Here is a 144,179-nt window from a genome sequence, read left to right as displayed (position 1 = left end):
CTCTGGTCAAGAAAGAAGCGGAGGGCGGTGAGGCGGTCAAGATGGGGAATGGAGGTATATAGGGACTGGACGTCCATGGTGAAGATGAGATTGCGCATGCCGGAGAACTTAAAGCTGTGGAAGAGTTGGAGAGCATGTGATGTGTCACAGATGTAGGTGGAAGGCATTGGACTGGGGTTGTTGGGGGGGGGGGGGGGGTGGTTGGTGCGAAACAGGATAGTGTCCAAGTACAAGGATATCTATGTACTAGAGCCTACTAAATCTTTGTGCATATCATTTCAAAGATATTGCCACAGACTCCATAATCCAGGCTATTACTTAAAAGCAATTAATTATATATGAAGTTTATGGGTCATACAGATGCAATAAAACACAACAAAATTGTACGTATATTAGGTTGCCCAGAACTTGCAGTCACCAATGATCTCTGAATGGAGTTCTCATTTATCTTCTTAGTAACCCCTCATGAAAACTCCTGGACAAAAGCAGCCAGACCCTCAGCAGCAAGATTCTGCTTCATGGCAGGGCTTTGTACACATATATCCCATCACTTGTTGGGGTAGGTTTGGGGGTGGGTAGGAATAAGTAAATTGAATTTCTGTTGCATCACAATCTGCCATTGAACCCATGGAGGCCGTTGGTGGAAAGTAGTTGTGCAAAGCATGGCAAATTGCTGAAAGGACAATTATGACTTCTGCATTTACGTACGAATCAGCTGAAATCCCAAACACTGATACTTGTGCAAGGGAATGTGGTCAGATCCACATGGAACTGATGGCATTTCCCCACAAAATCCTGCCAATTAAGTGATACACAGAAATAAAAAACAGTAACAGACAGTTGCCAGTAGAGGGAGTGAACTCACCATCTCAGAGGAAGCATGACATTTTAACTTATTTTCTGTTTCTCCGTCTCTTGCATGTTTCATGTGGATTTAGAAGGAATTGATGGGTTTCCAACATTGCCTGAACTTGTAATTTGCACCTGGTAACTGTAACTTGGTCAGCGAATCACATTTGTCTTGTTTTCCAAGCACAAGTAACTGGAAGATACATCATGGGCTGTTCTCAGAAAACTTGGTATTGGTTTATTATTGTCACATGTACCGAGATAAAAAAACTTAGTTTTGCAAGCCATCCATACAGATCATTTCAAAGACATAAGTACTTTGAGGTAGTACAAGAGAAAAGCAGTAACAGAATGCAGAATATAGTGTTACGGTCATAGTTAGAGTGAAAGTGCAGTGCAGGTAGATAATAAGGTGCAAGGGTCATGGCGAGGTAGACTGTGAGGTCAAGAGTTCATCTTCAATGTACAAGGGGTCCGTTCAAAAGTCTTAGGATAATGGGATAGAAGCTGTCCTTGAGCCTAGTGGTGAGTGTTTTCAAGCTTTTGTATCTTCTGCCCGATGGAAGGGGGGAGAAGAGAGAATGTCCAGATTGGGAGGTGTCTTTGATTAAGCTGGCTGCTTTTCTGAGGCAGTGAGAAGTGTCGACAGAGTCCACAGAGAAGAGGTCGGTTTTTGTGAAGGCCTAAGCTGTGTCTACAACTCTCTGCAATTTCTTGCAGTTTTGGACAAAGCGGTTGCCATACCAAGCCATGATGAATCCGGATTGGATACATTCAATGGTGCATCTATAAGAATGGGTGAGACTAAAAACTTATATCCCTTTTAATTTTTTTTGTTCTCTTCATAAGCCAGTAACTCATGCTGGCATATAACTGTATGAGACTTTCTGCTTCATATACCAGGTGACTACTGTAGAACTTGGGGTCACAATTTAAAATGTAGAGGATCATCCACTTGAATCAGAGATAAGGTAACTTTTTTTCCATTCATGAATTTCTTGAACTTTCTTTCACGAGGGGCAGTGAAAGCAGAGTTTTTGAATAATTTTAAGGCAGTGGTAAATAGAATTTTGGTAAGCTAACGGGTGAAAGATTACTGCGAGGTAGACCAACGTGTGGGGCTGAGGTTATAATCAATGATCTTATTTAATGGCAGAGTATGCTTGAAAAGCTGAGCAACACACTCCCGCTACTAGTTCATTGTTTATTTGCACTTCATATACATGAGGTAGACAGTGAGTTCTAATCGTATGAGAGTGGCACAGCAGCAAAACAATTTCACCCTCATTTAACATGCGCCTAATGTGTGAGCGTGCACACACACACACACACGTATGCATACACGCAGTTAATAATAAAAACAGAAAATACCACAGTCACTCAGCTGGTCAAAACAGCATTTATGGAAAGAAAAACAGAGTTAAGGTTTCAGGTCAAAAACACTTTGCCAGAAGTGGGCCTCAGTCTTCACCCTAAAACGTTAACACGCTTTCTCTTCCCACAGATGCTATCTGACCTGCTGAGTGTTTCCAGCATTTTCTGATTTTATTTCAGGTTTCAGCATTTGAAGTTATTCTAATTGAGTACCGCAGCCTTTCCTAATAGACTGGGTTTGAATGATATTTGTTACCCAGGGCTTTGATTCTATGAATTGAATTCAGGTTATGCAGTCTAAGTCAGGTTATCCAGTGTACCTGGTTTCCCAGAAAGCATTATTAATGCTCAGCTAGCCTAATGTTTGAGTTGAATAGTTTCCCACTAGTCCCACAGATGAACTCCACTCCATAAGACAATAAGACATAGGAGCAGGATTAGGCCATTCGGCCCATCAAGTCTGCTCCGCCATTCAATCATGCTGATTTTTTACTTCAACCCCATTTTCCTACCTTCTCCCTGTAACCCTTAACTCCCTTAACAATCAAAAACCTATCGATCTTTGTCTTAAATACACCCACTGACTTGTCCTCCACCGCCCTCTGTGACAATGAATTCCACAGATTAACTATCCTGTGGCTAAAGAAATTCCTTCTCAACTCAGTTTTAAAGGGACATCCCTTTATTCTGAGGTTGTGCCCTCAGATCCTAGACTCTCTTACCGATGGAAACTTCCTCTCCACGTCCACTTTATCCAGGCCATTCAATATTTTGTAGGTTACAATGAGATCCTCCGTCATCCTTCTGAACTCCATTGAGTACAGGCCCAGAGCCTCAAACATTCCTCCTATGTTAAACTTTTCATTCCCAGGATCATTCTTGTGAACCTCCTCTGGATCCCCTCCAGGGTCAGCACATCCTTCCTTAGATATGGGGTCCAAAATTGCTCACAATATTCCAGCTGGAATCTTGGTGGAGAAGGGCGCAATATTGCAGATTGGAAGATTGAGGTTTGGAGCATGATACAGTCTTGCTTGACCCTGGTCTGCACTGGGACTGGGTCTCTGGTAGACTAATTTGCTAACATCATAACTTGCATGTCATCGTGCAGCAGACTTAGAATGGTAATGAACAGAAATATTTGAGAACAATTTTGCAAAACTCCTTTGATGAAAGGTTCGGTAAGGTTGATAAAGGTCACGTAAAGCGGTTGGTGTTGCTCTTCATATTTTTCTTGAGTTTGCTGAATGAGAAAGATTATGCCTGTTGTTCCACTTGATGGACAGAATCTGCATTACAACTCTGTGAGGATCTCTTCAGCCACTGGGCAGAGGCAATTGAGGCAGATCCTTGCAAGGACTTTCCTGATGGCAGAAGCATGGAGATTCCTCTGTAACTACTGACGTCAGACTTTTCTCCTTACTTGAAGATGGTTAACAATAGCATTGCTGAGAGCTCGTGACATCCCTCTTCTTCACAGGTGAGGGAGGTGAGGTCATAAACGTGCCAGAAGTAGTTCTCCAACAAATTTTAGTATTTTAGGAGGGATTTTGTCTTCTCTGGAGGTCTTGTTGTTTTCTAACATCTTGCCAGGCTGAGGCACGGTTGGTATTGCAGAAGATAGTGTGCTGTGGGACAGAGTCACAGACCCTCGAATCAGAGACTGTCTCAATTGAGCAAAACTTTGAAGTGCTTCTCCCACTGGGTGTTGACTGTCTATCTCTGCATGATAAGTTTTCCTCCATTCTTGGCTCCCAGTGGGCGAGCTCCTTGGGTGTTTAGCCATAAATGGCTTTGGCAGCACTAGAGAATCCATGCACATCATGGTTATCAACAAGTTGCTGGATCTCCTGTGCTCTTCCCAGCCAACTTCTGTTCACAAGGTCACGGGTTTACAGATAACTGTGGAACTGTATTTTTTAGACTGGGAACATGATTTTGTTTCCAAAAAACACCTTTCGTTTATGACCAACCGGCTCCTGAATCTCCTGGTCATTCTCATCCAATTGGTTTTCCTGATGGAGAAGCTTGATGCAGGTGTTAACCATGTTGAGTTCAGAGCAGAGCAAGCAATGTTCCTGCTGGTTGGGAGTCATCAGGTTGTCTTTTGATGTTCAATTTTTTTGTGCAATGTTTCTATTGGTTTCTGCATTTAGGAGCCAGGTTGTTTATTTATATTGCTATTGGTGCTGCCTGACCTGCTGATTATTCCAGCATTTTTTGTTCTTAATACAGAGACTGTACCATTTTACCTTAGTTATTTTAGTCTGGGGCATGGGAATTAGGTACAGAAGTCCAACTTCCCATTGAAAGAAGTCTGTTGTGAATCTCTCCAGAGATATTGAAAGCTTTTCTTTTGATTATATCTTGGAAGTTCATAAATCAGTTATGTTTTCCTTATGGAAAGGTAAACAGCAGTCATTTAAGTAAATTGCAGATGCAATATGTGGAAACAGTTCTACTTTTATCTTTTACTATCCATCTGTTCAGGATGTGGATTTTTATAGTGCATGCTAAGAATGTATAAAACTTGAGTAAATATTGTACTAATTTGTATCTTTCCTTTACTAAATTTGTCCCCCAATTTAGAACTGCTACAAAACAATTTCCCTAAAAATTGACACATATTTATTCAGAACTTTCTTCCGTATATATAAAAAGTAGTAATCCTTCCTTAAGCTTTATAAGTTGCATCAAATTGATGTGAATGGTGATTGATTTTAAGTTCAAAGTAAAAGTTGCAGTTGGCACAGTATTTAATATTCTCCTCAGAATCAGCTCTATTCGTAATTATGGTTGAAGAAAATTAGCAAATTTATAATTTTTGATTTCTCAGCCAAAGTGATGAGGTGCCTCTGATACAAGGAATTCCAGTTATTTCAAATACTCCAGTGGTCTCTCTAAAAGAATGGGCATGTTCATATGCAACCATGAGTGAAATTAGTGAGGTTTATAATATACTGGCTGTTTTATAATAATCCGGTTGTACTGTCAATTATATAAAAACAAAACTTTGTGTATTGTAGACATAAATGTATGTTGGATGCTGAGCAAAATGGAGAGTCTTACCAGCTGAGACATTCAGAAGCAAGACTTTTTCAAAGACTTCCTGCATCAGAATTAACAGGATACTAAGTTTCCCATTTCTGTCTCCACCTACCCAGCCTACCCCCCGACACTGTGACCAACCCCAATACTGTGGCCATTACATGCATAAGGGCACCAACTTGGCCAAATGAAACCACCTAGAGAGTTGCGACCAAGTGCAGTATTAGATTGCAGCATAGTTAGAGGAATAACTGATTTACATTTAGAGTGGAGATAGTGAGGCAGGAAGATGGTTGGGCAGAGAAAAAGTGGGGGGAGCAAAGAGGGAGAAGGGAAAGAGGTGATGAGTGAAGCAGGAAATAAAGGAGGAAAATGTTGCAGAGCAAGAGGTGACAAAGTGAAGAGAGGGAAAGAGAGCAAAGCAAAGATAGATTTAAGGGGTAGGAATGGGTTAAGAGTAGGGTGCGGATGGATAGAGAGGAGGGACAATACCGAACCATGAATAAGGAGAGGAAATGAGAAAGTTGGGGAGATAGGAGTAGGGCAGGAGAAGAAAGAGGAAAGGAGGGTGAAAGGGAGCAAAATGGAGAGGATGAAAGATCCAAGAGAGTATAGGTCAATAAAGGAGAAGGAGCAAAGAGTGGGAAAGGAAGATGTAGAGAGAAAGGGAATGTGGACTCCTTACAGACAGTGGCTGGAATTGAACCCGGGTCACTGACGCTGTAATATTGTTATGCTAACCACTACACTATTGTGCCTGCCCGCTACACTACCATGCCTGCCCTTTATCCATGAGCGGTCCTACCCTCACTCTAGTCATCCTCCTGTTCCTCACTTACGTGTAGAATGCCTTGGGATTTTCCTTAATTCTACTTGCTAAGGCCTTCTCATGTCCCTTCTAGCTCTCCCAAGTCCCTTCTTAAGCTCCTTCTTGGCTATCTTATAATTCTCAAGAGCCCTGCCTGATATTTGCTTCCTAACGCTCAAGTATGCTTCCTCCTTCGTCTTGACTGAATGTTTCACCTCTCTTGTCAACCATGGTTCCTTCACCCTACCATCCTTTCCCTGCCTCAGTGGGACAAACCTATCCAGAACTCCATGCAAGTGTTCCCTGATTAGCAATGCCAATCCCCCTCCCCCCACCCTCTTTTACCTCCTTCCCTATCCCTTTTGACACATCTAAACCCCGGGACATCCAGCAGCCAACCCTGCCCTTGCAACAGCCAAGTCTCTGTGATGGCCACAACATTGTAATCCATGGACTGATCCACGCTCTGAGTTCATCACCCTTATTCTTAATAATTCTCGCATTAAAGACGTTTCAACCCATCCAACTGACTGCATTTATGACCTATCCACTGTCAATCCTTCCTCACAGTCTCTCCGCACAATGCATCTACCTTTACACCAACTGCTCCATCATCTGACCTAACACTCTGGTTCCCATCCCCCTGCCAACCTAGTTTAAACCCTGCCCAGCAGTTCTAGCAAACCTGCCCGCAAGGGTATTGGTTCCCCTCAAGTTCAGGTGTAACCCATCCCTTTCTTACAGGTCGTACCTTCCCCAGAAGAGATCCCAGTGATCCACGAGTTTGAAACCCTGCCCCCTGCACCAACTCTTCACCTACGCACTTCTCTGCCAGATCTTCCTATTCTTACCCTCACTAGCATGTGGCACAGGCAGCAATCCAGAGGTCCTGCTTTTTAGCTTCCATCTTAACTCCCTATATTCCTTCTTCAGGACCTCATCCCTTTTCCCATCTATGTCATTTGTACCAATGTGTACCAGGACTTCCGGCTGCTCTCCATCCCCATTAAGAATGCTGTGGACTCGACCCGAGATGTCTTTGACCCTGGCACCTGGGAGGCAACATACCATTCAGGAGTCTTGTTCTCAGAATCTCCTATCTGTTCTCCTAACCAATGAATTCCCTATCACTACCGCACTCCTCTTCTCCCCCCTTCCCTTCTGTGCCACAGAGTCAGACTCAGTGCCAGAGACCTGGCCGCTGTGGCTTTCCCCTGGTATGCCGTCCCCCCCAACGGTATCCAAAACAATATACTTGTTATTGAGGGGAACGGCCACAAGGGTCCCCTGCACTGACTGTCTATTTATTCCCTTTCCCTCCCCTGACAGTCACCCAGCTACCTGCATCCTGCAACCCAGGTGTAACTGCCTCCCGGTAACTCCCACCTATTATCTCCTCAGTTTCCCGAATGATCCTGAGTTCATCCAGCTCCAGCTCCAGTTCCCAAACACAGTCTGTATTACATGATATTAGGGGAAAGTTTGCTCTAGATTTTGAAATTAAACTTTATCCGGGGGAGCAGAGGTTGCGAATATAAAAATATAAGGACAAATTATACGGCCAAAATATTGCACAATGCAAGAATAATGGGGAGATTCCGCAACTTTCTCTTAATGGTGATACTTTGAAATGATTAGAATCATGCTGAGAATGGTAGTGGTGATGTGAGGATGCTGGACTCATAGTAATTATCTTGGGGATTTGGGGAAGCCAGATGTTCATTCATAACTTTCCTGCACTTGCTGTGAGTTTCACACTTTATTTTTACAGTGGGTGAGATAACAGGGGTTCAACACAGAGGTGCCAGCAAGGGATACCTCTCACTAAGTTTCACAGAAGCATGTCTGAATTATTATGACACAGGTCAGAAAGTAGAAGTAGATTGGTTTGGGAATTTTAAGACTTGCTTGCTGTACATCAAGCAAGTCTTGGCTTGCTGCACATGACATTTAATAGAGGCAAAGTTTGCACACATCTAGATTGTAGTTAAAAAGTTTGGACCAAGAGCAATACTCCACAACTTCATTGAGGTTATATCATGGAAAAATGGTTGGCAGGGTTTTGTTGCACCAGTGGTACAGGGTCATGATTCCTCCATTACAGGAAAAAGATGTATAAAAAGACCCCCTCGTTTCCTCTCTGCCCACACCCCTCCCCCACCACCACTCTCCCCTCCCGACACTGGGACAGCACCACCTGGTGACGAACATGACAAATTGAATCAACTACCAAAACAAATTATTTAATGGTAATTGATTTACAGTCACTTCAATTGATTAACGTTAAAGGCAGTCCCACATAAGTAAATCAAGCATGTGATCTGATGTTCACAGTGTAACCTATATGCAAAATAACAAAAGCATGTTGACTAATATATAATGGATAAATAGATACACAAGAGTGACTGCAATTCCATAATTTGACTTATGTTACCTATGCTGCCATTGTTATTTTATATCCAAAATCAAAATTACTTCACATGTAATGCTGGCGTTACAAATTTTGAGCTGCACTGAATTTTCTTTTTTAGTTTAGTGTCACAAACTATTTAAGAACCCTCCTAATAATTTGGCAACACTATGTTTTTAGCAAGCTAAGTCCAATTTCCAGCCAGTAGATTATACGAAACTGGTCATTGTCAGTCTCTTCATTTGCTGTTGAGGAAGCCAAAAATGTTGACCACTGACTGTCCACTGTCACTACATGTATTATGATTGGCCAGCTGAGCTGCAATCAAACTGGAAACTTCCTTTCATGTGGACATAAAAGATTGTATGGCATCGTTCAGAAAAGAGCTCAGGAGCTCTGCTATTGTTGTAGCCAACACTTATCCTTCAATCTAATCCCCAAAAATAGATTACCTAATCATTTTAATGTTCTGCCAATTGTTTGAACTTGCTGTGTGTAAATTGACTGCTATATTTCTTGTAAAGCTACAGTTGTAAAAGTGCCTGGAAAATTCTGAAATCATGGAAGGCACCATATAAATCTAATATTCTTTTTATTTAGTCTCTACTGTACAGATGTGCTCAGATATGTCAGCCTGGCATTCCCGCAAAGTTTTTGAACGTGAAACCAATGGAAATCATCACAAACCAGTCAAATCCCAAATCAGGTGTGGGATATTAACAACCAAGGGAATACTTTTAAGCTAATTTTACTGCAGTAATAGTAGTACTAACAATAATGCTATAACAACAACAATCCATAGTTGTTGATTAAAAAATGCACATTGCAAAATCTGATACCACATTGTAATAAACTCAGTCAAAATAATGACAGCAATGTGTACACTATGTTTGCCAAAATACAAATAGTTCCTTGATTACTGTTGTGTTATGTATTGCATCTGGAATTTCAAGAGTATTCTGACCACTGGAGTAATGAAGTTACAATGTAGTAAACTTTTCTTCTCTATCATGTGGCACCCCAGCAACTCCAGAAATCGATCCAAGAAAATTTAACTGTATATCTAAATTCGTATTTGTTCTTCCATAAACTGCATGATGGTCCCCATCAAAAATTCTATTTCTCAGCCCTCAATTTCATCCCACTCCATGACAAGTTCCTGAAACTGAACCAGACTGGGTGTCATATTTGACTCAGAGATGAGCTTCACATCACATATGCGTGCCATCAATAAAACTGTTCCCACCTCAGTAAAATAGCCTAGTTCTGTCCTTCCTTGTCAATTACTGGAAAAACCTTGTTCAATCCCGTTAGCTCCCCAATGCAGTAGCATTGAGCTTCCCCCATTCTAATCTCCTGTGTACTCACCTTCACCCTTCAGCTGCCAAATCTGTGGCTTTGCAATTCTCTCCCCAAACCTTTTTGCATCCTTGCCTCTTGTTTTGCTTTTAGAATGCTTCTTATAAATTAGCCCTTTCAACTAACTTTGGTTATCTGTCCTGCTATCTCATTTTGTGGCTGGGCATAATTTTTATTTAATAATGCTTCTGTAAAGTGCCTCATAATGTTTTGGTATGTTAAAGTCAGCGTCATAGAGCAATACAGCAGGGAAACTGGTCCTTCTGCCCAACAAGACTATCAAGCACTCATTTACACTAATCCAGTTTTATTCTTCCCACATTCCCATCAAACCCTCCAGGTTCTACCACTCATCTACACACTAGGGACAATTAACCTATCAACCCACACATCTTTATGATGTGGGAGGAAATCAGAACACCTGGAGGAAACCATAGCAGTCACAGGAAGAACATGCAGAATCAGAATCAGGTTTATTATCACTGACGTATGTCGTGAAATTTGTTGTTTTGCAGCACCCGTACAGTGCAAGACATAAGGACATAAAAATTACTATAAGTTACAAAAATAAATAAATAGTGCAAAAGTGGAATAGCGAGATAGTGTTCATGGGTCATGGATGTTCAGAAATCTGTTGGCAGAGGGGAAGAAGCTGTTCCTGAAACATTGAGTGTGAATCTTCAGGCTTCTGTACCTCCTCCCCAATGGTAGTAACATGAAGAGGGCATGTCCCAGGTGGTGAGGGACCTTAATGATGGATACCACCTTCTTGAGGCACCGCCTCTTGAAAGGGTCCTCAATGACGGGGAGAGTTCTGCCCATGATAGAGCTGGTTGAGTCTACAACCCGTTGCAGCCTCTTTTGATTCTGCACAATGGAGCCTCCACACCAGGCGGTGATGCACCAGTGAGAATGCTCTCCACCGTATATCTGTAGAAATTTACAAGTCTTTGGTGACACACAAAATTTCCTCAAACTCCTAATGAAGTAGAGTCGCTGGCCTGCTTTCTTCATGATGGGCACAAGATAGCTCTTTTGAGATATTGACGCCCAGGAACTTGAGGCTGCTCACCCTTTCCATCGCTGACCCCTCAATGAATACTGGTGTGTGTTCTCCCGACCTCCCCTTCCTGAAGTCCACAATCAATTCCTTGGTCTTGCTGATGCTGAGTGCAAACTCCACACAAGTGGCACCCAAGGTCAGGACCAAACCTAGGTCACTGGAGCTGTGAGGTATCAGCTCTATCTGCTGCACCACTGTGCCTCCCAAAGATACTATCAAAATGGAAGTTGTTGTTTTGTCGTATAAAACCAGCAGAATGCAGATGGTATAACTCTAAGTGTCAAAATTTAAGTGGTTATTACATTTCTGACTTTATGCCATCTAAAATCCTTAATTACATAAAAATTTAATAACTCTTCCTTTAAAGTATCTATTATTTTAATAATTATCAACGTGGCTCAGAGAGATAAACAGGTGTACTGTGTGAAGTAGTATAACCAGGGATAATGGCTAGCCAGTTCATACAAAACATGTCCCCACAACTTTCCGTCAATAATTGCAAAGGTGAAGGTGATAAAGAAGGCATATGGCATGTTTGCCTTCCTTGGTGTTGAGGATCAGGGCAAGGAAGCCACACTGCAGCTATATAAAACTTTAGTCAGACTGCACTTGGGGAGTATTGTGTGCAGTTCTGGTTGCCCCATTATAGGAAGGATGTGGAGACTGTGGAAAGGGTGCAGACGAGATTTATCAGGATGCTGCCTAGAGTAGAGGGTATGAGCTATAAGGAAAGGTTGGACAAACTTGGGTTGTTCTCCCTAGAGCGTTGAAGGCTGAGGGGAGACCTGATAGAGGTTTTCAAAATTATGAGAGGCATAGATAGGGTCATAGATAGATAGAGGAACAGATAGACAGGATCTTTTCCCTAGGGTAGAAATGGCAAACACCAGAGGACGTGCTTCGAAGATTAGAGGGGGGAAGTTTAAAGGCGACGTGAAGGACAAGTTTTACGCAGGGAGTGGTAGGTGCCTGGAATGGGTTACCGGGGGAAGCAGGCAGTTTGGTAGAGTTTAAGAGGCTTTAGGTAGACATATGGTTATGAAGGGAATGGAAGGATATGGATGATACACAAAAGGAGGACATTTAGTATAAATTGGCATCAAGATTGGCACAACATTGGGCTGAATGGCCTGTCCAGTGCTGGACTGTTCTATGTCCTATATGAAAATTAAATTATTTGCTGTGCACTGTCAGTATATTTTTTCAATATTCCTGTATCCAGGCATTATATAGCCTTTGAGGCATGACTCAGAAAACTCTGCTATATAGATCAGTTTATTGTCATATACACCAGGGTGCAATGAAATTACTTGTTCGCGTGAAGCTCACAGAGTAATATGGAATGTTCCCTCCATCCTTCTCAATTCACATTTATATTTTACAGAAGAAACATAAGTAACCAAAATGGATTATAAGAAATAGTTTCAAGCATTGCAAAAAGAATCAGAATTGAAAGATAATCCATATTTTTGGAGTCCGTGGAAACAGTCAGGGATTTAATAGATCTGTAAAACTTTTGAGCTAGAGCTGCTTTGTTCCAAAATGCACTAATTAATCAAGTGGTTGCCAGTTTTAGGTAGTTCCCTCAGCTTCCCTACCTCTGTAATCTTTGCAGTACCTTAACCACACCATACCTTATATAAACACAATTGAATATATTGTCCATTGCTGGACAAATTGATCTATTGTGATTGTAATTCTAGGTACTGCAATAATCATCTGTGCATTATCAACAATCCAGAACAAATACAAATGCTTTTGGACAAAATGACAAAAATAATTTAAGATCTTGCTTAGTACATGATGTAATGTGACTTACATAAATATTTCCAAATCATAACCTATTATCATTGACAATGAAAATACCCAGTTTGGTTTCTCAAAGTAATTGCTGCGGTGACAACAGAAAAATTAAATATATTGTATATTAGACTATACTTGTATTTTGCTTAACATCAATGTTACAACATTGAAAGACATCTAGTGAAAGAAATACATCTTTGATACTGCTAAATGTGTATGAGAACATCAGTTACCAATTGTCCTCACTTAAAGCACGATTAGTGCCATTGACATCACAGGAAGTGAATGTTGGGGGTGAGTATAACTAATAAATCATCAGTCCTTATTTCTACTACCTGGCTGATATCCACCAAAGTTAAAATGAACTACATGGTGAATGTGTTTTGCTGAATTCAATTAACTTTTTTTGTTACCTTTTTGACTCCAGGTTGGAGGGGATCATTTTCAAGTGATCAGATTGAGGAAGTAGTTTTTGTTTTCAGAAAGTGGTAATGTATAATAATATATGTACTGACTGAGTTTCTCTAATTTTAGTGACTTATGGGCCTACAGTATGGAAAACAGTCTCATCCAGAAGGTAGACTCCCAAACCAATATTAGAAGATTAATACAGGAGTAAATTGCAATCCATTTTGTGCCACAATAAGCAACTTTACTCTGCTGGCGTGGATTTTTCAATTTTGCTTCTCAGCCGTAAAAATTCCATTACTAAAGAAATACATGTCATCAGGGAGGATTATTGTTATATGTTAAGGGAATGCACAAAAACAAGAACAATTCAGGAAGTAGTAAACCATGAAATCTAAAAGGAGGCAATAAAAACTGCAGTATTACATTATCTGTCTTTCTTTATGCCTGTCTTTTTGTGCTTATATAAAATCCAAGTACAAGGCCATCTAAGTAAAATCAAAGAATACCAGAAACATTCAATAGTTCAGGCAGCATCTGTGGAAACAGAAAAAGGAGTCAACATTTCAGGTCAATGACCCCGATCAGAACTGGGAAAGTGAGAAATCAGGTATGTATGAAATTGCAGAGAATTGGTGGGGGTGGACAAGAGGGTTGGAATGGAGAGAAGCAAGGGTGCTGGAGAGAACACAAGGATGTCGGTGATAGGGTGGAAAGGTTGTTCAGGGAACATAACTGCTTTCAGTGCTGTCTGATTAATAGATGAATGAGGACAATTAGAGAGAGAAAAGAAACGCAAGAATATGTTTGAACTGTGAGAAGCAGAACACAGCAGTTTTGTTGGAAATTTGAAGCTGGAGATACCCAGTAGACCAGACAACATCTGTGGAGAGAGAAAAACTGAGGTAATGCTACAGGTGGATAACTTTGCATCAGAAACTGGGATTTTTGACACAAAAAGGAAAGGCTGCTAACTTGAAATTGTTGAATTTAAATATACAATCCAGAGGGCTGCAACATGCCCAGACAGAAGATAAGTTCATTGAGTTTAATTTGGGCATCACTGGAATAGTGTAGAAGGTCAAAGGAGAGTGGCAGAGAATTAGAGTGACACGTGACTGGTAGCTCAGGGTCGCCATGCGGACTGAATAGAGGCGTTCTCCAAGGCAGCCTCCCAATGGACATTTGGCTTCTCCGTCACAGGTTCTCTGTCACAGTGGGTATGCACCTTGTCTGGTGCATTAAACAGATGAATGGTTATGCCACATTCATTCCTCCCACTAGGTCCCATCAGTGAAAGGTCCAATTAATCGTGGTGATCAGGCCTCTTTATCAAGCTAGTAGTGAACTGCAATTGCTCAAAAGGTACTCTAGACAACTTATGGGTTGAGAAGTAAACAGGAAATAATATTGCATAGTAATAGAAATCTAGCTGGTTCTGAGGGGTGCAACAAACAGCATGAAATATTCTGTCCTTTCCAATTACCTTTCCCTTATATTACAACAGGATATGGGAAGAAGCTGAGATGATAATATTTTCTAGGGTGACTACCAAGCTTCTGCTAAAGTCATGGAGAACAACACGATTTACCAGAATTATTCCAGAGACAAGGAACTTTACTTACAAGGAGTAACCTGAGTTACTTAGGGGTTCTGTTCCTGAGAATTGTTCATAACTAGAATTGTTTGCAAGTTGGAAATTAATAAAAACAGCTGTGACAAGGGAGTGAGAAGGTGTGGGAAGAGCAGTCACCAGCCATCCTCACTGACTCAGTGAGTGAGCGAGTGCTCCCAGCTGCTCAGTGCTCCCAGCCCTCCTTGGCTTGACCCAGCCCAATTGTTGCGGCTCGGGGTAGGTGAGGGGAGAATGTCCTGTTGCCACCCAGCAGAAGATCCTTGCAGCCCCACAACAGCCAGCAAATTCCTCTCCATCCATTCCCGTCTGTCTCCCAAATGCTCGTTCATATGTACAGGTTGTCTGTGTCGGACTTTCGTAAGCTGGAGTTGTTCTTCAAACAGAGAGGGATGTGAGGGATCTGATAGAGATATTTAAAATCATGAAGGATATTTAAAATCATTACAGACTAGACAGAATGAAACTATTCCCTTTGGAGGAGAGCTCATAAACTCAAGGACATGGAATGAAGGTGAATAGCAAAAGATCCAAAGGAGGCATGAACACATTTTTTGTTTACACAATGAGTGGAATGCACTGTCAGGGGCAGAAATGGAAGCAAATTCAGTTGTAGCATTCAAAAGACAGCTAGGTAAGTATCTGAAAGTAAAGAATTTGCAGGGTTAGAGAGAAAGCAGAAGAATAGGACTAACGGATTGCTCTTCAGTTCAGCTAGTACAGACTTGATAGGCTGAATGGTTGCCTTCTGTGAACAGGCTGGTGGCCCCAAATGTCAAATAGAGCCCTTTAGAAGTTACTTTGTAGATTTCATTGCCTTGCTGCTTGGATTACCCTTTCTGAAGAGGCTGAGACACAAGAAACAGTACAAGCTTCTCAGGACAGCACCTTCACTTAACCAAGACAACAGTTGGCTTGTGTCTTTTTCAAGAAACTGTCCAGCGATCTCAAAGCTATATAAAGAGGATAGGTACCTGATCAAATAACTCCACTTTCCTTTTCCTTTTCCTGAGTAAAGCTAGGCACTGACTCCAAGAAAATCAAACATTATAAGTGTGTATATAAGTGAGTCTTGGCTGCAGACAATGGATATTTTCTGCTTTTCTGGTTTACCAAACATTTCTTTTCCCAAAGCATTCTTGTTACATGTAGTTGTGAATTTCTCAGTTCATTCCATTGTGTTGACAAGTTTCATAGTACATCAAGTTAATCATCACCATGTACAGGATTATATGCAGTCATCAACCAGGCATTTTTTTCCTTCTTGTTTCCTCATGTTAATGTTGGATGTCTGGAGTGTGACCCCCATAAACCTTTCCTGCAGAATTGAAAATAGTGAATAAATAAGTTGAAGAAAAAGTCAATCATTAAAGAACAAATTAAAGCTGATTTCTACTCAAGGAAATGCAATGGTTTTAACAATCTGTGACTTAGAAAATTCCTGAATACCCATGCAGCTAAGTTGCAGCATGGGGTATTTTAACTAATTAACTTTAAGGGTACGAATGGAATAACATTTTCAAATATTCCACTCCCAACCCAGAATCTGACTCAATGCTTAATCTTTAAAGAATTACCACAGTCTCTGGAAATGTAGCACCCCTTCAAGTACAGAGGATTATTATATTTGTATAGCAGCATTTTAAATACAAAATGTTTTGATATGGGGTGTGGTTGGGAAGCATCAACAGTAGTTTTAATGATCTTTGACAACGTTAATCATTTAAGACAGAACATGTTTTTTTTTCCTTTCACATTCGTGGTATATGGGCACTGCTAGCAAAAACAGCACTGATTTCCATTTCCTAATTACCCTCAAGAGCCACCTTCTTGAACTGTAGCAGTCCTCTGGTAATGATACTCCAATGGTGCTGGAGGATAAGGAGGTCTAAGATTTAGATCTAGTGACAAAGGTGGATCAGAGGTATAGTTGTGAATGGTTGGGGACAATTAAATAGCCAATGGGAGGAGGCTGCTCCAAGAACATCCTCAACCTCAATAATGTTGAGTACCAAGGACAAAGCAGGTCCATCTTGGCTTCCTCCTGGGATCCCCACCTTCATTGGCCAGTCTCTAGCCAATTAGATTCACTCCAGGTGATATCAATAAATGGCTGAGAGAGAAGACTGAGACTAGATAACATCCCAGTTGTAGAGCTATGCTGCAGGATTAGCTGCATCTCAAGCTAAACTGCTCCAGTACAGTTACAAGAATATCAACCACTCAACAATGTGGAAAATTGCCTAGGCATGTCACATTTGCAGAATAAAGATAAATCTGATTTAGTTAATTACCACACAATCCAGTTGTCAGTACCACTCAATTGTCAGCAAAGTGATGTCAGCTGTTGTTGACAATGCTATAAAGGAATAATTACCCACTGATGACCTGCTTACCAGTGCCCAGTTTGGGTTTCACCAGGAAGGTAAAAGCCCATGGGTTCCAAGGAAAATTAGCACTGGATTAAAAGTGGGTTCATGCGCAGTGGAGGGGTAGTAGTGAACAGGAATTTAGTGGCTAGAGCACTGTGTGCAGTGGGGCTGCACAGAGCTCAGTTCTAGTCCCTTGCTTCTCATGGTATATATTAAATAATCTAAAGCTAGAGCTCATTCCTGAGAATTTAGCTAATAATACCAAAATTGATAGAAATTGATGAAGTGTCATGCAAAAGGAATATGTGGGCTTCCATGGTAAAGGTGACCAGTATTGTAAACAGGAAGGCTGCGATAGTGATGGACATTATGCAGAGGAGATTGACTGTGCTGCAGAATGATACAAGAATAGCTTGACAAAGTTTTTTTTCTCAAAACAAGAAATATTGAGGGCAGATTTAATTGAGGTACATAAAATTGTGTAAGGCCTGGATAAAATGAACAGAAAGTCCTATTTTTTCCCTTGGCAGAGATATTGATAACTTGGGACACAGATATAAGTTAGGCGCAGAAGGATTCAAGGGGAGTTGAGGAAAATTGCTTTCACCCAAAGAGCAGTGGGGATCAGGAACTCACTGACGGAAAAGATGGTGGAGGTAAAAACTCTCCAAACATTTAAAGGGTAACTGGATGAAAAGCTGAAGAACTATAACCCACAAGGCTAAGGTCCAAGAACCAGGAAGTGACCACAACCTAGAAATCAATTGTTGCAGGTATGGACATGATGATCTGAATGGGCTCCTTCTGTGCAGTAAAGTCTAATTATTCTGAACAGGCTTTCCTTCCCACTTCTGAATTATCCTTTTGAAGATGTAGATTATCCAATGTGGTTCCAAGAATTCCAGATGCTTGTTGAAGAATGCCACCCTCAACAGCAGGCAACAGATTTCTTTGCTTTCTCCCTATTGCCACAAATGGCCCACTCTATCCTCCACCGTCACCCTCAACAAATACAATGACTTTACAGATTATTTTGCCACAAGGGTTAAGACTATCCATTCAGTTGCCCCTGCCTCATTCCACTGCTCCCCTAGATAAAAATAAACTTCACAAGGTTGCTATCTGCTCCAACCCTGGATTTCAACAGCTTCTTTCTTACTCCCTAGATACCCACTCTTAGTCATAGAACCCACCTCCTCCTCCTCTTCCCAAACATATTTTCACTAAACTACAAATCACACAACTTCCGGGCTCCCTTGCAACCTAACATTGAAGATAGTTCTCTATCCTCAAGCTTCATAGCACTGTCACCAATACAACAAAATAAAGCTTTGACCTCACATTTGTTAACTGTTAACTGATAGCCCACAATTTCAGTTTCCCTTTTATCTCCAAAGGGTCTGAATGCCTCCTGAATCCATGGTTACTCCATATTTGAATCTATCATTTTTATTCTAGCTACACATTTGAAATAGTCATTATCAACAAGAAACTAGGAGCAGGATTAGCCCCTAGGACCTGCCCCACCATTCAACATGATTGTGACTAATCTGCCCTGGCCTTGACTCCCCTTCTATGCCATTTCTACATAGTTTTCAATCCTTAATCTTTCCAAAATTTATCTACTTCCTCTTTAAATACCTCCAGTAATCTAGCTTTCACAACCCTCCAGCATAGAGAATAGCTGAGATTCACCTCTTTTGCAAGAAGAAATTCCTACGTAGCTCAGTTTAAAATGTCTAGCCCCTTATCTTTTAACTATATCCCCTCATTTGAGATTTTCCCACTCTGGAAGCATCTCAACATCTAGCTTGTCATGCCCTTTCTGGATCCTGAATTTTTCTACAATATCACCCTTCATTCTTCTAACCTCCAGGGAATGCAGATCTAACTCTTTTAGCCATTTGTAGTAGTACAAACTTCTCATTCCAGGAGTTAGCCTTATGAATCTCTTCTGGATTTCCTTCAATGTATATACATCACAAATGGCACCTTTGTGACTATGACATGGTATACCATCCCTTCTGGACCCTCTTAATCTTTCTACAGGCTTTAATATGATCAACCAAACCTATTTGACTTCAGTAATAAATTCTACATCCTTGCTATTGATTTCATCCCATTCCCAGCTCCTGCCCCATATCAAAATAATTAGTTGTAAACTTGCAGCTTTTCCTGTGCCTAAACTGTTTCTACTCCATCTCAAGGACCTCCTACTTTCCAACTTTGTCTGTTTCTCCCTTGCCTCTTCCCACAGCTACTAAAAACCCTGTGCCATTCATACTTTAACTATTAAGCACAAGCTCATCAAACCTTCTCTTCAAATGCTGACCATAAGTTCCATCAACACCTTTGAGCTCGCTGGGCTACACTTTCTTACAAAGAAAGACCAAAGTTTGAATAGCCAAATGCACATCCATCTGTTAGGAGTTGAAAAATTTTCAATGGTCCAGAGACCACATATGGAGGAAGGCAGAGTTTCCATCTAGTTGGAATCATAAACTCATAATCATTGAGCATGGAAACAGGGTTTTTAGCCCATCATGTCCACGCTGACCATCAAACACTCATCTGCACTAATCCCATTTTATTCTCCCCATATTCCCATCAACTCTCCTCAGATTCTACCACTCACTTACACACCAGGGGCAATTTACATTCATTAACCAACCAACTTGCACATCTTTGGAAAGTGGGAGAAAACTTGAACACCCAGAGGCAACCTCACAGTATCAGTGTGAATGTGCAAACTCCACTCAGACAGCACCAGTTGAACACAGGCTGCTGGAGCTGTGGGGCAGCAACTTTACTAGATGTGCCAGCCCCTAGATTTGCTAGAATTGTGGACACACTGAAGGTTAAGAGACCACGTAGGGACTTTAACACAAAGTTAAGAATTTTAAGAATGTGTTGCATGGTTAATGAGACCCAATTCCTTTCCTACACCTTTTTGTTTTTCCCAGCTTTCTTTCACCTCTCCTTAAAACCCACTTTTTAGAGTCCCTCTTAATACCTCCTTTATATGATTTTACAATCCATGTGATTTGTGAACTTTTACATTAAGAGCACAAGTGCATGTTATTGTTGCTATTTAAGGTATCATGCAGAACAAGGAAACATTACTGGCCAAATCTAATAGCTCAGGGGAATGACTGACATTGTAAGAATGTCATGCTCCCCCAAATTGACACATGCAGCAACATGGGAAAGTCATTGCACTCGAGACAGTCTTGAACTTCATGCCAACCTTTTATTTTGGATTCAAAAGGCCTTTTCATTAACTCAGTTATAACAAGAACAAAATGTGCAATTGATCTGAGACACAATTCTTTTTTTTGTACATTAGGTGTAATAGTAACAGATACAGTAATAGCCAAAGGCACTATTCAGTCCTTTCTGACAACTACAGTTAAAACAATAGTTGTGTGGCAATAAAATTACCCAGGTATTTCAAATATGTTATCAATGGAAGACTGACAAGTTCTCAAGACTTTCATAATTTTCACTTCACTTTAATATAAACCAGTCAGTCTTCAATTGCATTAAGCACATAGTCAAAATGCAGAACAGTATACAACTTAAGCAGGAATGCAGGATAAGAGAATATATAGATCAAGTGGGTAAGGGAGAAGAAGGATGATGAGAAATGAGAGAAAGATGGGGGAGGGTCGCTGCCTTGGTGAGGGGAAAGGGAAAAGGAGAGAGGAAAAAGAAAGAACAAGGTGAAGCATATCAAATAGAGAATGAGGGATAAGGAGAAAGCCATAAAGGGAAGAGGAGAGGTTAAGGAAGAGGCAAAAGAGGACAGGATGGGTGAGGCATGCAAACGGGGAATGGAGTGAGGAGAATTGGAAAGGGAGCAGGCAAGGAAGGAGAGAAGGAAAGTTGAAGGGAGAGGATGAGGATGAAAAAGAGGAAAAAAGTGAGGAGCATGGTTAAAGAGAAAATGTATCCTTTAGAAAAGTGCATGGGTGATGGGAAATAAATAAGTAGATAATGGAGGTGGGGGTAAGAATGGGAACAGGTGAAGCAAAGATAGGGAAATATATACATAGACAGACTAAGCTAGCTACTAATCTCAGTGGAACACTGATTGGGAAATCAACTCATTCACCAGGTATGGAGACAGGTCAAGCCATTACACTCATTCAATGGGAAGGAAGACCTTTTGATTCTGGAAAATCATTCAGCAGGTACAGGCTGTAGACCCACCCCACTCAGTGGAGGTCAGAGGAGGGAGAAGGGGCAAGTCAGATTCCTGTACTTGGAGTCTGAGATGTGGAGGACCCAACCAAAGCAGAGTCAGAATACAAATGAAACAACTACTTTTTCGGCAAATAATAGGGTAGTTTAAGAACGTACAGCTCTATCGTAACAGCATACTGAGGTACTATATAGAACTCATGTAGAAGCTTTCACTAAAGGGGAAGGGAAGGCAGAGAGAGAGAGAGAGAGAGAAAATGAGGAAAAGAAGGGAGAGAGAAAGAAAGAGTAGTGGAGGAAGTAGGATAGTGGAGGATGACAAAGGCCTAGTAGCACTGGGTTCCAACAAATTCCACTGGGAGTGGAAATTTGTACTGGTTCAGCTTATAGAAAGCATGATAACATAGTTTGCAGATGATACAAAAACTGGCTGGGGTGTAAAGGAAATCTTTCCACTTCAGGAAGATATCAACAGTCTAGTCAGTTGAGCAGAAAAAATGGTAAATGGAATTTAGTTCAGAGAAGTGTAGAGTAATGCATTTGGGGAGGTAGAACAAAGCAAGGGCATATTATGAAAGCAAGGATACTGAGAAGCATGGAGGAGCAGAAGAACCTTAGATTCCATGCCCTCATTTCCTTCAAAGTATCAGGCCAGGTAAATAAGGTGGTTAAAGTGCATTTGTAAAGCTTTCCTCTGTTAGTTGAGGGGCAGAATGGAAGACCTGAGAAATTAGGTTAGAGCAGTATACATTGCTAGTAAGACCATGGCCCGAGAATTGTGCACAGTTTGGTTAACACTTTACAGGAAAGATGTGATTGCACTGCAGAAGGTAACAGAGGAGTTTACAAGAATGTTGCCAGGACTGGAAAATTTTAGCTACTAGGAAACATTGATAGACTTGGGTTCTTTCGTTTGGAACAAAACTGGCACAGGGGAGACTTAAATGAGGTTGCCTAAAATCATGAGGGGTTTATACAGAGTAAATAGGAAGGGCCTATATCCCTTAGCTGAGGGGTCAAATACCAGGGGTCCTGAATTTAAAGTAACTGGTAGAAAGATTAGACGGAAGATGAGGAATTTTTTTTAAAAACACAACATATGTTAGGGCTCTGGAACTCGCTGCCCTAAAAGGGGCAGATGCAGATACCCTCACCATATTTAAAAATTGCCTGGATGTATGTTGAGTCATGGAATCACAGAGTCACAGAGAGATACAGCACAGAAACAGGGCCTTCGGCCCATTGAGTCCATGCCAAGCCACGGCATCCCCTTTACACTAATTCAACACGAATCCTGTTTTTTTCTCTCCTTCCCGCATTCTCATCAATTCCCCCCAAATTCTACCACTCACCTACACACCTGGGGCCATTTACAGTGACAAATTAACCTATCAACCCACATTTCTTTGGGATGGTTTCCTTTGCATCTGTCCATGGCTTATACTGTCTGTGGCTTAATGGAGCTATGGGTGGCAATAATTTAGCATTTGTTGGGTGGGGAAAATTTGCATTAAGGGAATGGAGGAATTTACATTGTGGGTAATTAACTTCAGTTCAAAATTATGTTTTTGTACGTCGGTTCGGTTGGGCTATCAGGATTCCATTTCTTTATTCAGCAGCACAATGCATTGCTGTTTTACAGTATATTCATTTTCTATTAGCTGACATAGCAGTATCAAGCAGCTATCTTTGAATTTCCTAAAGAGTACGTCATTGTTATAGGGTAGAAGTAGAGAAGATAGTTCCACGTAGGTACAGACCAGACAGCTGAGTGGCCTGTTCCCATGTGATGTTATGCATTAGTACTCAATGTCAACGCTTTCTAAGTGCATTGAAGATTACTTCAGCTTTATTTTTATCATGTGCACCTCTTTGATGAACGGAAACATAAACTTTCATCTTAATGGAACAGTTTGGCATTTGTGGATTGTCATGCGACAGTAGGTCTTCCCAGCTATAATGACTCATATTCTATTATTTCTAGATCTCAAGGATTTTCATCATGTGGACTTTAATATTTGATGGATTACTTATGATTATAAGGATAATATTTTTCAGTTAACGAGCTTTACTGATCTTTGATAGTGAACTTCTCCCAATTTGCTCCCTTTTGTCATCACAATATTGCCAGAAGTGTGGCAAAAAGTCTAAAAATTGTGCTGTTGAATCAGAAGCAGCCACCAGGATATTCTCAGACATTATGTTTTGCATTTATATGAACTTATTTAATGACAAAATAATTAAATTACACATAGTTATTTGTTTGACTACCTTCCATAAGCATGAATAGATTCAAATCCTTTAATTTTTAACTAAAGAAATAAAATACCTACCTCAATATTACACTGCATTAAATATCAACCACAAAACAATTGTCTGTATGTGAATTAAAACCATCAAAGTAGTGTCTCCAAATGTAATGAATGATTCATTAATCAGCCCCAGATGGTGATAGGCAGGTCACTAACAAAGTGAAAATGAACTCTATTCAACTTTCAAAAATCTTTTTACCTATGTAGCTCTCGGTCTTTTTGTTGTTCCAACAGCAAAGTTACCAGGTGATCAGATGAAGTGGTATGCTTCACATTCCCATTTTGCTTTTGTCTCTGGTTTCCTTTTTCCTAAAGAATAAACATGGGACATTTCAGAGCATAGAGACAAAAGCACAGCTTATAATGTGCAATGCTTTATCAGGAAGTAAACTACATACTTTAAAACTAGTAAATCCATCAGAGAATGAGTTATTTCTCCACGTATCACCATTTTTCTTTTCTTTTGAAATTATTATTAGTTCTCTTTCATTTTTGAACATTTACTAGAATTTAAAAATTGCCCATAAAACAAAAAAAAATGCTTTGGTCTAAGACAAAACTGTTGTGGAACAGATTTAGAGAAATTTGAAGAACTAAAGATAATTCCTTAATCCTCAGTAGTCGCTGAGAGGTACCTTTTCTTTAATAGTGAAAATATGAATGACAAGTAAAAAGGCCAATTTTATGAATGAGTTCTCCGTAACTGCAGCCTATATCTGAGAACGGTGCAAATTCAGAACTTGCATTACAGTCTTTACAATTGTGGTTCCATTAAACGTAATAGACAGAGAAGCAGATAGGATGTATAAAGCAGAAAAGATTTCCTGGATGAGAAAAGCCTCCCTGTAAGAAGTAGAAAAGGACCACAAAACAATTCTGTCAAATAAAAGTAGAGTGTGAATCAGACAAAAGGAAAGCAGGATAATGTTAAAGAATAAATGAAAGCACGAAAATAATTATTTGCATGCAGAGATCCAGAGAATCTATTTAGGAATAGAGGTTTTGTGCTATTACTCTTACTGTTACTCAGAGGCTCAGTGGAAGAATCTGTCACCCAATAAATAACAGAGAAATAAAAGCAGTCTTAATCTAGGTAGTTGCAGTTGGCCTCAATATTCTTGCCTATGCAGAATAGAAATAATCCAAGGTTCCCTCTCTTGATCACTGCATAAATTACACACTTACAGACGACAAAATTGGCTGTGATTTCTTTACTGTTGAATAGCCTACTGATCATCCCATTATCCTATATACTTGCTAAGCTTACAGACAATAGTGGTCACACTATTTTACTACCCAAGGATGGCCAAAGGGATACAGTTCACTACATAAAAGAGAACAGATGGAAAACTGTTCTGAATTTGTACCGTTGTGGATGCAAGGTGAAATTTTAAAAATTGTAAAAACAAAATTGTACATTTATCTCTTACCAACCTGAACTGCATTAAAGATAACGCCAAATGCTAATGAGTGGATCATCTGGTTTACTCCGTAGAACTCTTCAGCAACTTCACTGGACAACTCATGTGTAACCTGAAGATACAGAATATGCATTGGGAAAAAAATTACCACACAAAAAAAAAGAACCCCATAGAGTTTAAATATCATTGCCCTGGGGTAAACCACATCAAAGGAGCATTACCAAAAGCATCACCATCACAACTATACAATCTACATTGGGATAGGTGTGAAAATAACTGGTTTACTGGCATCAGCCTGTCAGTCAGTTACTTCAGCAGTCTGCTTCACTGGAATGCACGTCTCTTCTGATGCAATGCAAGATGGGCCTACAAATTAATAAGTATCCCTCCTTCTCATAAAAACTTCAATAAAAACTTGCTCAAATAGGAAAAGTGGGCTTATACGCTGATTGGAGTGAATACAATCCACAGCTTACTGCCAGGAAGTAGGGGAGGGTGCTGGGTTGGCCACTGGAGGCAATGATTCCTTGTCAGATGGAAGGGAAAGGTTGGGGGCAAATCTGAGGCAGAGAGGGGGAGGCTGCTCATCAGATTGGGGCTGGGGTATAAGAGGTAGGGATTGAGTATCATTTGCTTTATCTGGGCACTTTGTTCAGGTGTTGAGAATTCCACAGAAGCTTCAAGGAGTGTGGCTAATTCATTCTCTACTTTGACTCTCAGTATTTCAATCATTGTCTTCCAAGAACTTTAAAGCATTCTCTGCTTCTGATTTCATTAAAGGTAATGTCCAGGCATCTTCGATGCCGAGCAAGCAATCCAATCCACTAGACTAGAACTCCAACAGTGAAGGTAAAAATTACTCTCATCATTTCCATCATAAAATGGATAGAAACTGATGTAGAAAAATACTTCCAAATTTTAGGTAGCAGAACTGGTTTGCATTGGGAGATTAGTCAAAAATGAGTTTATTGTCATATGCACAAATACACATATGCACAGGTGCAATGAAAAACTTACTTGCAGCAGCATCACAGGCACATGCCATCAGAGACACAGCATTCCCAAGAAAACCATAAATTAAACATAAATTATACAAGATTATACAAGAACACAACTAGAAAGAGAAAAAACACAAAGTCCATTGCAGTGCAAAGTGCTCAAGATGGCAACATTTTGCTGGCAGCTAACAGATTATGTCATGCATGTGAGGTTGAAGTTCTATTTTGTTTGCTTTGTATGTTAAAATGAATTTAAAGAAGACTTTTAACATGCAATATGGTTTATAAACTGCTTGAAGCCTTTACAATAGCATGCAGTAAAATGCACTGCACATATTTTGTCTGATTATTATCATAAGGTTATAATTAAAAACTGCAACAACATATCTAATACAATTTACTTCTCAGCACTTAAATAGGATAAATAACCAAAACTAAAGAATTACTAAGTTCATTTCTTCAAGACTGATTGCTAAGAAAATGAGAAGAATTTCCAGGGGCCTCCCAAGACTTTCTCAACATAAGACCACCAGAAAGCATAGTGGAGAAACAGAATAAATAGCAGAGGGGAACATTCCTGCCATTTCAGTCTCAGTTTCCAGAGCTTCAGGGGTTCAATGCTCTGGTGGTGGGTCTTGCAGATGATCCCTCAGTTGGATGGCGTGAAAAGTAGCCTGGCAGCAAACAGGCCCAATTGTAGGCGTCAAATCGACCCAGTCACATTAATGATTTGGCTCTCTCAGTTTATGTATACTGAGTTTCTAGTGGAATGAAATATAAAAAGCTTTTCACTTTTCAGCAATATAATTTATATATTTTTAAAAATGCATACATGTATTTATTTAATGGCTCCAATGAGAAGTGATAGGTTGAGATACTTAATGCTAGGGATGAAGAAAGTTAAGAGCTGTATAACAAAAAATAAGCAGCTTTCTGTTTTGAGGCAGATGCTCAAAGAATTATATCTTCACATTCCCTGTGTCTGGTCGCTCAGCGATACCAAATCCATTTAAATTTATTCACCCAAGGCTGTGAGGTCTGAGATCATAATGACACAACATATGGGCTAAAGCAGCTTGTACTGTTATGAAATAAGGAACATATTGTACTGCTTATTAAATCATTAAGTGGTCAATTTATTTTTTGGATGTTATTTTCAAAAATTGTAAACGGTGAACTTCATGCTCACTTAAAGTGATTTTAAGTGATTTTAAGGTGGAGTCATGAACATAACTGAATTTCTGCTCTCAATCAACTTATATAGGACATGGACTTTTAAGGTCTGTCAAAAGGAGGAAAGCAGGCAACTTCTGTATTGTGGATTGATCTCAGTGTAATTAACCAAGATTTGGTAGGAAAGATCCTTCCTGAAATTTCAGACTCCCTGGAAAACAGACACCCAAGATGTACAAAAAACAAAGTTTCCATTTCTGCTAGTGGTTCTGCTCTACGGATTTTTGTCTTGGGAGTATAAATCATGACTTACAGCCAGGAATTTTAAGACCACCATTTTCAAGGTATGTAAGGATTTGGCCATTCTCCACTCCGCTGACACCAAAGCCAGTTCTTTTAGATATTTTCTGAAATTTAAGCTCTCCGACTTGCATTCTCCTTTGTGCATTAGTAAAGCTCTTCCTTTAGCCTGGGGTTTTGCCTCCTTATATCTATTTCTGTCAGTTTTACCACATCTCTTCTGCACATTCTTTTGTTGCACAGTTACAGCCGCTGATGATGAAAAGGTCCCTGCTGCCACATCCAATGTGAAGAGCAGACCATTGGTGATTCCACAGCCTAGCCTGCTCTGGAGAAGACCTTCAGTACTCAGCAGAGAAGATCTTAAGATTGACAGTGACCTGCTGCTTGGCAGACCATCTTGCAATTGTGAGGCGTCAAGCCATATAACCAGGTATATGAACAGCAGTGGAGCAGGATGAGGATGGAGGAGGAAATTTAGTAGACCCCTTCTGATGAGGCTTTGTAACCAGCTCATCTACTTGAACATAATACCAAAGGAAAAGGCTACACAGAGTCAACATTCTGTATTACAATCCTTTTTCAAACATCATATAGATGTCAACCAATCAGCCTTATGCATTCCCTCACCGCCCACACCTTTATCACTGGAAAGTAACATAAAAGGATTAGAAAGGAATCTAATTTTAGGGTAGCTAAGGTCCCAGAAAAATGGGTACAATCAGAAGGGATGAAACAGCAAGAAAAGGACTTTTAGGCTTGTCAAAGCTATGAAAGTAAAGGTCAGTTTTAGCTGTGCAGGGGAATATGTTTCCAGCCTTAACTGAGAATGGAAGTATTCTAAATAGAGGAGGGAAAGAAGCACCATATTTGATGAAGGTAAAAGGGTTTTATGATCTAGGAAGAATGTCAGCATGAACTGATAAAGGAAATATTGTCAGAATAAACTTTTGGGAAAGGGAAAAGAGTGTTATCATGAGTATAATTTCAAGTACTCTTTTCTGAAGGGCATTACATTTGAATACATACAAAATCAAAATCATCACTCTAACTTTGGCCATGGCTCAGTTAGTAACATTTTCACTTCTGAATAAGAAATTATAGCTTGAGTCCTACTTCTGAGATTCAAGCACAAAAATCTTGGCTGATACTCCACTGAAGTACTGAATGGGGGCTGCCAGAGGTGTCATCTCTTGGATGAGTTGTTAAACCTTGGTCACACCTCCCCACTCATGTAAAAGTGAGAGATCACCTGCCACTATTTAGAAAAGAACAAGAAAGTTATTCCTTGGACAATATTCACCCCTCAACCAACATCACTGAAACAAATAATCTCATCATTATCATAAAACTATTTGTGGGAATTGCTACACACTATCATTATTTCTTACATGCTGTTAAATTTCCTACAACAGTGACCTACGATTCAGAAAGTACTTCTTATCTCTAAAGCATTTTTTCATGGCCCAAGTCTAGAAAAATCAGAATGTAAATGTTAAGGCTTTCTTTCTTTCACTAGGATGGGTGCAGCAACTATGACACAATGCATTACATCATACATATCACTGCCACTGGTTTAATATGCTTTCTCTACCTGACTTGGACAAGCATGATTATTCTTTCATTGTTCATGGGACAATGTCCTGGAATTGTCTGCTTTTAACACCATTATATATATGCCATCTTCACAGGATAATTAAGGATGGGTAATAAATATGGCCTTGCCAATGTCACCTACAATACAAAGAAGAATTCTAGTGAAGTTTAGCAGCTCTCATATCAAACATTTGGCAATTCTTCTCACGCCTGCAAAACATGTGAAACATGTAGTCTTGTTGCTAAAATTAAACTGTTCCAAGCTTGTGTTAAGTACTGACAACACACTGCAAATAAATGTGGCAAGTATATACACATACTCTGTAACATATGCTAAAATTAAAGAAAAAGGAAGAGTTAATTTATCTAATTATAACCTTGGATGGGGTGATCCAGCTTAAACTGTTTAAAGATCAATTTATAGATTTATGAATTATTAATTGAATGGTCTGCTAGACACTAATGGCCACATTTAAATATTTATTTTAAGCAACACTGACAACAACTTGGGCAGAACTTTGGCAGAAATACTTAGCGCAAATATAATCATAAAACAGGTCTTATCATCTGATTCCAACTTGGATTAAACGTAATCTTTTGATTCTTGTCTAAGTTTAAATATCGTTAATTACCAGCATGTCAGATCAAATATTAAAGACTTTGCTTTTACTGTAGAAATTAATGGTTATCAAGAGTTACATTACATAATTAGTTAAGAATACCTGTAAAGTGAGCCCCCAAAATAAATAGAACTTTCCAGAAAAAAATGAAATTTTCTTCAATAATAATAGCCAAATTAACTTCTACTATGAACCATGATTTTCCATGAATGTTGCTTTTAAGTTTGTTGTACATTTACTGTTGGCCCAAGGGAAGTTCCCATAAATGTATAGCACTGATACCATGTCTCACATCTGCCCATAATCAGCAGGACCAACAAAAAGGAATAAGCATGTAATTGAAACTTCACATGGAGGAGTTGGGCCAAAGGGTCTGTTTCTGTGCTGTACAACTCTATGATCCTATGAAAAGTTGTCTTCACTCACATCTTTTTGGGCTTCACACATTAAAGTATTGAAGCACAAAATAGTGTTACGTCACTTATTGGCATCTATGGACCCATCTTGTCATATAGATTGGTTAATATGCATGTGCTCCTTCAGTTTCAATGTAGCTTACTTTATCAATCTGTACAGTTCAAAAGACCTTCAAAGAGACAACTTTTCAAGGCTAGACACAAGTCCATGTTAATTTTGGCATGTAGCCTCAACTGTAAAAGTTGTTTGAGACTAATTCTGATGCATTGCATATTTTTTACAGATGCAATTAGACTCATGATTAACAGCACTGCAGCCTTAAATTTATGAACACTCCTTGGTCCAAAAACTTGAAGTGTCAGCAACCAGAAGTAGCATTTAGCAAAACTAATCCTTATAAAGCTTCTTCTGTAATTTTCCTCTTCCTGTCAAGTCTTTCATTCCTAGGTACAAAGGGCAGCCTATCAATAATATCTAAGTCTCTTGTTGAGACTGCTAGTTTACAGATGTTCCTGTCTCCATGTATTTGTGCCGGAGGCCTGATGTTAAAAATGGAATAAACTGCATTATACTTGCCAAGTAATTTAAGCAAAGATAGAAAAATATTTTTCATAAGACACTATTAAATGAGAGGGACTCATGCTCTGGATTTCACAGTGATGTCATGGTGCCATGAAGTCTGGGTTTGAGTCAGGCTTTTACAAAATGATTTCCCTACCTAATTGTCCTTTAGGATAAACTTATGAAATCACACTAAATATGCAAGGTGCTAACTTGCATTTAACTACCTTAAAAGTAGGTATTTAGATACCAGATTTTGTGTTAATTGAGAGAAGAAATTCAGACATAAAGCAAACCTACTTCTTACTTAAATAATTTGTACAAACATTGGTGCAACTGATACTGTTTTGAGAACATAATATGTATCATTTCAAAATGAACTTCACTTTTAAATGAAATTCAATTCCTGTAATTGCAAAAGTTTGACAATGAACCATCAGTGATATTACTTCATTATCCCACAGAGTAAAAGGGCAACTTGACAGTGTGGAGATAACAATCTTCCTGAAAGGGGTCCAAATAGAGTTTCACTTTTGTGCCCCTTCCAACCTCAACCCAAACACATAAAAACACAAAGATACATGGAGAATTCAGAAATGAACATTATTAGTGGTCCTTGTGGTTTAAAAAAATTTTGTAAAATGTATTTCTGTAGCTTAGATTGCAAATCACAAAGATGATGGGAGGGTGGAAAAGGTTATTCCTTTGTTCAAGAAAGGGAGTGGGGATATTCCTGGGAATTATAGACCAGTGACTCTTACTTCAGCGATGGGCAAATTATTGGAAAAGATTCTTAGACACAGTATTTATAACCATTTAGAGAAGCAAAGTTTGATTAGAGATAGTCAGCATGGCTTTGTGAGGGGCAGGTCATGCCTCACGAGCCTGATTGACTTCTTTGAGGATGTGATAAAACACATTGATGAAGGTAGAGCAGTGCATGTGGTGTACATGGATTTTAGTAAGGCGTTTGATAAGGTTCCTCATGGAAGGCTTATTCAGAAAGTCAGGAGGCATGGGATCCAGGGAAACTTGGCTGTGTGGATTCAGAATTGGCTTGCCCATAAAAGACAGAGGGTGGTGGTAGATGGAGTGTATTCTGCCTGGAGGTCGGTGACCAGTGGGATCCACAGGGATCTGTTCTGGGACCACTGCTCTTTGTGATTTTTATAAGTGACTTGGATAAGGAAGTGGAAGGGTGGGTTAGTAAGTTTGCAGATGACACGAAGGTTGGTGGTGTTGTGGATAGGGTGGGAGGTTGTTGAGGGTTACAACGGGACATTGATAGGATGCAAAGCTGGGCTGAGAAGTGGTAGATGGAGTTCAACCTGGAAAACCGTGAAGTGATTCCCTTGTAAGACTTGAATGTGAAGGCAGAATACAGGGTTAATGGCAGTATTCTTAGCATTGTGGGGAACAGAGGGATCTTGGGGTCCACGTCCATAGATCACTCAAAGTTCCCACATAAGTTGATAGGGTTGTTAAGAAGGCATATGGCGTGTTGGCCTTCATTAATCAGGGGATTGAGTTCAAGAGCCACGAGGTAATGTTGCAGCTCTATAAAACCCTGGTTAGACTACACTTGGAGTATTGTGTTCAGTTCTGATCGCCTTAGAAAGGGTGCAGAGGAGATTTACCAGGATGCTACCTAGATTAGACAGCATGTCTTATGAGGATAGGTTGAGCGAGCTAGGGCTTTTCTCTTTAGAGCGAAGGAGGATGAAAGGTGACCTGACAGAGGTGTACAAGGTGATAAGAGGTATATGCTGCGTGGACAGCCAGAGACTTTTTCCCATGGCGGAAATGGTTAACACAAGGGGGCATAATTTTAGATGATTGGAGGAAAGTACAGTGGTGATATCAGAGGTAAGGTTTTTTTTACACAGAGAGTGGTGGGTGCGTGGAATGTGCTGCCAGGGGTGCTGGTAGAGACAGATACATTAGGGACATTTAAGAGACTCTTAGATAGGCACATGGATGATAGAAAAATAGAGGGGTATGTGGGAGGGAATGGTTAGATTGATGTTAGAGTAGGTTAAAAGGTCGGCACAACATCGTGGGCTGAAGGGCCTGTACTGTGCTGTAATGTTCCATGTTCTAAAACTAATCAAAATGCAAGTCACACAGAAAGCTTTTCATCATAAAAATTATTTTGTTATCTAGTAAAGCACAATTTAGTACAAAATTTAATACAAAATTTATATAGACAATAGACAATAGGAGCAGAAGTAGACCATTTGGCCCTTCGAGTCTGCACCGCCATTTTGAGATCATGGCTGATCCTCAACAATCAATATCCTGTTCCTGCCTTGTCCCCATATCCCTTGATTCCCCTATCTATAAGAAACCTATCTAACTCCTTCTTGAAAGTGCCCAGAGAATTGGCCTCCACTGCCCTCTGAGGCAGTGCATTGTCATTATTTTTGCAATACATCAATGTACATCATACCAATAACTAACTTAAAAGGTTTTATAATTTGACTGAAAATTGTAGAAGATTATCTTAGCGTTATTGAAATTCTGCAGAAAGAACACATAAAAATAGCTTTCCAAGACTAATGGAGAATATTCCTATGATTCTGATCATTACCATGGTGAACCAGAGTTTCCTAAAAGTATAAGGTGATAAAGCTCTGCTAACAAAATAAGAAATAAAATATAGTGCTAATGCTTCATTGAGGATTTTGGGCTGTTCTGCTTGGTATATAGAATCCATTGCTGAAATCGGAAAATTCTGTTTAGTATGATCAAATTTCACGAATGGGTAATTTCATCCAAATATAAACAAATTAATCCATACCTTAGTACTGGCATTGCATGCACCTCTCTACTTGCATTGATCTCACCATGGTATTTTCTTCTAAAAGAATTAGTCTTAACTCTGTTAGACACATACTGTTTGCAGCTCACAGAATGTGGTAGGATAAGCTGTTCTCAACTTCCCACTTTGAAGTACTTGACTGAAATTCCAGGAACTAAAAAAGATCATGACCAACTCTCTTCTACATCCACAGGAAAGCTTTCTGTGGCACAACATCTTGGAGGTTTATAACAATTTACTTATATTCATTCACATGATGTGGACATCTCTGGCATGGCATTGGTATTGGTATTGGTTTATTATTGTCACTTGTACCAAGGTACAGTGAAAAGCTTGTCTTTCAAACCGATCGTACAGGTCAATTCATTACACAGTGCTGTTACATTGAGTTAGTACAGAGTGCATTGATGTAGTACAGGTAAAAACAATAACAGTACAGAGTAAAGTGTCACAGCTACAGAGAAAGTGCAGTGCAATAAGGTGCAAGGTCACAACAAGGTAGATCGTGAGGTCATAGTCCATCTCATTATATAAGGGAACTGTTCAATAGTTTTATCACAGTGGGGTAGAAGCTGTCCTTAAGTCTGGTGGTACGTGCCCTCAGGCTCCTGTATCTTCTACCCGATGGAAGAGGAGAGAAGAGAGAATGTCCCAGGTGGGTGGGGTCTTTGATTATGTTGGCTGCTACACCAAGACAACAAGAAGTAAAGACAAGGAGGGGAGGCTGGTGCCTGTGATGCGCTGGGCTGTGTCCACAAATCTCTGCAGCTTCTTGCAGTCTTGGGCAGAGCAGTTGCCGTATCAAGCCGTGATACATCCAGATAGGATGCTTTCTATGGTGCATCGGTAAAAAGTTGGTGAGAGTCAAAGTGGACAAACCAAATTTCTAGAGCCGCCTGAGGAAGTAGAGGCGCTGGTGAGCTTTCTTGGCCGTGGCATCTACGTGATTTGACCAGGACAGGCTGTTGGTGACCAGGACAGCATTTATTGTTGGATTCCCAGAGGAAAATTGAAGACAGTCAACCACGTTGGTGAAACCAGCATCACACGCAGGCCAAACCAGTGAAGGATGGTAGATTAGTGAACCAGATGGGTTTTTAAACCACAATGCACTGGTTTCATGATCGTCATGTTGATAATAAACACCTTATTTTAAATTCAAGTTTTGTTTAATTTTTCCTGAATTAATTTTCCTGAATTAATCCTGAGGAATTAAAACCAAACAAAACAGTGTGAGACTTAAATTATATGTGGGCCATTCCAGCGATGCACGGCACATATCTTCCAATGAAAGACATTGGTGAACCCATTGGCAGTTTATAACAATCCCAAGACTATAACATCATTTTCCACTAGCTGGCAATCCAGTGAATTAAATTTCATGACTTTCCATATTATGACTTGAACTAAGCAACTTTGGCTTAGTGGTCAAATGTAGTAACCACTAATTAGTGACACTATTCCAGTTAGTTCCTTAGATAAAAAAAGCATGGAAAGTAACTCTGATTCTTCAATCTACCAAGACCTTAATATCTCTGCAAATTTCTACAACCCTTTCTGAACGTGTAAATGGGCATGGCTTCTCCACTTCAGGTTCAATATAACAATCAGTCAAAATAAATACCTCATCACAAATCCAAGAATGAAAACTTCTGGTTTCAACCTACACAAGACCAAATGGAATTTGCTCAACAAAATCTGAACAGATGAAGAAAATGGCACTCAGTTCACACAAAAGAGTAAGGTTAAAGAATGTCCACTTAACGTTTATGACAAATCCTTATGTCATATCCATTTGCACAGAATACTACTTCAAAAGCAATGCAATGCAATGGAACCTCAAATGTCTCAAAAAAGCTGCAAGTTGGCTATATATTTTCGGACAGAAGCTAAATATTAGAGATGCTGAAATCTCCACAGATACTGCCTGATCTGTTCATTATTTCAAGCATTTTCATTAAGAATTTTGCTTCAATATTTTGACTTTAAGATGTTCTACTCCTATATCCTACAATAACAAAAAAGGTCTTTGGAAAGAAAACAATAGCAGATAAGATATCCCAATGAGTTCTCAGATAAAAGGGAGTAAACAGGAAGAAAAAAAGTTACTAATTTTTGACATAATCCATTGTCCAGACAACAAATTCTGAGTATATTAATGTTAGAGCAATGTGCCAAAAAAATGGGTAAATAAAAAAAAGAGAATTTTGACTATTGTTAACATTATGATCAGTGTCTAAAGAAATAGTCAACAAAAATTATTTTATGACTTTATTCGAGTTTGATGAGCCCACACCCCAGAAGACAGACCAAATAAATAGATCTTCCAACCCCAGGGAAAACACCGCACCTAAAAGGCACAATAAATTGTTACCTATGGTATGAAACCTGTTAGAGAATTACAATTCAACCACTCCTTAGGAAAAATTGTTTTTTTTCCCCAATTTTCTTCTTGCATCCAAAATTTTCACTCCTTCTGCCCCTTTTTCCCCGAAGACACTGACAGAACATTTGGTAACTGGTTCAGGAAGCTATTCTTCATGCATGTGTATAAACAGTGACTGCTGAAGAGCTCATCAGAATCAGATTTATTATCACTGACATATGTCATGAAATTTGTTGTTTTGCATCAGCAGTACAGTATAAGACATAAAGACATAAAATTTACTGTAAGTTACAAAAATAATTAAATAGTAATGGTAAATTTTTAAAAATGCCTTTTAGGTGTGGTGTTTTCCCTGAGGTTGGAAGATCAATTTATTTGGTCTGTCTTCTGGGGCGTGGGCTCATCAAACTCAAATAAAGTCGCAAAATAATGAGGTTGTGTTCATGAGTTCATGGACTGTTCAGAAATCTGATGGAAATACAGTAAGTTACAGACCCAAAACTGATCTAATTCATACCTGATATACAGTATAAACATAAACAGTTCTTGGAGTTTTCTCTTCACTAGCCCAAGAACATAGAGCACTAATGTATACACCTCAATTTCTGCCAAATTCCATTGTCAGGAATTGAATTAGATGCATGCTACTATCATGCATTCCACCAATTGAAGCTATTCTTCACTAGGTCAGTATGGGTTATTCCAAAAGAAAGCATGGGTCGGGGAAAGGAAATCATGTACCAGGTCAGGTAAAATCTCAAGAGACATAGAGTCATATAGCATGGAAACAGGCCACTCAGCCCACCATGTCCACACAGACCAATGGGCAACCATCCGAACTAATCCCATCTTCCAGCACTTGGCCTGTAGCCTTCAATGCCAAGGTGATTCATGTGCTCATCTAGACACCTCTTAAATGCTGTTAGCAACCCTGCTTCCACCACCCTCTCCGGCAGTACTCACCACTCACTGGGTGAAAACTTTCAAATCTCCTCTAAATCTCTTACCCCTTACCCTAAATCTGTGTCCACTAGTTTTATTCACCTCTTACAAGGGGAAAAGATATCTGCAGTCTCCTCTATCTACACACTTAATAATTTTATATACCATAATTATGTCCACTCTTAACCTCCTCCACTCTAGAGAAAACAGGCCTAGCACCTACATTCTCTCCTCATAAGTAAAATGCTCCATCCCAGGCAAATCCTGTGGATCTCCTCTGTATCCTCTCCAGCGCTATCACATTCTTCCTATAGTGCAGTGACCAGAACTGCACACAGTGCCCCAGAGAGATCTGACCAAGGTTTTGTACAGTTTCCTCCCCGTTTTTGAATTCAATGGCCCGACTAGTGAAGGCCAGTGTCCCTTAACCACATTATCTACTTGTGCTGCCATCTTTAAGGATCTTTGGACTTATACACCAAGGTCCCTCTGTTCCTCAATACTCCCAAGGACTTTACCATTCACAGTGTATTATTCCTAGCCTCATTAGTAGACCCAAAATACATCATCTCACACTTATCTGGATTAAACACCATCTGCCATTCTCTTTCTATTTCACCAAAACATCAATATTACCCTGTAGCCTAAGCCTACACACTGTCAACAACTCTGCCAACCTTCATAAAATCATTTTAAATGTTTGTACTATTCAGAGGAATCAGATAACATGTATGCCAGATCATTATCTACAGGGAAGCAACATATTTCCACTATTCACACTTTTTGAGAATGCAGGTACAGTATATTTTCACATTCTATCATCATCATTCATTGTCATATCTGATGCAGACCCAACATTTCCATGGAGAATCCACAGGACTCCCACTAATTTTCTACATGAGACCTACAGAATCCAACAGAAAAAGCCACTGTAACTCCATCTACAAGTTTGCAGATGATACCACCATAGTAGGCCTTATCTCAAATAATGATGAGTCAGAGTACAGGCAGGAGATAGAGAGCTTAGTTACATGGTGTCATGACAATAACCTTTCCCTCAATGTCAGCAAAACAAGAGAGCTGTTCATTGACTTTAGGAAAGAGAGTGGTGTACATGCACCTGTCTACATCAATGGTGCTGAGGTCGAGAGGGTTGAGAGCTTCAAGTTCTTAAGGACTGAACATCACCAATAGCCTGTCCTAGTCCAACCACGTAGACGCCACAGCCAAGAAAGCTCACCAGTGCCTCTACTTCCTCAGGAGGCTAAAGAAATTTGGCATGTCCCCTTTGACACTCACCAATTTTTATCGATGCACCATAGAAAGCATCCTATCTGGATGCATCACGGCTTGGTATGGCAACTGCACTGCCCGGGACCACAAGAAACCGCAGAGAGTTGTGGACATAGCCCAGTGCATCACGGAAACCAGTCTACCTGCAATGCATTTCCTTGTAGCTGTGACACTTTATTCTGTATTCTGTTATTGTTTTTACCCTGTACTACCTCAATGCAATGTGTAATGAATTGATCTGTATGAACAGTATGCAAGACAAGTTTTTCACTGTACCTCGGTGCACGTGACAATAATAAGCCAATACCAATTTACCCTATCACCCCAAAATTTTCTGCTCTGCTTTGAGTATCAATGCTGCCACAATTGGTAATGTGGCAAATGTCATCAGGGTTCTCCCCCCTCACCCCACCACCCTCCCCCCTCCCCCTCCTAACAGTTTTTCTCTTCTGCCTCACTTGGGACCTGTAGAGATAGTGGAGACAAGGATTTCTAGTCAGACAAGGCACATAGGTTCCAGATGAACTCAAGCAATCCCCTACTGGGAGAAGGGATTCCAAATTAAAACAACCAATCTAGTCCTCCAAAAAACAATGAAGAAACATCACATTTTCTGGGGACTGGCTAATGCAGAATTTTGAAGCCTTGTTGTTTCTATTTTAAACTTACCTCCAAAACAAACTGCTCCATAACAAGACTAGTGACTCTGTCCAACTTTACTTGCTTCATTAGCCTGTTAGCTTCTTGCATATTTTTCTGGGCCAAATGACTGCAACAGACATGGTCAAGGAAAAACAGCAGGGTGTTTACTAGCCTAAACATTGTGTGTCATAACCTTGCATCCATTTTATTAATTCAGTCCCTTCGAGAATAAATTCCTTAGATGGTGAAATTACGTTCAATTGTGTCCATCAAGGGTGACATTTGGGGCCTAAAATGTACCTTACACGCGCGGATCGCACTTGTTGTGAGGATGCAAAGCAGACAGACCATGTAGCAATGAGAATGCAGCATTAATCTGATCTCAGTGCTGCCATTTAGAACTCCATGCACCAGTCTGAATCCTCTCTCTATCTTGCACAACAGTACTTGTGTGAAGAAGCATAAAGGACTGCCTATTTATGTATTCAAATAGTTCATCAGCCACCTACAGGTTGACTGCTGGTTGATTTCTTCTCTTCTGCTTGTAAACTCTAGTGTTTGGTGCTTTGCACATTTGTTACAAAAAGAAAGTTGTGACAAACACTGAGGGAATTTTTCCGAATTTCATATTATTCCCAGACATGGGTACATTGTTATTAAGCTTTCTCTTGGAATAGAGCATGATTGGGAGAACAAGCAGAAGCTGTAAGGTGGAGGACAAGCTAACCTGTGTCCTCTACCTAGACGGGTCCACCACTAACACTTTAATCATACATCCTACATTTTCTCCTCCAATTCTTCATTCTCAATCTTAAATGTTGTACATCTGGCGGCTGTGTATTCAGCTACCTGAATTCAAACTTCTGGAATTTCTTCCCTAAACTTTTCTACCATTCTGGAGACATAAGAGACTGCAGATGCTGGCATCTGGAGCAAAACGCTGGAGGAACTCAATGGGTCAGGCAGCATCTATGGAGGGACATGGACAGTTGATGATTCTAGTCTCAACCAAAAACATCGACTGTCCATTTTCCTCCATAGATGTTGCCTGACCCCCTGAGTTCCTCCAGCATCTTGTGTGTTTTTCTACCATTCTACCTCCATTAAACCTTCGTTTGTAAATAGATGCACATTGTCTTTGTTGTATACTTTATTTTCTTAATGTTTCTACTGTCTGCTTTTGTCCTGTTTCTTCAACATATGTACTGCAATAAAGATTCATTTTCTTTCTGGATGCTTAAAGAAATCAAAACTTACACCGAGCCACCTCAAAAGGTGAGAAAGATATTAGAGAAGAAGCACAGAGTCTGCACATGAGGTCTAAGAACTGTGGACTTTCCCAGATAAGCAATCAGAAACATATTATTGGTGCTTTCTCAGTATTTGCCAGAGATGGCACCATTCCCACTATCACCCCAGAACTATTGTAATACATTATCAAAACAGACCCTGGAATACTTGTACTATACTAGCTAAAGAGGCCGGGTGGTGAAATTATGATCAATCTTACCAACCATATTTCTACCAGTTTTCAGCACCAAAGGAGCCTAATTTCATTAAAGTCCATTCAATATGTCCACAGTTGCCTTTCATGAATTCTTTGCTAACGTGACTGCAGTAAAACTTTTATAACCGCTACGTGATACTGCAGATTCTCACTGAAAAGTAGCAGAACATTATGCATGGAACCTTTTACATGAATTTTACAAACAAGACATAATTTCCAATACTGACCCATTACATGTATGTCTGCAAATTTAGCAAAAATAGTATATAACTTTATTATGGAAAGACTAAACATAATATGAAAACCATTAAATTAGTGAAGACTACACATTATATTATATAAAATATAGTTCTCCACCAGTAATAGATGAAATCTGATCATGGTTTCACATTTAATAGGACTGAAGTAAAGTGGTTTGGTACAGTGAAAGTCATGGTAATAAGTATTCTTATATGAACTACTGTAGTTTAAGTATACAAAAGGATACTCTGCAGTGGAGAAATCCATTCCATCTGGAACTTTTTGGATGTAATCATCCATCAGCTTTTCCACCATGTCATTGAGTATTGAGCGAACCTAAAAAAAACAATTAAAGACATAATAACAAAACACATTATACGAAACTGTCATTCATGGAGCTGCTGGATATTGTCTCACGATTATGCTAGTTTATGTTCTATATAACGGCTTTCATTTCAGACTATTGTGCAAAATGGAAATCACACTCTAATACAAGTAGATCCAAGTGGATGAAAATCACATTATGATTAGCACGTATTTCATATTGCCGGAGATTCTGTCCAACAAAAATAGGAATAGAATTGAGGGGAAAACAGGAAAGGACACACATGACTTGCAAAGGTGCTCTGGGATGCCCTGAAGTATAGGCATTTTTAAAGGAGGAAAATTAGACAGCCAATCTGTGTATAAGATCCCACAGACAAATGAACAGGTCGTCTGTTTGAATGATGTTGATTGAGGTATAAATATCAATTCAGTCACTGGAAGAAAACCTTTTCTCAAAAGTTCAATACATAATTTACATCCATTGTAAAGAATGTATGAATAGACGAATAGACAGACTGACAGGCAGACAGAGAGGCAGATACAATTTAACATGTTATCTGAATGATAACAGTTTGAAAGATACAGTATTTCCCCAATGCATTATCTTGCAACGTTGTGAGCTCGTTTCGAGAGTGGGACATGAACCCATTATCTTCTGACACCAAGGAGAGTGTGACCACCAAAATCATTACTTAATTAAAATAATATAATGACACTATAATCATCAAGTATGTTCTCTGAACTTTTAATTTTACACTTGTGACCAATGATCCAGGTGGGGAATGTTATAATGCGATCAGATGTTCATAAATTAGTTTACCTGTTTGACAGGTTATTCTCTCATGAATCTCAAAGGACCGAGACAGTAAAACTATTTCCATTCCCTCCTATTACATTACTTTTTCTTTACATTATGTAATTCGGTTGTTCTTTGTTCTATTTTCCGGTGATAAAACACAAATTAATTTCTGTATTTTTGTTTCTACATTCTAAATTTAAAGGGCAAAATGCAGAAAAGTGGCTTATAAAAACTTAAACTACAAAATAGGGTTATTTAATGTGATGACTATGCAATGTAACAGCCACCTCGAGCAGTTCTGCAAGGTGAGTTGAACTGTGCACCATGGTGCACTGAGGGCTTTTATTTTTTTGACACTGGTGACGATGTCAATAACAGGTGCAATATAATTTCCAAGAGGTGACAGTTCCATTTGATACCAACTTTTGCATTTTATATATCAAATTATATAAATATTAAAAATATCTTGGAGATCATACAAATATTCCAAATTTGAAATAATAGGCAGAAAATTGACTGAAAATCACTTTTTTAATCAAACAAGAATGTGCTGTAGCAGTTTACATTTCTGCTTTCCAGTTAATCAAGTCTGTAAAATATTACAAGATTAAATATGTAGCTTGAATTTGTATTTAGCTTGATCTCCATCTCTGCTAGCTGTAATGATTCTTTATGAATTTTGACATTTTTAATCCAGATCTTGGTGGTTATGGGCAACTTCTAATAACTTGCAGCAAATTTCAGGAATTTTCAGAGTTGATTTAGGAACTGGGAAAAACATAACTTTTCAAAGTGCCTTCTTGCAGAGACTGGTAAATCTCTGGAAATTCTATACCCCAGTAGGTGGTGGAATCTAGATCTTGTGGGTATTTGTAGGGGAAGTAAATAAATTTTTGAAAGGGAATTAAGGGTTATGGGGAACTGGTACAGAGGAAGAGACAAGGCCTAGGGTAGAGCAGCCATGATCATATTGAATGGTATGATAAGCTTGAGGATCTGAGTGGCTTACTCATTTCTTCTATTTTCTGAAATTCTAATTTCTGACAGAGCACTAAAATATACCGTAAATTAGAACAAGCTGTCGCACATTGCCTTTGATCTGGATGTGTCCAAGATGATGATTGTGTGTCAAAAGGAATACATAAGAAGAATTATTGCTCCCCTCAGGCTGAACTAAAAAAACCTCTCAGGACTAACCGTGTTGATGTTTCTGATCTGATACGGTTCTGCTCCTTCAAATACAGAGTCCTCATGATGTGAAATTAACTTTTTCTCACGGTGTTTAGAAACACTTGATCTGTAATAAATGCAACTGAAACATTTGACAAATGCATAGATTATCTTCATGCAAGATAAGTTAGACAATTTCTACCATATTTTCTTTCAAATGCAAAATATATTGAAAAGCAAGAAGTATAGATAAAGGTTTATTTTTAAGGCAAACAATCTAATTTAATCTAATTTGAGCTTCTACCTCAATAACATAACCCACAGTTGCCCCTGCTTTGTCTTATTGCCCACTAAGATCTTAACATATGCTTTTGTCAGCTCTGTAACTAACTCCAATATGGTTCCAGTTGTTCACCTAATCACTGCCTTCCACAGACTTCAGCTGTCTAAAATTCAACTGCTTATAACTTATCCCAGTATCCAGCCCCTCAAAGCCCCAAATTTAAAATTTGCATTTGTGCATTGAACTCCCTTCACGGCCATGCCCCTTCTGGTCATTATACTTCCCTTTACCTGATAATCCATTTCTCGTGATAAGTAAGCAGCATCCAGACAAGTACTTGAATCACCGAGACATAGAAGGCTGTGGACCTAATGTGGGTAAATGGGATGAGTGCAAATAGGTACAATAAGTGGCAGGGACATGGTGGGTTGAAGGGTCTGTTTCTGTGCTGTATGGCTGTATAACTCTATCACTTTATAACTCTATGGTTCTAGACAGGATTTATAGAAGTATATCTCCACAGGATTATGACAACTGCTTCAGTCCAAGCAATTATTTCAGCCAATCAACTCAGAAGTCAATGTCGAGAAACAAAGGACTGCAGATACTGGAATCTAGATGAAAACCACTATGATGCTGGAGGAATTCAGCAGGCCAGGCAGCATCCATGGAGAAAAGCAGGTGGTCAACATTTCAGGTCAGGATCCTTCTTCAGGACTGAAGATAGGAAAAGGGGAAGCCCAATATAAAGGAGGGAAAAGCAGAGCCGTGATAGGTGGACAAAAGAGGGGAGGCGGGGTGGGCACAAGATGGTAATAGGTAGATGCAGGTAAGAGATAGTAATAGGCAGATGCGGCGGAGGAGGGGAGAGCAGATACATCGGGGGAATGGGTCAAAGGTAAGGAGGAAAAAAGTCGGGTAGAAAAAAGAGAGACAGGCTAAGAAAGGGAAGAAAAGAAGACGCATGATTGGGGGTGTGGGTGGGGGGAGTGGGGATTACTTAAAGTGGAAGAATTCAATGCTCATGCCATTAAGCTGCAAAGTTCCAAGATGGAAAATGAGGTGCTGTTCCTCCAATTTGTGCTAAGAGCTCTCCTGACAGTTGAGGAGGCTGAGGACTGACATATCTGTGATGGAGTGGGAGGGGGAGTTGAAGTGACTGCCAATGGGGAGATGTAGATTGCAGTTACGGATGGAGCACAGCTGTTCTGCGAAATGGTCACCTAGTCTGCGTTTGGTCTCACCAATATAGAGGAGGCCATACTTGGAGCACTGAATGCAGTAAATGCTATTAAGGGAGCTGCAGGTGAATCTCTGTCTCACCTAAAAGGACCATTTGGAAGTGATGTAGGAGCTGGTGTTGCACCTACGGTAGGACAGTGGAAAGTTCCTGGGGTGGGAACGGGATGGGTGGGGAGGAGTGAACTAGGGAGTCGCGGAGAGAGCGGTCCCTGTGAAAGGCAGAAAGGGGTGGGGAGTAGAAAATATGCTTGGTGGTGGGGTCCTGTTGGAGATGGCGGAAAATGATGTGTTTTGGTGATTAGGCTGGTAGGATGAAATGTGAGGACAAGGGAGACCCTATCCCTATTGGGTCTGGGAGGGGTGGGCGTGAGAGCAGAGGTGCGGGAAATGGCAGAAATGTGCAGAGTTTGTTTGTGGACGAGGGAAACCAGAAATGCAAAAGGATGCAGGAAGACAAAGGGAAGCATACTAGTACAATGGGATAGCCAAAGACCTACACCACCGCTATGGGTTGGAAAAACAGTGAGAGTAAAATGCACTTCAGACTGACAGCAGATGTGACAGAAGGCAGCAGTGATTTGTCTTATATCACACTCCAGATTAAGTAAGGTCACAATGGAGTAGGCCATACCATATTGGAGCAGGTGATACAAAACCAGATCCATAAGAACAATCCATCGTTGATCCAAGCAATTGGAGGACTCTAGGCTAAAGTAAAGCACACAGACTGGACAGTTATCTTGGATATTTGTGCTTCTTTTTTCTTTTTCATTATTAAAGGAGGGATACAATATAGATGGCTTATGCAAACTGGGTTGAAGTCATGCCTTCACCAAGAATGCACAACTCATGGTGATGGTTAGCCTAAACTCATAGAATAGGTGTGGTAGAAATTACATACTATGTGTACCCTTTAAGAATAGTGGTATGTTACCCAGCTGCTCCCTTTATATTGTTCCAAATATTTCAGTGTAGAAATGGGCAGAACTGGTTTGCCTGTGTTGGAATAAACACACAGAGGAAATATTGCTCATCTCTAAGCTCTTTTTCAATAAAACACTTTGTTACTTTAAATAACCAAATAGTTCCAGGTTCCTTCGTGACTAAATAAGGGAAAGATATTGAGACGTCAGGTACATCATCCTAGCAATAGAAAGGCAAATTACCCTAATCTGTTTTTACAAATTACTCATTGTCAGATAGAAAAATTATAATAAAAGCTGGGAAAAAGCCCACCTTCTCAGATTCTCACAGATGAAAATATACATTGAATATCAAAAACAAAAGGCTAAATCATGAAGAAAAAGTAGAAGTATTTGTACGTAAAAATAAAACAAAAACCTTAGTTCTTGAACTCGGTCTTCCAAGGCTGGGAGATTGTTCCTAATCTGAATAATTCGAGCCTGCAGGGCACTCTGATCATCATGCATGTGTGAGGGAATAATAAATTCTGTCAACAAAATTAAGTGGAAGAGAAATTTTAAAAATATGTAATAAACCAACGTTGACTACACAGAGCACAAAAATGATTATGAAGTTCACCTCGCACATTATTAGCATTGCAATGAAAAAGCAAATTAGGCAGCACCTATAGAGAGAGAAAAACGGAGTAAATGTTTCAAATCAATAACACCTCAAGGATGCGTGGGTAGCCCACTGCTCTACTCTCTCCACACTCATGACTGTGTGGCTAGGCACAGCTCAAATGCCATTTATAAATTCGCTGGTGACACCACTGCTGCTGGCAGGATCTTAGATAACGACAAGGAGGTGTATAGGAGTGAAATAGATTGGCTGGTTGAGTGGTGTCACAACAACAACCTCACACAATGTCAGCAAGACCAAGGAATTGATTGTAGACTTCAGGAAGGGGAGGTCGGGAGAACACACACCAGTATTCATTGAGGGGTCAGCAGTGGAAAGGGTGAGCAGCTTCAAGTTCCTGGGCATCAACATCTCAAAGAATCTATCTTAGGCCCAACACATTGATGCAATCACAATAAAGGCACATCAGCAGCTCTACTTCACTAGGAGTTTGAGGAGATTTGGTATGTCACCAAAGGCTGTTGTAAATTTCTGCAGATGTACGGTGGAGAGCATTCTGTCTGGTTGCATCACTGCCTGGTATGGAGGCTCCAATGTGCAGGATCGAAAGAGGCTACAGAGGGTTGTAGACTCAGCCAGCTCCATCTTGGGCACAACCTTCCCTACCATTGAGGACATCTTCAAGAGGTGGTGCCTCAAGAAGGTGGCATCCATCACTAAGGACCTTCACCATCCGGGACAAGCCCTCTTTGTGTTACTACCATCAGGGAGGAGGTACAGGATCCTGAAGACCCACACTTAACATCTTAAGAACAACTTCTTCCCCTCCACCATCAGATTTCTGAATGGTTCATGAACCCATGAACACTACCTTGTTATTCCTCTTTTGCACTATTTATTTATTTTTGTAACTTACAGTAATTTTTATGTCTTGCACTGTACTGCTGCCGCAAAACAACAAATTTCACGACATATGTCAGCGATAATAAACCTGATTCTGATTTTGGCATTTCATCAGGTGTGGAAACAAGTGCTTTAAGTTGCAGAGAGGAGGCAGGGTGGAGTGAACAAAGGAAATGCCTATGATATACTGGAGAGCAAAGTTGTCCAGTTGACACAAATACTATTGGTGATATATAAGAGAGGTTGACAAAGGCTTGTGAATTACAGCTGGTCTGTTTGGAGGACAGTAAATAGAAGGAGATGGATGAGAACTGTAGAGAGGGGAAAAAAGCAATGCTGAAACTGAGAGATTCAGAACGCAGCAGATTTGCTTGAATTGTGAATCATGGGAGAATGATGGAAATACTGAGAACATCAAGTAGCATCTGTGGAAAGAGAAAAACTGAGTGGATGACGCTATAACAGAACTGACCAATTAGGAAAGGTTTGTTATCTGAAATGGTTGAATTCAATGTCGAATCCCAGAAGGGCTACGATGTGCATAAATGGAAGATGAGGTGCTGTTCTCAAATTTATGATGGGCTTCACTGGCATCAGACAAAAGGCAGGATCTGGATTTTCTGTTTATATCAGAAATGTCCAGTTTTGAAGGTCATTGATCTGTAACATTAACTCAGCTCTTTTCTCTCCACAGATGCTATCTCATCTGCTGAGCATCTCCAGCATTCTCTTTGATATCAGAATTCATTCAACTGATATGTTCTACATTTCACAGTTCCAGCAGTTTTTCCTCTCCACTTCTCTCATTCATTTCCCTCTCTTCATACTACTTCAGACAGATCAGCTGTAATTTACATGCATTCACCACCCTCTCTTGCATGGCATCAACAGCATTTGTGTCACCTGGAAAATCACAATCTCCACAAAATACCTCATGTCACTACATGCTGAGGTTCTATCCTTGGTATTGCAAAAGATGGGTCTAGCCTTGTTGCTGGGGAACACTCCCTTCGGTTGGACCATGTTATCCCTTTTGTCCCTTGTTAAACATTTTGGGCAGAAGAACACCTTTGACCACATCAATCACATAACTTTCTGCTTGGAAATTGCTCAGGGCCGTGTAGGAAAAAGGAGGTGGATTATTCTGTCAGATGATTCCCCAAGAAGACTGTCAGTCTTTTGGCAAAATGCTTCATCACCTAAACTTTCAAACTTCATTCAGGCAGTACTTTCGTTTCTGACAGTAGCCTACAGTGGCCATTTGAAAGACTACTGAGTAGATCACAAGAAGGCCACACTTTTCTGGCTGCAATCAGTACAAACAAATTTGGTAAAGGTTTCAAGTGAAGGTTAAGAGTGCCTATATCATTTAAGACAGTGAATGCCTCTTTTGATGGACTATATGCTAGACATACGCAGGTCATTGAATATTTTGACACTTTGAGACTAATGGATATAGAAACCACAACAGAAGGGAAGTTCACACTGCGTATGTCCCTGTTGCAAATCCTCAGAGTAAATTCATTATTACTTATTCATTTGTTTTACTTTAACATATTTTAGGATATGGGCCTTGCTGGCAGCATTTATTGCCCAAATCTAACTGGCCTAAGGTGATGGTGGTTATGAGCCAGCTTCAGAGGGTAATAAAGAGTCAGACACATTAGTGTGAGTCTGGAGTTACATTTAGCCCTGGCCAGCTAAGGATGACAGATATCCTCCCTTAAAGGATGTTATTGAACCAGAAAAATTCACCATTACTGAGACTAGTTTTTGTTTTAAAAAAATCCAGTGTAGCGGTTGCTACCGCGGAATAAAACAAGACTCACTCGGAGGATTGCCAAACAGAACTGGTTTATTTTCCCGCCTTGCGCGGGCCCTTTAAGGGAGAAAACTCCCGCCCAAAAAACCGGCAATGACGTAAGTCCTACGTCATCAGGACTTTCCCGCGCGCGAGTTCTCCCCGTCGCTCGGAAAGACGAGGCCCGCCGCCATCTTGGGCCTCGTCGCTCCGACACCGCGCGACCCGACTGCCGAGCCGGTTCGCCCGACTAGACGGTGAGTCGCCACACCAGATTATTTAATTAACTGAATTTAAATTCTTCAGCTACCATGGTGGGATGGAGTTCATGTTCCTGCATTATTCGTCTAGTAATTTAACCACTGCCCTACCTCTGCCCTCCATGCCTAGTTCCTCAGAAACTGATGTACCAATAATGGATTTGGTACATTATCAAGTACCAGGATTAGTACTTGACCAGCTTGGTTATTTTTTTCTTGGAACAGTAGTTTCCTTACCCGTTTTCAAATGTTTCTTCTGTAACTGAAGCTCAAACAGTTCCTTCTTCAAACTTTCTTTAACTTCTTCTAATTTCCTTGAAAAAAAACATTGAAAAAATCAGTTCCTGAGAAATTAGTTAATGCAATACCAGGCTTTGTGCATTACCAAATTCAATTTCCAAAACCAAATTGTGAAAGAAAATTGGGGATTGGCAATGTATCAGCTCCCTTTGAACATCAACAACACTCAGTCTCTCACCATTAAAAAAAATCTACTTCATTCGCTCTTATAAGCTACCTTACCTTAAAAACAACAAATCTACATCCTGAGCATATTAACTTTGAAATCCTTGCTCACATTTTCAAGACCCTCCCCAGCATATTAACTCTGCAACTTCCATTATGGTTTCTCAGTCACCCTTTCCTTTTTTTTTCCCAATCCTTAGTACAGCCTGCAATCATTGCACATCTCATTGCTTTGGAATATTCTCCCTAGATCCCTTTTCCACTTTAAACCTACCTTTTTGAAAGGGTCTTCATATAACTAGATTGGTAACTCCTGTTTACCATTCATGAAAATACCATTATGACATGATTTATTGAAGAGATTATGTGAAGATAAAGGTTCAAGTAGGAATTGTAGCGGAATAATACTTTAATAAAGAGTTTGAATCATCATTTTAACTGAGAAAAACTGAGAAAACAATCCCAAAGGCCCACTTAGAAATTGCTTTTACAGTAATAAAATAATTCCATTATGATTTTTATTCATTTTTTTTAAAAATAGCCACTCATGGCTTTCAAAATACTTATAGAGACTACAGACTAATCTCAGTGTTTGTGTTTTCTCTAGTCATGGTGTGACAATTGCAAAAATGACAGGAAAAGTAAAAGCATGGGTGGAAATGAAGCGAAAAACCATAAGTGTTTGCAATTCCATGAAAGAAAATGAAGATTTTGTGAAGGAAACAATTAAGGTAAAGTTTGAATTAAACATTAATGACAATTAAAGATTTCAATTTCATTGCACGTAAAATCAAAAGTTGATGCATTTTTATAAAGAATCAAAATTATCTAATGTTGAGAAACTAATAAAAACAGAAAAAAAATCCAAACTGAACCAAGAATTAAATCCAAACAAATTCAAACCCTTTTTACATCTAAAACTTCTACTCAATGTATGTGGTGGACATGATATTCCCAAAATTACTGTCGGATTCTAACCTATTTTGTGCACGATGCTCTTCTTCCTTTACAAACCACTCAAATTTGCGTCTGGCTAATATTTTATCAATCAGCCGTTGCTTGGGCCTTGTGGTAAGAAGGACACCTGCAAGAAGGAAAAATGAGGAAAATGTGCATTTTATATAAAACACTGTTGCGTGAAGTTTCACAAGGGTGCCCTTGTATGCCTACTACTGAATTTCCGGAAGAAATCTGGAAAGGGTTAGTTGCAGGAACGTGGCAACCTGGTCAAAAAATAGATATCCTAAGAATGTATAAACTTCTTATATAATATGAAAAACTATCAATCATATTCTTTTAGAGTCACTGTGGTACTTCCTACAGAGAATTGTATGTTCAAGTTCCAAGATGAATTAGAAGATAAATATTCTGAGATTTTCCGTAAGTATCATAGCTAATCAAAAATCCCAAAGCTTGGGGATATGGTGAAATCATTGGAAATAGCTATAAATGACCATTTTTCTTTATTAGTCAGATTTTATTTTTTTTTCACCCATTACCTTATGGTGTACTATATTACCCTGTTATCATATCACAGTTTCAGGTGTGAAGGAAGTATTGACATTTCATTATACACTAACAGGAATTATGTTATAGATAAAGTATTATTTTAATTTTAATGTCATCAAATGGTCCTTTAATGTTACATTGTATGGTACAGCATTGAGTGATAACAGAAACAGGCCCTTCGGCCCAACTGGTCCATGCCGACCACAGCATCCTCCTTGCTAGTCTCAGATGTCCGCGTTTGGCCCATAATCCTCCAAGCTCCTCCCCTCCATGCACCTATCCAAATGCCTTTTCAATGTTGTAATTGTACCCGCCTCAACCACTTCCTCTGGCAGCTCATTCCAGCTACTCACTACCCTCTGTGTAAAGAAGTTACCTCTCAGGTCTCTTTTAAATCTCTCCCCTCTTATCTTGTATCTGTGCCCTCTAGTTATGACCCCCCCCAACCCTGGGGAAAAGACTATGACCGTCCACCTTATCCATACCCCTCAAGATTTTATAAACTTTTATGAGTACACCTCTCATTCTTCTACAATCCAAGGAATTCAATGTGGCCAACTTCTCCCTATAACTCAGGCCCTCTAGTCCAGACAGCATCCTTGAAAATCTCTTCTGCACCCTCTCCAGCTTGACAATGTCTTTTCTGTAACAGGGTGACCAAAACTGTACACAACACTCCAAGTGTGACCTCACCAATGACTTGTATTATGCAACATAATGTCTCTGCTCCTAAACGTGATGCTCTGACTGATGAAGGCCAGCATGCTAAATGCCTTCTTCATCACCGTTTACTTACGCGGCCACTTTCAGCAACCTATGCACTTGTAGTCCCAGGTCCCTCTGTTCCACAATACTCGTAAGTGCCCTGCCATTCACTGTACAAGTCCTAACCTGGTTTGAATGTCCAAAATGCATCACCTCACACTTACCCAAGTTGAAATCCATTTGCCATTCCTCAGCCCATCTCCCTAACTGATCAAAATCTCTTTGCAATTCATTGTAAACTGCTTCACTATCAACTATCATCAGCAAACTTGCTAATCATGCCATGTGCATTCATATCCAAATTATTTACATAAATAATGAATAACAGAGGTCCCAACACTGACCCCTGGGTCACCCCACTAATCACAGGCCTCCAGTCAGAGAATCGACCTTCAACCATCACCCTCTGCTTCCTATCATTGAGCCAATTCTGAATCCACCTCGCTATCACCCCCCTGAATCCCATGCAACCTAACCTTCCAGATCAGCCTGCCACACGGGACCTTGTCAAAGGCCTTACTAAAGTCTATATAAACATCCACTGCCCTACCTTCATCTATCCCCTCCATTCCTCTTCAAAAAACTCCAAAAGATTCATCAGACATGACTTACCACGCACAAAACTATGCTGACTATTCCTGATCAGGCCTTGACTATCCAAGTGATGGTAGATCTTGTCTCACAGAATTCCCTCCAGTAATTCCCTTCCCTACAGCTGAAGTCAGGCTCACTGGCCTGTAGTTTCATGGCCTGTCCTTGGTATCCTTCTTGAACAATGGAACAACATTTGCCACCCTCCTGTCTTTGCTTAAGGCACAGCTCAAATTAAGGCTGGAGCAAATGCTGCTGCAGTAAATCACTCTCTCTCAACATTTTAACAGAATTTTTCAGAACTGCAAGCTGCAAAGTAACAAATGTCCCATGCAACAGATACTGTGATATCTGAGCATCTTTGATTATTGATTACATATGAAGTTTGCCAGTGTAGTATAATGGATTTAAGCAGGATCCTGTTGGGGGTGAAGACTAGATAAATTAATATTAACTGGAAATGGAAGGAAAAATAATAGTTGGGAATGTCTTAGAGACGTTCTTGCTTCACCCGAAGTGCAGTGGTAATACAAGTTATGAAGAAGTTTTGGCAAAGTTATAATGGCAAAGTGAAAACAGGTCCAAGAAAATTCCCGGCCAAAATCCTTGCAGCAACAGATATTGTCACAGATTGATGGTACAAAATCCTATCAATATATGTGTTCTTGTTTGTAAGTGTTCTGACAAATACTCTGTAAAACAATCATAAGTATAGATCTGTTGGGATCACTATTTACCTCTGGATCCATTAAAGGTTTGCTGAAAGTCATTGATTACAAAATGTTCTTATGCATCTGTACATCCCTTAATAATGATTTACTACAAATTTTACAGGGACAGTCAACAAAAGTAAAACATAACCACTTTTAAAGGTCTCATGGATTAATTTCCTCTGATCCAATTGCCCTTTGAGCTAACCTACTTTGATTTAAAATTTCTGCACAGTTTTGATTGATTGACTCTGAGGCACAAGGACTGTGTTTCATTCTAATCTCTCCTCTCAAGGTCTTTCCAGATAAATGATTCTCAGCTGGTTTTCTTCCTGTCCATTCTTTGGAAATAGATGGCCGATTCATTTCCCTAGATCCATGTAATAATGAAGCCTGTGATGAAGATAAAGGAAAGAAGTCAATGACATCTTGTTTGCTAAAAATACAAGATTAAAATATAGATTTAAAAAAGTGAACCTTTATTAATTTTGCCAAAGCTTTGCCAGCAAAGCTATTTATGCAAAATCTAAACAAGAATATGTGAATGACTCCAGAAGATGCACTGCCTTTTTAGCTCAGTTAATGTACTTCATCAGTCATTTCATCATCCATGACACTCCTGCCAGTTCAATGCAGAACTTCGAGTGGACAGGCAACAGAAATGTCTGATTTGAATCTTACAAACAGGGACTACTTAAATCTACTCTCTTGCATAAAATTGTGAAATAAAGAAAAGAATCCAATGATAGTCTTGAATAGATCTTAAAAGTTTATATTACCAAAGAACCTTTAACTCTTATCATTGGTAAGGTAGAAAGCAATTCCGTAATTGTTTCAGAATTACAAGGGTGAATCATGACAGGAAATGCCCAGCCAAACTTTCCATCTGATATAAAATGACACAAATCTAGGCAGTTCCTTTGTCTTTTCCCAGATGCACCGGAAGTTCATTAACCAGAAACATTAACTCAATACCTCTCTCCACAGATGCTTTCCAACCTGCTGAATATTTCCAGCATTTTCTGTTATCGGCTGCAGTGCTTGTTTCCTGTTCAAGTGATACTATCCAGTATTCTGCTTGTGAACTAACTAAAAGTCATTGTTCCACTGCAGCATTACACCATTGTAGCATATCCTTTTGGTGCACTAGAAATTCTCGTCAAACATGGTTAAACATGTTGGGAACAAATTGTGGGAAGTAGGGTATGAAGAATCAAGTAGGAGGGTGTGTGATGGAGTATAAAGGAAAAGAGACTGATTTGCAAAAGTGGTGGTGATAACAAGACCAAAGGGGTATTGTATTAGAGACACAAGAGACTGTAGATACTGGAATCTGGAGCAGCACAAAAGGCACTGGAGGAACTCAGCCCATCAGGCAGCATCTGTGGAGGGAAATGGACAATCGACATTTCGGGTAGAGACCCTTCATCAGGACTGGAAGAAAGGGGGAGACACCCAGTATAAAGAGGTGCAGGGAAGGGGTGGAGCAAGAACCAGCAGGTGATGGGTGGAGCCAGGTGAGGAGGGTGAGGATGTCAGAAGCTGGGAGGTGATAGGTGGGAGAGACAAAGGGCTGAAGATCATGGAATATGATAGGAGAGGATGGTGGAACATGGAATAAAGGGAGAGAGGTGGATAGGGAAACTGGTGGGAGGTCTGTCTGGATGATGGGCAGATGGGGGTAGAGGGGAAAGACAGGGGATGATGGGGGCCAGTTTGATGAGGAGGACGGAGGGGGAGCTGTTACAGGAAGTTTGAGAATTTGATGCTGATGCTGCCAAGTTAGAGACTACTCTCACCCACCTAATCCTCACCTACCACCACACCAGCCTATGCATCCAACAGATCATTCTTTGCAACTCCCACCACCTGCTGTTGGATTCCACCAGGCACATCTTCTCCCCTCTCCACTTTCTGCAGGGATAACTCCCTCTGTGACTCCTTCATCAGCTCATCGCTCCCCACTGATCACCTTCCTTCCCCGGGCACTTGTCCCTGCAACCCCACTAAGTGCCACACCTGCCCCTACGCCACCTTCCAACCATCATCCAGGGCCCTAAACAGTCCTTCCAGGTAAGACGGTCCTTCACATGTGAATCCATCGGTTTTATTTATTGCACCCGGTGCTCCTGGTACAGCCTCGTCTACATTGGTGAGACCTCACACAGATTGGGGGAAATCGCTTTGCTGAGCACCTCCACTCCATCCGCCATGCCAGCGTGGAACTCCCGGTGGCCTGCCAGATCAATTCCACTTCACATTCCCACACTGACATGTCTGTCCATGGCCTCCTCCACTGCCAGGTCACAGCCAAATGAAAATTAAAGAAACAACACCTTATATTCCAGCTAGGCAGTCTCCAACCTTGTGGCATGAACACCAAATTCTCAAACTTCTGGTAACCACTCCCCCTCTGTCCCTTTTCACTTATTTTTCTCTCTCATCCTGATCCAACTGGCCCCCATCACCATACGTCTTAACCCTCCCCCGCCCCCTCCATCTGCCCATCACCGATACATTCCTCCCACCAGTTCCCCTCCCCACCTCCCTCACGTTATTGCATGCTCCGCCATCCTCTCCTGTCATATTCCATCATCTTCAGCCCTTAGTCACTCCCAATTATAACCTCCCAGCTTTTGACATCATTCCTGCCCTCATCTGCCTATCACCCTCCTCACCTGGATCCACCTGTCACCAGGTAGTTCCTGCTCCATCCCTTCGCTCCACCTCTTTATACCGGATATCTGCTCCTTTCTTCCAGAGTATTATAGTTAACAAGGAACAGTGTTAAACCATAATGATCATGTGGCACAGAGATTAATTTTTTTGGAATGGAATATTATAAATCACATTTAGTCAAACAAATAAAATGAATATCTTCTATTTATGATGAAATGTAAAACAATTTTCTTAAAAGTTTAGATCTTTTCTGCACATGCAATATTTAATAAAAGCCAAAGTATATTGCATATGTGGATATTGATTCAGGATATTTATTTAAGTGAGACTTTCCTATTTTGGTTCCATTAGAAGCAATTACTTTGGCTCAATTTTGTCAGCAATTATACCAGAATTAAGGTAGTCAAACCTTTAGTTTTGAAGTTTAGTTTTAGTGATTAGATTAGTTGGTTTAGAAACAATAATAGAACTCAATGTTGAATTGTTTAATTGTAACATGTTAATAATTCAAATGCTCTCTACTTATAAAAATGTATTAAGCTCTTACGTACAGAGTAAATGTTGTTCATTGGATTTACAGCAGGTAAAATTGTTCTTGGATACCGGTGAAGGAGCTACCCAGTTCACAGCCCAGCCAATTGTTTGTTCTTGTGGAAAAAATGGAGCTGGCTGAAAAGCAGAACAATGAATCGCTACATCCACTTTGCACATCTGACCAAGACTAATTTCCTCTCCAAAGCCAGAAAACTCCAGAAAATCTGCTGGTCCAGCATTACCAAAGTCCCAAAAGTGCTGGGTTATCAGAGTTTAACTTTGTCACAAATAAGCAATTATAATCTAGAATTGTACAGTAATTTGCAAAAAAAAGGATCACTTCCGTAAGAATTTTCTGCAAGAATCTTCAATTTCAAGGCTTCTGTATGAAATCTGGATTTCTCTTTATTTAAAAAATAAGGTTGAAAAGAGTACAAATATTTTGTACTCAATAACAACAAACTGCATTCATATAGCACCCTGACTTTTACTTTTAATCTGAGGTGTAGAGGGTCAAGCTATGCCTCAATTCAACTGGCATGCTTGTCATTCATTGCACAAACCCAGTTTACCACTCAGAAACCCTGGACCACACATTCCTTTATAGGAGCCACATTCAAAAAATACTACCATTCAGAGGCATGCAGATTCAAAATTGGGGACACATCCATCCATGACTGGAACCTCCACGTTCACCCTATACAGAAGAGGAAAATGATAGAACATAGAACAATTACAGCACAATTCAGGCCCTTCGGCCCACAAAGCTGTGCCAAACATGTCGCTACCCTAGAAATTACTAGGCTTACCCATAGCCCTCTATTTTACTCAGCTCCATATACCGATCCAGCAGTCTCTTGAAAGACCCTATCGTATCAGCCTCCACCACCATTTCCGGCAGCCCATTCCACGCACTCACCACTCTCTGAGTGAAAAGCACCCCTGACATCTCCTCTATATTTACTCCCCAGCACCTTAAACCTATGTCCTCTTGTGGCCACAAATTCAGCCATGGGGAAAAGCCTCCGACTATCTACCCTATCAATACCTCTCATCATCTTATACACCTCTGTCAGGTCCCCCCTCATCCTCTGTCTCTCCAAGGAGAAAAGGCCGAGTTCCCTCAACCTGCTTTCATAAGTCATGCTCCGCATCCCAGGCAGCATCCTTGTAAATATCCTCTGCACCCTCTCTATGGCTTTCACATCTTTCCTGTAGTGAGGCGACCAGAACTGAGCACAGTACTCCAAGTGGGGTCTGACCAGGGACCTATATAGCTGCAACAATACCTCACGGCTCCTAAATTCAACTCCCCGATTGATGAAGGACAATACACCATATGCCTTCTTAACCACAGAGTCAACCTGCGCCGCCACTTTGAGCATCCTATGGACTCGGACCCCAAGATCCCTCTGATCCTCCACACTGCCAAGAGTCCTACCATTAAGACTATATTCCGCCAACATATTTGACCTACAATATTTGATCTACCCATTCAAAGAAATATACCCATTGCCAAAAGATATTTGCAGAACTATTACTAGCTACCTTAAACTAACGTATATCAACATTAATGCTTATACACCTGTGCTGGAGTAGCACCTTCTTCTTAGACAGTCTCTTGGCACTGAAGATGATTTGCTTCTACTCCTGTTTTTAAGGTTCTGAAGTGACACTGCAGTTAGTGCTCCTGCCTCACACCTCCAGGGAACTAGGTTCTATCCTGACCTCAAGTGGTCTGTGTTTTTGTGTTCTCTGCATGACTTTGTGGTTTTCTTCCCTATCCCAAAGGTGTGCTGGTAGATTAATAGGCAACTATAAATTACTCCTTAGTTCAGATAAGTGACAAAAGCATCAAAGGCAAGTTGATGGATGTATGAGAGAATAAGTTTCAGGAGGTAACGGGAAAAATGAAGAATTAGAAATAGGACCGATGGGATTGTATTGCTAAGAGCCAGCATGAACATGAAGGCTTCTTCTGTATTGTAATAGGTAGGTAAATAAGCCAAAGTGCTGAGACCAATGGGAATCTGCGACCTCTTCTACAGAAGGGCAGGAAATGCTTGACAGGGTAAATGGGTGGATAGTTTATGAAGTGGTGCACTCCTTCCATTACTTAGACAGGGCTTTTGTGTCCTCCTGATGCATGGCCCCAAGATGCTCAATATCACTCTGGATACTCTTTCTCCCCAACGAGTGGTCATGGACCAGAGATTCCGAGAATCACGTGACGTGTTGCATTCCTCAAGGAACCTTTGACACAGAGCTCAGAATAGACAATCTTGATGCTGGAGTCTGATATCAGACATGCAAATGATGTGATCTACTCAACATAGCCAGCTGAGCGTAACTGGGGCCTCAGTGTTGGCTCGAGAGTGGACACTGACATTGGCTCGCTTATCCTTCCAGTGATGTTGGAAAATTTTTGCAGAGTCTGTTTTGGTGAGATCTTTCCAGTGCCTTGAGATGCTTGTTGTAGATAGTCCAGATCCCAGGAGCATATAGGAGGGCAGGGATCACTGCTAACCAGTGAGTTTTGTGCCAGATCTAAGGTTTGAGGTCTCATTCACTCAGGAGCCATCTCTTGGTAAAGGCAGACATCCAAAATGAAATTCACCATAACCTTAATGTCACAACGCAGCCTTTGGTCAATTAAGGTAAAAGATATTTGAAGATTAATACCTCAGGTCTGGCACAAAACCCATGTCTACTAGGCAACAGTCATCCCTGGCTTCCTATATATGAATGGTACCACCTTACATCCAGAGAACTGTGGTCAGCCAACAAAAAGAAACCAGCAAATAGAAGATGCCAGCCACATTGCTTACATGATCACAATGCCGTAGATAAATGCCTGAAATCAAATAGGAGCTTCTTCATGACCACACAGATGACCAGCACTAGCACTGCAGACCTTGTCAGTGGGGTAAACAGGCCCAGAGGAAGTGAACCACTTTGAAGGCCTGTAACTGTCTCCTCAAGAGCTGACATAGTGAAATGGGGCCATGCTGCACTACCCGAGACCCATGATTGCAGCAAGAGGCAGACCTTTTACCCACTGCTCAAGGATACACTTACCAATGCCAATTCACAAGCTTTGCATTGCATGTCAGTGGAAAGAGCTACGACATTGGTGGATGGACACATGAAGGAGATCGCATCAGGTTTCAACACCCTGGGAAAACAGTTGATTTCTCTGCCTTGCTACTGTCACCCCAACTATTGGCAGAAGGGGGAATATTCTTGGAGACAATGGCAGAAATCAAGCTCAGTGTCCTTTTAGAAGACACTGAAGTAGTCACCTACTTCCTCTCATTTTCACATAACAGAAGCAAATAAAAAAAGGCACCATCAAACCATTTTTAAATCAGAAATATATAGAGCATTTTTGCTTCTTAAAAGCATTTGTAAATTGAGAAGCTACTTTGTGACCACAATTAGTAATATCACATATCCTCACATGGGTAAGTCTGATTTTATATGAAGCACAACAAAGGCTTAGCCAAAGTACAAAGGACCTGGAGGGACAGAAGAAGAGAAGCCAAAGAACATTCTAATAAGGACAGAACTGTAATGATCTTGCCCTGATCTTTCCACAACACAAAGAAAATGAACATTTTGTACCAAAACTCCAAAAAGCAAGTCAGATGTTCTCTGTGACCAGTACATTTTCCTGATATAACATAACTGTAGTTAATCAATCACGTAGGATTAACAAATTTATACTCAGGGATTTATTGACAGTTAATGTAAAACATTAATTATGGCAGTACGAAACTAGTGAATTTATAACCTGGTTAATGTATTTTATATTTCAAATCATCCAGTACAGGTTGAGACTGCTGGTGCTCCAGTGGAGGGAACGAATCTTCAAGTTGATGGACAGGGTTGAGCAGGCTAGACCTGGACTCTCCTGAGTTTAGAGTCACACAGTCATAGAATTATATAGCATGGAAGCAGGCCCTTTGGCCCAAATCATCCATGCCGAGCAAGTTGTCTGCCTGAGCTAGTCCCAATTGCCTGCATTTGGCCCACATCTAAACCTTTCCTATCCATGTACTTGCCTAAATGTCTTTTAAATGTTGTAATTGTACCCACCTCTGCCACTTCCTCTGGCAGCTCGTCCTACATACCCACCACCTTCTGTGAAAATTTGCCCCTCAGGTCTCTTTTAAATCTTTCCTCTCATACCTTAAACCTACACCCTCTAATTTTAGACTTCCCTACCCTGGGAAAAAGACTGTGACCATTCATCTTATCTATGCCTCTCATGGTTTTATGTACTTCTGTAAGGTCATCCCTCACCCTGCTCAAAAAAATGTCCCAGCCTACCCAGCCTCTCGTCAGTAACTCCAGTCCTGGTAACATCCTCATGGATCTTTTCTGCACCCTTTTCAGCTCAATGACATCCTTCCTAAAGCTGGGTGACCAGAACTGCACACAATACTCCAAGTATGGTCTCACCAATGACTTCTACATGACATCCTAACTCCTGTACTCAGTGCTCTGACTGATGAAGGCGAGCATGCCAAATGCCTTCTTCACCACCCTGCCTATCTCTATTGCCACTTTCAGGAAACTATGTACCCATACCCCTAGGTGTCTCTGTTTTACAACACTCTCCAGGGCCCTCCCATTTACTGTGCAAGTCCTGCCCTGGCTTACCTTACCAAGGTGCAACAGCTTGCACTTGTCCAAATTAAATTCCATCTGCTATTACTTGGCCCACTTCCCCAGATGATCTAGATACCACTGTAATCTTAGATAACCCTCTTCATTGTCCACTATACCACCAATTTTGGTGTCATCTGCAAACTTACTAACCAATTATATTCTCATCCAAATTGTTAATATAGATGGCAAACAACAGTGAACTCAACGCCAATCCCTGAGGCACACCACTGATCATTGACCACCAATATGAAAAGCAATCCTTCACTATCACTCTCTGACTTCCTCCGCCAAACTAATTTCATATCCAATTGGCCAGCTCACCCTGGATCCCATGTGATTTAATCTTCCGGACTAACCTACCATGTGGGACCCATTCAAAGGCCTAGTTAAAGTCTTTTAGACAATGTCCACCGCCCTGCCCTCATCAGTTCTCTTCAAAGAACTCAAGCAAATTTGCGAGACGCAATCACCCCACCAGTAATTTTCCCACCACTGGCCTGTAGCTCTCTGGCTTGTCCTTGCACCCCTTTTTTAATAAAGGCACAACTTATGCCACCCTCCAGTCTTTAGTACCTCACCCATGGCTAAAGATGATGCAAATATCTCTGCCAGGGCCTCCGCAATTTCTTCCCTTCCCTAGCTTCCCACAATGTCCTAGGGTACACTTGATCAGGCCCTGGGGATTTATCCAACTTAATATGCTTGAATAGTGATGTCTTGAAACATATCCACATTACAACAGAGGATGTGCTGGTGGTCTTTAAGCATATCCCTTCATTCCTTAGCTTCCATGACCTTCTCCGCAGTAAACAGAGATGAGAAATATTCATTTAAGATCTCACCTACTTCCTGTAGCTCCACACATAGATGACCACATTGATCCTTAAGGTGACATATTCTCTCCCTAGTTACAGTTTTGTTCTTAATGTAGAATCTCTTGGGATTCTCCTGTGTCTTAATTGCCAGAGTTATCTAATCTCCTCCTTTTGCCCTCCTGATTTCCTTCCTACCCCTACATCCCTTATACTCAAGGAATTTGCTTGATCCCAGCTGCCTATACTGGTCAAATGCCTCCTCCTTTTCCCTGACCAGAGCCTCCATATCAGCCAGGTTCCCTAATCCCGCCAGCTTTGCTCTTCACTCTAGCAGGAACAAGCTGTCCCTGAACTCTCCCTAACTCACTTTTAAAAGCCTTCTACTTGCCAGGCATCCCTTTACCTGCAAACAGCCTCTCCCAGTCAACCTTTGCAAGTTCCTGTCCAATGACTTCAAAATTTTCCTTGCCCCAATTTAAATCATTAACATGCGGACCAATCCTATCTTTTTCCATAACTATTTTAAAATATAATAATGAGAGATAATTTTGCTAAAACATTCAGAATTCTTAAGGGGTTTGATGCAGAGTTGATGTTTCCCAGGGGGTCACAGACCCAAAATAGGAGATCAGCCTTTCAAGTCAGAGATGAGAAGAAATCTCTTCACCAAAAGGGCAGTGAATCTTTGGAAGAAGGTCATGGGGGCTCATCACTGAGTATATCCAAACTGGAATTGATAGATGTTAAGCGAATCAAGTGGTTAGTGCAGGAAAGTGGCACTGAATAAAAGATCCTATTGAATAGCATAGCAGATACAAGAGGCTAAAAACCTACTCATGATGTTCTTAGTATTGTACTGGAGTGCTGCTTGGCAAAGCGGTGGGTGGTGATGAAGTTAGTTAGAATTTTCAGGATGACAGATAGAATGGTGAAATGGGCCAGTGCACGGCAGGTAGTGATCAATGAGGATAACTAAAAAAGAAAAACAGGATATCATAAAAGGCACTATTTTGAAAACTGTAGATGAGTAGAGAAAATTGAGTTCCCATACACATAAATGTGGCAGGGTAAGTTTATGAAACCATTACAAAACTGCAGTGAGTTTTGTGTTACTAGACAAACAAAAATGTAAAAACAAAGAGATAATGCTACAAAATAAGTCACTGGTTAGGTCTCAGCTGGGCACCATTATAACATAGAACACTTCAGCACAGTACAGGCCCTTCGGCCCACAATGTCGTGCCGACACTTTATCCTGCTCTAATATCTTAAAGAAAGGTATGAAGGATACAAATGATATTTACTGGGAATGAAAGACTTCAGGTATGAGGAGAGTTTGGACAGTTAGGCAGTTAGGACAGCTTTAGATAATCAATGTTATTGTAACCATGGCCAGGGCTGTTCTGCCCTGAAATATCTTAAAAGATCATTTGTTGAATAGTTTCTTCCACTGCCTAGCATTTAACTGATGTTTACGAGTCTTTTTCAGCTTTCTGTAAGGAGACTGAAATTTCTAAAAGGGTCACAAAATTCCTTAATCTGAAAAATCATAGTATATGGTTGCAACAATGAATACATTTCCAATAAGTGTAAAATTAACTCAGCAACTAACAGTAAAGGGGAAAATAATATATAAGGATCTCTAAGGAAGAGAACATTAATTAACTGACATTTTTATGTAAAAATCTCACAGACGCCCTTTCCATTTTAACCACAGCAATTAAAGCATACTTAAAAATGTACACTTCATCTATGAAGATGTGCAAGTTTACCTGGTTAGGCCTTTGTGAAAACTTTGAAGCACACACTGAAAATGTGGTTGGATGGATGATAGTTCTACTCAAAAGCAAGCATCAAGAAAAGCCTTTAACCCATATTCATTTTCTCCTTTCTAAGTCACATTTTAATCATGTATAATATCCCACTAATTTCAAACTCCTTACTCTTATAATCATTTTATGGTGTCCAAGTCACTGCATCAACTGTACAACAGTTATTATCCATGTGTACAATTGAGTTATAGAGTCATACAGCATAGAAACGGGCCCTTTAGCCCACCACGTCTATACCAACCATCAAGTATCTATCTGTACTGAAGTCATTTACCAGCAATCAGTCTGTAGCCTACAGTGCCTTGACAATTCAAGTGCTTGTTTTGTTGCTTCTAAAATATTGCGAAAATAGCTGCCTCCACCACCACCTCAAGCGGTGTGTTCCAGGTTGCAACCACCCTCTTAGGTGAAAACGTTCTTCCCCAGATCCCCTCTGAACCTCTTATTCCTCAGTTTAAATCTATGCCCTCTGGTCTTAGACACCTCTGCAAGGGGGTAAAGTTTCTTACTAGCTACCATATCTATGGCTCTCATAATTGTGTATACCTCTCTCAGCCTCCCCTACTCCAAAGAAAACAAACCTAACCTATCCAGTCTCTCCCCATAACTGAATTGTCCCCTCCCAGCGACATTCTGGTGAATCTCCTCTGCACCCTCTCCAGTGCATTTGCAACCTTCCTGCAGGATGGTGACAGGAATTTCCCACAATACTCGAGCAGTGGCCTAGCCAACGTTTTATAAAGTTGCACTTATATTCTATGCCTTGACTAATGAAGGCCACCATCCAGTATGGCTTCTTCACCAGCCCATCGAACTGTGCTGCCACCTTCAGGAATCTTTGGACTTGTACATCAAGATCCTCTGTTCCTCAAGACCCCCTAGGGCCCTACCATTCATGATATACATCCTACCCTTATCAGACCAACCCTCCCCCCCCCCCCACAAAATATATCACCTCACATTAATTAGGATTAAATTATATATGCCATTCCTCTGCCCAGTTTACCAGCTGATCAATATTATTCTGTAGCCTAAGACTACACTCCTCAAACACCATCAATTTTCATGTCATCTGTAAATTGTCTAATCACATCTCCAACATTCACAGCTAAGTCATTAATGTATATAACAAACAGCAAGGGTCGCAGCACTGATCCCTGTAATACACCACCGGTCACAGGCTTCCAATCGGAAAAGCAACCCTCCACCATCACCCTCTGTCTCCTAGTACCAAGCCAATTGTGGATCCAATTTGCCAACTTGCCATAGATCTGATCAGCTCTTATCTCCTGGCCAGCTTTCCAAGAGGCATCTTGTTTAAAGTCCATGAAAACCACAACAACTGCACTGCCCTCATCAATATATTTAGTTACCTCCTCAAAAAACTAAAACAGATATGATCGCCCACCAACAAATCCCTGCTGACTATTCCTGATCAGTGTGTGTGCGCGCACGTAGAGTGATGTCTGTTTCTGCTATTTTCTCCTTCTCCGTTTTGTTCTTTCTATAGTCCTGCAGTGTCTACTAATTCCCATATAGCGTCCAAAACCCATAAATGTTTAGTCTGACTCTTCACAGGTTTTGTCCTGCTGAGCATTCCCTGTTTTATTACAGAGGGAGCAGTGGTTTAGAAGTCAAGCCTTAAAATCAAGGGTGTTGGGGGGGGGAGGGGGGGGGTTAGTGGCAAGTATCCGTAGAGAATCAGACAAATTGTTAACCGAAGTTTTAAAACTGGCCAACTTCTATCACTTACACTGCGTGTTCCGTGCAGTGTTGCCGGATATCAACAGCACCGCCGCTGGATTAACGACTACTGAAGTGTAAGGGGGTGGAATATCACATTAAAGACGTGTAAATGTTTTACACCACATTCCGCCGAAATGTCATACCATTTGAAAACACCCCTGAGCGCCCACCTGGAGTCGGTGTGTTGATCCGTTGCTATGGAGCAGCGTGCACACAAGCTGAGAGGAACTGCGGGGCCCAGCTGCCCGAAGCAATAGTCGTTCATTCACCAATCACGTGCGATATTTCCGAACCCAGCCCAGGTCCTTGGAACGGCCCAGGGATGCTGGTGCACGCCCGCCAAGGTCGAGTTTCCTCTGCTAATCTATGGCATTTAGCTATAGCTTGGAGTGTGTTGTGACAGCTTCAAGCATGGACTGTGATTAGTTTTGCATTTCTGGGTTGTATGTGTGCGTTTATTTTATTTCAAAAATGTATTGCTGGCAGTTCCTTTGGCTCAGTCTTCTTGGCAGCCCCTTGGGATCAAAGCTGACTTGTTTCCACTCTGGTTTAATGGGTTCCCTGTTGACTAATGAGGCCCATGTGGGAACTACAGACTCTGCTACAGCTGGAGAAGAAAGTGATTGACTGGGCGGCTAGGTAATTTGAGGTGATCTGCTCCTTCCACTGCTTACACGGGGCTGTGCACTCCTGTTGCAAGGTCTTGAAGTTCTCCAAGCCATCATAAATGCTCCTTCTCCACCTCAAGAGGTCATCAACCAGAGGTTCAGAGGAACCGGTAGGGATGTTGCATTTCTTCAAAAAAAAACTTTGGCTGCGACCTTGAACATTTCTCTTTGTACAACTGGCAAGCTCCTCTATCAAAGCAGGACAGCACATGTGTTATTTATATCGTTGCAAAGAGAGGGAAGGAAAGCCTGTGTTAAAAAGACTTTAATAAAAATATAGACAGGACTGAAACAGTGATGTCATAAAATGTTTCTTTGTTAATAGCTATAAACATACAAAGCATTCATAAAGCAATAACAGCAAATGTCCTTACCCCATGCAAGTACTCAAAAATTTCATTGAAAGGTTGAAGAGTAGAATCATAGTATCCAACACAAGAGGTTCTACAGATGCTGGAATCTGGAGCAACACACACAAATGCTGAAGGAACTCAGCAGTTCAGGTAAGACCTATGGAGGAAATAAACAGTCGACATTTCGGGTCTAGACCCTTCATCAAGGAGGGTCCTGATGAACAGTCTAGACCTGAAACGTCAACTGTTTATGTCACTCCATAGATGCTGCCTGACCTGCTGAATTCATCCAACATTTTGTGTGTTGATCATAACATCCAAGTCTTTTTTTTAAAAAGCTCTCTTTCCTTTTAAAATGCTGTTAGTCTTGAACCTCTTGCTTTCTACTTCTAATGACAGTTACATGATACAAACTGTTGTCATTGTTGTATTTTAGATTTAATTTCAGGGTAGAGGATAACTTCCACTACAAGATGCTGGAGGAACTTAGTAGGTCAGTCAGCATCCATGGAGAAAAGCAGACTGTCAACATTTCAAAACGTTTACCATCTGCTTTTCTCCATGGATGCTGCTTGACCTGCTGAGTTCCTCCAGCATCTTGTTGTTTTTTTCATCTAGATTCCAGCATCTGCAGTCCTTTATTTCTCTAACTTCCACTACAGTTATGTAGGCTCTGGGCTACCTAATGCACCCTAGGTAGGACTGCAGACTCTCCAACAGCTGGAGCTTGACAAGGTGAGGTGATTGGATTAGTGCATGCTCCTTCTGCTGTTTGTACTTAGCCTCCATGTGCTCCCAGCAGAGAAACAAGGTGCTTAATGCTTTCCTGTAATAGAGTGCTCTTGGGCCAGGGATACCCATGAGTCAATGAGAACAGTACATTTCCCCCCCGATTTTATTAAGTAAGTAGTCCCTTGAAGCATATTTTTTCCTGTCCTCCTGGAAATCACATGCAGTAAGAAAGTGATTGCTTTGAAATCTATTACAGGCAAAGTGGCTGATAATCAAAACCAGTAGAGAGTGATCAGCACCTCATTACTAAAAAAATGGCAGCTCGAGTTTCCTCCCAGGGAAATGAGAGAATTTTGTGGGTTCAGTATTAGTTGTACTTCTCCAGTGCTTTGAGGGAGTGGAGTTAATCTACAAGATAAACAGAAATTATTCAAGCTTTATCATCTGCACTCCAGAACCAAGATCACATCAATGTCTTTGATTGAGTAGCAGCATGAAGATGACACATACATCTATACACACTTGGTGTCCATGCTCCAAAGCAGTGGTGGCTCCTTCATTAAAGCATGCAAGAGGGTGAACCTTACACTAGACTTCTGGAAAACAAAGCTCTTTCACAAACCTACCCCACTCTACCATACTGACAATTAAGATCCATTTCAAAGTCAAAATAGAGTTTATTGTCATATGCCATCATCCTGACTGCACTTGAAGAACTGTGGTCAACAATAAAGAAATGTACCCCGATACTTGTCAGATCATGGCAGGAGACTTTAATCAGGCCAGCTTGAAGAATTCTCTGCCTAACTACTATCAACACAACACCTGCAATACTAGAGGACTCAACACACTCGACCACTGCTATACCAACATCAAGGATGCCTACTGCTCCATCCTTCACCTGCAGTTTGGTAAATCCGACCACCTAGCTGTGCTTCTTCTGCCTGTATTCAGTCAGAATAAGACCACGGCACCAGTGAAGAGGACTATGAAGAGCTGGATGGCAGAAGCGGAGGAGTAAATTCAGGATTGCTTTGAGTCGGTGGACTGGAACATGTTCAAGGATTCATCAGCAGACCTAAATGAACATGCACAGTCATCACCAACTTCATGAGGACATGGGTGGACGAGTGTGTACCCACAGAAACATTCCAAGTCTTCCCCAATCAGAAGCCCTGGACAAACCAGGAGATTCATAATCAGCTGAAGGCAAGGTCTGTGGCATTTAGGACTGGCAACCCGGAGTCATATAAGAAGTCCAGGTATGACCTCTGGAGCACAGAGGCAATTTTGGACTAAACTGGAATCACAGATGGACGCTTGACAGCTGTGGCAGGGCTTGCACAATACAACTTCCTCAAAGGCAAGATTGGCTAGCATAAGCGGCAACAGCCCATCACTCCTGGATGAGCTCAATGCCTTTTATGCATGTTTTGACAGGGAGAATTATGACACAGCTACACGAGCCCCTACATCTCTTGATGACCCCGTAATGTCAGTCTTCATAATGTCTGGGCATCCTTCAAGAGGGTGAATCCACGAAAGGCATCTGGTCCAATTACTAAACATCTGTGCAGACCAACTAGCTGGGGTATTTATGGACATATTCGACCTTTTGCTTCTACAGTCTTAAGTTCCCACCTGCTTCAAAAAGGCATCTATTGTACTGGTGCTCAAGAAGAGCGTGGTGACCCACCTCAATGACTACCGTCTGGTTGCACTTACATCAACTGTAATGAAGTGCTTCGAGAAGTTGGTTATAGTGCAAATCATCTCCTGCCTCAGAAGTGACCTGGATCTGCTTCATTTTGCCTACTGCCACAACAGGTCAACAGCAGGTGCAATTTCTCTGGCTCTTCACTCTGCTCTGGACCATCTGGACAACAGAAGCTTATACATCAGGCCGCTGTTCATCGACTACAGCTCAGCGTTCAACACAATCATCCCATCCAAACTCATCAAGTTTCAAGACCTGGCCTCTGTACCTCCCTCTGCAACTGGATACTCAACTTCCTCATCAGCAGACCTCAATCAGTGAGGATCGGTAACAATATCTCCTCCTCACTGACCATCAACACAGGTGCACCTCAAGGCTGTGTGCACTCCTGTTGTTGGACAAATCACAGGTCAGCTTACTGGAGCGAGATAGGACACCTGGTTGAGTGGTGCCACAAAAACAACCTCCCACTCAATGTCAGCGAAACTAAAGAGCTAATTGTTGACTTCAGGAAGGGGAAGGAGGGCAAACATGTGCCAGTCTACATTAGGGGATAGGCAGTGGAGAGAGTCAGTTGCCTTAAGTTCCTGGACATTAACATATCGGATGGCCTGTCCTGGGCCCGGCGCATAGATGCAATCATAAGGAAAATGCACCAACGTCTTTACTTTCTTAGAAAGTTGAGGAGGTTCAGCTTGTCGTCAATCACTAACAAACTTCTACAGATGTACTGTTAAAAGTATCCTAACTGGTTGCTTCATGGTCTGGTATGGCAATTCAAATACAGAGGAATGCAAGGAGCTGTAGAGAGTACTGGACTCTGTCCAATACACCACAGGCACATCCCTCCCCCCCCTTCAGTAGTATCTACAGGAGGCATCGTCTCAAAAAAGCAACATCTATCAAAGATCCCCATCCCCTGGGCCATGCCATCTTTTCGCAGCTACCAGCAAGCAGGAGGTACAGAAGCCTAAAGTCCCACACCACCAGGTTCAAAAACAGCTACTTTCTTTCAAGAATTCGGTTCTTGAACTTACTGAAAAAACCCTAATGACTACAGTTTAGCAACACTATGTCCACGTTGCACTAAAATGGAGTTTGTTTTTTTGTTGTAATTGTGTTTTCTTGTAAAAAAAATTGTGTATAATTTATGTTCAATTTATGTTTTTCTTATGAATGCTGCTTATATGATGCAGTGTGCTGGTGGTGCTGCTGCAAGACCCTGGTCAAAGTGGATCATTTCCCATATCTCTGGAGCCACGTCTCAGCTAGGACATTGATGATGAAATCCACCACCATCTGCAACGTACCCACACAGCTTTCATCTACTTGTGGTAAAGATGTTTGAAGACCAGGACCTCAAACATGGCATCCAGTTCTTGGTCTACCGAGCACCAGTGATCCCCACTCCCTGTAAGTCATGGATAGCTTACAGCTGATCTTCTGGCTATAACTTAGCTAGAAGAGCTATATAGACAGTCTATATTTTCAATATTTTGGGTTTTTGTTGCAGAATTCTAACATTGACATGATTTTCTTTTGCTTTAAAAAAGCATTTACAAATATGCTATGTGGTCATGTTGCTAAGATAGCTGTTATTCCCTGCTTTGCCCCTTAGTGCACACAATTTAGATAACTTCATTGTTTACAAATTGGTCCAACATACAAGGACCCTCACCAAGGCGCCATGAAATTATCTGAAACATTAATTATTTTGATTATTGATAAGGTAGTGCTCCTATTTGAACCATTTTTCGTTTTAAATGATAACCCTTGAAGTAGGAAAAGCCTAGGTATCATTGACAATTCAATCCCTCCAATCTCTAATACAGGATCTGATTAGCTTGTGAATGATCGGTAGTTTTCAGGAGTTATATTACAGATCTTCATTGATAAAATAAGACAGAAAAATTATTTTATGATCATCAGCAAGGTCACAGAAGATTGCTCCAATCTTCCCACCCAAATTATGTTCATTAGTTGATAATTAAATGATATTCAATACCAGATACTTAATTCAGGTTCTATATGGTTGGTTTTGAAAAGAACCCTCTTGCATGGATTTTGGAAGTGGAACGAACATTGTGGATAAACGCCAAAACCAGGTACTATACCCACTGCATTAATTTTTCAACAACCATGTTGTGAAATTCTGAGGATTATGCATAGATCAGAAACCACATCCTTTTTAGCCACTCAGATGCAAACCAATTACTTCTAGGACTGCCCCAACTTACTGTTTCCAAAGGTTCTTAAAGTGCTTTGGCGTTTCTTCCTTCCTCAAAATCACCAAGAAAATTTATGAATTTGGCACATTATACACACTTTCAAGTCTACAATTAGTCAGGCAATCCATACTTTGTTCATCTATCATTTTGAGTAATCTGTTTTGATCATTGGCCACTTTTTATAATCTACCTCCTGCTCCTAAAGTCATTGAGAGATACACAAATGAGCCATGTAAAACTTCATTCTCTGTGAAACTGATGGCTACATTTCATGAGCATCCAGTTTCACTTTCAAAAATTGCCTCCATTTTCTCAGTCACCAAGCCCCTTAAATATTACACATTCCATTTTCCCTTCAATCTCTAGTCCCTACTTTCTGGATTTAAACAAGTTCCAAGTTAACCAAAATACAACCATCTGCATCCTGTACTGCAGAATTCCAAAATGTTGATCACATCCACCATTGCTGACCTCTATCCCCTCCAATCCCTGCAAAATTAGATTTAAACTCAATTCCAGATCTCTTTATAGCCTCATCCCACAAGTGAACAGATTGCAGCAGTTTAGCAGAATCATAGCAGCACAAGTATAGCACTAATTAAAAACCCACTTCATTGTAACAGCTCACCAGTATCTAATGGAAAAGCATTTTGCTATAACAGAAGCTGGCGCAATGAATAAAAAAAAGTTAGACCACTAATCCATTTCCAAAAAATGAGAAAATACTCACGGATATTCACTTTCAAAATCATTGATATAGAGTTTCATTAATCTTGTATTGAGGAATTCATAATCTAATATCTTGTCTTCAAGTGTACTCTCTCTTTACTCTTCACTCATCAGTTAAAACACTTCAATTCATCATAATCTTTTTTAAGAAGGCCACAATAGCATTAGTGTGTTCCTAGACAAGTAATGCAAAAGACTGAACTAATGATTTGGAAACCACAAATTCAGCTGGGGAATTTAGATTGTAAATTAAAGAATACAGAGACCATGAAATTATGGGATGGTTGCAAAAAGCCATCTCTTTCACTAATGGCCTTTAAGCCAAGAAATATCCTGATCTTATCCAGTCAGGCCTGTATGCAACTCCCGGTCAAAAAAAAAATGGTTGACTCTTAGTTGCTCAATGAATGATTCAGCATACCCATGATTAGCCAGCAAATTGCTCCATTGCTCTTTTTGCTCTAACAACTTTTTGCAAAGTAACAGATTACCTAGGCTGTAGCTCTAGACACGATGAAGCCACACCTAGACTACTCAGCCTGCAAGGTCACCCTCACAAAATTGGACCTTTCAGACCAAAACACCATCTGGATTCCTACAGATGTCATGACCACTGATGAGAAACACTCACCAAAGGTGGTGACACAGGGGTGTACAAGGAAGTGGCCATGTGTCTTGTTTATCTACTCCAGATTCCACAAAGCCTCAGCATCAGGCCAATCACAGGTAAGGAAGCCTGTTAATTACAACCTAATGCTCTTCCTCAGCTGAATAGTTCATGTGCCTACACGTTGAACAGCATTTAAAAGAATCCAATGTGTGATCTGGATGGTAGGCTTAAGTATCTATTGTCAGGAATTGGTTGGAAACACCAGCATTGACAGAGTTGGCCTTATGTGAAGGACACTGCTGCCAGACTTGCCCTGCAGGCAGTGGTAGAATGTCAGGAAGTAAAAACCTACTTGAGATCTCCTCAATTTATCTGTCAAAATGCATCTTCTCATAACAGTGTTGGTACACTATTGTCACATTTGCTTTCATGGATGAAAGGCCCTGTCTTCACAATTATGGGCACACTTCATTACATTGTGTCGTACTACCACTGTCTTAAATGGAAAAGATTTAGCAGTTCAAAGCTGAGCACTGCAGATTTACTGTGGAATCACAGGAACAGGACTGAATTTAACCACAATCTAAAGGCCTAATGTAGACTTCACTCTCCCATTACCATCAAGCCAGGGACCAACACTCTGGCAAACCCACACTGTAAATTGGTAATTGATAAGTGCCACTTAATAGCATTGTTGATGACACTTTCCATCACTTTAGTGATGACAGAGTACATTGAATGTGTGGTGCTTAGCCACATTAGCTTTGTCCTAATTTTTTGTGAGCAAGACATACCTGGCCAATTTTCCCACATTGCCAGATGGATGCCAGTGTTGTAACTGCCTTGGAACAACTTGGCTAGAGGCATCGCTAACTCTGGGACACAAGTACTCAATATATTGCCATGATGTTGTCAACTTTCATTGCCTTTGCTGTATATGATGTAAAAATATTGTCAAGTTTAATGAATTAACATTCCAGCCTAAAATTGAAAAGTGCTCTGTATTTCAAATTTGATCCAATGTCCCTTTTCATGCATAGAACCCAGCCATCAATATTCTATTTACTTTGTATCATTTCATTCTCCTGTTTATACCTTTTGCATTGCTGCTTCAAAGTTCTATTTGTTAAATTTCCCTCCCACTTAATCTGGCTGAGGTCCCATTTTAAATCTGAATTTCTGCACTATTAACAAACTCTTCCACTTGTTCTATTTTTGGCAGCAGCAAGTGGGAAAACACAGCCAATAAAATTTGTAACATACAAAGGAATCAAGGGGGGGGGGGGGGAGAGAAAGAGAAGGCATGTGTGGGAGAAAAGGAACAGTTATTGGAGAAGTTTTTTTTCTTTGATGCAAAAGATTAATAACTATTTTAAACATAAAAGCAAAATACTGTGAAATCAAAATGAACTTGGTAAATGCTGGAATTGATCAGGATGCTGGGCAACATCTTTGAAGAAAAACAGTTTCACTTTAGGTTGCCAAACTTTTCAGATTTGAGAAGGTACATACTTGCTTAGGAGGCATTTAGCGGAAGTTCATTAGGTTGCCTCATCCTTAATAATGAAATTAAAATGAAACCTGTGGGCATCATTAACTGCCATTTCTTAATGATATAATTTTTAAATTCTGGTACTTGATTGTAACATTCTATAGTGGGATCTGGAGAAAATAAAATCACACTTTATTGTTAGATTTTATTGAAGAAAATACAGATTATTAACAAATTCTATATACATCCACTGTCATGATCCCCATTTAATGAACACATTACATTTAAATCAAAGTGCACTGTGGGTACATATACATAGGTACAATAAAATGTAACATTTTCCCATTAGTTCATTCTTCCAAGCTAAGTGTTAAGCTTTTGGAAGTTTTACACATAACCTGCTTTTTGTTGATACATATTTATTTACTCAGTCTGATGCTGCTTTGACCAAATATAGTGATGGAACAAAGGAAGACACGAGGATTAGGAGAAATTATTCACTGCTTGCCAGGATTACAATATTGTTATTCTTATGTACATGTCTGCAGTGCAAAAATCTTGAATGCATAATTTATCCATTGGCGCTATATATTTTGAATGCCAATTTAAAATATTTAAATGTATACTTTCCAGAATGATCCCATAACTAAGATATTTTTATGTACCCACCAAACTTCATCTGATATGAGCAGTGTGTGTGTTATTTCACTACAGCAGATAACAATTTCAAACCAACATTAATATTTTGTTGTCATATGCACTAGGGGCTGTATGGAAAATAATCTTTTCCCCACACACATTCACTATTCTAGGTTTGGCACCTTTTAAATTTCTAACTGCAATTAATCTTTTACAGTAGCTTAGAATCCCTTAAGTGAACTGTTTGCATATAATCCTTTTAATATTGAAAAGAGTTTGCAGCTTTCATATACACATATCCATTTCTTATGCAGGTTACTGATTTCTGTGCATTTCTACTGTTTACATTGTCAATGAGAAATGTATAGCGCCACAGATACTGAACCTACACTGAAAACTCATTGCTTTCAAACAAAATGTCTCACAATATTACATTTGGCCAAAAAATGCTAGTTTCTTCACTTCAGAAGTTATGACAATGTAGGAAAAATATATTCAATGAAGCAGAGACAAATAGTACAGTGAAAATATTGATTCTGCAGCATTTATTTGTATCAAGGTGTGCAAACTAGGTCATAAAAAAGTACCTAAAATGTGCAATGAATGACATGTACGGGGGTGTGCTAATAAAAAAAATCATTAACTTTAGGTAATTGAAGTTATTTAATCTAATAGACATTGTCATCAGCCAATAAAAAAAAGATCAAATTTACATTTAGTTTGTTATTACAACATCATCAGCAATATTATAGATTGGACTAAAATGAGTACACACTAAAAAGGTACCTTGCTAGTAAAATGAGCAATTTGATGACTTTAGAAGATAAAGGTTGTCAAATGTTCTTCAGCACTAGAAAGGAGTCCAGTTTAAAAGCTGCAATGCATGTTGATTAGAAGGCAATATACAAGCCATGGCACCATTTATAGAAATTAGATTATTGCTAGTAGGGGTGCTGAAACAGTTACTGTATGTGCAGCACTGAACACTGTTCCCTCTGAGTGCAACTTGCCTTGTTTAATTTTTAAATTGCACTAGCCCATTTTTACATTGCAATCATTCTGAGTAAAGTTGCGAGGCTTGAAAAACTAGATACACAATAAGTACTAAAACCACCCACAATCTGAAGGGAAAAGCAGCTCAACAGAAATGTACATTGCGAAGACTAAACATTAACTGCACTGTGGGAGAAACATCTGGAATACAAGTGTTCACAAGTCCCAATTACCTTAAAGGAAATATTCTAGAAGGGAAGAGTTATAAGACAGACAGAAAATGAATTTGTTGAGTGAATGTGTTATTTCCAATAATTTAAAACAATTTCATGGACAAAAGTTTCTTGCTAAAGGGAAGGCAGTGAATTCAGAAGGATGAATATATAGACCGACAAGTGCAAAAACCAAGACTGATTCAGTGAGGTCAAGTAATTAATCAGTAGCTGTAAGGAACAGTATACTAAACATGATATGATCATAAACACAAGCACAAGTTTCCCTGTACAGATTGGACAGAGGTGTTTGTAAAAAATTTAACTATATCAAAACTTCAAAAAGGTAGTGGTCTGTGCTTTTTCCCCCCCCCCCCCCCCTCCTTTTCCTCACCATTTTTTGGTCGATCTGTGGACAGGCACATTAGCTACACGTAAAAGAGAGAAACTGCACACATGTGCAGGTGTTATTTATATTAAAATACCAAATGCCAAAATTAACTAATGCATCTCTCCACATTCCTCCATACAAATGCACAAAGCACCAATAGGCTATAAAATGAAAAGTTTGAAAAGGCAATTTAAATGATCCAAAGATCTGGGAGCTAGAAATAATTCTGTAATTTCATCCAAGACTGGGAGTAAACAATTTCCACAAATCCTTCTTCAACTTGTAATACAGTGCCCAATTTTGAATTAACTTCCTAGCTTATCTGGCTCTGTAAAGACTGCACAAATATACCAGAAATATTTTAGAGACAGATAAAGTGAAGGACTCTTGTAATTATTTTGCTATTCACAAGGTTGAAATGCAATATATTAATTGAAGTTATTGCCATATGCTGCCAAAATTTTGTGTCTTCTCCTTACTCCACATCCCTACCCAAACCCCACATTTACTCCCATGTATTGTAACTGGATATTTCAGCTGACCCCAAGACTTTTGGCAAATGCCATCAGCAATTTATAATATTTGTTACAACACAATTTTCTGGCAGGAAAATTTATAACATTGTTTAGGATTCAGCTTACCCTTAGTTCTCTCAGTACCTCACCAGAAAATAGCCCAATGCCCAAGGTTAGACTGTCCACTGGAGGAATGGTTTAAAACATTGTAATGGTTGATTTAACTAATACAAACTATTACACATTTAATTGAGTGAAATACACCCACAGATACTCTTACTTTACAGTCATACATACTCACATTGCTTAGACATTTCTTACCAATACACTGCAAGGTCACATCTGAATTCAACTGTTAATTCCAACTAGAGGTAACAAGTCTGTGAATGTTAATGTAAATATACACACAAAATCATTTGGGGTATTTTGTGTGAATTAAGAACAGAAAAAGTGGCTAGTTCTACAGAATACAAGTTAATACTCTTTCATCTCTAGATACAAATGTTTATTACAATGGGAGGGAGGAAGAGAAAATTAAAATCAGGAAGCCTGGACTCCTAAACCTAAAACACTAGTGCAGATTCATATCGAAGCACTTGTCAGTTTAAACTATATAATCAATACAATTAGATCGGTTGCCTTTCAAATAATACGAAGCAAAAAAAAAATTTTAGCTAATAATGCAGTTAAAAACAAAACACTACTCTGGCAATGGTATACATGGTGAAGCTTCTTGCAATCCAATTTGCTCCACTTTGTGAAAAGCAAAATACTGCAGATGTTAGAAATATGAAATAGGAACAAATGCTAGGAATACTCTGCAGGTAAACTACAATTGTGTTAAAGTTTCATCAAAAATAGTAAAAAAGTTAGAAAACAAGCATATTGTAAAAGGCAAAGAAGGGGAGGATGACGAGAACAATAGGGAACTTCTGGGATTGAGGGAGTGAACAATACAAATGCTGTTAGTGCCACCTGAGAGAGGGTGGTGAAGGATTGTCGGTCATGGCTGATCTGTCTGGAGAAGCAAACAAAAGATGAATGAAGATAGGGGCAAGGGACAATGATGGAACAATGAGATACACAACACTGCAATTCCTAGAAATCTTATTTTAAAAAATGGTGGAAATATCCAGGTCAGGCAAACTCATTACCTTTCAGTTCTGACATGAACAACAAACAGTGGTTGTCAGAAGTTGTTGAATTCAATGTCAAGTCCCAAGGACTGTCACCCACCAGGTCAGAATACAATATATTGTTTCTCAAGTATGTTGAGCTTAGTTGGAATGGTCTAACAGGCCAAGGATGCCAAGGTCAGAGTGGGACCAAGAATTAAAGTGACAAGCATTTCTGCACACTGAATGGAGGTGTTCTGCAAAGAGGTCACCAATAGAGGCAAATACATTGCGAGCATAGAATGTAATTCATGAAATTGGAAGTAATAAAATTGAATTCTGTTTCAGATGAAAGGAATGTTTGGCCTCTTGGATGGTGGGAAGGGAAGAGATAAAAAGGTTGGAGTTGCAATTTCTGTGGTTGCATGATAAAGTGAAGTGAGAAAGTGAATGGGTTTTGGTTGAGATAGAAGAGTAACAGGGAATCATGAAGGGAACACTGCCTTTGGAATGTTGAAAGGCAAAGAGAAGCTTTGTCTGGTAGTGGTGTTTTGTTAAATGTGATGGGAATTATGGAGGATGATCTGTTGAATGTGATGTTGGTGGTGTGTAAAGTGAGAATACAGGGAACTGTAACTTGCTATGGATAGGTTACAGGTGGTGTAGGAAATAAATGCAGATGAGAGTCCTGCTAAACAAGATGAAGAAAGGCAAATCACAGCTGAAGGAAGAGAGAGATCTCAGAAGGATTGATGTGCAGAGTGGTGCATTGGAACAGATACAACACAGCCAGTGAAAGAGTGAGAATGGAATGACATTAGAGGCGACACAGTGAGAAATGATGTAGTCAAGATAGCCGTAGGAGTATGTCAGCTTGTAATGGATATTGGTTGCAAACCTCTCTTCTGAGATGAATGTAGAGAGGTCAAGAAAAGGGAAGAGCAGAGATGGACCACATGAAAGTGACAGTAAGGTGGTATTTGGTCGCAAAAGTAATGAAGCTTTCAAGTTCTGTACTAGAAGAGGATGCACCAATGCAGTAATCTATATGCTAGAAAAAGAGAGGTCCCAAAAAGGATCAAAACAAGACTTCTCCATTTATTGACGCTTCCTATTCTTGTACAGAACATGTAATTCAAGTTCGTAGACTGGCATAGCTATCTTGACTACACCTCTTCCCAGCCTACTTCCTGCAAGTACTCCATTCCATTCTCCCAGTTTCACCTGCTCCATCACACCTTCACTTCACTTCCCACACCAGTGTTTCAACACAACCTGCTTCATTTCTTCTCTCTACCCTTCTCCCACCATCGGGTAAATCCTTTCCTCCCCTTCAGCATTCTGAAAGAATTAATCCCTTTGTGACTCCCTGGTTCACTCCATCTCCACCAACACCAATTTCCTTCTCACAGCATCATCCCATGTAAACCTCAGGAGATGCAACTATGCCATTTTCCTTTTCTTCTTACCATCCAAACAATCTTTCCAGATGAAACAGTAATTCATTTGTGCATCCGAGTTAGAGCACAATTTAGTGATATTTTAATGCTCACTATGCAATCTTCCCTACATTTGAAAAACCAACTGGGTGACTGCTTTGCAGAAGATCTCTGTTCCATCTGCCAAGGTGACTCTCAGCTTCCAGATGCCTGCCATTTCACTCTGACCTCAGTCTTTAGTCTCTAAAAGCTTAAGGAACAGCATCTCATCTTCTGATTAGCCATGCTACAGCCCTTAGAACTCAATGAATTTGACAATTTCAGATAGCCAGCTTTTCCAGTTTGTCTCAGAACTGCTAATTCTAATGAAATTAACCTGTGATGTTAGTTGATAATCTGAAATTTTATCCCCCTCATTTAGCCACTGCAGTATTCTGTATCTCAGTTCCAGCATTGTTTTTTCCTCTCTATCCTTTGTTCTTATTTACCTCCTGTTTATGCCTCCTCCCAACAGTTTAGCTTTGATTAACAACTTTTCACCATCTCCTCTCAGCTGGTGCTACTGCCTTTATGCCATTTAATCTCTCCTGGTATTCACCCCATCATGGGCATTCTCATTATTCTATCAGTTCCACTTCTTTGCATTTCACTTTTCTCCCCCCAAGTTTGAATGAAAGGTCATCGACCAGAATCATCCACTGTTTCTCTCCGCCTATCCTGCTGAGTATTTCCAGCACTTCTTGTTTTTGCTCCACCTTTACTATGCATCTCCTTCAAATTTTATTCTCTCTGGAGGGGTTTAAAAAAAAATCTGCTTTACTGATTGATGTAAAATGCTATGATAAATGTTCACCATAAAATAATCTTTTTCAAAGATATGGGTTGTCACAGGTACAATTTCAGCAGTTATTTCCTGAAATAAGTGAATTTAAGTGTCTGAAGCTTTGGGTCCTGAATTTTTACAAAATCTTCCTGATTCCTTGCTATATGCTTGATGGAACCCCCACAGAAATACCATCAATTAGTGAAAGTGGCCATTTCTTCTCTTGAAGTGACACCAAGAGATTGGAAGAAATGCATGGGGGGTGGGGGGGGGGGGAAAAAAATCAGGGTTTCAATGTAATGACTGGCAAGGCAGAACAACTAAAAAGTAAGATCAACTATACTGAAGAATGGAAAAAGGTGTGCAGCCTTAAGCAGGCATATAACTGAAAAGACTTACAGTTAAGCTTACTCAATCCTTAATGAAAACCAAAAGACATTTCCTCTTTTATATCAGATCTAAATCAAGCAATGACTTTAATTCTAACATTATCCAATTAAAATGAAAATTCTGGTTTTCAATACACAGATGACAGTATCCTACATTAGCAAAAATAGCAGTTTTTCTGTACCTACAGTATTCTACAAATAGTCATGAGCTAAAGGGATACTTTTTATTGCATTAGATGAAGGGAAATACATTGTCCCCAACAGTGGGTGAGCTCTCTGCTATTCAAATGCCACAGGAATAACCTTGACTTAAATCATTGCCCTTTTGAACATGTTGACAACAGCCACAAATTTTTAGGAGATAATGAGATAGAGCTATTATGTAACAAATGACATCAACAAAAACATCACATTTCAAAAGGATTGCTATTATTATCTTTACACCTGTAAACTAATCTTTTCCATTGTAGATTTTAAAATGGAAACATCTGGTTAATAAAAAGGTGCCTATTAGAGAGGAAACCATGCCAAGCTGGATTTGTTTGGTCCTCTCAAAAGCTGCATACTTGAATGTATTCTGGGATTCACTAACATTTCTAGCCCTCTATCAGAAATTTTGTCTGTAGTAATTGGAATGGTTAAATGATGCTCAGTAAAATGGCAGAATGTTTCTATGACTGATTACTAAAACAAAAATGAAGATGCATTTGCCTAGATTTAGAAAAATGTACACTTAGATTAAAAAATTGCAAATTAACTCAATTTTTTTAAATAATTGAAAGAAGGGGAGACAATGTAACTGTGGAGTTGGAAGTTTAACCTGCAATGACAGAATTTACTGGAATCAATTGGACATAAAGTACAATATGGTACATTAGGTACACCAAAGCATACAAAAATATTACCAGGGTTTGAACTGAGGATAGATACAAAAAGAGAAAATGAGGCAACACTTTCTAATGGTATCTGATTTTTTTGGCAGTCAGTGATTTATCTATGCTTCTGAAAGTTTTTAAGAAGCAAGTGCTGCCAGCACATCCATGTTGCTTGCTGTTCATTTCCTCCTCCAAACTCAAACTTGCTTTTCAGACCTTCAAATGCTGAAAATTCACAGCCATTAGTCAACTCCCCAAAGACAACTCCATAGCAATGTTCCCCTGAAAGTTCCCTTGAGAATGAAAGACTTCACTACAGATAAGTCCTGGTTGAAGGTACATTACTGGGCAAGGATTTTCTGGATTAACACAAAAATCAAGAAAGTGACCACCTTAAATCTCTGGGAGCAACAAAAGGGAAAGGCATCTTTGAAGCAGTAGTAGTATGATCTGATAATCTCCATCCTTTAACAAGGAAATACTCATCTGTGGACCATCAGTTGCATGCTGAGATTATGGCCTAATATTTAGGCCAAATATGTTAAGCTAAGGTAAACTGAAAAGAAACAATACAGTTCATCAGGGCAAAGATAAAGTGGTCTAAACTATGCCTTTTTTTTAAATGTTAAATTCCAAATAGGATAGGTGGGCTGAAAAATGTTCACTGTATTCCTGATGGAGAATGTTGACTTTGGAGATTCAATCTGGGACAGTTAGGAAGGTTCCAGAATTTAGAATCAAAACAAATTGTGAATTTAACTTCCTAAAATTATGCCCATCTAATCAACACTTCAGAACTATGAATAAATCCCAGCAGTTTTGGGAAACAGCAGACCAGGAGGCTTAGCCAATCTTAATAAGGACTTTGTAATTCCTCTCAACTCCAATGCTGGAAGAAACATGGCCTTGGTAACTTGTATAAACCCTGCACTGCATTCAGATAAGCATTTCATATCAAGGAGATTGCTTTAAGAAATCCATTAGGTAGGTTCCAAGGGGATCAATTTTTAGATGACTTGATCTCCCTGTATTTTTGGACTTCCATTAACGTAATTAACTAATGTGATCTGCGTACATGGAGGATCAACAGAAGTAATTTTTATCTCCATGCTTTTAAACTGATTGCAAATTAAATGGTCAAGCAGACCATTTTATTGAGCTGAGAACACTTTTTATAAAAATAGTGCAACATTCCTAGGTTATATAAACAAGTGCTACGGATGCTGGTCATTAGTAAGAAGCAACTATACAAAACCAATTTCAAAAGTGGAAAGTCACAAATTGAAACCTAGTACAATTTGATCACCACAAAAACTCATGAGTTGGACTGCAGCAAATTGACCACAATATTCACTTCAAACTAGACTGAAACCATATTTGTCAGAACTTTTGTAAAGGCAAGTAACTGCAGAGTTTAGATAAATAAGCACAAAATGTCTGTGTACAGACTGTATTAATAGCTATTATTTCAATAATGTAAATGACCAAATCAGTGATTTTTGAAAGGGTCAGAAGCAGGAAGATATGACATACATTTAAAATTTTGTGCAGGTGGTACAGATATGTCAATAGCACATCAGTCTGATGTAGACTATGGATTGGAACAAAGAATTTTAATATAGAAACAAACAAAAGTAAATATTTTGTAAAGGTTTAAAAGAATCAAAGTGAGATGAATCTTAAAGATGCAGACAGGAAGTATTAATCAAGTAACATTTTTAACTAGAAGAAGCCCTTTCATTTCACTGGCACTTGATAAATCAAATTTATCAATTTAATCTAAAATGAAAGGAAATAGGCCAAGAGATAATATATTCTTTTAAACCGATACATTCAATCAAGCACCATCAATCTAGTTTCAGTTTTGCTCCTAACCATTTATCATCAATGTTTTTGTTTTGATCCTTTGTGAAGTTATTTCTATCCATTCCAGATGTCTACTCAATTTGCCAAAGACATTTTCTTTGTCATACCTTGGCCTCTAATGTCAAACCAATCCATTGCTAATATATTTATTGTATTCTCATAGATATGATTAAGTAGTAACACTAGATTACATCACAAAAAGTCATATAATACATTTGATTGTTAGCAACAATCAATGTGGTCCAGCTATATTAGATAATAGCTACGTGATCTAGGTATATCGGGAAGCCATTTAAAATAAAGCCTAAACCATCAGACTATTAAAAATCATACTGCACCATTTAAAAATGACTTTTGATAAGGTTCAAATTCCGCTTGTAAACTATTTCATTGCACATCAGAATAAAATAATAGTTCATGGTTTGTTCCCATTCTCTTGACCTTTCAGCAGATAGGACCTTTTTCACATGCAAAATACAGAAACCATTCAGCTGTATGAAAAAACTAAATGATCAAACTAAGTTTCATTTTCTCTGACATACACCTGCTATACATTAGAATGGCATGAAAAGGGTTTTTAAAAACAAATCACATTATGAAGCAATAAGCAATGATTTTTGCAATTACATTGGGAGAAAAAAAAATCAACCAAAATACAATCAATTTCTTTCTACAGTCCAGTGAATCAACAGTCATTTTGGATCAGGCAAACTTGCATTTCAGCAGGATTTAGAGGTAATTTATCTTTGTTTTTCCCCATTTTCCTCTAAAATCCAGGTCTAATGTTAGTAAAAATAAACAAATGTTTGGGCTCAGCAAGGAAAGTACACCTCAGTGGGGGGAAAAAAATGGGACACTGCCATATCTATTGGTTTACTTAATTTTTTTTTAGAAAGAAAGTCTTGCATGCATACTTGCGTTACCTTTGTTAGTATTTTGACTGGATGTTCCCTTGTCAAAACTACTGACTTGCATCTCCCATAAGATCATATATTTGCCATTAACCTACAAATGCCTGGAGTATGATCATAAGCCCTATTCCGACGCCCTGAACAAAAGGCCCTAAAAAGGACAATGAATGCCCTAATAATTGGATGGCAATGGCCTGATCTTCTTTGAGCAAGTTAAATATTTATCCTTCTGATTATTTAGGCCAGTGTTTTACATGTTACTCTCTTGATTGATAAAATAAAATATATCCCGACTCTGAGTTTTTTGAAATGTCTGAAGTCAAACCGTAGAATTCTTCAATAGCTTGAGCATCAATTTTCTGTAAAAGAAATAGAGTTCTTTAGCAATTTTAGAATTACAAATATAAGCAAATACAAATTCAAATTAGTAATGTAATGTTTTAACCTTGAGAATTTTCAAACCGCATATCTAGTTGCTTCTTCCAAATATCTGCATTGGCCAATTTCTGCTTAATTGGCAAATCACAATCTTAACATCATTTTGAAAATTTGGGTCAGCTTTGATCACATCAGCCAAATATTTTGCTTTCCAATGAACTACAGTTACACTTAGATTGGGCACCTGTAAATCTATTATTAGATAAAAATAATTCATTATATCCTGATTTATACTTTTGTTTGAAAACTTGTTAACTCCCAGAACATTGCAGTCTTAAACATTTGATCTTCTGGTTAATATCAGCATTCCAAAGTGTACCCATAATACTCAAGCAAATCATCTTTTCACATTACATTTTCCATATTATCCCAGACCTGGGTCACCAGTTGCTTATCACTTTATCAGAGTTAATAGAGAATTGCTTTAAAAATTCAATGGCAGATGGGGATGCTTATACAATCCACCAAATCTCCACCATTTGTGCCCACAGTCTAAAATACGGATAGATGTGATTGATGTTGGTTATGCTCTCTGCCATCCATCTTAAGATTGAAGCAGCAGCATCACAAGATTGTTTCCTCTTGAACCCATTACCTTTCCCTCTGCTCAGGGCATGCATTCCTGCATGTTGCGGATATGGAAGTTAGGGCCAATGGCAATTTATTAACAAGTGAGATTTGCTTTAAATCTTCAAATAAAATAGTCTAATCTCCTCAGTTCTTGAAGGGAGAGGAAGATGCTGCTTCATTACTTGAGGCATTCCATCTCACGTACCCCCTTTCAATGACCTTCAGATGGAGTAAATACCATAAGGTTGTGATAAATCACATCAATGCCTACCCGCTCTATGCAAATTATTTGACCCGTAGATTTCAGAAGCTGGATCAACACCAAGGCGGATTGACAGCCAGTAGTCTCACTTCAATGCATTTCCAGCAGACAGTGTACGTATTTAATTCAGAGTTTAACAAAATTAGTTTCCTAGCGCAACTGCAAAATCTGCAATTGGCTTAGGAAAAGCAATTAAATATTCCTTGATTTAAAAGCAAATGTTGGGACACAGGGAAAAGGTTGAGGTATTTATAATAATTATAGATGTTGTAGCATTAGTGCACAAGGATTTAATACAGAATAAATACAAACAGAATCTTTTTGGATTGAACTAAATAATACCAAGAGAGCAAACACATTATGCAAGGTACATAATAGGCCACCAAACAGTGGAAATGAAATCAAGAATGACATCTATGAATTAGTTAGAAGGGCGTACATAAATAACTAAGTAATAATTAGAGGATTTCAAAAACATGGCAAGTGAGGAACTATGGCAAGTGAGGAACTATGGCAAGTGAGGAACTATGGCAAGTGAGGAACTATGGCAAGTGAGGAACTATGGCAAGTGAGGAACTATGGCAAGTGAGGAACTATGGCAAGTGAGGAACTATGGCAAGTGAGGAACTATGGCAAGTGAGGAACTATGGCAAGTGAGGAACTATGGCAAGTGAGGAACTATGGCAAGTGAGGAACTATGGCAAGTGAGGAACTATGGCAAGTGAGGAACTATGGCAAGTGAGGAACTATGGCAAGTGAGGAACTATGGCAAGTGAGGAACTATGGCAAGTGAGGAACTATGGCAAGTGAGGAACTATGGCAAGTGAGGAACTATGGCAAGTGAGGAACTATGGCAAGTGAGGAACTATGGCAAGTGAGGAACTATGGCAAGTGAGGAACTATGGCAAGTGAGGAACTATGGCAAGTGAGGAACTATGGCAAGTGAGGAAACTATGGCAAGTGAGGAACTATGGCAAGTGAGGAACTATGGCAAGTGAGGAACTATGGCAAGTGAGGAACTATGGCAAGTGAGGAACTATGGCAAGTGAGGAACTATGGCAAGTGAGGAACTATGGCAAGTGAGGAACTATGGCAAGTGAGGAACTATGGCAAGTGAGGAACTATGGCAAGTGAGGAACTATGGCAAGTGAGGAACTATGGCAAGTGAGGAACTATGGCAAGTGAGGAACTATGGCAAGTGAGGAACTATGGCAAGTGAGGAACTATGGCAAGTGAGGAACTATGGCAAGTGAGGAACTATGGCAAGTGAGGAACTATGGCAAGTGAGGAACTATGGCAAGTGAGGAACTATGGCAAGTGAGGAACTATGGCAAGTGAGGAACTATGGCAAGTGAGGAACTATGGCAAGTGAGGAACTATGGCAAGTGAGGAACTATTTGAGAAAAAGGTAACCACAATCTAAACTGGTTCAGTAGAAGAGGAGGAAAGAGAAAAAGAAAAAGCTGACACATGTACTTAGTTGGAAAAATAAGTTTAGATATAGATGATCAGAAAAATCGTAAATGGAAATTAATCCAGAGAACTGAAGTAAATGCATTTGGGAATACGGAAACTGAAAATGCTAAAAAAGCAGAGTTGGCTAGACACCATCTATGGAAAGTGTAAGTTAATATTTCAGGTCTGGGACTGTTCATCAGACCTTCAATTTCCACAGATGCTATCAGACCTGCTGAGTTTTTACCCAGCATTGTTTTTATTTCAGATTTCCAGCATCTGCAGTTTTTTTAAAATTTTCATTTACTGTGGAATGCATTTGGGGAGATGCAAAGAGGCAAGTGAACATACAATGGGGAGGATATTGCATGCTGTGGACCTTGGTGTGTATGACCACAGATCCTTGCAGGTCAGTAAAAAGGTAGTTAAAAAGCCATACATGCAAAAGGTAGTTAAAAAGCCATTATTGGCCAAGGCACAGAATACAAGGGTAGGGAGATTATTCTGGACAAGTACATAACAACAGACTGCAGTTTGAGTACTACTCATAGTTCTGGTCACAATTTTTCAGAAAAGACAAAGTGCAAAAAGAGTGCAGAGGAGATCTGTGAATAATGTTGCTGGGACTGCAAAATTATACCAGAGAAATTTTACAGGATGCCTCACAAAATATTTGACTGACATGAGATCTGAAGGAGGAAATAAGTAGCAGAGCTAAACAAGGTTAAACCCACATTTCAAACTCAAACCACACAACTGAGTGAATCCAGCCTTGTTCCCATGCAACATGCAACAGTGATTTCTTAATAATGATCCGGCATATTCACTCAGAGAGAGATCATTTGGACTAGAGTTAGATGCACAATTGGCATGTTTGATCATTATTGAGACACCACTAGGAGTGCATATTGTTGCACAAGGACAGGATCAAGATTAGTTGCACGCCTATCTTCTTCCACTTCCATCACGGACAAGTAGTCTACTTGGTCAATATTAATACTTTAATCGGTAAAGCTCATCTATGAATACTGGCAACAGAGGTGAGGTAGCCCACGGTGCCTGTGGAAATGTACAACACCACCTTCAATACAAATGGAGGGAAGGGAAAAGTTAAAAAGAAAGAGAAAAATGTATTTATATGGCACCTTCACTGTATTCTGGATGTCCCAAAGTGCATCAAAACCAATTAATTTGTTTCAAAATGCAGTGTCGATTTTATGTATGCAAATACTGCAGCCAATTTATGTACTTCAGGGTCACAAAGGACTAGCTAATCTGTTTTAGTGATGTTGGTTGAGGGGTTACTTTTGGCCTGAACTCTTGGGGAACACCCCTGCTCTTCTTCAAATAGAGCTATGGGATCTTTTACATCTCACCTGTGTGATGGCACCTCCGACAATGCAGCACTCCCTCAGTACTGCACTGAAGTGTCAGCCTAGATTATGTACTGCAGTGGGTCCTGAATCCACCAGCTTCTGACTCAGGAGGTGAACGAGCTACCAGTGAGCCAAGCTGACACTTGAAAGCTCTAAAGAAGAAGATAGTTAATAGATGGGTAGCAGTAAACACTAAGCGTTCCCACTCCCCCAGGATTAATCCTAGGTCCCATCATATTCAAATGAATAAATATTGACTGAAGATATTGTAAATAAAAAAGCTTTTGGATATTAAATTAGGCAGAAAGCAAGATGTTCTGAGGAGACAGATGCAACCAGCTGAAACTTAGACACCGCTCATAATTTCAGCATCCTATCCAACAACCTCTTCATCACACATACTTGTCTACTTCTAACTGAACTTTATTTCACAAATCCTGCTCATCCATTATTAACATTCTTGCTGAGCTACATAAGTTTGCAGTTCCTTAATGCGTCCCATTCAAGGTTTTCGCCAGAGTTGAAATCATAGACATGCTACTCTGATTATTAAACATTTGCAATCTCATAAATGCCACACTACTCCTCCACTCTAGCAGTTCAATCCAGAGATTTCTCATTTCCTCCAATGCCAGATTCTTATTCATTACCCCACACCCCTTAAATTTATATTGGCAGTCAAATCATCAACCACTAGATTCCATACTCAAATCTACTCCCGTAACCTCTCTAACTTTCTCACCTCCTTTAAGACCCTTCGTAAAACCAAATTCTTTGATCAAATCTTTAGTGATGCACTCCAAATAGTTCATCTTATTCCATGTACGTTTTTCTCTGATTGTGTTTTTGAGGTGCCTTGGGACATATTTCCAAGTTAATTTTATAAATGAAAGTTATTATTGTTACTATAGCCCATTTGCACACAATTAACTCTGTGTCCCCAGAAAGACATCTGAATTTTGCAAAATCTACCATAAGGCCAAAAACAAAAATAGCCAACTACTATGCTTGCTGTGAAAGAAAATAAAATAGCATGTATTTCAGCTTGTCTTTTATCCCCGAATCCTCTGGTAGCGATTTTGGGAGTACTGACACAGAAGTGGGAGATGGCTGACTGTCCACCTGGACTGAAATCCTTCAGGGGAGGGGGGTAAATTTTCTTTTGTACTGCCTGGGTGTACATTGTCACCCAAGTAGAATGCAGAGGGGGAAAAAAGTGGCTAGGGAAATTTCATACTCTTATGCAAGCATCCACACCCCTCACAAGCAAAATTTTTCTAGTATTACTTTAGGAGACAGGGAGTGTGTAGAAAAATAAAATCAGACCAGATCCGTTATGAGTGTACAATCTACATCACCCAATTTTCCACTCTGTGCATCAGCCATGCAATACAATCAACAATCTACCCCATTCCTGCCCTTTTATAATGTACAATTTTATACAAGTATTAATATTTACCAGACTGACCTCAACAATATCATCGTCAAACAAAAGCCAGAAGCCATGACTTTTCACAATAGTTATGTAGTGTCCACGGTTAGGACCACTGAAAAAGGGAGAAAAAAAAATTAGCATCTCTCACAAGCATAAGTAAACAAACATTGTGCAATAATTCTCCAAATCAATGCTTTATTAGTTCTTTATCTCAGACATCTTGGAAACTGCTCAATTACTCAGATTAAAATAGTAAAAACAGACACTTAACACAGTGACTTTCCCTTGTAAATCCGATTATATATTCTTCTGTATTTTCCATAGCTTATTTCCTGTCCTATTTCCCATTTCTATTTCATAATTTTCTAAAGATTTCTTCTCTCCCCATTGCCGCTTGGCTTTCAAAGTCACTCTCAATTTAAACCCATTTTTATATTGCCTGTGCAAATCTCTTTCTGGTCCCATTTAATCTTTAGTGCTTCAGTCAAGCAGAAAACCAGATTATGTACTGCAGCAAGCAAATCCTCTTCTACACAGTTATAGGAAGTAGTCCTAATGGATGAAAGACAAAATTTTAAGTAATGCTATTCACTAGGAATTGCCAGGAAGGAAAAAAGTCTCTGGTCAATACTGAAATCTCAAAATTAACTGATAATAGAAACTAGCTAGATGCTCAGAAATCAACTTTAAATTGTCCCTTATAATAGGCAGACTGGGCAGCAGGGCAGACAGGAAATGCAGTAACTTTTATTACTGAGCAGCTGAGGTGAAAATTTACAAGCATATACTAGCTCTACTGAGATACATGGAGTTAGTGCAAATGTAGGCCTTTCATTACTTCATATGCAGATTATGCCTAGGTATTGAGGTCATATCAGCAAATTGAGCAGACGATGTAATTTCCTTAAGTCTGGTGGTGCGTGCTTCAGTCTGGTGGTTCTACCCCACTGTGATAAGACTATTGAACGGTTTCCTTATACAATGAGATGGACTATGACCTCACAATCTACCTTGTTGTGACCTTGCACCTTATTGCACTGCACTTTCTCTGTAGCTGTGACACTTTACTCTGTACTGTTATTGTTTTTACCTGCACTACATCAATGGACTCTGTACTAACTCAGTGTAACTGCACTGTGTAATGAATTGACCTGTACGATCGGTTTTGTAAGACAAGCTTTTCACTGCACCTCCGTACAAGTGACAATAATAAACCAATAGCAATAGTTTCCAAGTCTCCATTGATAGGAAATAATTAACCTTTTGGAGGCTTTGCATCATTTTTAACTTGCCCATTATGGCTAAAAACTAGCAATTCCAAATAGTAAAACAACTATCATTAAATTGCAAACTAGGAGTTTCCTGCCCTCAAAGTTCTGGTATTAACCCCTATTCCAGTACCAAAAACTTATCATCAGGGAAAATGGTAAAGTTGGTATTTAATATTATGCATGTCATGTTACTCGGAAATAAACTTGCCCAATGGTTTGTAGTCATTAACTATTTTAATTTTCTTTGAAGCAGAAAATCCCAACATTCATTCTGGAGTTTACTTTATAGTTACTTATATAGCCACAGTGGCAATGTTTAATCTATTTAATAAAATCTGAAGTTCTGATCTTAGAATCAAAGTATTAACCAATTGACTTCTGATTTTCTGGGCCTGTCCACTGTCATATTTGCAGCTTTTTCAACTTTTTGATTTCCAGAACCTGTGTGTGTTTTAAGTATTAATTTCAAAGAAATATTTTAATCTACTCCAGTTTTTTCACTAATGAAATCCATTTCCATGTTTATAATAGCATAGTTAATTTGCCATAGGAATTAATGAAAAATCTTCCCAAACAAACCTGCCACAGTGAACAACAACAGCCACCAGATCATACATCCGGTCCAAATTAATAGCATCTCCTGATGTATTAAACAACCTCAGTTCCAGTGGAAACACCACTCGGTAAGAGAGTTTTGTGTACCGATGCAATTGTTCCATATATTTGAACCTCTTCAAGTGCAATGCAAGGATCATGGGCAGCTTCTTCACGCACATTCTGTCAACCAAAGACAAAACATATATGAAAGGTTCATCTGTTTACACACAGAAATGGCAAACCAGACTTAAAGCAAATGGGACTTAAGCTGTAAATGAAACTAGAATTGTTAATTTCACTACCAAAAATAGTTCAAATGTGGCTGATTAGTTGAAAACAATAGCAAGGAACATTATGGTTTCGTTCCAATGAGAAAACAGTATGGCCTCTACATTTATTCAACCCCTTGCCAAGGACAGTTTGCAAAGTAATACAGCATATAACAAGAAATATTTCACCTGAAAGAGCAGTACATGAATTAATAAATGACAAAGTACAGCCACAGATCATGGCTGAGCTCTTTATGGGGACATGTGCAAGGAGACGAGCAGGGACGTGCATTCCCTCACCATACCATTCTTCCCTCCCCCAGATAATGAGGTTATAGGTACATGCACATGTTCAACTGATAACTTCAAGAACAAATGCTGGAAAATTTAAAGTCCAGTGAAGCCCCTGTGAAAAGTCACTTGAAAATATTGTCCACCTCACAGTGACTAAAATATTTAAATTATAGAAAATGCATGGTGGAATGTGGTGGATATAATAAAGTTACATACTTCCCCCACAAAATAGCTAATTAATATTTCTAAATTATAGCAAGTAAAAGCTTATATTAGCATTAGCAGCCATTAGTCTCAAGAAATCATGGGTTACCAGGTGCCTTTATAGCTTCTGGAGTAACTCCTTAGGATTGAAATATTCTCCTTCAAGGCTTTTCTATTAGCTGTTGATATGCAGTAACAGTCTGGTTTCTACATCAATGGCATCTGGATCTACATCAGTGTATGGCTTATAATTGTGACTCCAATTTGTTTTCAAACACATTGAAGAAGCTGAAATGACTTCTCCAAGGCACTAAAATCCCAGTGTTGCTAAGTAAACAAGAACAGCTCATGTGTCAGAATCACACTTTCAGCTACATTGATGTGAACTGGAAAGACAGAACCAATACAAAAATGGTGCCAGAAAAGTTTAGGAGCTGTCAGGAAGATTAATGAATAACTGCCTAACTACGCAAGGGGTTCACTTTGACATTTTCTTTTGTAACTTGTTCCCTTAGTCATTGACCCTCCTGAGATAGTCTAAAAGGTAGTGTCACTGTCTTAGAACATAGAACACTACAGCACAGTACGGGCCCTTCAGCCCACGATGTTGTGCCAACATTTTATCCTGCTCTAAGATCTAACTAACCCTTCCCTCCCACATAGCCCCCTATTTTTCTAACATTCATGTGTCTATCTAAGAGTCTTCCACCAACTTTTCCACATCTCTTCCACAGCAGCTGCCATTGTGATGTCCTAATGGCAGTCACTTATCATGGGAACTGTTCCTGTACCACACGATGTTCAGTCGCTGGCTAAACTGGATGCCAAAAAGGTACGTCACATGGAGCCATTAGTAAGAGTTTGAAGTGAAATAAGACCACTAATGTCAAGCCACTTTGACAAAGGTCTCAACCTTTTGGAGACAAAGGTTCAATTTTCACATATTCAATGCATTCAAAAGCATTGAATATGAAAAGTTAATAAATTCTGATTTAATTGTTCTAATCAATACTTCACCTAGCAATTTATTATTTGACATCCAGAGGAAAAAAATACACATTTAGAATCCCTTACAAAACTTGTAGGCACGATAAATTACAGATTATACATTTTTTATATACTCACCTTTTCTGAGCTTCCTGTTTACTACAACAGGTCTCACAATAATACTTGTGTTCACTGCACAGTGTTTCTGTGTTGCTGAAGTCTCTGAAAATAAAAGTTGGAAAATGTCACTATTAAATACTGTATGCAAATGCTCTTAAAACATTGATTATGTTAACTTTAAAATTGTACAGAAAGATTCAAGCAACATATCAGTTGCAATTCAAATCACTTGGGAAAAAACTAGAATTTGAAAGAGATTGGAAACAGTAAGGTGGCATGGTAAAGTGCACTCTTGTAGCAATATTCAATATTAAGATGCTGTATTGGGAACAGGACAGACATTCATAATTTCTGATAATAGTACACTCCTGTCTTAGTCATAAAGCAAAAAGAGAAGACACCAACTAGCATTTCTCTATAGGAATGGAAAATAGAAAAAGATAGGTGGGTTGGGGAGGGGCAAGAAATAAAGCTACGCTCTTTCTTGATTAGAGATTCCAGCCCAATTCCATCTTTCTTCTGAACAGGAGTAAAAGGAGAGCAAGAGCAGGATTCCTGATCAATTTTATCCTCTCCAGAGATGCTGAATCTTTACCTCTGGTTGTAGGTAATCAATTAAATTAGGCAGACTTCATATATTTTCCTGGATGTTAAGGGTCAAACATAGATTTCATTTTTTTAAACTGTGATCCATCATTATTGTGATCCTGTGGAGAAAAATCAACTAACACTCACAAAAACAAAAATTAAGATTTCCAAATTCAGTATCAAGTTGTAAAACTTTAGATCAAAGTTGTACTTTTGATGCTGGTATTGGCTTTACTGCAACCATTTGCAAACCCTCCTTCGTTTCTTTACTTATCCCATTATAGTGCAAGGGAGTAAGGCTCTAGTTTTGTTTCAGAAAAAAATCACTTCAATCTCCTAGTCACCAAAGACAGACCTTTGCCACTATTTATACCCCTCCACGACCAATCCCACTACCAATATCAAACCCCATATCCCCTCCCATCCTTACTCTCCAATGTCTTCCAGGTCTGATAAAAGATGATCAACCTGAAATATTAATCATTCTGCCATCATTGATGGTATGCTATTGAATATTTCCAGGAATTTAAAAACAACAAAAAATGAGCTCCCCATATTTATTACTATGAGAATCTTTTTTAAAAAAAAGTCCATGGCTGTATTACATTCTGTAGCAGTAATACCTTATTTAGACAGGCTTACAGCAGTACTTTATACAGGAGGTGGATGAGTGAATAGAGATAAGCTGCTGTGGGCAGGGGAATGTTATCTTCAGAGTTCATTTTGATTAATATTTACATAGCTAGAAGCTGCATGAATGGATGCAGAAGTATTAGTATTATTTCCCAGGCAGAGACCAAAAGATAAATACATTTCATCAAATCTTAAGCAGTAAAACTTACTGCAGAGAAACACTAGAGTTCCAAGGTATTTATCATTTGGAACATTAAGTTTCATAAATTAACTAATCTGCTCTTTTCTTAACTCCTCATTAATGTCACACAATGTAGCCCAATATACATTCACTATCAGAGCACCAAATGATCATCAGTTGAAGAGATCAGTTCCATAAATCAATATTCAATGCCAGCGGACACGTTGGCAATAGCAAGTTTATTGTTTGCCAAGGCATTTTATCCCATCTGTTTTGCTCACTCAGTCATGCTTCAGTTCATGGGTGTCAGGACTTGTTTGCGAAATAAACTTTTGCATAAAGCAACTGAAAACTTATCAGGAACGAATCTGACACTTAATAGAAATATCTGCTTTAGAATGTCCATTCTTCAGCTTTAAGATACAGAGAAATCTGGATGTCCTAGTATATGGTTTGCAAAAGACGTATGCGCAGGCACTGCAGCTAATTAGGAAAGCCAACAGAAGTTTATAGTTCATTGCTAGGAGAACCAAATACAAAAGTAGGGAAGTTGTGCTTCAGTTATAATATGGCTTTGGCGAGACCACATCTGGAGTACTGTATACTGCAAATATCTTAAAGGGTAATGTTAATGCATTGGAAGTAGTTCAGAGAAGTTTTACTGAACTAATATTCAGAATGGAAAAGATGTCTTATGAAGAAAGGCTGCACAGGCTAGGCTTGTATCCTCTGGAGCTTAGAAGAGTAAGTGGAGAATTGGTTTTGTGATAATTTACCAGAATTCTCTGGACAGGTCCCAGTGGATTGGAAGACAGCAAATGTCACACCACTGTTTAAAAAAGGATGTAGGCGAAACGTGGGTAACTATAGGCCAATTACCTTAATGTCTGTAGTCAGGAAAATGCTTGAAGCTATCACTAGGAAAGAAATAGTGAGACATCTGGATAGAAGTGGTTCCATCAGGCAGACACAGCATGGATTCAGGAAGGGCAGGTCCTGTTTGACAAACTTACTGGAGTTCTGAGGATATAATGTGCGCAGTGGATAGAGGGGAATGGGTGGATGTTGTAGACTTGGGTTTCCAGAAGGCATTCAATAAGGTGCCACATAAAAGACTTATCTATAAAATAAGGATGCATAGAATTAGGGGTAATGTAATAGCATGGATAGAGGATTGGTTAACCAATAGAAGGCAGAGAGTTGGGATAAATGGGTATTTTTCTGGTTGGCAGTGAGCGCAGACTGCCACAGGGGTCACTGTTGGGCCCACAACTTCACGATATACATTAATGATTTGGAAGAGGTGACCGAGTATAGCATATCTAAGATCGCTGATGACACTAAATTGAGTGACAAAGCAAATTGTGCAGAAGATGCCAAGAGTTTGCAGAAAGATATACAGTAGATAGGTTAAGAGAGTGGGCAAGGGTCTGCCCACTCACAACCTAGCTATATCTTTCTGCAAAATACCTACCATTCAAACTTTGATAAAAACCGAAACAACTGCTTTATAAAGATAGCTTTAAATGTTTAATTTCCCAGATTACTTAACTGGTCACTACTTACCTGAGGCAGTGTGTAATTGAGGTGTTCTGTTCCACGTCAACTGAAAGATCCAGAAAATCTTCATCTTTGCTGCTAACCTGCAGAATGCCCCTTATGCATTAAAATTGTATTAAAACATACCTCCCATATTACAAAATTGTCTACATTTCAAAAATATTTTTCAGTGTAAAGTGTTTTGGGATGATCTAAGGTTGTAAATAATGCTACAAGTGCAAGAGAATTTTACCACTTTAACACAAAGTTTAAGTACGTGTATGGGGCATTGAATACAAAAATGAAGTAGTCATGCTGAACCTTTGCAAATATCAGATTAACCATTTGCTGGAGTTTTTTTAAAAACTCAGTTCAGGGCACCACACTGCAAGAAGGATGTCAAGGATCTGGAAGGTGCCCCACAGAAAATAATTATTAGAATCATGCACAGAATGAGCAAGTTTAATTTTATGGACAGACTGGAGAACTTGGAATTATTCTCCTTAGAGTAGACAGTCAGAGAAAGATCCAAAAGTAGTATTCAAAATTATGAAGGGTCAGAAAAAAAGCATTTCATCTAACAGATGAATCCGCATCCAGAAGTAATAAATTCAAAATGGTTACCAAAAATCTAGAGAGAAACAGGAGGTTAAAAAGATCTGAAAAGCAAAATCTGAAGTAGCAGCAAAATCAGATGCCACAAAAAATATTAAAGTAATTGGACATCCAGATGAACAATTTTCAGAATTAGTGGGAAAAATTTAGGACACAAGGCAAAGATGAATATCTATGCCAGTTCTTTGACAGAGCTGAAGGACTGAAAAAAAGTCTTATTTGGTGGTGCTGCAAGATTGAAAGATTCTGCAAGAACGACAGATGAGGCAAGAGTAGGTTATATGACTAGTAAACAGACATAGCTGTTCTACTTCAATTTGATTTTTCTCCAACACCCCTCCCCCAAAACACCCATATCCCTAAATTTCCAGAGTCAAAAAATCTGCTTTTTTTTTAAAAAAAAAGGATGTTCATTTTTCAGGATTGGGGCACTGCTGACAAGACCACATTATTGCCCATCTCTAATTGCCACCCCCCCCCCCCCCCCCAAAAAAGTGAACAATCTCAATAATTGAGCATCCAGAGCCACCTGGAGTTGAGAATTCTAAAGTTCCACAAGTTTCAATGAAGAAATGTCACCTCACCTCAATCCTAAGTCTCTGAACCCTTGTCTCAAGTTTGACTTCTAGTTCTACACTTGTTAGCCAAGAAAAATAGCTTTGCAGCATTTACTGATATATCTTTTGATGACAATTTTTGTTAGACTATGGTATTCTGACCTTCAGAGAAACCAGACTCATTACAGTCACTCTCTCCTCTCAGGCATCAACTCCAAGGCAAGTACCCTTCCTTTGGTAAAATGATCAAAAGCACACAATAATGACACCAATGATCATTACAACATTGTGGATGAAATTGCAAACTTTTTTACATTATTACTCAAACTTGAAGCACCACATCCATCACTTTAAACATTCATTCACTTCACAGCCCTTCACTGTGGCTGCAGTGTGTACCATCCACATGATACACAGCAGCAACTGACTAAGGTCTCTTTTGACAACATCTCCCAAACTTGACAGCTCTGCTACCTGAAAACAGAAGACATTGGGGTACAACACCACTTCCAAAGATCCCTTCCATGCATCTCCAAGTCAGATTTGTACGTAACATCATTGTTCCTTTACTGCTATGGGATCACTGTAGTGTAGCTGTCAGCGCAATGCTATTACAGCACCATCGACCCAGGTTCAATTCCGGCTGCTGTCTATAAGGAGTTTGTACGTTCTCCCCATGTCTGCTTGGGTTTCCTCCAGGTGCTCCGGTTTCCTCCCACATTCCAAAGACATACAGGTTAGGAAGTTGTGGGCATGCTATATTGGCACCAGAAGTATGGCGACTCTTGGCTGCCCCCAGAACACTCTACACAAAAGATGTATTTCACTGTGTGTTTTCATGTACACGTGACTAAAAGATATATCAAATCTTAGAATTCCCTATCCAAAAAACATTGAAAATATCTACATCACAAACACTGCAACTATTCAACAAGGTGGCTCAATGTCACTTCCTGAAGGGCAATTAGGGATGGTTATAAACATTGGCTTTGCTTTTGAAACCCATTTCCTGTAATAAAAAATTGTAATTTAAGTGTTTGAATGCAGTCACGCGACCTATGTTACTTTCATTTTGTATAAAGCAAAGTCACACAGGTACTATGTGAGAAGTCAACAATTTATAAGTTTTTGTTGGTTTGCTGGTATTTTTAAAAAAAGTTTCCAGGACACTGGGAGAATACAGTGCACCTGTGTTACAGCAGCTTGGGTAATAAAAATTCACCTTACGAATCCACAAATTGCTACCAAAAAAATTTGAGAAACTGAATAAAAATTCACTCTTACAGAATTCATGAAAAAATAAACAAAATATAGACAGAGAACTGAACTAGTTTACCAAGGACAATGATCACAGGCTGCCAGTTCACAGGAGGCCACTTAAGAGATTGCTTTGAAAACTGACAAGGAAATCTCGTTTATAGATACTTGTATAACAAACTTTATCCAACAATGCTTGTTTTAATCAAATAAGCACTGGAGTGGGGCTTGAACAATTCAAGAAAAAAAAATTAAATTTTCTTTTGTACAATTTCCTTTTAATTCTTTAAAAGAAAGCCTGACCTGCTGAGCTCCCCCAGCATTTTGTGTGTTACAAAATGAGTCTTATCCACATTTGAAAATTAGTTTTGAGAATCAGAAAATAAATCATCTCTAGTGAAATCAAAATGCAAATTTTCTTAGTCTTTACTTACTGTTTCACAGTTCAGACATCTCGTTTCATTAGTGAGTGTTCCTTGAAAAATTTCATGCACCCAGGTGGGTTCAGGTTTGTTGTTCTCTTCAATTTCATTTGCATTTCCATTCTTCAGTTTCCCATTCTGTTTCTCTTGCTTCTTCTCTTCCTGCAAGATGTCAGCGATGGTATTCAGCAGGTAGTTCAGAAACTCATGTGCATCTTGTTGCATGTAGTTATCAAACAAATCTACAGTTAAAAAGAAAAATAAATCATCTCACAATTGCAGATCTTTTACCAGATCGACTGGCTGCAGGATTAGCTCCACAGCATGCTGATTTACATGCTTGTGGTACTGTGCTACAAATTCCACCTACCAGTACCTCTGAAACAAAGTTACTGATTTTGGGGAGGACATTTTATCAATACTAGTAATATTGATATAGATCCTACGGAACTGACAGTAATTTTCTACAGCCAGTATGTAAACACTCACTTTTGGCTATTATGAAAATACAGTTAGATAAATTGATGGTATAAATAAACAAATTGAGTTAATACTGCTTTGTGTGGTTACACCTTATGGTACTGGGCTTCTTATCCATAGAGCTCAAAACATAGCACCCCAAAACCAAGATTATTACTCAATCAAGCCGTCACTTATCCAATCAACAACTGGGGCAGCTACTTGAAATTTCTGAGCTTGCAAAGGGGGAAAAAAATACATCAAGTCATACAGCACAGAAACAGACTCTTCAGCCCACTGTGTCCATGCCAACCATTAAATACCCATCCTTACTAATCCCATTTATGAGCTCTTTGTCTGTGGCCTTCAATGACTTGACAATTCAATTGCTTGTCCAGATATTTCTAAAATATTGAGAGTCTCTCTACCTCCACCACCCTCTCAGGCAATGAGTTTGCCCTCCTAATTTCTTTTAAGAACACCCCCCCCCCCCCCATTACACTTTCTACACTCCTGAAGTGCCTTCCCCATTTTCAATTCTCTATACTTGGCATGTGCTTTCTTTCTTTCCTTTTATCAAATCTTCAATATCCCCAGACATCTAGAGTTCCTTGAACTTGCTGTCCTAATCTTTTAACTTGTGGGAATATGTTGGCTAAAAGCTCTCATTATTTCACTTCTAAGTTACTCTTATTTGTCAGATGTGGACATACCTGCAGCCAATTGTTCCCAGTCTACTTTTGCCAGGTCCTTTCTTATGACATTGAAATCAGCTTTCCTCAATTCAGGTCTTTAATTTCTGGACCCCCCTCATTCTCTCTCATAATTACTTTTAAATTTAATTATGGTCGGTGTCTCCAAAATGCTCTCCCACCAACACCTGAACCACTTGCCTGGCTACATACTGTAAGATTAGGTCCAATACTGATCTTTCTCCATTGGGACTATCTACATACTGGCTCAAAAAGCTCTTCTAGGCATACTTTAAAAATTTCAGTCCAAGCCTTCACACTCCATTTGAAAAATCACAAAGCAAGATCCTACTTACAATATTCTTTTGTAATTTTTTGTGCACCAATTATGTGAAGCTGTAATTCATCTTTTGTTGCTTCTAGTTGAAAATAACATCTGGAAACTCAGTTGAGGACATATTATTCGTTGCCACAAAGTCATAAAACTAGGCATCAATCAAGTAAAAACAAAAAAAAACCCGACCTCTTAAATTTTCCTCCATTATTTGATTTATAACCAATGGTAGGATATTGAACTGTTTGCTCTGTCATGAAGAATGATATAATTGTAATACCATGGTAGCATATGGTTAGCACAACTCTATTACAGCACCAGCGATCGGGGTTTGATTCCTGTCGCTGTCTGTAAGGAGTTTGTACGTTCTCCCGTGTCTGCGTGGGTTTCCTCCGGGTGCTCCAGTTTCCTCCCACATTCTAAAGACATACAGGTAGGTTAATTTGGGTTTAAAATGGGCAGCGTGGACTCGTTGGGCCGGAAGGGTCTGTTACCACGCTGTAAATAAAAATTTTTTTTTTTTAAAATTTACTATGTTCTATATTTCAATAGCAAATTAACCATTATTCAAAAAGAACACCCAAAAACAAACAGTTTCCTGACAAGTATTCAAAATTGCCAAGACAATTTAATTTTAACCTGTATGATACCACACTATGTACAGATCAATCAGGCAATTGGCAAATGAACTATAATAGAAGTACAAAGCGATGCATTTTCGTAAAAAAAAACAAGAAACAACAGAGACTAAATGGCATTGTTCTAATGGGTAGACAGAATCTATTGTCTTCAGGACCAATGGATACAGATTCAAAAAATAATGGACAAAAGATATAGAATAATGCGAGGAGGAAAAACTTTTTAGGAGCAGAGTGGTTAAAATTTGGAACCTAGTAATGGCAGAATTAAATCAGGAAAGTTCAAAATCATAATAGGAAAGAGGTGATGGAGGCAATTTTCAGGGCTACAGAGAACCCACAGGGAATTGGGACTGATAGGACTGTTCTACGAGGAGTCAATATGGATAGGATGGGTCAAATGGCCTCCTTCTGGCTTCTGGATAGTAATCATTTTTATGATTCTTCAGTTCTGTGAATTGGTTTAGGTATGTACTTGTTAAAATGTTATAACTAAGCATTCAGAATTTGTGTAACTTTCCCATTGCAATACTTACCATTCTCTTTGCGTAACCTGGAAATAAATTTCTTGGGAGGAATCACACCGACCTTTTTCTTCTGGGTGGCAATACTATGGAAGAGGTCAGCTAGACACGTCAGGAGGTTTTCCTTCTTTTTCTGCTGTGCCTTGTATGCAAGTACATTCTCTCGAAATGGTCGGCAGAAGTACAGCGCTTGCAGCACAGAGTTACAATAGCAGGTGTTCCCAAACTATAACAGCAAAAGACACTTGGCATTTAGATCATACGCTAGTACAATTTCCCTACTAATGTTCCCTAATTTTATATTTCCACAATCACGTAGGAATAAAAAGTGTTCAAGAGTCAGAGAATTTTAACTGTCACTGTTATATTTCATAGTGTACTTTGTAAAATTTCTTCAAAGCAAAAGGTACTGTCCAATTGACCAAAAGTCAGTCTGAGAAGTGCCTCGTGTTAAATAACTAGTTGTGCTTGAAATCAAGATTTCTTTTTAAAAAAGGATAAAAAAAACCTAGTCCCATTTACCAGCCATTTTAAACCACTCAGCATTTTAAGTTAAACAATGCAACCCCAAATAACAAGCTCTTATTCTTTAAGAGATATAATGATTTGAAACACAATTAAAGCTTACCTACTACCTTTTCCAGGAAAGACATCTTTATATCAATTTTTCAGAAATATTTAACAATTTGATCATATTTTCTTAGTTAAAAATTTTATGCTTATTCCAGAAAATTTATAGGGAGTAGATGGAAAATGATCATGGAATTTTTGATTGTATTCAGGCAAGACCCAAAGCAGGATCATTTCTATTATTTAGCTGTTCTGGTGCTACAGAGTCAACCTTTACACTAAATATCATTGGTTAATATTTTAAATAAGTATGTTTCTTGTTTTTAATGAACTAGGGAGTTTAGTTTAAGCGAAAAGAACATAGAAGAATGTAGGTGGTGTGAAATGCAGAGAAGGAAGACTAGCCTGGCACTTCCAAAGAACAAAAAAAAAGAAGCAAGGGGGAAATAAAAACAAACTGAGCCTTCTGGACTTAATGGAGACACAAGAGAGACTGCAGATGCTGGAATGTGGAGCAATAAACAATCTGCTGGAGGAACTCAGCACATCGAGCAGTATCCGTGGGAGGAAAGGAATTGTCGATGATTCGAGTCAAAACCCTGCATCAAGACTAAGAGTGAGCCACTGTCAATCCACTGAGTTCCTGCAGCAGATTGTTTGTTGCTCCAGACTCCAGCCTCGTGTCTCCATTGCACTACTCCTTCTGGACTCAATATTGAATTCTACAACTTCAGGTAACTATTTCTTTGTCCATATCAGTCATCCATCTGTGATATATTGGCTCAGCTGGTTTCCGTACCATCTATGGCAGTGGAGGACTTGCTCAGCCAGGCAGGTCTTCCTGCTCTGCATTTCACAACTCCTACATTCTTTTTTCTATGTTCTCACTTTCTTACTGCTCCCATTCACTTACTGACCAAATAACCTTTGTTTACAGCTTACTCCCACAATCCCTGATTTTCACCTGATCAGGGATACCCTCCTCCCCACAGTTTAACAAGCTTCTTTTGTCCCCTTCTGAGTTCTCTTTCAGACCTAAGACAGTCTGTCATAGTAATATCAGCACATTGTGAGCAAAACAAAAACCAAGTCCAACTAGCTCAATGGATTGGGGCACTTTAAGTGATATCCACCAAAATTGTCCAAGATAAAAGAAGATATTTGTAGTAAGATTCAATTACTTCCCCACATACTGTTAATTAGAATTGTCACATTTCACTGAAGCTGGAAATCTTTAATCCAAGTTACACGTCCCTAAATTATCTCTTTATTCCCCTTCCTTTCAACAACCAATCCTTAAACATTGACATTGTAGATGTTTTCTTCACTATCTCTACATTCCATAGATTGAAAAGGATTCTCTTAGCCCTCAGTCCTATATTTTAAGATTTCATTCTAAAACTTTGTTACAAAGAATTCAATCATAGTCCAGTTCTAGCTATCCTACTCATTTTTATAGGAGGAAAAACCCTCCTAAATCACCTCATCTCCAGTGTTCTACCAGAAACAACCCTATTTTTTCCCCCCAAATTCACCAGAAATAGAATGTCTCCTCCAGGAAGGAGAAAGAGAGTCACATTCAGACAAATTTTTTGTTGATTTTGAAACAAATGCTTATTCTTTGAAACAATAATCACTCTGTATTAGTTCCTTCAAAAAGTGTAATAGACTTACATTAACCAAACCAAAGTAGTGTTCATTGATTGGGAACTGCTCTGGGCCGATGTCTTTCTCCAGAGCAGAGGCATTGGTGCCCTGCAAGAAAAAAAGATAAAATATTTGAATGAGAATAGAGTCTTAGATGTAGCAAGCAACTGTTATTATTGAACAACCTGCTGCAGATCAATCCAGCAGAACATTATCATAATAGTGTGAAAACTAGAAAAACAAATGGAGATTATCTTCATCCTACATTAGGTGCAATTTTGGTAACAGGATGCAAATTCAAGGAGGATGACCTCATCTGATAGCACATTTATATCTTCAAACAGACAAGCTAACTGGAAAGAATTAAGTAGTATACATTAGTACTGATTCACATTAACCATCAGATATCAAGAATCTGCATTTACACAGCACAGCTGCAACAAAATGAATTGTGATATTTCTTTTAAACTGGGCAGCAGGCTGAAGTAGGAGAGCAAAGCAAACAAGATTTTAATAGAGGGAGAACATGTTGGACATCACGTGATTTATGGAGGGCAGGGGAAAGAGGGAAAAATGTGGCAAATACAAAATGGCATTTTGAAACAAGTTCTAGAATGAAGGTCAAGATGGCTTTAGGTTCTGGCATTAATGGTAGAGCACAGGGAAAAACTCACTGAAGACCATATTTGGATGAGCAGTGATGTAGGCAGGGATGCAAGATTGGGGAGGGTTTATATGATAAAACAGGAAAAGCTGTTATTTGGTTGTTTAAGCATAATGAATGATATTTCTGAAAGTAGTACATCCAGCAATAGGGAACCAATACAAGTCAGTAAGGATCAGAGCGGTGAGTGAGCGGCTTAAGAGGTGGGAGCAGATTCTTGATAAGTTGGTACTTGGCAGGCCAGGGAGAATTCTGGCAGAAAAGCTGTCAGTGAATATTTCAGCAGCAATATTGGCAAGGTAGAGGTCAATGTTCCAGTGGTGGAAATCAATATTCTCATTCCGGGGACAGCAAGTTAGTTTAATTAATAAAACCTAAATTTAGTATTGAGTAGGACTCTCAGATTGCACATGGTAACAGGTATCTGAGAAATTAGTCAAAAACAAAATCAAAAAATTTACTGCAGAGACTTTCTGACAGTGGCATAAGACAATAATTTCTCTCTACTTACTTTCCAACTGCAGTAACACCCAGTTCATCCATAACCTGATAAAGACCAGGCAGATTTCCATTTCTGCAGTACCCTTTCCGAAACTCAGGATGTCCAATCATTTCTTTGGGACCTGGACCTCATTGGCAAGGTCACAATTAATTCCCCTCCCTAATTACTCAAGGTGGTGATGAATTTTGAACATCTTGAACAGCTGCAATCTTTCTAGAGAAGATACTCCAGTAGTGCTGTTGGGTAAGGAGTTCCAGGATTTAAATGCAGCAACATTGAAGAACTGGTAATATAATTGCAAAATTAGGGTAGTTGTGACTTGGAGGGCACCAGGAGATGGCATGTTGTGCCTGCTGCCTTTGTCCTCCATGATGGTAGAGGCAGTTGGGTTGAAGAGTTCTGTCAAAGTAGCCTTGGTATAAAATGCACTGCAGTTACCTACATGTCACACGCACTAACACTAGCCACAGTTAGAAATAGTCATTGCTTGGCTCTTTCATGCACGAATGTAATTTGCCACTTATCAGCCCATGCCATTGGCTGCTTCATTTGCTGAGAGAATTATGAATAGAATTGGACATTGCAATCATCAGAAAACACCTTCACTTCTATCTAATGATGCAAGTTTATTGATGAAGCAGCTGAAGATGGCTGGACCCAGACACAGACCTGAGGAATTTTAGCATTGGATTACTAGCCTGGTAACGTAACCACTATGCCACCATCATTGGTGAGATTAAGGAATAGATTAGTGCACTAAGTTTCAGGGTGGATAGTAATGATGAATCAAAAGCTAGAAGATTAACCAGGATTCTAGAGAAAAAATAAGTTGGATCATAAATTCAGGCAATTATGATAAAACTACAAAAAAAGAGGAAGATAAATGATTCACTGGAGGAAGCCAAAGTAGCTGGGCATATGGGATTAATCCAAGTCTTGATGACAACATGTAGAATAATATTTGCAGTAGATTAAACAAAGGGTGCAAAAAAAAAAAAAAAATAAATAAATAAATCAGGAAACTGGGCAAAAATAAATACATAAAGACTGATCCTAAGTTGGGGTAATACAGACAGAACTATACTCCACTTCTCTAGCTATACCAAACCTAGGAATGTTCAGTGTTTTCACTGGATCTCTGAAATGCATAGTATTCCAATTTTATACAAGGGTATGAAAACAGAAAATAGGAGGAATAGGTCATTTGGCCCTTCAGGGAAACTAAAAAAAATACATGAATGATAGAAAAATAGGGGGCTATGTGGGAGGGAAGGGTTAGATAGACCTTAGAGCAGGATAAAATGTCGGCACAACATTGTGGGCCGAAGGGCCTGTACTGTGCTGTGCTGTAATGTTCTATGTAAACTGATGGTAAGCTTGCACACACAAAGTACAAATTATATGTGGTAAAATGGTTTGTCTGGAAGGTTTTCACACAGTTAAGATCATCCAGAAGACTGGAGTACATAGAACCACAACAGTAAAATCAAACTAATGAGTTTGTATAATTTCAACATTCTTCATATAAAAATTCCTAAGTTTCTCAAGATTTAGGAAATCTTAATATGTTTGTACAGCCTAATCCACATTCTTCAGTACACATTGGATCTCCAATTTCACAAGATCAACTTTCATATCATGTTCTAAATAGACTATGTTCAAACTGAAACTTGAGAATACTCTTTCACTGGAAACTTGTTGAACAAGGCATGATTGTGCATTTCCCACACAGGGATTATTTTGATGTTATACAATCTTCTCTATTCCCTTCCCCACTTCAATTAGATGATGCACCTTAATCAGAAAAGTTACAAGGCAGCTGTTAGTGCAGTCAATTCTTTCACCCAATGTTGATGTAGATAACTAGTTTGCTCTATTGGTTTACTATGGGAACCTATCCAAGTCAAATCCCATTCAATCAATAGATCTTAAAACTAAGATTTTGTAGCTTCTCATGGGCATATTTTCAGAGTAGGATTTCTTATCTAACTAAAAGTTTTTATATACATTACTGCATGTCAAAGCAAAATAGATACCAACTGTTCCACACCTGGAAAGGCAAGAAAAAGGGTACCATTAGCATGACTTAGTATGTAATCTTATAACTCTGCACAGGTAACTAAACAAGTATCTTCAATGTCGGAAGCAGTTAATATTTACTTCATTTCTGTAAAATGTAACAGATATAGATAGTTCTGTGAAAACTTCCTGCACAACACCACTACAAACTTTTTTTTATATAACTCATGCTAAGTAGAGTCATACAGTCAGAGTACTGAAATGTGCTCTATATCAATCCCATTTACTCATATGAGGACTGTATCCTTCTATGCCTTGCCTATTTAAGTGTCTAAATGTCTCTAAATATAGTAATTGTTTCTTATTCCACCACCTCCTCTGGCAGTGCATTCCAGCTATCAACCATTCTGTGTAAATATTCCTTCATGTCTCCTTTGAAATTCCTACCTCTTACTACAAACTTAGGCCCTCTCATTTTTGATACCCCTACCATGGGGAAAGGATTCTATCTACCCTATGTATGCTTCTCATAACGTTATATACTCCTATCAAGTCACCCCTCAGCCTCCTTCGTTCCAGGGAAGACAGCCCAGCCGATCTGATCTCTCCCCATAACTAATGTCCTCTAATCTAGGCAACATCCCACTGAATCTCTTCATCCTCTCCAGCACAACCATGTAGCATCCAGAACTGCACATTGAACTCCAGTGCAGCCTAACTAGTATATTGTAAAAGTTGCAACATGACATCCTAATTCTTACATTCTATGCCCCAGCTGATGAAAGCAAGCATGTCATTTGCCCTCTTCATCACACTATGTTGCCACTTTCAGGGAACCATGGACTTAAACTTCAAGATCTCTGTTCATCAAAATAAACATAAATCAAAAGGAAGAAAGAGATGTTGGAAATCTGAAATAAACAAAAGCTACCATGGAGAGAAAAAACAGACTGATCTATGAAGACAACCATGCCATATGCTTTCAACACCCTATTGACCTGTATTGCCAACTTCAGGAACCACAGACTTGGATCCCTACGTCTTGCTGTTCAGCAACATTCCTTAAGTGTTCTTCCATTTACTGCATATTTCCTACCCGTATTTCACTCCCAAAATGCATCACCTTGAACTTTTCAGCATTAAGTTCCATCTGCCAACACTGCACCCAACTTTCCAACTGATCAATATCCTGTTGTAACCGGGACAACCTTCCTCACTAAAAGCACCAATTTTCATGCTATTTGCAAACTTACTAATCATACCTCCTACATTGACATCCAAGTAGTCAAAGATTCCAGCACCATTCCCTGTGGTATGCCACTAGTCAGACTTCCAATCAGAAAAATATCCTTCCACATCACCAAGCCAATTTTGGATTCAATTAGCCAGTTTGACTTGGATCCCATGTGCCTTAACCTTCTGGACCGGCCGACCACGTGGGACCTTGTCAACTGATTTACTGAAGTCCATAAAGACAACATCAATTCCCCTGCCTTCAATTAATCTGTTACGTCCTCAAAAAACTCAAATTAGTGAGACAGGATTTCACCCTCACAAAATCATGCTGACCATCACTAATCAGTTATTACCTTTCCACATGAACATGAATCCTGTCTCTTAGAATTTTTTTCAATAAATTTTCTAATCACTGACATAAGGCTCACTGACCTGTAGTTACTTGGTTTATCCCTGCTGTCCTCCTCAAATAAAGGACATTAGCAACCCTCCTGCCTTCTAGTATATCACTGATGACTAATAATGTTAAAATCTTCATTGCGGACCCAGCAATCTCCTGCCTTGTTTCCCATTGCATTTTGGGATAGATCTCATGTCAGCCTTGGGGATTTATTCACCCGCATGAGTTTGAAGATATCTAATATCTCCATCTTAATACCTACATGGTCCAGACAATTAATTTTTCCCTCACTATCCCCAATGTCCTTCTCCTTAGCGAATACAGACCAGTATTCACACGACCTTGCCCAGATCTCTTAGGTATACACATAGATTACTCCTATGGTCTCTAAAGGGGCCCACTCTTTCCTTAGCTATCCTCTTGCTCCTAACGTATTTATAGGATTATCCTTAACCTTACCTCCCAAGAATATTTCATGACTACTCTTTGCCCTCCTATGTCCCTTCTTAAGTACTTTCCTACACCTTCTATACTCAAGGGACTCACTCGATTGTACAGGCGACCCCCACATTATGCTCTTAGAGAATTCACAAATCACTATCTAAAAAAATTGAGATACAGAATAAAATCTCTCAGGGAATTTGCATTTAAAAAACTATAAATCAACAAAAATCTCTTTTTCAACATTCATCTCTTGATGCATATGCAGATGATGCAGCATCACATTATGGAAAGTCAAAATTACAACCCTACTCTAGGAACACAACCAGGTGTCGCCTAGAGTTGCTTCTCGTTGAATCGTTACTAACTTCAGATTACTTAATGACTGCAGGAGCTCTTCAAAGGAGACTTCAGTTGTCCTACAATGATCATTCATGTAACCATTTTATAACTTCACAGAATGATATCCTCTAACAAAATACAAACACAGCTTTACATGAAGTACAGTCGAGTGCAATGAAAATTTTAAATAGTCTAACAGGATTTCCTTACAAGATCAATATTATTACAGCTCAAGAAGATATCTATCAACTCCCTTTAGTTTCACTTTTCATTTAAGCAAAATATTTACTTAGTCTATAAACAATCAAGAATGGTACATAGGATTTACTCAAGCACCGAACTCTGTAAGAAAATCTGGTTGATAAAATTCAAGCTCATTTTGAATAGTGAACCAGCCTATAACAGTAGGACAGCACGTTCTTTTGGATTCATTTGTGCACAATCAGGTTGAAATCCAAGCAGATGATCCTTTAAGGAACAGACTCCTTCAAGGAATTTACTGCCTTACAAGTCGGGTTATACAATATGGATTTTGCAGAAAATAAGCCAAGCTTATACAGCAGTAGTCAGAAGTGTCAACATTGATGGGAGATAATCAATGTAGGATTATGAAAGAGCTTTATTTGTGCTGTGTACTTATCCTTTTAAGTTACCACAAGATTTTTTTTTTAAATGTTTGCTGAGGCAGTAAAGTTTATGTTTTCCAGTTCAGGGCAACTGCTAACAAAATTGAAAGAAAAATTTCCTGGGCTACAGCAATGAAAAATAAATTTCACAACTGCAAAATTAATAGTGATTCACAACATACACCCCAAAAGCAGCAAGTGTGATCAGCTAGATGCTTACATTCATTTGACCCCCATCCTACTTTCTTTCTTACTCTCCTGAATATACTGATCTTCCATGTACTGGTTTCCAGAATATCTGCAGCTAGACTTTTATTCATGGCAGTTCTTGAAATCTCCCATTAGGTTTTCCAGTCATTGATAGCAAAAAGTGCAATTCCTTGGGGAAGAAAGGTACTTGGACAGGTACATGGATAGGAAAGGTTTAGATGGATATGGTCCAAACACAGGCAGATGGGACTAGCTTAGATGAGAATCTTGGTCAGCATGGACCAGTTAGGCCAATGGGCCTGTTTCCATACTTTATATTAGTCTTTTGATTGCTGGTGCTAAATGCATGCAAAAGTATTGGCTGCCTGCTTCCACTTAAGTGAATAGAATGGAATGTTATTTTGTGTGAACAACTAGCAGCTGAAATTCTGTGTGCATTAGGCAGTGGATGGCAAACTTGGCCAATCTTGCACATTAACAATTCAAGGTGGCAGCTCACCGCTTTATTCTCAAGGACAATTCAAGGATGGGCAATAAGCAGTGGCTTTATTAATGAAACCACAAGCCATTAAGTGGTTAAATAAAGACGCTGAAGAAAACTTTAGCATCCCAGCTGATTTTCTAACTGACATTAGTGTACTCAATACAACACACTTTCAGAATCAAACCAGGCATGCTCTCCAACACATCGCCATTTGAAACTATTTCCTTAGTGTTTGAATAAATAATTAGACAACTGTTTCTTCGTGCTTCAAGAGTGGCACTCCTCTTGGTTTATTATATAATTAACCATGCAAGGAGGAATGTCATAGTCAAGAGTGCTTCACACTTGCTTTTAAAAGACATTGGTGGGAAGAGGGCATTTTTTTTTAAGATAGAAAAGGGAAAACGACTACAATAATGTCATTTGGCTCACCCTGCTTGAACCTCACTTCTTGACTGCAGAATAGGAGAAGACCATGGTTCAGTTCACTGTAGAGAGAGGCTTGCATAGGGAAAATATGGAGAACCTCAATTCTTTTCCCCCTCCCTCTCCCACCAACAAAAAATACAAAAAATAAGAACACAGCTGAATGTAGGTGAAAGGTATTGTGATAACTCATGTTGACAGTTTAATCATCACAATATTTATACTCCACTTGTTTAGAATTTGCCATGACCTTCACAATTGGGTTAGTGTGCCATCATAGAGTCAGAGTACTACAGCACAGAAACAGACTGTTCAGCACATCCAATCCATGCTGACTTGATCTTCTGCCTAGTCCCATCTACCTGCACCCAGACCATATCCCTCCAAATCCTTCCCATCCATGTACCTATCCAAATTTCTCTTAATTGTTACAATTGAACCCGCATCCACCACTTCCGCTGGCAGCTCATTCCACACTCGCACCACCCTCTGAGTGAAGAAGTTTCCCCTCAGATTCCCCTTAAATATTTCATCTTCCACTCTAAACCCATGACCTCCAGTTCTAGTCTCACTCATCCGGAGGGGAAAAAGCCTGCATGCATTCACCCTATCTATACCCTTCATAAATTTTGTATACCTCTATAAGATCTCCCTTCACTCAACCTTTCACTTTTACTCAGGTCCCAGCAATGCCCTCGGGAATTTTCTCTGCACTCTTTCAAGCTTCTTGATATCTTTCCTATATGTAGGTGACCAGAACTGCACATAATACTCTAAGTTCAGCCTCACCAACGTCAACATAACATCCCAACTCCTGTACTTAACGCCTTGAATAATGACAGCCAATAAGCCAAAAGCTCTCTTTAAGACCCCATCTCCCTGTGACACCACTTTCAAGGAATCATGGATCTGTATTCCCAGGTCCCTTTGTTCTACCGCACACCTCAGAACCCTACCATTCACTGTGCAAATCCTACCCTGGTTTGTCCTCCCAAAGTGCAACACCTCACACTTGTCTGCATTAAATTCCATCTGCCATTTTTCAGTCCATTTTCCTCATTGGTCAAGATCATGCTGCAAACTTTGATAGCCTTCCTCGCCGTCCACTACGCCCCCAATCTTGGTGTTTACATTATCATCTAAATCATTAATATAGAGGATAAACAACAAAGGACCCAGTACCTATCCTTGTGGCACACCACAAGTCACAGGCCTCCAGTCAGAGAGACAACCATGTACTACTACTCTCTGGCTTCTCCTGCTAAGACAATGCTGAATCCAATTGACTGTTTCATCCTGAATGCCAAGCAACCCAACCTTCTGGACCAGCCTCCCATATGGAACTTTGTCAAAGGCCTTGTTAAAGTCCATGTAAACAACGTCCACCACCTTTCCCTCATTGACCTCCTTGGTAACCTCCTCGAAGAACTCTACAAGATTAGCTAGATGTGACCTACCACGCACAAAGCCATGTTGACTATCCCTAATCAGGCCCTGTCTATCCAAACACTTTTTTTTATCCTGTCCCTTAGAATACCTTCCAATAATTTACCAATGTCTGACATCAGGCTCACCAGCCTATAATTTCACAGCTTATTCTAAAGACTCTTTCTTGAACAACGGAAGAACATTAGCTATCCTCCAGTCTTCCAGCACCTCACCCATGGCTAAGGACGTTTTAAATATTTCTGCCAGGGCCCCTGCAATTCCAATTGTACCATGACAGAGACATTAAAAAGGACCCAAAAGATGAATTTATAAAAGGGTCACTCATTTCAAATAGTATAAAAAGGGAATCCATAAATACAGAAAAAAAGTGATCTATCAATCAACATTTGAAAAAGATAACTTCAAATTGCCAATGTGATTTTTTCACTGTTTGTTAAAAGTCTCAAACTAAACATTCATTTATATTACTGATCGTTGGTAAAATGTCTCCTTTTTTAAAAACAAAAAATACTGGAATTTGCCAGTTGCATGCACCAGAATTCAAACAATTCTTGTTATTTCCCCACATTTTTATTTTTAATTTTTTCCAATATTCATCCTCTTCCTACTTAAAAACAACTACTCATTTTGCATCTGGAACTGTTAATGATTACAGTAATCAATTCCTCGTCATTGATTAAAAACTACAGTTTCTCCATTCATGCTTGTGGAGATGTTAAACTAGGAGTATTTACTCCTACCAGCCTCCTCCAAACATCTTAATTTTGAACAGCCCAAATGAAATCCATCAACTTTTTCCGTTCTAGTGGAAAGTTTTCTTAGAGAGTTGTGGGCACAGTCCAGCACATCACAGAAACCAGCCTCCCCTCCATGGACTGTCTATACTTCTTGCTGCCTCAAAGCAGCCAGTATAATCAAAGACCCCACCCACCCCAGACATTCTCTCTTCTCCCCTCTCCCATCAAGCAGAAGATACAAAAGCCTGAAAGCACATAACACCAGGCTCAAGGACAACTTCTATCCCACTGTTATAAGACTATTGAATGATCTCCTAGTACAATAAGATGGACTCTTGACCTCAATCTACCTCCTTATGACCTTGCACCTTATTGTCTACCTGCACAGCACTCTCTCTGTAACTAACACTTTATTCTGCATTCTGTTATTGTTTTACCTTGAACTACCTCAATGCATTGTAATGAATTGATCTGTATGAACGGTATGCAAGATAAATTTTTCACTTTACCTAGGTACATGACAATAATAAACCAATTCCAAATTTTCATCTCCCTGGCATCTTCCAGTTAAATCTCCAATGACTTGGCTATTCTTCCTTATATAGGGAACTAAAATTGAACACTGCATCCCATCTTCATTTCAATCCATGATTTATACAATATTAGCAGTATTTCTGCTAATAGTACTCTGTACTCCTCTACACTGTTAAAATTTTAAAATAATCAGAATGTCCTCACTATTTTGGTATATTTTAGCTCAAGTTCATCTGCTTCTTTAAAATATTTACATTTAGCATTCATTCTTCCCAAGGTGTCAAATCTTTCATTCCTCAATGACAAATTTCAACTAACATCTAACTACTAAATTTACCATCCCATGTCCTCCTGAAGTTCTTTGGCCTTCTTTATAATTACCTCCAATCAACTTTTCAGACATCTGAAAATCCCAGCCCTATATGGTATTTTAGGCACACAACAAATCAATAAGCTTCCTTATCAAATGTCTAATGATACCCAAGAAAAAATTAAATATTTAATTTGGACTGAAGAGATAGGGTTGGAAAAATAGGGCAGAGTAAGCCCAAGGTTATTTCATTCCTGAACAAAACAAGGGGGTTCTCCAGGATCAATTCTTGTTAACAATAACCAAAGTTTCCAAACTAGAATTACAGCAACAAATATGCTACCAAACCCTGTTAATATTTCTCCTTCCTGTCCCTAGTTTTCCATTTGTCTATCCTCTACCCTTTTATGTTGCTGTGCAAATCAATAAATTAGACTGTCTTTCACGAAATTAGAGAAATTTATAGAATGTTAGCATGTATATTGCAGATCTTGATTCTTTCCTTTCCTCTGCAGCAGCAGCACTTATCATTTAAGATTATAACCATTTATAAAACATAAGGAAGCACCAATAAGTAGGCTATTTCACCCTTGGGCCTGTTCTACCATGATTGATTAGTGGTCCAACTCCATATGCTTTAAGACAATTAACTCAATCTAAAATTAACAAGTGGCTAAACACCAACTGTTGTGTGGAAAAGAATGGAGCTCTGAACTTCCAACATCCTTGTGGGTTGAAGTGTTTTCAAACTTCACTCCTGAAATGATCAACTATAATTTTTTAAAAATAAATCCCCCTAAAACCAGATGCCCCAACCAACAGATAAAATCATTCTTTACTGATCTCATTGGTTACCTTTAATTTTTGGAAACTTCAATCAAATCATCCTCATCCTTCTAAGCACCAGTTTGCAACCTAACCTGTGGAGTCCACTTACAATTCTAGTAATTCCTCGATGCTCTCTCCAAGTTCACTATGTGCTTCCTAAAGTGCAGTTCCCAGAAATGCTCTGTGTACTAGATGTAATCCAACCAAGACACTGTAAAGGTATAGCACAACTTCTACCCTCCTGTGTCCTAGTTTACATAACATAAAAATCACCATTCTATCAGCCTTTTTGATTATTTTCTCTACATATTTATGGTACTTTACCCCATATCCTTGGATCATCACGAGCTTTTCACATTTTTGAAGACATTATTCTATCTTTTTAGATCCAAAGTTGATAAACTCTTATTTGCCTACATCAAAATCCATTTGCCACAATTTTGCTCATTCACTTGGACAAATAACTCATGGTAATCTGTTTCCAACCACAGTGAATATAATGCCACCTTTGCGCGTTATCAGCAAATTCAGATATAAAACCACCTATCCTGTCATCCAAAACATTTATAAATAGGATAAATCATTGCACTTCCAGAGATCCTTATGAGAGGTACCTTGTCAATTATCTATATTCTCCTTCCACCAATGGAAGACTAATTTCCTAACCAGATCAATAATTTTTCTCCAATTCTATTAGCTTTAACTTTAGCGAACACTCCTTCATGGGACACATTATCAAAAGCCTTCTGGAAGTCCGAAGACATTCACCCATCCACTATTTTAGTAACCACTTCCAAAAATTCAATCTGGTGTGTCAGGTTCAACCTACCCTATAAAATCAAGCTGGCTCACTTCATGCAGCTGAACATTTTCAACACAGTCAGTTTTTCTATTCATGATTATAAACTTGCAACTTTCCAACATCAGATACTAGATTAACTGGTTTCACTCTCTCACTTAAATAATAGAGTAGCAGGCACAATTTTTCAGTATTCACAAATCAAACTTTAGAAGTCTAAAGTTAGGGCATCTCAAGTGTTCTTGCCTACTTCCTTTAAAATTGTTGGGATGTTCCTGGTGATGTTGCCTCTTAGTGTCATTATTTTCTTCATTATTATTTTGCTGAGTTCTTGTCCACTGAGCTTGAATCTGCACATTGAAAGAGAGCCAGGCAACATTCACACTCTTCTCCATAACACCTTATCTTCAGTAGTTATCCAACTCCCTTTTACAGCCATTTAATGGCATTGGCTTTCACCATTCTTTTAAGCCAAATCATTACACATCATGACATGTTGGAGTGAGAACAAAAGTGTTCATTTCTCACTACTTCACGCCAATGGTACAACAGAAGGAGTTACTATCATTACATCAACACTGCTGGTCTTAATCCTCAAAAACTTTATGGAAGTACCCCTACCTTCTTATCAATCATCAGAGATGGAAATTAAGTGCTGGTCCTCCCAGTAACACCCATATCTTGAAAACAGAATTTAAAAAATTCTGATCAACCAGAACAAGAGTTCTATCATAAAGACTCCAATATTTCAAGGAGACCAAAACTGTTACCACTTTAAAAAGTGAAATGACAACATATTCCAACCAGAGCCTTCTCCAACAAGCAAGCAGTTATTTTCTGACATAGTCATTAAGAATTTTCTTGGTCTTCTCAGCAGATTCATATTACTACAAAGCCAACAAATTACACTGTTTTGGTGCTGGCTACAATATTTGGAGATTTATATTTCAAGTGATCTTTTATATTTCAAGTGAAAAATACAGTTGACTATTTTACATTATTTTATTATTGGCCACTTTTAGGAAATATACAAAGATAGAAATAAAAGGGAAACCTACAACCCGGGGAACATTGTAGAACAGAGGGACCTAGGAGTAAAAGTACACAGTCCGCTGAAAGTGTTGTCACAGATAGACAGGGTGGTGAAGAAGGCATTTGGTACGCTGGCCTTCATCAGTCAGAGCACTGAGTATAGGAGTTGGGACGTTATGTTGCAGCTGTCCAAGACGTTAGTGAGACCGCACTTGGAGTACTGTGTACAGTTTTGGTCACTCTGTTATAGGAAAGAAATTATTAAATTAGAAAGAGTGCAGAGAAAATTTCTGAGGATGCTGCCAGGACTCCAGGGCCTGAGTTATAGGGAGAGTTTGGGCAGGCTAGGACTCTATTCCTTGGAATATAGGAGGTTAAGGGATTACCTTATAGAAGTGTATAAAATCATGAAGGGCACAGACAGGTAAGGGGAACTAAATACTAGAGAATATAGGTTTAAAGTGAGAGGTGAAAGATTTAAAAGGGACCTGAGGGGCATCTTCTTCACGCAGAGGGTGATGCGTATATGGAATGAGCTGCCAGAGAGCTGGTTGAGGCAGGTACAGTAACAACATTCAAGACATTTGGATACGTACATGGATAGGAGGGGTTTTAGAAGGATATGGGCCAAATACAGGCAAATGGGACAAGCTTGGCGGGCACCATGGACGAGTTGGGCCAAGAGCCCATTTCCATGCTGTATTACTCTGAAAACGTAATCCAAAAGTATCCTGCCAAGGAATACTCTCTAGATATATTTCTAATGCTATCAGAAATACACAATGCAGAAAATTTCCACCATTCACGTAAATGCTGGGTTTTACATCTATTACATCTATTAAGATCTATGTTGAATAACTTTGCTAAGATGAATAAGATTCCAGTGTGAGAGAAAGGATGCATTGGAATCTTTTCAATTGTTATAATTCCTTCAACATCATTGATCAAAAGGAAGTGTATGATATTATTCACCAACAGAAGACACAAAACTATTCAACATAGTTCTTAATAAATGTAAAACCAATGGTGGACATCAACACCGCTGTTACTGAAATCCTGAAATATGCTCTTGCAAACTAGAGTCAGTGTCATAGAGTACAGAAACAGGCCCTTCAGCCCAACTGATACATGCCAACCAAGATTCCCATCTAAGCTAGTCCCATTTGCCTGTGTTTGGCCCATATCCCTCTAAACGGTTCAAGTGTTTTTTTAAAAATGTTGTTAATGTACCTGCCCCAACCACTTCCTCTGGCAGCTCATTCCATATACTGATCACCCTCTGGGTGAAATAGTTGTCCTTCAGGTTCCCATTAAATCTCTCACCTTAAATCTATGCCCTGTAGTTCTCAATTCCCCAACCCTGGGGAAAAGACTGCACACATTGACCCATCTATGCCCTCGATTTGACACACTTCTATAAGATCACCCCTCATTCTCCTACACTCCAATGAAAAAAAGTCCCAACCTGCTCAACCTCTCTCCATAACCCAGTCCTATGTCCTGGCAACATCCTCACAAATCTCCTCTGCACTCTTTCCAGCTTAATGGCATCTTTCCTATAGCAAGGTGACCAAAACCAACAAAATATTCCAAATGCAGCCTCAAAATCTTGTACAACTGCAACATAACATCCCAACTATCACACACAATACCCTGACGGATGAAGGCCAGCATGCTAAAAGCCTTCTTCACCACTCTGTCTACCTGTGACACCACTTTCAGGAAACTGTGCTTGTACTTCTAGCTCCCTCTATTCTACAATGTTCCTCAGGGACCTACCGTTCACTGTAAAAGATCTACCCTTATTTGTCTTCTTAAAATGCAACACCTCGCACTTATCCGAATTACACTGAACTCACTTACCCAGCTGATCAGGATCCCTCCAAGTCCTGATAACCATCTTCACTGTCAATGACACCACTTATTTTAGCGTCATCTGCAAGCTTGTACATTCTCATCCAAATCATTGATATGCATGACAAATAGTAATGGGCCTAGCACTGACCCCTGGAGAACACCAGTAGTCACGGGCCTCCAGTCCAAAAAAACAACCTTTCACTATCACCCTCTGCTTTTTATCGTCAAGCTAATTGTGTATCCAACTAGCTATGATCTAACTTTCCATAGCAGCCTACCATACTGAACCTTGGAGGCTTTACTGAAGTCCATATAGACCATGTCTATCACCCTGCCCTCATTGATCTTCTTGGTTACTTCTTCAAAAGACTCAGTCAAATTCATGAGACATGATCTCCCATGCAGAAAGCTGTGCTAACTATCCCTAATCAACCCATCTTTCCAAATGCTTGTATACCTTATCCTTCAGAATCCCCTCTAGTAACTTACCTACCACAGATGTTAGGCCTACTGGCCTGTAGTTCCCAGGTTTTTCTTTTTGTATCCCTTCTTAAATAAAGGCACAACATTAGCTACCCTTCAGTCTTCTGGAACTTGACCTGTCACGAACGATGCATACAGTACATCTCAGCCAGGGCTTCTGTAATTTCTCCTCTAGCTTCCCACTGTTCTTGGATATATCTGATCAGGCCCTGTAGATTTATCTACCTTATCAATATTTAGAACATAGAACAATACAGCACAGGAACAGGCCCTTTAGCCCACAATGTTGTGCTGAACCAATTAAACTAGTAATTCAAAGCCTAACTAAACTAGTTCCTTCTGCCTACACAAGTCCACATCCCTTCGTTCTCTGCATATTCACGTGCCTACCCAAGAAACTCTTGGCAATAGCATCTCTCTCCTAGCTGACCAGCATCTGCAAATATGAGCTCAAGCCTAATTCTGCTTCCCATAAATTAATTTACACGATATCCAATTCATCTATCATTTTGTGTATGCTGAATTTTATTCAGCAACTCAATCTTAACATTCTCATCCTTGTGTTCAAATGTCTCCATAAAATTTTCCAATTTATCCACCTCTTGAAAACAATTTTAAGTTATGGTGCACATTAAAATTGAAATACCGCTGTGGCACTGGTTAGCCAAATGCCTCGTAAGCAACCTGAAAATTCCCATCTGACAGAAGCAGCAAAGTGTCCAAAACTCGTGGGCTACCCTAAAGTCTGCCATAATTGACACTCATGAAGAGACTCTTGGCTTCGTTAACAAGAACCAGGAACTGGTTTGATGAAAATGACCAGGAGTCTGAGGAGCTAATTAACCATTATTGGACTGGAAGGTCCAGCTTTCCTCCAGGGAAAAGAAACAACTGAAGGCAGAGGTCCAGTAGAAAATCCAGGACCTCCATCTACAGCCAAACACCCAAGACCCCACTGAGACACAGGAACAGGTGTGAACTGATAAGGGACACAGAAAATCAATGCCTGCTGGAAGGAACACTTTGTAGATCTTCTCAATCATGACTGTCCCCTTGACTCCCATTCCAGAGCAATCTATTCACTCATTGGTCAGAAGTGATGGCAAGAAGTCAAGAAAGCCATAATCATAACTCAAAAATAGCAAGGCCTCAGGCGGAGACGATATCCCCACTGAAACCAATGGTCCACTAACCAAAGGAGGTTAGGCTAGGGACTTCAGATGCTGGAATCATGACCATCTTCAAGAAAGGAGACAAATTACAGTAACTACCAAAGCATCTCCCTGTTGAGCATTGCAGGAAAATTCATTGCCCCAACTGCCTCTTCCCTGTGGAGCCACTCACCAAATCATTGTGCAAATTCCGTCCATCCAATGCACAACTCCAAGAAAACTACAGGGATCAGCACCAGCCTCTGTCCACGGCCTCAAAGCCTTCGACTCCATCATTTGAAAGAGATTGTGGAACCCTTCATCAAATTCAGCTGCTCACAGAAAATTCATCTCCATCCTACACTTGCTGTACTCTAACCCTGATTGTAACTAATCTTAGTGAAGACTAGAGTCAAACAAGGCTGTGCCACTGCCCCAAGAACTTTCTGGAAAATAATACATATATATATACACATATATATACATACATATATACACACACACATTTTATATTTATATTTTTTTATATATATTAATTATATATATATATATATATACACACACACACACACACTTTCTAGAACATAGAACAGTACAGCACAGTACAGACCCTTAGGCCCACAACATTATGTTGGCCTATATAAAACTACCCCATGATCAATCTAACCCTTCCCTCCTATACAGCCTAAAACCCTCCATTTTTCTTGCATCCATGTGCCTATCTAGGAGTCTTTTAAATATCCCTACTGTATCAGCCTCTATCACCACCCCCAGCAGTGCATTCCAGGCACTCACCACTGTGTGTAAAAAAAACCTCTTTTCTCCATTCACCCTAAACAGACATCCTCTAGTTTTGGTCATTGCTGCCCTGCAAAAAAAGATGATGGCTGTCCAGTCTCTCTCTATCTTATACACCTCTATCAAGTCACCTCTCATCCTGCATCGCTCCAAAGAGAAAAGCCCTAGTTCACTCAACCTTTCCTCATAAGACATCCTCTCCAATCCAGGCAGCATTCTGGTAAATCTCCTCTGTACTCTCTCTAAAGCTTCCACATCCTTCATCTAATGAGCTGACCAGAACTGAACACAGTACTCCAAGTGTGGTCTAACTAGAGATTTGTAAAGCTGCAACATTACCTCGCAGCTCTCAAATTCAATCCCCCAACTAATTAAGGCTAGCACACAATACGCCTTCCTAACCACCCTATCAACTTGCGCGGCAACTTTGAGGGATCTATGGATTTGGACCCCAAGATCCCTCTGTTCCTCCACACTGCTAAGAATCCTGCCATTAACCTTGTACTCCGCCTTCAAGTTTGATTTTCTGAAGTGCATCAATTCGCACTTCTCTAGATTGAACTCCATCTGCCACTTCCCTGCCCAACTCTGCATCCCATATGTATCCTGTTGTAACCTATGACAACCTTCCACACTACCAACCTTAGTGTCATCTGCAACCTTACTAACCCACTCCTCCACTTCCTCATCCAAGTCATTTATAAAAATCACAAAGACCAAGCGTCCCAGAACAGACCCCTGCAGAACACCACTAGTCACTGATCTCCAGGCAAAATACTTTCCATCTACTACCACCCTCAGCCTTCTGTGAGCAAGCCAATTCTGAGTTCAGGCAGCCAAGTCTCCATGGATCCCATGCCTCTTGACTTTCTGGATGAGCCTATCATGGGGAACCTTGTCAAACGCCTTACTAAAATCCATATACACCACATCCACTACCTTCATCTATTTGTTTTGTCACCTCCTTGAAAAACTCAATTAGGCTCGAGAGACACAACCTGCCCCTCACAAAGCCATTTTAACTATCTCTAATAAAACTATGCTTCTCCAAATGCTTGTAAATCCTGTCCCTAAGAATCTTCTCCAATAGTTTACCCACCACTGATGCAAGACAGGATTATCCCTATTACTTTTTACCCCAATTTTCTTAATCTTTCTTGCCACAATGTTGAGCCTCACCTCCAACAAACCTCCTGCAAAGGGCAGCTAATCTTCAAAACTAATGGGAAGCTATGGTGACAAAACACCAAACTTCATTAGGTAAGCTGCAGAATGCAGGTGATGCTTGCATTTGGGCACTCAGAGGCAAAGCTCCAAGTCATCATCAACACTTTTGATGGAACGTGCAAAGCGATGGGTCTTGTACTTCACATCTGCAAGTCACATACTGCCCTCTGACAATAAAGGTTCACAGGAAGACCCTGGAAAAGATGGACCATTTCCCATATCTCAGGAACCACCTCTTGGCAAAGAAAATGTTAATAATAAAATCCATCAGCATCCTTAATGTGTCAGCACAGCCTATGGTAATTGAGGAAAAGGATATTTTAAGAATAAGACCTCAGACTTGGCAGAAAACTCAATCTACCAAGCATTAGTAATCCTGCACTTCTATAACCTAGACCACCTACAGCACACAAGTTGATGCAATGGAAAAATACCACTAACTCTGTCTGTCAAATGCACCAGGTTATGCAAACCAGAATTCTTTCCAGAATCAGAATTATCATAGACATATACAACGTGAAATTTGTTGTTTTGCGGCATCAGTACTGTGCAGAGACAAAAATAACTATAAATTACAAAATAAATAAATAGTGCAAAAAAAACCATCGAGACCAACATCCTCAATATCAAGGCCCTAGTTATACTGGGTCAACTATGATGGGCAGGCCACATCAAAACAGATACTACTGTGCTTTGTCATGAGGAAAGATTACCAGGTGGAAAAAAAGATTCAAAAATGGGCTCAAAGCTTCCTTGAAAAAATGCAACATTCCCAAGGATTACTGGGATTTGCTGGCCCAGTGTTCAAACTGAAGAACCAATCAAGAAGGTACTGAGAGCCTCAAGGCCAATGAAAGCCCATAAGTGGTGGGAATAGATCATGTCACAAACCATCTGCCCTCCCACCCTGCCTATCTGCCCCATCCATTGAAGAATCTGCACTTTTCATGTTGACTCATCAGCCATCTCAGAACCAACATGGAAGCAAGTATCCTTGATCCTGAACAATAGGTAACACATCTAATTTACAAACTACTTCCGACAACAGGAGCACAAGCCCCGAAGTCATGCAGTTTTAAATAGAACAAATGAAAATAACTAGGAATGCCATTATTTTCAAACTCACATGTAATGTGATTAAATTTCTAATCTTGTTTTTGAAATGTTATGTTGCATTGATTCATTAAATCAGGTATATTAACAATTTTTATTGCAAGTACAACTTTGAAGTTGACATACAAACAGCTAGAATATGCTAGGTTTTTAAATTAAACTCTGATAAATCTCTGGTTAACGTTTTCGTTTCTGTTTTCTCTGCAGGGTTCTTGCATTATTCAAATCTCTAGGGTGGAACTTTAACCCGCAGCTTTCCGACTCAAGAGGCAAGAGTGTGACTGACACTTTCAATACATTAATGAATAATTAATGATTATCATTTAATGTTTGCAGTTACAAAGGACAATATTAAAGTTTGCAGATGGAATGAAATTTGCAAGTGTAGTAAATAGTAATAAAAATAGTAATCAACTTCAGAGGACAGACAGGGTTGAGGAATGGACAGATTCATGGCAAGTGAGGTTAAATATAGCCAAAGCAATAGTTAATAGATTTGGAGGAAGAATGAAATGAGTCAGTACAAGTTAAAGAGCATGTTTGCAAAGTAGACCTAGGGATGTTTGTACACAATAGTCTGATTATAGCAGGAAAAAGGTTTCAATAGCATTAAGACTCAGAATTAATACAAATGGTACATCAGCAAAAATGCTAGCAGTAACACGAGGAAAAACATTTTTTATGCAGCAAGTGAAAGGGCAGTGGATACAAACTCAGTAGCAGCCTTGAAAAATAGGAAGTTGGTTGAAAACACAGAATGATCATCAGAAGAGCCACAGTAAATTCAATAGGCTGAATGGTCTCATGCTACTGCTATTTTAAGATTCTATGACAACATGCAATGTATTCTTAGGCTCCTGCTAACATTACTGTGACCAAATACTGAAATGCCCTGGGTAACTGTCAGAATTTTCCCTCGTTAGAAGTCAAATATCATTGAAAGTCGAATTCATCCACACTGACACATTCAGTTGCTCACTAAATAAATCTATAAATTTATGGTTTCAACAATTTCTTTTTTTTAAAAAAAAGGTTCACTCTAAACCAGTACAATCAGAAGTTAACAAGGAAGGAAACTCGTGGGAGGAGGAGGAGGTGGGTGTTATGGGGAGTGGTCAGAAGAAGAAATCTGCTTTCAGGTTAAAGGCAACTGCACCACAGCAATAAATTAGCCTTCCTTCTAAGCCATGAAAATTCTGAGTCCCCACTCTACACCACCCCACAACAGTACAGCTGAGATCCATAGTATCAAAACAAAAATCCTCCAGCTTCTTACACCATTACATAATACATTGCTACAGCAAAATGCAATGTCACACAAGCTCTCTCTATGCTTGAATATTAAGATTTCTAACAAATCTTAAGGACTGCATTTTCTTAAATCAAATGCACCTTAATATATGTCATACATATGTATTCCATCTGTATGTTCCCTTTTCCTTTGCCACTCTGTATAATTTAGATTTCATTTTCCTAGCCACCATCATAATTTCTTGCTCAAAACTCCTCTGGAAGGAAACTCATGACATACTAAAGCTTCAGGCATGTGAATTTATATCAGCCAAATTACTGAATTACTTACATCCTTGTAAAAGTTTGAGTACGAATTACCCACACACAAACAATCACAGAATTGTGCCTTTATTAAGTTCCGGTTAAATTAGTCTCCAGGAATTAATAAACAGATCACTTTTATTCCAATTTTAAATCTAGATCAGTCTCCAAGCAATAATTGTGCTTCCATTTGACTAGAAGTGAAAAGAGCAAAATTAGAGCTGTAAATAGAAAATATTCACAAATATATCTAGAAAAGTCAGAAGGAACCTTTTTTTTACTTAAAGAGTACAAAGAAAATGGAATCTGCTGCTGTTAGGGATAAATGATAAAGAGCATGGGTGCATTTAAGAAACAGCCAAATGAATTCATGAGGGAGAAAGCAATAATGGGATATGTTGATTAGATTAAATGATATAGGATAGGAATTGGTTCATTTGGAGCATAAATATCAACAAATGCCAATTTCTTTGCATACATTCTATGCAATTCTTTATACAATCCAAAAAGCTGAATGGAAGATACAATTGTGTATATTGAGTTTTGATTCAAGGAAGTTTTCTCCAACCCAAGAATTGTGAAAATTCAGGTAGGCAAGGCGTCAGTGGATAAAGACTAATGAACATTTTACTATTCCCCAACCTGTACAAATTGTAGCCAGTAAGGAGCAGAACAAAAATCCCTCCGCTGAATTTTTCTTGTTTGTTTATGTTTGTTGTCCGTACGTGATCTTTCTTGCAAGTACTTTAGACACAAAATTAAACATTTTATCAGAAGGTAGTATTGGCCATTAACTGCCAAATTATAAATGGGCATGTGAATTTCTTTCTTTTTATAGGTATAATAATGACTGCTAGATTTATAAAGGATAGTCCCAGCTGCTGCAACAATTTGCTGTGAACAGATCTGCCATTTCTTCTCACTACCAACTTTCTGATAATTTATAACCTTCTATGGGCTTAATTTGTCTTACTTCTCCACCCTTCTGTCACTTTCTGTCTGATAGTTTTTTTTATTGAGGAGCTTACCTGAACCTAACAGGCCGAGTTATACAGTACTTTAAAAAATTTGACCTGGGGCAAAAGATAGAACCATAGAAAACTACAGCACAGAAAACAGGCCATTCGGCCCTTCTAGTCTGTGCCGAAACATTATTCTGCTAGTCCCATTTACCTGCCCCCAGCCCATACCCCTCCAGACCTCTCTCGTCCATGTATCTATCCAATTTACTCTTAAAAGAGTGAGCCCGCACTTACCACATCAGATGGCAGCCCATTCCACACTCCCACCACTCTTTGAGTGAAGTTCCCTCTAATCTTCTCCCTAAACCTTTCCCCTTTCACCCTAAAGCCATGTCCTCTCATACTTCTCTCTCCTAATCTAGGTGGAAAGAGTCTACTTGCATTAACTCTATGCCCCTCATCATTTTGTAAACCTCTATCATATCTCCCCTCATTCTTCTCCGCTCCAAGGAATTCCTAACATGCTCAGTCTTTCCCTGTAACTCAAATCCTGAAGACCCAGCAACATTCTTGTAAATCTCATCTGCACTCTTCAATCTTACTAACATCCTTCCTGTATATTAAAATAAAACTACTAATCAAATATATTTAAACTAAACCAACAGGATGTTTGTATTTTAATTAGGTGCCTTGGCACTTCTAATTCACATATTCTATTTGTAATATGCAAAACTTTTTCCAAAGCACCTGTTCATTAAAAGTGACCCGAACAGTTTGAGTGAACATCTGTTTCAAACTGGTACATACTCTAACAGAAAAAAATCCAATGGCCTTAAATAGAAGACAGAATGCTAAACTTTTGGCATAAGACTAGTTCAAAAACACATCTTTTGATAATTCTGAATCCAAGGGATAAATCAAAACAAATTAGGTAGAATCTGAACAATGGAAAATTTATCAAGTGCTCCACCAAAAAGATCAACTACATTATAACCTGGAAAGAATGCTACATTAATGTGTGCAAAGTGTGTATTTATTTCAACAGTCAAGCTGGAGAGGAATCATAAAGACCAAGCATGTCGAAGGTTCATGTGCTGCTAATGCTGACTTAGTTCAGCCTAGCCAGAAGACATAGGATGTGACCTTAGAAATCATGAGCAAGGCTAAGAGAACAGAATACAAACATAACAATCATCATAAGAATACCCTTCTGAAAAGCTACTGGAAAACAGTTGCGATCTGGGGAATTCTACCACACAGACAAATGGCTTTCAAAGTTGCAGGAAAAATACATCAGCAGAGATAACCAGGGACAAAATCTACAACAATTTTTCTCAAGTGAGCACTGCACTAACAATGCTCTCCACCAGTTTAACAACTTTCAATTCCCTGGTCCCCACCGCCTCATCTTTGCCATGGAAGTCCAATCCCCATACACTTCCATTCCTCATGAGGAAGGCCTTGGGGCTCTCAGTTTCTTTCTAGAAAAGAGATCTAACCAGTTCTCTACTAACACCCTTCTCTGCCTGGCAGCACTTGTTTTTACCCTGAACAACTTCTCTTTTGATTCCTCTCACTTTCTACAGATCAAGGGTGTAGCTGTGGACACTCACATGCCCTTTTGTTGGCTACCTGTTCCAAACTCCTACACCTGTACGGAACTCATCAATTTAATCAACTTTGCTACTAACTTCCACTCTGCCCTCAAATTCATGGACTATTTCTGTCACCATCTTAGGAGACAAAATATTCACTGACAATTAATACAAATCCACTGACTCCCACAGCTAACTAGACTACATCTCCTCCCACCCTGCCTCTCATTAGGATAATATCCCTTTCTCGGACTCCAGTTAGCTATGTGTTCTCGAGATGAGGCCTTCCACTCCAGGACATTTGAGATGTCCTCCTTTTCCAGGAAACTCCTCCCTCCCCCCCCCCCCCCCCCCCCCCCCCCCAACAACTGTGGTTGATGAAAGTCCTCACCCACATCTCTTCCATTTCTTGCACCTCACTCCCACCTTCCTCCCCCAGACAGAACAGAGATAGACTTCTCTTGGTCCTCATCTTTCACCCCACCAGCCTCTGTATCCAGCAAATCATTCTTCGACATTTCTGAAAGCTACAACATGATCCCAACATCAGTTACATCTTCCGCTCCCCACCCCTTTCTGCTTTCCACAGGGATCACTCTCTTCATGACTCCCTGGTTCATTCAGATCAAGCACAGACTAGGCAACTGCTTTACTGGGCACCTGTGCACTATCTGCAATGGCTATCTGGAGCTCCCAGTTGCAAGTCATTTTTATTCCCCTTCCCATTCCCACACTCAACCAAGTGCTCAGCCTCCTCTACTACCAGGAGGAGGTCAAACACAAACTAGAAGAACAGCACCTCATATTCTGCCTGGGTAGAACCCAACAGCATGAACACTGAATTCTCCAATTTCAGATAACCTGCTCCCTCCATCCCTTTCTCTCAGCTTCTGATCTACCAAGGTCCTCCCACACACACTCTTCTTTCCAAACCCTCCCCCACCTACTACTTTTCCCATCGCACATACACTCCTCCCATTGGGTCCCCTATTCCCTCCCCCAACTGTTCCTATCTGGCCACCTTCCCTCTTATTTGGTTTCACTCTTCACCTTCCCTTCTTATCAGATTCCATAACCTGAAGCCTTGTGTCATCTCCATTTATCACCTCCCAGCCTCTGTCGCTGTATCCACCCATCCCTCCGTTAATCAACCCCTCATCTGGATTCACCCATCACTTTCCAGCTCTTGCGCCGCGCCACCCCACCCCCTCACTTCTTTATACTGGATATCTCCCTCTGCTCTCAGTCCAGATAAAGGATCTCAACACGAAACATCGACTGTCCATTTCCTTCCATGGATGCTGCCTAACTCGCTGAGTTCTTCCAGCAGCTCATTTTTTTTTGCTCCGGATTCCAGCATCTGCAATCTCTTGTATCTCCACTGCCTAACACTTGCTAAGTTCACAAGTACACATGATGTGCTCCCTAGGATCTTGATCTTTTTGAAAATTGTTACATGAAGACCACCTATAACCTGTGCCATCTTGTTTATTTGGGTACAAGCAGCAAAATGTTGCCTAGCAAGCTCTCAGATCCAATTCAGAGATCATATACCACTAATATGGATCCTTCACTCCTTAGTGGAGCATTTTGCATTCAATTACATTCAAATTTGAAAGATGAGTTTCAATAACCATTTCAGCCAAAAGTGAAAAATCAGTTCTCTCTCCTCCCACCTCTTTATATAGACTTGTGTAACCAAGTCAGTGCACATGCAAGTTTAAATCTGCCTTGGAAAAATAATTAAATGGGATATGGGCTCGAGTTAGATTCTTAATGTGGATGGTGCAAATTTTCCCCAATTCTGATACAGAACTACAGTTCAATATAAATAACAACTAAGGTGAGGAAACACATGGAATACAAAACACAAAATCAAGCCATACACACACACACTAGTATAAGTCAGTGATTCTGTTTCAAGGGCCTCTTCCAACACTTTTAAGCACATACGTACTTCCTCTGAGGAAAGTTGAGCTCCATAACGTATTTAATCCTCAGATTTATTGGCCCCCTTCCTTTATATCAAGTGAATCCATAGAGTACTTTTCCATTGGGCTAATCTATTTTCCTTATCACCTTTTAAAAAAAAGTAGGTGAGAAATGTTTTGCCCTGGCCTAATTATGTTTTCCATCATAAATCTATAATGTGGTCAATAGCAAGCCATCCATACCAGAAATTTCTGTTCCAATGATATAAAACTGTAGTACTCAAATGGCAATAAAGGACATTGACATGTTTTTTTCATGAAGAGCAAAAGATAAAACAAATTACTGTTTTAGTTTTAGCATTGAACTGGGACTCTTTTGTTCAGATATTCAGACTTATTCAACCCTTTTGGTAGTGGAGAGAGTTCAAACATTTTGTAATCCCAGTCACACAAAGCAGATACTGTAAAAAGAAACAATATCTAAATGAAATGGAGCTCATTCTTTTATTGAAATTATTAGGGGCACCGCCACAATTTAACAAAAATGAAATACTTTGATACCTTTTTCCACAGAAATAACTGAGTTGCTTTTCACTGTTCTGGGTCGAGGAAAGTCAAACATTTATTCCAAATTACGTTTTTTTGTGTGTCTGATTTGTGCAAGTTCTGTGTCTCTGGTGTGGCTCAAAGGCCTGCTTTCACAAACTGAAATAATTGAGAATACACAATCAGAAGCTGCTCTGTGCAAGCTCTCGGGAAAACCAGCAATGCTGATTTACAAGGTACCCCAGTTTAAATTCTCACAGTCATAATTCATAACATGAATCTTGAACAATAAATGGGTACAAATTGTAAAGATCTATAACCATATCAAAATATAAAGCAGCCATTCCTGTGAGGTGATAGATTTCACAAGGCATTGTAATAATAGTCACAAGATTAAGAAAAGAGATTTCTTAGCAACAGGAATTTGTGACAGAGATTAAAAGTTCCATGAGTAGAATAAAATGATCTTTAAAGATATTTCAATAATTTTAGTTACAATCAAAGGACTTGTCTACATGCTTGCAAGCAAAAGATTCAATCTCCATTTCAATAGGAAAGCAAATTTTCCTCAAAGTTAAAATACACATTGAAAATAATAAACCTAAAAGCACACCATTTAACATACTTCATACCTTCTTAGACCAGGAAACTGAACAATGCTAGTCAAATGTCTTGCTCACAAGAAAAACAGGCACTTCCATAAATGAAGTATTACTTAGCAACACAAACCCATTTCATTTCAAGGGTATATTTTCATACTGTTGAATGTTCAGCACATTCTTTGAACTATGCTTAATTGAAGATGATAATGAAGCATTCACAATAGCTACTTTGTATCTTCCAGCTCAAATTATCAGAGGTTCAATAAGCAGCAGCAATGTATTTAATCTTAATTATATAAGTGTGGATAATTAACCAAGAGACCTCAGGTCACACTAATCTAATGCCTCTGGGTCTCACTATAAAATAAGGATTTTAGCACCAGCCAAAATATAATGGTTTGAAATAATTATTAACTTAGCCAGACCAAATTCAAAAGACAATTTCTCACTGTAACAACCAAAATATATTGATGAATCATTATCTCAACCTCTAATATTTTTACAGTAACACTGCTGATGATGGAATGCTCTTATTCTTTACCTTACATATTGTTCACAACAATAACATTTCCTCCATAATTCAGGGCCAATAATTTACAATTCCTTCTTTGCTTAAATACCATTTGTCTGAAAATTTAAAATATCCAAAACAACAAATAACTCTACACCTCCTATTCTTGTTAATATCAATAATATCACATGGAAAAAATTAGAAAAAAATCAAGCAGCTATTTCCAATAAAGCACATTAACTACTGTCCAACATGTAAATTTAAGATAATTTTACAAAAGATTATGAAGCTCATTTCATTCCCTTTGAGCTTTCTAACTTATGAAACATAACCATTACATTTCTCAGCTGTAATTATCTTTTATCGTACAGCAATGAAATGCTCATGGGTTGCAAATGAAGAAGGCCATTCAGCCCATCATTTCTAACTTTCACAAGATCACAAGACAAGGGAGCAGAAGCAGGCCATTCAGCCCATCGAGTCTGCTCCAAGGAAAGGGAAATAGAAATGAGAAATGGGGAATGGGGGAAAAAGAAGAAGAAAAAAACTATTCTAATCCCAATTACCGGCCTTATCCCCATATCCCTTGATATCCTGACTATTTAGATATCTATCTCCTCCTTGAATGCCCCCACTGATCTGGCCTCCACTGCTGTACGTGGCAAGGAGTTCCACAAATTCACCACCCTCAACTTTTGTTGTATATTATTGGTTACAGATTAATCTTACAACCGTAAAACAAACATTAGCCAAACTTGTGATCTCAGATTCATCATCTTTACATAATTAAATTATACAAATGAAAACATGGCTGTTTTATGCATAATTAGGTTAATGTAAAGAATTGTACTGGTTTAAATTAAAAATATGTTAATTGCAAATCTAACAAAACCAATTAGAACCTTTAATTATCACTGAAGGAAAGATGATTTCACATTTTTCTTTGCTCACACATTAGAAGAGAACAGTAAAAAGTTCTAATAATTGAGGTAGTTTTTCATCTGAATGGAAAACTATAAACCCCAGGACACAAACTTAAGTAAACCAATGCACAATATGGCTGAAAAATTAAAGTTCTATACCGTTTTTCTGTTCCAAATTGCAAGATGCAATCTTAAAAACATGAGAAAAATTCTAGTCTTACTTAAATGTTTTGAAGCAGGAATCAGTACCATAAACATACCTTGTGTACATACAATATTGTTGTCTGTTTCCCATTCCTGCTCAAACATCAGAAATCAGCTACTAAAAGAGATTAGTATTGCCAGTGCACAAACTGCCCATATCAATCTATGTTGGAAAGTTCAACATTGCAACAAATAATGTAGCTAACATTCTAACTTGTCCCAGAAGTTTATCCAAATGGAAGGAAAATATACCAATAATCTGCCGTTGCTTTGGAGCAAAAAGGGACTTATCCTCCCGCTTTACAACAAAATTGAAGGAGGAAACAAGAATTCCGCCCATCTCGCTCCTCTACAATAGCCCAATGATATAAATTAAATGTTTCAGGCTTGCGTAAGAGAGGGCCGCTATCAACAGAGAAACTACCCCTCAATTTTTTATTCATTCGCATAGAAAGAGCTTCAAGTTCCTCACTGTAGTATCCAATAGTTTCTTCAATGATTCCTGATTTTTTGTCACTCAAAAAACTTTTGCTGCGAGTCTACTCCGGTTGGTAGAGTTTATGCAGCATCTGGAGAGATGGGTCAATCTCCGCCCTGAAACTTTCACTTAAACTCAGTTCAGTGATTGCTTTAATTAAAATAGTTAACGGTAAATATTTTAATGTAATCTTGTTTTAAGGGCCAGGGCTCGTTTTCTATTCAACAATACACCTACACATCTCGTTATGATTTCTTAAATCCCAACAATTCTTTTTATAAGTATATTTTCGATGCAAACTAAAGGTTAATAACGTCATACAACATATTTCTAAAAGTTATTCTTCCCCCCCCCATACAATTTGCTATTGCACTTAAATTGCAACTCCACAGGTTCAAAGCTGTGTGTATTTTCTATGTATAAAGATAATTTCATCTGTGGAAGCATGTTTAAGGAAGTTTCATTTTCATTCAGTGGCAATTCAATTAGGTTTGTGAACATGATAATACACCGGCTTCGAACTATTCGTGCAGATGTCGATTTTAATCCCAATTTTATTTTTATGTTTTGCAAATTGAATTTAGAATGGTACAGAACTTCAAATCAGCCGTAGTACTGTTAAATCGGCTCTCTAAAACTGAAATTTGTCTAGATTAGGTGAGCGGTTATCTGCATTGTAGATCAAACTCTAGCGGCTTGTGTAACCAGTCCGCGTACCCAAAAGCGTCCACGGACGTCTACTCACCATATTACAAATTGAAGCGATGTTTCTGACAGTCATTAGTTTGCAGCCTGTGGTCCCTCCGCCATCTTTATGAAAATATTATAAACCCAGGGGAAAAGAGGGAGAGAGGTGGACAGGATGTTTTGACAGGACCCGGCGATGAGAACGGAACCAGCCGACGGTGTCTACAAGCCGGCACGACTAAGGTAAACAAAGCGCTAAAGCGGCGTTGAGCCCTCGCTCATTGAAGTGGCTGTCCAGGCCCATCAACTGCCCAATCCCTCCCACCACCCAAAAAACCGAAAATATTAGCAATTTTCTGCCATGCGGTAATTGCCCCAGCTCGTTTGCCATGCTAATCGCTTTAAATGCATAATGGCGATTCCAGGCAGAAACGGCGAACTGAAAGTCGAACAACTGCTAACCCCGTTCCGGATCGCTCGTGACAGCTAAACGGGGGGCGGGGGGAGGAGGTGTGTGATTGATACCAGGTCTATCCAATCAAAAGACGGAACAACTTGCCAATATTGTTAAACCCGAATTGTTTGACCAATCAATACAGCCAGTACTTTTCGCTTGGGTTCGTCATGTTGTTCTTGATCTCAGTCTGTTCGGTTGGAAGGGGTATATTCATGAATCTCAAGGTCGGCTTAGCAAATTGCTAAGTATATACATGCATATATTAATTAGACAATTTCAGCTGTTTTAATAGCCTACTATAAAGTTGCCTTCAGTCAACGATTTTAATATGAAAATAATTACAGGTTATGCAGTTCATAAAATATTTTTATTGAATAATTTGATTCAAGCAGCTGAAACTGCTTATGATTGATCTTGAAAGCTATGCCATGTAATTTACTGTAATAATGTACCATCCATTTCCTACTCCAACTTATTTTTTAAGATCTTGGATAAATTATTATCAGCAGGTAACTGAACAATTTATTGGCTATTCATTGACAGATTGCTGCAGTATATATCATGCAAAGGCTGACTGAAGAACAAAGATGCTTTCATCTATTTTCTTTCCCGTCCTCCAATTCTGCCCCTGCCCCACCAAAAGATAATGACCTCTAGCCCCAATCCTATTCACTAGCCAGTAATTCTTATTTGTTATTTCATATATAAATGAGAGGTCAGGATTATGCACAGCTGTGGTGATGTAGCTTGTATTCTTCAAATAGTTCAGTAAGTATTTAACTAAGGGAGGAATAAGCAATATGCTATCCATAACTGTTGATGATCTTTCACATAAAATGGAATAGGTCTCAAAACAACTGTCCCTAAGGGTGGATAACATTTATCGTGAAGAAAATGAGATTTGTAAGATGCAATAGCCATTGTGAGTGAGTCCAACACTGGGGTTGTAATGATGGCTTGGAAACAAACTAATGTGCTGTTCAATTTATGTTAAGTAAAAGGGGAAGGACAGACTTATACAAACGCAGAGCCACAAGTCTGGCATCTAATAAATAAAATAATTTAACTTATAACCAAAAGTGCAATAAGGATTATCTTTACACCTTAGCAATCTAGTAAATGACAGCCAAAAAAGAGTCAGACAACGAAGATTACTCTCTGGTATGTTTTGAGGAAATGTGGTCTTGTGATATGTGGCATTTAAATTTCAAAATAAATTTGACAAAATCCTGTAAGAAAAGCTCCTGCTTAAGCATCATACAATCATTTTAAAATCAAGCTCAGAAATGGATAAGAAATTCAGGCAAGTGGTGTAATATGAAGCAGTTCATACCAGTGAACAAAATGACATAGCAATAGAGGAGAGTGCTGAATTTCCCAAGATTGTTTTTGGGAGATCTTATTTCTCCACTACTTATTTTACTTTTGTGCCTTCCATCCAAAAGTATGATTCATGCTGGTTAAGTTGAGAAATAAAACCAATTCGATGGGTTAGGTTAGCCAAGTGCCATTGAGTCAGTGCTGATTTCTGGTTACACTCTCCCAGACAATCTGTTACTAACTACATATCTAAATTACTGCAAAGAGATAGCTGAGTCATCTTTTATCCCACTTGTCTGCTTTGTTTTCTTTCTTCCTCCCCTGTTTCCTTCCTTCATTGTGTAAATATCTCTCTGATCCCTGCAAATGTCCAAAACGTGCCAGTTTCTGGTTGAGTCAAACACTGGGGTTGTGAAGATACCCTGGAAGCTAACATAATATTCAATTTATTTAAAATGGAAAGGAAAGCCTTCACATCCAATGGGTACATTAACTGAAATAGCACCAAAAGTACAATATAGAGTACCTCAATACCTTAGTAATCTAGTAAGTACCGGCCAACAGAGTCGTAGTCTGAAGGGATGTAATGGGCTTTATTTTGTCCAGGATTAGATGGTTGGTTCTTCTTACTCTACACAAGATTTTGAGCAACCTTCTCTAGCAGCATAAGTACAGAGGGAAACTCTAAAAAGCCAGTCAGGAATCCTCAAAATAAACTTGTTTGGGTAGATAACTTAAATTTAACATGGGTAACTGTAAAGTTTTGCAATAAAAAATGGATCACATACATTTTATCATGCATGCTGGAATAGCTAAAGATGTCAAAAGAACAATAATGCTATTAGGCTGTGAAGCAGTGATCTATGAAGCGTAGAGAATAGTGAATTATATCATTAAGTCAATAAGGATAAAAGTCAGAAAATGTCATGTATAGTTTTCAACATTTTCCTGCTGTAGACTTGTGGTTATGGCACAGGCCACTGTCTGTAAGGAGTTTGTACATTTTCCCCGTGTCTGTGTGGGTTTCCTCTGGGTACTCCGGTTTCCTCCCATGTTCCAAAGACGTACAGGTTAGGAAGTTGTGGGCATGCTATGTTGGCACCAGAAGCGTGGCGACACTTGCGGGCTGCCCCCAGAACTCTCGACGCAAAAGATGCACTTCACTGTGTGTTTTAATGTACATGTGACTAATAAAGATATCTTATCTTACACTTCAATTCCAGACATTGCACATTCAAGCCCTGTGATGACAAATTGGGAAACTGAATTCAAACGATCACATAATTTGTGAAATGTCAAACAGTAAAATGGCAACAAAAACTGTCTTGCTAATATTATCCATAGATATTATCATAAATACCTTGACTGGGGGCATGTGACTCCAGTCCCATGTTAAAGTTTTGTTTCTTGATCAACTCAAACGAATTAGGATGAAATTGTCACACTCACCCACCTCCTATAATAAATATATAAATTTTAAGACTTCCTCCAAACCAGCTTCATGAATCCCACTTAAACTCACACTTTGTTGTTGACATCCTATTCTATACCATATCTTTATGTTCCTCTAAATGATTCCTCAGCATCATCAAAGATTTTGAGACTCATCGATTTTATTTATAAACCCCTTCATGGCATCACTCTAAAGTATCCTCCATTCTTTTTAAGTTTAGACGTGTGTACATCCTGACTCAAATTCACATTATCCTCTAAACTTCTTCTCTTCTCCTTTTTGAGAGCTTCAATGTTTTCAAAAGCCTCCTAAACACCTTTGAAAGACCTTTCACTTTGACTTTCATATGTCCCAGATCCTTCTTCTTTTGCTTTTACTTGGTGATGTATTAAGTGTGTTAAGTCTTTAAATAAAGAACATCATTGAAATATAACATATATTCAAATGAGAACATCTGTGATCCAGCAGAATAAGATGTGTAAATGGCAAATGAATTTTATACAGATTATTGCAAGGTGGTGAATTTGATTCGAGGAATAAAGAGTCCCATAAAGATTTATGTGGTAGGGGAGGACAAAGATTTAGCCATACACATTTGCAAGTTCTTAATAATAAGTTCACTTATAATACAAAGTTTGGGTTCAATTCTAGAAGAAGAAAATTTAAAAATAGAAGTAACCTGTACAGAATCATGATTTAAGCCAAATTTAAATGAGCATTTCCAGTCAGATTAGAAAAATGATACAGAGCCAGTGGAGAAATTGCAAAAATGATTTGCAAGGCTGATACCAGAACTGAGAGGTAATGCCTATCAAAAAAGACTGAAGCAGCTTTGGCCCTTTTCTTCAGAAATAAAGATTGAGAGCTCTTTAAAGATAACGAAGATTTCTGATTATGATGATATAGAGGTGTTTCTATTTGAGGGGGAATACGAAATTAGGAGCCATAAATTTTAAATAGTTACTAACAATTTCAAATAAAGAATTCAAGAATAGTTATGATGCCTTTAGGCTAACTAAATAGGTATGTGCCAGAAAAAGGAATAGCAGGATACATTGCTAGGTTTAGATTAAGTAGGGTGATAAGAGTCTCATGCCGAACAAGCAACAGTACAGATTAAGTAAATTAAATGGCTTCCTTCTATTTTGGGAAATCTACATGATTATTGTTGAAATACAGCATGAGTACATGAGTTTGTATGTATTTATTTAACCTAATAGTTCACCTATTCATTCTTCCAATCTGGATGTTGGGAAGAGACCCAGAAAGAGAAATATGTTACTTTTCCCATAGCTATTAATAATCTTTCTTTATACCATTTTGACATAGATTTCTTCCCAGACAAAACCTGGTCTTTTTTGGACAGAATGAGATACTATTCTACAAGAATGTTGCAAAAATATAAATATTATATATATGCTGCAGTGCTGTGTATACATGTAACCTTATGTAGAAATAACTCCGTCTCACTCAGAAATAGTTATTTTTTTCTGTATTTATTGAGATAAATAGTGATAATGTACTTATCACTGAAGAAGGAAGGTATAAATTTTGGATTTTGTTTTGGAAAGGTGGTATATAACACACAATAGCTGAGGTGAATATGTTTAGAAGACAAAACAACAGTTATTCTATTTTAAGTAATTAACAATCATAATGATGATACTCTATTACAGCACTGTAATTTCAAATTATAGCTTCTGAAAATGTTGTCTACATCCATATAAAGAGTTTTCATACAAAAACATTACTTGTTAACTGTTTGTGGCACAACAGCCTATCCTCAATTAGCTGCTTACCTAATTCTGGATAAATGGTTTGATATGCAATTTAAAACCTTTCAATTGGTGAGCATGTTTCACATACCTTGATGTAGGTTGCCTTACTACAAAACATAACACGGAAAACCTCATAATATGAACTACTAAATTATAATTAATTTAATTAAGCTATAAATTACCATTTCACTGCAATAAACTACCCTGTCAGTAGGTAACTACATAAACAGCAGTCTGCTTGGAATAAAATCTAAAAAAATACTTTTCAATAGACTGTTAACTTGAATAGGCATGCTGTTTAAGTCCTTTAACAGAAATTCTAAGACATTTCTGAATATTAAATTAGATTAGAGTCACACAATAACAACTTATGTGACAAGTACAATTTATTTGAAAAGGATTTGTTGAAGAGGACTGACTGGGTTATTTGATTTAGAATTAGAATTGTTATAAGAGGCAATTCAGCCCATCAAGTACATTTTGGCTCTTAGTAGAACAATCCTATTGGTCCCATTCCCCCACTTATTTCCCATACTCTCTCCAAAATGTTTGTCTAACCCCTCTTGAAAGCCCTGATTGATTCTATTTCCAACACCACTCTGCATAAAAGAGTTTTCTTCACATCCCATTTGTAACTTTGGGGCAGAAGTTTGAATTTGTGCCCTTTGGCCTTTGAACCAACTGTGAATGTAAATAATTCCCTTCACTTTACCCCATCTAATCCAGTCATAATTTTGTGCACTTCCATCAAATATCTTCTCAACCTTCTTTGTTTCTAGGAAAATATTCCAGGTTCCTCAAGTCTAAATTTATAGCTGAATCCCTTTTCGTTGAAACCATTTTAGAAAATCTGTACCTCCCTCAGGACCTACACATCCTTCTTAAAGTTAGGTGGCCAGAACTGGTACTAGGCTTGAGGTTGTGGTATAACCAGTGTTACGGACTCAGTGAAAATCCCTTTAAGATAGAGAGTGTGTGTGTATGTGTGTGTGGGGCGTGCTTACGTCAATAGAAGATAAAGGACGTAATGACGTTGTTGAAGAAGTCAGAAGAAGAAGGAGAGAGAGAGAGAGAAGGGAGAGAGACACCAGCCTGCTTGTTTTCTCTATCGATGGATGAGAAACAATAACTGTGTTTGCCACTGAAACCCATGTATGGAAGTTGGAAGTAATCCGGTGGAGTTCACTTTGTTGCTGACCTGTAGAAGGAAACAGGTATTTGTGTGTGGACGACCACGATTCGGATGCTTTTCGAGGTGAGGAAGTCACTACCGAGTAAACACTGAAGTGTCGTTTGGGTTCCATCGTGGAACATTTGGATTTCATATGTACTCTCTCTATGGTTCTCTATGTCTACGTCTTATCTTCAGACAACGGCGGTTGTTGAAGAAGCCCTTGCTCATGTTTCACCTTATGGCTTGCGGAACTGAACTTTAAGAACCATTCCGGAACTGGGAGTTTTGGACTTTGCCACACCCACACACACACGAAGAGTTTAGTTTTGGGGTTAATGTTCGAGGTTTAACATTTTTGAATTCTAACATACTAACATTTTTACTTTTATTTTACGTATTATCATAAGTAGTGATTAATAAAATAGTTTTTAACACTAAATCATGCTCAGTGTGTTTTATTTGTTGCTGGTTCGTGACACCAGGTTCAATGTAACATCCCTGCTTTTATATCCTATGTTCGATTTATGAATCCCAGGATTCCAAATGTCTTACTAACCTCTCTCAACATGCTCTGCCACTTTCAAAGATTTGCATACATATAAAATGAAATCCCTGCACACCACTTAAAACCAGCCCATTTAGTCTATACTGTCACTCCCTATTCTGTCTGCTGAAGTGTATTATGTCATGCAATCTCTGTTAAATTTCAACTACCATTTGTCTACCCATTTTGCCAGCTTATCTGCCTTTTTGCAGTCTAATACCATACTTCTGATTGTTTACTACATTTCCATGCTTTGTCCACCCATGTCTAATTCTTAATATACTGTATATCATACAAAGCTGCAGACCAACCAATCAACTCCTGGGGAACACTGTCTATTATACTCCAGTCAGATAAACAACCATTTACCACTACTATCTGCTCTCTGCCTTTAAGCTAATTTCAATCCAAACAGTTAGTGACCTTTTAATTCCATGAGCCTCAATTTTTCTAACCATTCTTTTCTATGGGACCTTATCTCACACTTTCTGAAAATCCATGTAGAAAGCATCTCCCGCATTCCCTTCATCAACCTTATCTGTTACCTCATCAAAAATTTCAATCAAGTGGATCAAACACAATTTACTTTTATTAATTCCTTTATCAAGTCAAACTTCTCTGAGAATCTATTATCATTTATTCCCTGATAATTTTTACCAAAAGCTTAAAGGTTAAACTGAACTGCCCTGCAGTGGCCTGGGCAAATCTTTACACTTCTGTTTGAACAAGGGCATTGCAGTTGTTCTTTTCCAGTCCTCTGGCATCAAGGGAGGATTACAGAAACATCACTTTCCTTGGCACAGACCAATGCAAAGTACTCATTTAGTTTTCCAGTTATGCCTTCCGCTTCTATGCGTGGATTACCTTCTTTATCCATCTACAAGTTTGCAGATAATACCACCCCAGAGGGCCATTTCTCAAATAATAATGAGTTGGAGTACAGGCAGGAGATAGGGAGCCTAGTGACCTGGTGTCATGATAACAACCTTTCCCTCAATGTCAGCATAACAAAAGAGCTGGTCATTGATTTCAGGAAGGGGTGGGCGGTTCACATGCTCCTGTTTACATTGACAGTGCTGGGGTTGAGAGTGTTGAGAGCTTCAACTTCCTAGGAGTGAACATCACCAATAGCCTGTCCTGGTCCAATGACATAGATGCCGTAGCCAAGAAAGCTCACCAGTGCCTCTATTCCTCAGGAGGCTAAAGAAATTTGGCCTGTCCTCTTTGACCCTCACCAATTTTTATCGATGCACCATAGAAAGCATCCTATCCGGATGCATCATATCTTGGTATGGCAACTGCTCTGCCCATGACCACAAGAAACTGCAGAGGGTTGTGAACACAGCTCAGCACAACACGGAAACTAGCCTCCCCTCCATGGACTCTGTCTACATTTCTCGCTGCCTTGGTAAAGCAGCCAACATAATCAAAGACCCCAGCTACCCTAGACATTCTCTCTTCTCCCCCCTCTCATCGAGCAGAAGATACAAAAGCCTGAAAGCATATATCACTAGGCTCAAGGACACCTTCTATCCAACTGTTATAAGACTATTGAACAGTTCCCTAGTACAATAAGATGGACTCTTGATCTCACAATCTACCTCATTATGACCTTGCACCTTATTGTCTACCTGCACTGTGCTTTCTCTGTAACTGTAACACTTTATTTTGCACTCTCTTATTGTTTTACCTTGTACTACCTCAATGCATTGTTGTAATGAATTGATCTGTATGAATGGTATGCAAGACAAGTTTTTCACTGTACTTCAGTACATGTGACAATAATAAACCGATTTACCAATAAGTTCCAACCCACCTTTTACAACCCTCTTACTATTTATGTTCCTATAGAAGTCTTACATGTTCTTATAAGTTCTTCTGATATTCTCTCTCTTTTCCTTCACACTTCCCCTCTCGGCTTCCTACCTTCTTAAACAGTGCTTCAGGATCAAGGTTGACTTCCACTCCAATTTTGTTGGCTATGAGGTAATTGATGAGGTCAATGCAGGAACTGCAGACTCTTGCGAAAATGGGGCAGGTGATGCCTAACAGGGTGGATGGTGGGTAGAGGATGCACTCTTTCTGCCATTTACACAGGGCCTCTATATGCTCCTGATGTATAGTCTCAAACTTCTCAACATCATTCCACATGCTCTTTCTCCACTTTGAGTAGTCATGGATCAGGAAGTTGAGCTACTCTTCAAAATAAATGGGAGGCTGTTTAATCTATGGTGAATGCACTGACAATATGAGAGGGGATTTCTCTAACATAGCAAGTTCTTGTGATCTGGAATGCACTGCTAAAGTATTGGTGAAAGTGGATTCAATAATTACGTTAAAAAGAAAATTGGATAAATACACGAAAGGTAAGTACAGGTCTGTGAGGAAAGAATAGGAAATGGGATGAGCTGGATACTCCTACCAAACAGCTGGCAAGGCAAAATGGGCACTCCTACTGTCATGTATCATTTCATGATTCTAGTCCAGCATATGTATCTGTGCAATTGGCACTGCACCTCTCTATCCTACTTTTAAAATCTCCTTAAAACCTATTTCTTTGACAAGTTTTTGGTCATCCAGTCCTTCTTTAACTTGCAAATAATTTTTGTCTAATTATATTACTGTTAGGTGCCTGAGATTGTTTTATTCTTTTAAAGATGTATATAGTGACAAGTTGTTGTTCCTATGTTTGTTATTGTTACGGTCACCTTGACAACAGGCTTGAGATGGATCTAACATATAATTTTCAATACAATTAAACTTAATGGTTGATTCATGATTTGACTAACATTTCTCTTTGGAATCTGAAAGTCACTGAAGCTTGCTGTCTCACATCATATATTATGTCTTCATCAATGATGTATTAGATGGTATAATAAGCAAAATACAGTCTTTTCTAGACAATTATTAAAGTATAGTGATATTCCATTACACAGATTATATTATTCATTTGATAGATTTACAAAGGAATGTGGTGCATTTCATTTTTACCTTCTAAAATTGACTGATTTGTGGAGTGTGGTGGTGGTTGACTCCAAGTTTTATGGTTTTGCACTGTAGAAAAGATGTTCTCAAAAGCCAATGAAGTCCTGATGGAGTCCTGATGAAGGGTCTCAACCTGAAATGCCGACTGTTTATTTCCCTCCATAGATGCTCCCTGACCTGCTGATTCATCCAGCATTTTGTGTGTATTTCTCAAAAGCTACCTGCCCCACATGTTAAGTACTGGTGGGTGCGAACTTCAACATGGTGATAATCCAATAGAATAATGCCAAGGATGGCATTTTGTAAATTCTTCAATAGCAGCAAATATAGATAATGCTTCTGTTAGAACTACAAGTAAAGGCCTTCTTCATGGGTCCAGATGTAGATGTGGAAGAGAATCGTTTCCTGAAGTACATCAGGAATATATGCATCTGAGCTATTGAGTGACTTTATAGCACAAAAATGTTGTCAGCAGATAGGCCCCTATACTAATATCTGGCCATTATCTGCAATAAACTAGGATATTATCGATGACTGACTGGTCAGTCTGGACCACTAATGGGCCTGAGGATTAGATTTGTTGCTGGTGCCGAGGATTCTTCCTAATTGGCTCAGGTGCATAAAACCAACGTTCATTTGCTTGGCTTCAAGATATAAGTATAGTAATAAATATTAAGATGTCTAGGTTACCAAATGACAAATACTTTACCTGTTCTCTTTCAAAAGTATGCTTTATAACTGTTCTTTGGAGGATGATTGCCTGAAATTTAAGACTAGTTTTAAAATTTCAGATCAATATAGTAGATTTTACCATAGAGGACTGTGGGTGCTCAATCAATGAGCATATTCAAGACTGAACTATAAATTTTTGGCACAAAGGGAATCAAGGGGATAGGGATCTGATGAAAAAGTGGATGAGGTGTGGAGTTAGCTGTGATCTTAACAAGTGGCAGATCATGTATCAGAG

General features: G+C 39.2%; 1 protein-coding gene across 2 annotated transcripts; it reads right to left on the bottom strand.

Annotated features, from left to right (window-relative positions):
* Positions 1-73,930: 73,930 nt before the first annotated feature.
* On the bottom strand, positions 73,931-133,966 carry usp46 (ubiquitin specific peptidase 46). Of its 2 annotated transcripts, XR_007958124.1 has the most exons (10): positions 133,560-133,952; positions 103,868-103,948; positions 101,636-101,849; positions 98,989-99,218; positions 96,153-96,229; positions 93,203-93,286; positions 91,293-91,490; positions 89,476-89,554; positions 88,008-88,159; positions 73,931-84,265 (listed from the first exon to the last, which is right to left on the bottom strand). XR_007958124.1 is itself a non-coding variant. In XM_052037893.1 (9 exons), exons 1-9 carry the CDS (start codon positions 133,593-133,595, stop codon positions 84,164-84,166), a joined length of 1,101 nt encoding a protein of 366 aa, XP_051893853.1. In that variant the 5' UTR covers positions 133,596-133,966; the 3' UTR covers positions 73,931-84,163. The 2 variants fall into 2 exon arrangements, 1 of the variants encoding a protein (XP_051893853.1); XM_052037893.1 differs by lacking the exon at positions 88,008-88,159 and having other exon boundaries at positions 133,560-133,966.
* Between the last annotated feature and the right edge of the window lie 10,213 nt (positions 133,967-144,179).

The sequence above is a fragment of the Pristis pectinata genome, chromosome 2 (assembly GCF_009764475.1).
Source record: "Pristis pectinata isolate sPriPec2 chromosome 2, sPriPec2.1.pri, whole genome shotgun sequence".
In the NCBI taxonomy this organism is placed as follows: Eukaryota; Metazoa; Chordata; class Chondrichthyes; order Rhinopristiformes; family Pristidae; genus Pristis; species Pristis pectinata.
This window is presented reverse-complemented; position numbering and strand designations above follow the sequence as displayed.

Coding starts and splice junctions, on each gene's coding strand:
- usp46 (XM_052037893.1), bottom strand. CDS start 133,595: ATGACTGTCAGAAACATCGCTTCAATTTGTAATATG. Junction 101,850..103,867: donor ACTACTTTGGTTTGGTTAAT/GTAAGTCTATTA, acceptor TTGCTGTTATAG/TTTGGGAACACCTGCTATTG. Junction 93,287..96,152: donor TCAATTACACACTGCCTCAG/GTAAGTAGTGAC, acceptor TTTTATTTTCAG/AGACTTCAGCAACACAGAAA.